Source organism: Lepidothrix coronata, unplaced genomic scaffold (genome assembly GCF_001604755.1).
Source record: "Lepidothrix coronata isolate B3197 unplaced genomic scaffold, Lepidothrix_coronata-1.0 Scaffold25, whole genome shotgun sequence".
NCBI lineage: Eukaryota > Metazoa > Chordata > Aves > Passeriformes > Pipridae > Lepidothrix > Lepidothrix coronata.
Window position 1 is genome coordinate 1,891,694 of NW_016690205.1, and position 144,179 is coordinate 2,035,872.

General features: G+C 40.0%; 1 protein-coding gene across 1 annotated transcript; it reads left to right on the plus strand.

Annotated features, from left to right (window-relative positions):
• The first annotated feature begins 48,074 nt into the window (after positions 1–48,074).
• Positions 48,075–100,724, plus strand: PLPP4 (phospholipid phosphatase 4). Its single transcript, XM_017809346.1, has 8 exons — positions 48,075–48,340; positions 65,815–65,923; positions 69,723–69,813; positions 73,086–73,149; positions 74,610–74,734; positions 92,645–92,815; positions 97,728–97,916; positions 99,253–100,724. Exons 1-8 carry the CDS (start codon positions 48,285–48,287, stop codon positions 99,261–99,263), a joined length of 816 nt encoding a protein of 271 aa, XP_017664835.1. The 5' UTR covers positions 48,075–48,284; the 3' UTR covers positions 99,264–100,724.
• Positions 100,725–144,179: the final 43,455 nt, after the last annotated feature.

Genomic DNA, 144,179 nt, shown 5'->3' on the forward strand with positions numbered 1-144,179 from the left:
CTTAGCAGCTTAAGGACACCATCACCTTCATCTCGTGCTCTAGGATTTCTGGGACCTCACATCCCACAGGGGAAATGAAAACTCTATTGTAGTTTTCACATCATAGAATAAGGCATGTGAAATTCTGCAATAGATTGCCCAGGGAACTGGGGACTTTCTGCTATCTGAGGTGCAAGAGAACAAGTCAAACAAACTCGTAAATTGTTTGTTCAGTTCAAATGATCTGCCACTGTACACAATTCCAAAATCTGAAACACTCTGCAGCAACACCAGCAGTTGGCATAAATCTGGGCACTCCATTATGTGCTCAGAATCTCAGACAAGCCTGTTCTTAAAAGTAATTTAACTGTCTATTCATTGCAGAAAATAACTTTCACATCCCTTAGTCCACCTACAAATCTCGTGCTTGGCAGTGTAGAGGTGTGGAGGAAGCAAACAGAAAGTTTCTGTAATTCAGGGATGTGAAGTTAAACCGGCAAACAAGCAAAGTGACAGCGTAGAAATTGTGGGTTTGGGAAAAGCAGCGTGTTGTTGTCAGAGAACAAGAATGAGGATCAGACAGTCTGCATCTTAGCCACAAAAGTTCCTTTGGCTGCCTGCATGATGTTGGATAAATCATTTTAATGTTTTATGCAGTTCCTACTCCCACTTTTTGCCTGTTTGTTTACAGTGCTGCCTGGGACTGTCTCTCTTCTCTGTCTCTACAGTGCTTTGTACAGCACAGCCTTAGCCTGCAGCTGGAATTCCTGAGTTCCATTAGAAGTGATAAATATTCATTGCTGTGCCAGTACACAGAACCAAGCAAAGGGCATCCCACTGGGGTGAACACTGCTTACATTTAATGACAATATTAACCAGTAGATACCCCACCTCAAAATCATATTCCCCAGGCAAAGTGTCCAATCAGAGAAACACTCCCACAAACCAGTGTGCCTGCACATGTGCTTTAGAAAATCACTTGCTACAGCTGAACTGCACAGGGGAAAATTATTTTCTTGCCAGTCGAAAGTGTGAGTGACAGAGCACTGATGGAGAGAGCACCGGGCAACTGGAGCCACTGCAGTTTTCTTTCTGAACTGCAGCACGGATCGAGGTCTCATCAGGTAAACCCAAGAAAGGGAGAACCTGGCTGACTATAATCCTCACTAGTAAAGCTTATTAATCTCTACAGGAGAAACACAGCACTAGAGATCCCCAGCTAGGGGCTGGCCAGGTGAAAATGTACTGTGAAGACTAATTTTTTACTGGAAGAGAGACGACCAGCACAGTTCTCATTCTCTTTTACATATTTCTGTAAATAAAAGGGATGCTTTTCTCTATAACTTACGTTTAACTAAAGCACATTAGAATTATTTGTTTCTACTTTATAAGTGCTGCAAGAACAACGTGCTGTTGTTCACTGCAGCTCTTCCATTATTGATATTTCCAGGGCAGGTTGTGCCAGCCAGCAAAATACACTTATAACATACTCAAACTAACCCAAAAACATCAAACAAAACCTCAAAAATAAGCCAACAACATCAAACAGAACCTCAGAAATAAGTGAAAAAGCACCAGCTTTAAAGTTTCAGTCAATAGCAGAACTGGGTCGTGATCCAATAGGCTTGTGGACATGGCTTTAATACCAGTCAGTGTTGTAGAACAGTCTGAAAATATATACATATTGCACAGTATTTAACATCCTGCATTTCAGTTTGTTTGCAGAAATTCTCAGTGGAAAGCTCAGCTCGTTATTCTGAACCAGCAGCTGAATTTTGTTCTCTCAAGTTGGCATCAGTTTGATTTTTTCCTGAATTTGGGGGGTTATCAATGGTTACAGGTTTTCCAAAATAACGAGCTGCAATAATAACCAAAAATCAATAATAATAAAATAATAATAATAACCTCAGATTCTACCTGACAAGAGACACATTGAGTTGAGCTGCCCTCAGAAAGAACTGAAATTTCTGTCATGGATGGTTCTACAAACTCTAGAAACTAAAATTTCTGTCATGGATGGTTCTATAAACTCTAGGATGGCACTTAGTATTGTGTAAACATCCCAACTTCTGCTGCAGGACAAGTGCAAAAGGTGCAGCAGAGCGAATATTTACTTCATCTAGCACTGCATTTGTCACTGGAAGGGTTAGAGACCCTCATCAGAAATCTGAAGGAATTGTTTAGTTCTTCAATTTTGAAATGTCAACACCTTAAAAATAAGTTATTGGCCCATTTTTGCCATCTCTCTTGCCATTAGCACTGAAACAGTGGGCTCAGTCATTCTGGTAATTCTTTTGGTTTCTCAATTTTGAAAGTCAAGCATAAATCAATAAGCACTGTCAGATTCCAAAATGTGAGGCATTTGGGCTCATTGGCCAGCAACCATCAGACAATAGCACAATCCTCTAAAATAGCCTCTAAAATAGTGCTAAACAGGCACTAAATGATGTAAAATAAACCACACAAACAGATGGCAAGACATTAGTGTGAAAAAGCCCCATCCTTAGAGCTGCTTAAAAGTTCTTTTTCTCACACAAAAAGCTTACCTGCAATAAAGAAATTGTCTGATTTCCCAGGAAAGAGAATTTTAAAATAATTATCCATTGAATAACAGCTTTTCATTTTTTTTTTCCACATTAAAGAGACGAGATTTTAAGGAAAAAATTTGCCAACTCTGAAAAAATTGTGAATACCCCAGGGAACAGAACCCCCAAAGCGAAGCAGCAGCAAATCAAATTCATGCTGTTGATACACTGAGAAACAGAGAATCACCACTTAGCTCAGTGCCAGCATTCCACACAGGAATTTGGAAGCTCTGACACAGATATTTTAGCAGCCAAATGAAGCAGTTAGCATGATTTGTCTTTGACAGACTCTCTGCTTCCCAGCTCTGTATTTCTGGGCAGTGCAGCCAGTCTCTGCTTCCCAGCTGTCATATTGAAGATGAGCTCCAGCCTGGTGTGGTGAAGGGCTGTCCTAAATTATATTTCCAGGAAAATACCTTGGAATACTGAGCACTCTGGCTTTGTGGAGAAGCAAGGTGAAGGCAAAAACAAGCCCTGCAGGTAATTAGAAGCTGTGTGCTGATGAAGTGATCAGCAGATGGCATTTTCCTTATCAGTTCTTTCAGCCTTGCAGTGCTGAGGTCAAAGCTGTGACCTCCTGTGGGGTCCCCTCTGACTGTGCAGCCCAGGCTGAGTGACACTGCCTGCCAAGGAACTTCCATGACAGACAGCATGGAAAAGGCCAGGGAATAAAGGAATACACTTATCTGGTTACACTGCTCTTGTTCTCAGAGATAATCACCTTTCCGAGAGCCAGAAAATGCGACAAAAATATCCTGTGGTAGGTTCCTCCATCTCCCTGTGAATGCAGGCAGCTCCTGTGCTTTTAATCCTGTCTCTTGGCATGCACCAAAATGGAAAGCTCTGCCCTTGAACAGGATGATAATTTGAACTGAATTGCAAATGGAATTACTCACATGGATGTTTTTTGTTCCTAAAATAAATTAATACAATTAAGGTATTTGTTTGGAAATAAAAGAAAGCCAACAAACCCCACCCCACCGTGCTTTCTTGAAGCGTTGTGGGAAAGGCACCAGGATGTTTTTAATCCAGTGAAACTCCCAACACTTGCTAATGTCAGTGAGATTTTATGATGATTTTTTTGTGACTTTCTCTGGCTTAGCTGCCTTAAAGCCTTTCTGCCAACAGAGCAGTCAGAAACAAACACATTTAACCTTGCTTTAAATGAGTTTCCTGCAGAATGATGCTTTCTCTGGTCAATCCCCTCCACAAGCATCCATAAAATGGGTAGTGCAGCTGTATTTATCAACATATTGTTAATAAATTCATCCTCAAGGCTGGAGGCTGTGAAAGAAGAAAAGGATGTCATTGTTGACAAGCAGAATATGTTCTGATATTGTGGGGGCTTCTTTTTAGTTTAGGTTTTTGGGCCATATACAGATGTGTTAGGGTCAAACAGCTCAGCTGGTGCTCAGCAAGGTTGGTGACTCTGTGAAAATAATGGCATTGAGCATATGGGCAAAGAGAAGGAAATAATCAGAAACCACCCTGGGAAAAAAACCCAAAAATTCACTCCAATCTGATTTAAGACCACAAAATTACAATCCATATTATTAAGGAAGGTGTCAGCCCATTCTGTTTTTCAGAAATACATAAATATACATGGATATAATACCAGATTAAATAAAACAGAGGAATGAAAAAGTATAAACTGCAGATGGATTAATAGCTTTTTGTTCAAGGTCTCACTGACCTGCCCTCACACCCAATAGAGGGACATCCCTGCAACTTGTGTTTTTTCAATATTTATCTTGCTGGAAGGTATCAATTTCTTTTAATCAAATTTTTCTTCTGAATTATAATGCTATTAACACACAGTTAATTACACTTAAGTGTCTTGCTTGTAGAGGGAATAAGGTAAAAGTAGTTTATTTTTACTATAAAGTCATGAAATTTGGGTTGTGATGCTTTGTCTCACGCTGGGAATATTGATCACATCTTCAACTGATGTTTTTATGCAACTATTTACAGTATCACATCAAAAATAATCAAGGGTCTGATCAAATGAAGGATCCAAAGGAAGGCAGTAATATGATATAGGATGTTGATTTAAGGGCAATAAAAACTATATGAACAAAATTATGTTACTTTAACTACCTTCAGGCTCCAGAAATTTCTGTTTACTTGCAGAGAAGGGGGAGTTTTGGATACTTTTCATCCCAATAGTCTGAAATCAGAAGCCTGGAGCAGGACTTTGCATTAAGAGCAGGAAAGATTTTATTCTCCTTCTCTTTAGTAGTGCACATTGGAGGAGGAAACTTAGAAAAAACAATGCAACACATATATTATTGAAGAAATTGAGGGAGAAGTGATTAAGCCCAAACCAGTCATTTGGTTTGAATTAAATGGAAGACAAACACTTGGAAACAGATTTGTAGAAGAGAACAAAAACTGAAGTATAGGCATAAAGTGGGAAAAAGAGAAAGATGCAATATAAATCTACAAAAAGTCTATTGTTAGAATAATCTAATTTTTTTCTTTGGTATTAATGTTGATAGTAAAAAAAAAAAAAAAAAGAAGAAATTGTAGTAAATTTAACTTTTTTTTTTTTTGGTTGTAGTAGTTGCTACAGTAATATTTTCTGAAATTATGTGTTAATCTGTGTAGGATAAGATGTAGTACAAATCTGATGAAGTGCTAAGTGGCTGTGAGGAACCAGGAACAGGCCATGTTGAAAAGGAAAGAACTGGACTGAATGATTAGTTTATTCCATCAAATATTTTTAAGGCTCCTGGCAAAAGAGATGGAAATAGCTCAAAAAATTCCTTGTTGGCCTGTAAAAAAAAGACAAAACAGGCAAAGAAAAAGAAGTCCATGTTCATAAGAGCAAATGCTATGAAGAATAACAAACATGTAAGGTTGAGTCACAAAGTAAGGTACAGCTACCAGGAAAGAGGTCACTTCAGATGTGCTTTAATAGCCAAAAGCTGTTATTATTTTATGTGTGTGGTGTAGCTTCAAAATGCACAGAGGTTTCACTGGGCACAAAAATGGGAGCTCAGATATAATGGAGAAACAACCACGAGCTGGAGCTTTTATTACAAAGGTGGGCTTTGTTTTTCTGACATTGGCTCTAAAAACATCAGTGTGTTAGCAAAACTATCCCCACACTACACTATAGCAGCTGCTAGGAAGAAAATTAAATGTATCCCAGCCAAAACCAGGACAGCAGAAAAGATTTCAAGGACCAAATGCAAGTACTTTACAATAAAGAAAGGAGAATAAACCAATTTCAGGAAAACATCTTGTTCTCCAAACCAACCAACCTAATGTAATGGACAGAAATATTGAAACATTGCTCATCCCATTGCTCATCATAATTCTAAAATTACATTCTCTTATGTCCCATGACTTCATGTAAAAACCTTTGCAGGTGGGCTCAGATTATTATCACACAATAGTTCATGACCCACCAAAATTCTCTAATGCTGCATAATAAGCATAATGTGAGAATTAAATGATATTCTTAATATATATTTTTACATCAGCTCTGAAATGAAGACACGCCAGGAAGGGAAAAATCAGGAGTAAAAAGGAAAAGGATCCAAGACGAGGTTCTGTTAATTGAGTATTATTTTTCAAGTTAATTGAGTGTCTGTAGGACCTTGTTGCACCATAGTATCTTCAGTTTATCTTCACCATTATTCTAGAACCCCCAGACACTTATAAGAGTATGAAAGTTACATCTCATTTAGAAGAAAGACATTTCAAATAATCCAACTGCTGCAGTGTTGTGGGAGGAAGATGAAAGATGTTGGGATTTCAGAGGGAAATGTCTTTACTTCACAAGGCAGAGAATAAATGTCCCTTTTCAGCATTTGAGAATTATTGCCTGGCAGTGATTGCAACCTCACAAAATACAATTTGTCCTGATGACACTGAAATTTGAGGGCTGAGTTTCCCTTAGCACCCTCCTTACAGTCCTCTGTCCACTCTGTAGTTTGCACAATTATTTCTTTCAATTATTTTTCAATCAGATCCCATGGTCATCATTAAAGTTTGTGATCTGGCATTTTATAAATAGGAATAGCTCCAAGAGCGATCAGAATTTTCTGGTGTCATTCCCAAGGTGACCCAGAATTTTAAAAAAGGGGAAAACTGAAACATTTGAACTGCCTTGTGTATCTGGGAGTGAAAGTTAGAGTGGTGATGAACAAACATCTGTGGTCACACATTTGCAGATGTACAAAGAATGTTAATTAGAACCTCAGTGGGCCACAGGATTTCCAAGGTAGCTTCCTGTGTTGATATGATATTAAAGTGGAGTTTGTTTGCCTTCACTGCTGCGAAGAAAAATAATAAAGCAACGTACAATATGAAAAGGCAAGGCAGAATTTTATACTAGGATTGCAATCTTTACCCAGCTGCTCTATTAGCAGATCAGGATAACAAGTATATTGCCATTAATAACCAGAAAAGAAGTTTCTGGGGAGTAGGTACTTCACAAATATTTCTAAATTGCCCCATGCAGCAGGTTTCACACTAATGCTATTTTGATCAGCAACTGCAGGAGCCATAAACTACCTCAAGTTCATTGCCTTTCGTGAAATAACTCTGATTTATACTAGCTGAGAATATTCCTTTGCATTTTTGGAACTTCTACTGTATAGTTTAATTTCACTAACTGTGAAAAAGCAAGAGGCAGCAGCCAGGGCTCATCTATAGCTGTATTTTGGGATGAACTGAGGTGCTTGCATCCAGCAAACAGTGACCCAGCTACTGCAAAGTAGTACCAGAGTTTCTAGAAAACTAATTTCTCGTTCTGGCTGTTCATCAGGCCTTGGTTTTCCCAAAGGAAGGAGGGAAACATATGTGGATTAATAAGGAAATGGGGCACCTTTTATCTCAAAGCTTTTGTGGACTGTTAGAAGAAAATGGCAGCACTTCCTTGGCCTCTTTTAGTGTCACTGCTCCTTCTTGTAAAACTAGATCTGTTCCTTATTCTCTCCTAAAATAGCATTTGTGTGTGCCTATCAAATTCACTGCCCTGTAGGACCATTCCCAGTGGTTTGGCTTTTCCTTGCTCCTCACACAGCCACAGTCTCCAGCCAGAGCAACCGTGGAAGAACCCCTGGAGGTCTCAAGGACAAGCGATGTCTCAAGGTGACTCCCCTTGGTGTCCTACAGCATGAATAGAAGATCCATATGAGTGATACAAGATGAAAGTGCTCTAAAACTGTTCCCCTCAGTTGTTTTGCCAGCATTAAGCGCTCAGTTAAGCATCATTGTCTCCTGCACTGGCTCCCTTGTGCAGCCAATATCTCATTCCTTCCCTGAACCAATGCTAGGAACAAACACACCAGACTTATGTTTGTCTTCCAAGTTCTTCACAGATTTGAGTCCTTCGGAATTCTTTTTCTAATCTGCCTTGGCTATGTTTCTCTGTGCCCAATCTGACTTGGGACACATGAATCCCAAACAACAGTCTTTGTAGGCAAATATAAGTCCCTCTATACCAAGGATTCCACCTGAGTACGAGCCAGCAAAGGCCTCTGCTGTTCTGGCTCCAGGAGACATTGAGGGATGGCTTCTGCTCTAACTTAGTTCTCTGTCAGTGATATAACACTGCCTTAGTCATTTAAAAATGGCCTGTAAATGCCACATGGAGATGTCCTCAGTAGAAAACACAGTAATCTTTTAAGGTATTTGACTTGACACATGCCAAGAAATGAACTTCAGTAGCCAAACTGAATAAAGGGAACAGCAGATAAAGTGAAAGCTGTGTCATCTTAAGGTAATTACCACTTATTAATTAAGTCTTATAAATGTAGTTAAATCAAAACTCATAGGTTTTAAGAACATCTTTAGACACCTGAGATTTGTGAGATGCCCTATCTCAGTTCTTCTTTTAACTCACAGCTCCTTTTTGACTCTTTGTAACAAATCTGAGATTTCTTTTCTGGGATGGATGTTCTTTGTCTGCCCCTGCTGTATCACATTATGTGGCTCTTCCATAATTATAAGGATTTATCTGCTCTCAGAATTCTTCCAAAACAGCTCTTCAGGCATAGTTCCAGCATAGGTTATACTAAATAGGAAAAAGACATTTTAAGCTCAATTAGAGAGCCTAGCATGGTAATTATTCTTGACTAGCCATTTTGGTAAACTTCCAAATGCAGACAAATCCTAAGAGTTCAATTAAATACGACCACTGAATACATTTATTGAAGTAGCTCCATTATAGTAAACACCGAATCCTTTTTTTTTTTTTATTTTAAATGCCCCATTAAAATAATCATGGTTGTTACTTTTCAGGGCTGTATCTGTCTTGCTTTATTTCTTATCTGTCAGCCAGACTTCCCTCTGAATTACACTGGCCCTTCAGTACAGAAAGCAAGCCTGCTCTAATGCCAGGATGAGCTTTACCTGGTTTCAAAACAGGCAGTTTTGTGGCCCAACAATTACTGGCTGTATGCAGAAATAAAACTGGTTCTATGTGAAGTCTGGGCTCAGCTCCAAAGCCTCAGTTCAGTCGCTGCCTTTGTCTTTTTGACCTGGATTTCTCCTTCTGGAGAATTCTTATTCACGTGTCTTCCCCAGGATTAGTTGCCCTGAAATTCTTGTACAGTGAGACAGAAACAAACACACCAATCTGCACAGGATCAGTAAAGTCACACTAGAAATCTGTTCTGAAATTCAGAAAGGTTGTTACAATTTAGGGAAACAATTTTCCATTATGCTGTTGACTCCTATTCAGTCTTTTTCAGACATACAAAAATCATAGAAAGAGGATGAAGCAGGAGAGAGCAGATGATACAATTGTGGTTATAAAAGATTTTTGTGAGTCTTAGACATCTCCTGGAACCTTGAAGTGTAGCCTGATAGACTTTCAGTTTTGGTTCATGGCTGCATTTGTATCAATAGTGGATTCACCACTTCGGGGATAACAGTTTTCCTTTAAAAAAGTAAGAAACAGATTTGAAACTCAACTGACATTTCTACATTTTGACTCTTCATTTTGTCAGTTCCCAAATTATAACACAGCAGCTTTAAACTGAAAATAAAATCGTTTCATCTAGAAAACACTGAAACGGAGACCTTAGATTTTTTTTAAAGTTTTTTTATGATTTAAATGAATTCTATGAAGAAATGGAAAGAATTTCCCGCAGATTTCAGGTGCACGTTTAATTACGCAATATCTACCTTTCATACTAAAAAAAAAAATCTTAACAAAATGTTCTAAAACTGTCACTCAGGGCTGTCACTTCTTGGACTTAACATTTATGATGCCCAGAGGCTGGTACTGAGGGGGAATCTTGGCTCAGCTGTGATCACCAGGGGTCCTTTCTAGGCCGTATTTTGCTGATCAGTGCATTTCATCCCACTGAAACCTTCTCCAGGTTGTCATTATACTGCCTGCTCATGAGTTTTCTCTACCTCCTCCCCGTAGTCAGATGCTGTTTAGATTACCAATATTATTTTAATGGCTGTATGTTACTTAATTAGTACTGTGCTCATTAACATTAGTGTGTTAATATACAGCCATCCTTCAGAATTCATAATGTCACTGCCAGCACTATTTCTGTCAGAGCTGTGTTTCAGTTGCAGCCATCACTCCTATCACAGATCTAAATTTTTAGATTTTCATGGGTTATTTAAAGACCAAATTTATTTAAAGACCAAATCTTAACAGGTTCTAAGAAGATATATTTTGTTGCAATAAGAATTTGCCCAGAAAAAAATGCCACTAAGGACATGGAAGGATCTACATTAGAGGGAAGACCAAAGACACTGCTGTCCAAAAGCAGTGCAAAGTGACTTTTAAAATGTGGTTGTCCCAGCAGGGGTGTGGTACAACCTGCTGCAGGATGCTGCCAAACTGTGGGACACAGGTGGAATATTTGTGATAAACATTGCTGTTGTTTTCTTTCAAGGGCAAGGGAGCCCCTTTGGGAGGGTTTCTTCACTGAGACTCTTGACTGAAATGAGTTTGCTAAAATTTGTCCCTCTTTGCACCATAAAAGAACAGCAAAAAAAGGTAGAAAGAACTATATATTGTTTTACTGTTGTGGGAACAACACATTGAAGTAACAGCACCTCTAAAACTCTTTAAAGCAGCTGCAATAAAAGCTTTCCAAAGTGGTTAGGGAATGTATTTCTTTAACTGCTGGCAGAAATAAAATAGAGCCAATGCATCAAAATTTCTTCCACCCACTCCAGCTGAAGAAATAAATCAAAATAAATCTATTTTCCCTGGAAGAATTGAAGAGAATCCAGTGACTTTCAAGAGCAGCACAGGCAGGTAAATAGGTAGTTGAGTTCTGTAAATATAAAATGACAAAACCAGGCAAAATGGCTTTTGTTTTGAAATCTGGCAGAATAAGTTCCCTAATGTGTACAATAAAACTCATCAGTGTTTATCAGTGTTTAACGAAACCATTAATATGATAAAATATTAACCTCATTTTTAATTTTCCCTGGAGTTTCCCAGTGTGACTTCACGTTGTCCCAGTTTAATTGCCTTTGTCAACTTGAAAAAGCTGATTTGAGGAATATAAGATGAGAGTCTGAAGGACTGGCCATATGTTAAACAAACTGTGGCTCTGATAACTGAGATTGTTTTATATGCACAGAATAGAATTAATGATATTTTAGATGGGTCTGGAAAATTACTTCTGCCAATGCCTCTGACCCCACAATTCAAAACCCATCATTGCCATTAAGTTTTAAAAGTCTTGAGCTGGTACACTAAGAATTCAGAAAGTATATTACACCTATTAAGTTTTAATGTCCTTAAACAATTAAAGCTCCAATATTAGGTGGATGTTAATGAACTTCATAAATATTTATGAGTTGCCATTAAAATGTTCTGGCTAAAACCAGCAAGGAAATACTTCAGTTGCCTTTTGCTTTATTTGAAAGGATTGTGTCCTAATTCAGAGGCTTCCTATCTATCTCTTCCACACAGTTCTGTATCCTTTTAGCACAGTAAATCAGAGGTAATTACATTAATGTCAGCGAAATTACACCCAGCAAAACCCAACTATCTTCCTCTAACACAATGTTTTTATTGGCTCCACTCCTTTTTGGATGTGGCTGCTCAGGATCCAAGGACACAGGAGCAGAGGTAGAGCAGGATGTGCTGGCAAGTTTAAATCACTCCTGGCTCCTGGGCAGGAGGGGACTGACATTTTCAGGTGTTTATGGTTCAGGTGCAGTATTTAAGAGTTGCACAGAGAGATCCTTTCAGTGCAGTGTGTTTTATATCCTGATGCCAAGAAACCCTCGTTCCACCCAAATCTGTGCCAGCAAAGTTAATGAAAAATGTAAAAGTGATGTACCTGAGGGAATGGATGTGGCACAGGGATTTTAGCTCTGGTTACAGCTTTAACCCTTGTTAAAAAAGCCTTATTGTAATAAACCTCTCTCTGGTTGCAGTTGGGTTGCCATAAATACTTACGTTGGATAATTGATATGTTTCCTCTCTCCTCTGTCACACCAATGAACTCATATTATTATGAGCATTTATGAGCATTGAGGAATTCCTATTTCTAGGAGCTTGTGGAAGTTGCTGATTAAGATGACTGGAAAAAAATATTCTTGTAAACAAGTTAGTTTAGCCACAGGCTCATTGTGCACAAAGGAAAGATTTTAAAAAGCTGTCCTTGTTCTGCATGTTTGCCCTTGTCTACATCTCAGTATTTTCCTACAGCTTTTCATAGGTTCTTTTCAAATCCAACTCTTGGATAACACTCATCTCCAGCCACTGCCACCTTGATGGCCCATCTCAGTCCTCTGCCTCAAAGTATTTGTTCTCCTTTTGATCCCTGTCTTGGAGAGCTCTTGGTTGGCATCACAGAGCTGCCACAGTAGTGAGTTTTCACTGTATCTTTATTGGTATTTACTCAAAGCCTACCTTATTATTTCTGCTTTTTTAATTTATTTATTATTTCCTACTAGAAATATTGTAACTTAGTTGCTTTGTCTGGTATGTTTGAGTTTTCTCACCTTAGGGTAGCAAATGAGTAGTTAACAGACTGTTCTTCTCTGTCAGCAGCTCTCTGCATCCCTGCTGCTAAAGGGCAGCCCAGAATCCATCAGGAATTGCTTCCCAGATGGAAGTGAAATGCTTGTAGTCATTGTTTGGAAACATGGAGCAGATGAGCACAGGCAGCCCCCTTTCACACCACAAATTACAAGTCCTCTCGTGGACTGACAACAGATGGAGCTTCCAAGAAGTGTTTTTCCCTCTTTAATTCTTTGGGCCTTGCTAGAGCTGCCTGAGTTTAAACTTTGGAACTGATATAATTTTAGAGATGCAGAAAATATTTCCTTGCAGGAGAAAGGAGAAAAGATTCGCTGATATGAGAGAGGTTCTGCTTTGGTTTAATTACATTAGAGATCAATAATGGGACAATTTTATTGGTTTAATTTGTTACTGGTTTTTTTTCCTGGACTATTTACCCAAGGAGAGAGGCCCATTTCATGTTTTTTGACACTTATGGCCGCTGAGCATCGTTAAGAAAACTTGCATGAGTTTCACATACTGTACTATAATTAAAACTCTACAAAGGCTGAGGTCTAAATCAGAGCTGACTAATCATATTTAATTTTAATGTCTTAATGGCTGTATTTTTAATAGAACAAGGGTACATTAGCTAATCCAGGTTTTCTTCCTACAGAGAGAGCAGTGTGTCAAAATTTTTAAGACTTTGATCCAAAAAAAGTGTATTAACTCAGGTTAATTCAGGCAGTTCATAATCCACTGAAGTCAGTTAAAATATTACTTGCTTGAAGTTTTGTTTTTATTGGAAGGGTTGTTATCTCTCAAGTTCAATTGTGCAGGAAATTTTTTTGCACCATTAGAAAACCATTTTGATGGGACCTGACTATTTCCTGAGCCTTTTCCTTTTGCATCAGGCACAGGGTTTTCAAGGAATCCAAATCACTTCCCAGGCTGTGTGGGAATTCATTCCATCCAAAGTGGGACAATACTTTCACCACTGGAGATAATGAAACGACTGAATGTATTTAAACCATAAAAAATGAGGGCAAATTTTGGCATTAATTTTGGATTATATCTAAGAGAATGTGCTTCTTCCTTTACTGCCCAGAATGAAAAATTATCCAAACTTTACCAAGGGCTCTTTCAAGGCATAGAATGAACACCAAGCACTTTTAGGGATCATTATAAAGCAGGAATTTATTATAATAGAAAGTATTTTGAATTGTGAAATTTTTCATAGCCCCCTCTGTTTTGCCAAATCAGCATCTTCGAGGAGTTAAAAAATACTGAAAAATCGTGAGAACTGTGAAGTTTCTTGCCTAAGGCAATCATTTTCCTATAATGACTCAGTAAATGGGAAACTGGAATAAAGTTTGGGAAGTTTTTGGTGTGTAAAAATACATTTCAAGTTTGATAGTGTATCTAGTTTTCAAATTGTCCTTTGAATCAAAAGTTTCTCTTCAAAGATCTCAGTACAGGGCTGCTATTGAAAAAGGGTAGCTGTCTCTACATGGTACATACTTATTGATGGCACCTCACTGAGCTGATTTGTGATATCTTGTTTCAATACATTTTATGGCTGACTTTTAAATTGCTTACCAAAAATAAGATTTTTAATGGAGCCCTGATTTTATTCTTCAATTTTTATTTTTTTCTTGTAATCATTACCAAAGCCTATCCTACATAATGATCAGGACTGTTAAACCCTAACTCGTGTCTCTTTTCTGACTGGACTGTACTGAGAGACCACGGGCTTCAATTATTAGAAAAAGAAAAAGAACTGAAGAATCACTGTTAAATAAATAGAAGAAGGAAAGTATGAAAAGCAATTTGCTTTTATAAGCTCTAAGCCATATCTTTGGCTCCAGACCTCTCTGATACTAAGGTAATAAATCCATATGAAAATGGAACTTGCTGTGTCTGTGCTGTCCTGCAGCTCATTCCTTGTACTTCCAGGCAAGTGCTGCTCTTAACTTCTTCATGAAAACATCTCAGAAATATCCAAACACAGGCAAAAGTTGATCTTTTAAAATATCTGTGCTTTCTGAGACTCCACAGTTGTCCCTAAACATAGAAGGGGAAATAACTGCAGTTAATTTCCCTTATCTATCATCAAATGTTGACTATATTCATAAGATTAATTAGTCATTTAGCACTTAAACAGATCAGTTAGATGCTATCTTACTTAAATTTTCTGTGTGCTAATTAATGTTTTATATGATGCTTTTGTTTAAAGTAACATTAACAGCTCACACACTCGGGGCATCATTTCATTAATTCTGTTCCCTATCATGTTATCAGCTTCTTTTAATCAACAGCTTTTACATGTAGCCCTTTTCTTCTCCATCTGCTAAATCAGATTCAGGCAGACTTTTTTCCCATACAAGAAGTATTCAAGGGCTCTATCCATAGATTTGCTTCAGTAAATTCAGTTTTATTTAGAGAGGCATCTGCATTCATTCAGTGCTGAATCCCTGACTGCAGGGGCTCCTGCCTCTTTTCTCAAATGAGCTTTGTTAGGTCCTTGTTTTGAAAATGTCTCTCCTCTTCAAGCTCTGACTTAAAGTTACATTCAAGCACATCAAATATTCCAGAATGTATCACTGAGAACACAGTCAAAGGTGTTAACCTCCCAGCAAAGCAGCAGGAACTGCATAGAGCTTGTGGAGTGTGACTGACCTCTGAAATATTTAGATTACCTTCTCAGAAACACAGGGAAAGGGTGGCTGTGAAGGGGGAGTGTAAAGGATGCTGTTCCATTTTCTCACTGTGAGGACACAAATTCCAGAGCTGCCAGTCCTTATACACTGAGAGAATTCTAGAGACTTAATCTACAATTTACTAAATCTTGCCATTCCCAGCAGCATGGGACACTCATCACCTGCGTCCTTCCACTGGATATTTATTGTTATTACAGCACATTTACAAAATAGCTGAATTACTTGTTTGACAAATCTATAAAATATTAAAGAGAATGCTTGCTGTTCTCAAAATGTCAGCATATCCTTGCCTCGTGCTCCCCAAAGCAGGGAGTGCTGATGGATGTGTTCCATTCTCCAGTGGAGCAGGATGACAGGAGCACCTCCAGCACCTCAGCCTGGAATTGGCCTCAAACAACCCTCACACTCCTTTACTCCACCTGTCAGGAATTCCTATTGACCCTCCCAATGCCCACTGAGTCTTGGGGAGAATCCCTCCATTTTTAGTGGTTAATTTTTCTGGGATTAATGCATTAATGTGTCACGTTATCCCACTGCAGTGCTCTTGGCATTAAATTTGAATGCATTAACATCTGGATAAAAACATGAATATGAATTTTTGCCAAGAACAGGAAAGTAAAGGCAGTCCTGGGGAAAAAAGAAAAGTGATGCCACAGGGAAGAGATTTTGAGGGCTGAACAGGCCATTTGCATTATTTCTCTGTTGCTTCCATCCTTGTATTTTGCTCTTTGTCCTTAATCATGCTTTGCTTTTACTTAATTGCTTTTTTTGATGAACATTAATTCAATCCCCTCTAAAGAGATTCCTGCTGATCCAAAGCCAGAGATGTCTGTAAATGAGTATATGCTGTACATTTCTAAGTAAAAGCTGAAAAAGCTGAGATGACCCAAGAGAGACACAAATCACACTCACATTAAACTGTACTCAGAATTTTCAGAACAAGGAAGACATCCAAATTTGTCTGTAGTTACAGAGCTGGGATTGTTTTTTGCACATTTTGGGTATCTGTTCCCCACTGGATTTGAAATGTTAGAGCATACTCAGGAGAGCTTGGTGTGAAAATTCCCTTTCCACAATCATTTTAAATTTCAAAATATATTTATGACCCGGTGTGGTATAAAGTTTCACTTTGTGCTGGGTGAATAAATCAGCAGGAATTTAGGGAGGATTCTACTGGTAACCAGACAGGAAAATTCTTGCTGAAGATTTCCAACCAGTCTGAAGGCAGCAGCTGGAACAGCATTTTATCAGGATGTCTGAGTCCTTTAAGGATGTGGAAAAGCAGATGGTGAAACAAAGAGGTCCAGGTGATAGGAAACAGCACAGCAGTTTGAGACTTGCATAAAAGACTTAATAGGCCTCCAGTGGAAGAAAAGGAAAAAACCAAGTTGAAGGGGATGAATTAACAATAGATGTTCCTTTTGAGATTCAAAGGCACCACCTTTTTGTTACAATCAACATGGGAGCACCTTCGTGGCTATAATTGGGTCGAGATGACTCATTCATTTGTCTGGTGGGGTAGAAAAAGCATTTTGAAACATGTGCTTGCTTTGCTGAGGCCCAAATTCACTCACAGAGACCAAAGAGGAGGGTCTGCCTGGGGGTGAATCACCAGTTACAGCACGGGGGGCTGAGCACACCTTTCACTGTGTTTGACTGCAACAGGTAGAAGGCTGTCATGGAACCTTGGCTGAAAGGGTAAAGAGGGGTATGACTGGAAGGGAAGTACATCTCGAGGAGGATGGAGAATGATAGGGCAGGAAAGAGGAAAATATAGCACTGGATCCTGTTGCACTTCTTAGGAAAGTCCTGCTTGAGAACGAGGTAAAGGGAGACGTGACATACTCAGATGTGTCAAAGAAGAGCTGAGGATTGAGGTCCAGGTTAGGCTGTTTTGTAGGGTTGATGTGAGCCTATCTGTACAATTCAAATTCCAGTAATTTCCTGGCATTCCCATTCCAGGTGTGTGCAGCACCTGGGAAAGAATTATAATTGAATGATAAGCCTTGGAGATATAACTGATGGGATGAGAGTAAAGGATCAGAACATGGGGAGAAAGTGCAGAAGTGATTGTGAACACTTAAGTCATTCTTTCTGTGTAGTTTACTCATTAAAAAGTGTAAAAAGGGGCATTGGATCCATTGCCTTTTCTGATGTGGCATATTTCTTAAAACACTTCTTCGAGCTATGAGAGAAGGTCTTCCTCTAACACACGTGAAAAAAGGGTTTAAATCACACTTCTTACCTCTCAGGAAGTCGCTTCCAGAGGGTCATAGGTCATGATTGCAGAGAGCTTACTTTGCCATAGCTGCAGGGGTTTGTCAAATAAATTAAGTACTTGCTGATTTGGAATGAAATAAAGATCTCCACAATTAAGTTTAAAGCCTACAGGTTGGAGTGCTCTCAGGTCATGGCAGAGTCTGAGATGCATCTCAAAGATAGAGGGAACATTGAATCAGAACGTGGAAAAGTTCCAACAGAAAACAAAATAGGATGTATCTAATTCACTCTACTCTTTAACCCACAGTTTTCTCATGTCAGAGAGTTTGGGTCAGATGAGGTAGAGGAGAAAACACGAGCCAAGGGACAGTGCTCATTTACTGCCAAAGTAGTTGCAAAGAGAGAGTCTTTGTAAACGCCAGCAGGTGCCACCTGTACACTCACTGCTGCACCCTGCATTTGTTCTGTGCCACTGCTCACCAAAACTCAGGTTTGCCTGGAGAGCTGCATTTTGTACAAAGTTAGTAATCTAAGGAGCTACTGTCTTTTTTATAGGTGGTGCTAATCTGACAGATTTACCTCAAGGCAGAACGTAATATTGTTCTCAGCCCAGTTTCTGATGGGAGGAGATTTGCCATTACAGAAAGTGTCACAAAGGGAGACAAATAAATGCCAGTTTTGACGACTGCTTCAAGAAAAATGTGAGCACTGATCACCCCCTGCCTCCTCCCTCAATTTTCCCATCACATGAGGTTGCACAGCTCCAGAAAGCAAAGACTATTCATTTGGAAATAGAAAAGTTGACAGTCATCCAATGGCCAAATGTAGACTGAGGGATGCCAGGCTTAAATATTGCTCAGGACCCTTGTGGCATTGACTGAGAGGACTCTCCATCAGTCCAAGAGAAGGAAGATCAAGAGGTCAGGTTTGCTTTTCTTTCTCTATAAACTATAGTTTATAGTCCTCTGGGCACCAATGAACTCTTCCTGAAAGCAAAGGGGGTTTATTGCTAATTTACTGCTAATGCCAGTCATCTCCCTGTGCAGCCATATAGGAATTTCTGCCCTGCTACACTCCCCTAAGTTGGATTTGCTCATCAATGGGGAATAAAATCCTTTTCCAAGGGGTTACATTCGAAGGGAAGACTGGAAATCTGTGCTAGTTTAAGAAAAATACTGCAGTCCAAGTTGCATAGAATCATACAAGCATCACATGCTTTCCGTGTTCTGTATCTCTGGGAGAGCAGGTCCAGTCGGTCAGGCCAGTGGAGGTGGGATCAGGAGAGGAAAAACCTCAAATGGGTTTATCAAAATCCTTTGTCAACAGAGAAACTAAAACGGAGGGCAAGGAAAACAACATTGTTTAACCAGAACATATGTTAAGTGATTTAAAAACTATTTCACCCTAGAGAGCTGATAAATATGTAGCTTAGACACATGTAAAGATTTTAGTTTGTAAAACCTCATTAGGAGGCTGAAAAGAAGGGTTTGTAAGCTCAAAGGGCATACAAAAAATAGGGACCCTGATCTGACATTACTGAACTGATCTGGTATATTTGCTACTACCAGACATCCAAAAAACCCTCTCATCTTCTGCATATCGTTGTAATAGTTTTCAATAATATTAATAAAATAAGTAATTATTAAAAATATTAATGATATACAATAAAATAAAATAATATAAATAAAATAACTAAAGAAGTTATTTTATACTGAACTTCACACATATCAAATATTCAGCTATTAAAGGAAATAAATAATATAGACTGTCTCTGACAAGGATGAACTCTATTAACAAGCTTGGAATAGTCTCAGACTTTTCTGTCTACAGCATTGTCACCATTGACTTAACAGGTGCCTTTGTTACAAGTACAGTTGTCAAATTTGACATAAATTAATGGCCTTGTGTTGTGGCATTCTGATCCTTTTCACTCTTGAATTAAGGGTTTTTTTGTATGCCATGTTTACAGCATAAAAATAATGAAGGTCTAGTTTTATAAGACTGACTTTGAGAGTACTGGAATTTCTTATTTAGGTAAATCCAATTATATTTGAAGCACAGAACACCAGAAAAACTCAGCCTCCCTCACACACCACAAAACCAGTCAATGAGGCAGCTAAAGAACTCTCTCCAATATTAGAAAATTCATACATTGACTCTGCCAAGGTAACCAAGTCTTTACTGTCCTTGTGACGGATTTAAGTTGGAGTTAAGCATTTTTATTACAAGTATGGATTGTTATGTGCTAGCAATAACATCACAAAGCTCAAAGGAACCAAATCCATCCTGGAATTCGCACACCACTAAATCCATTGCCTTGCACCTTCTCCCACTTTAAATCCCAGTGAGTGTCCCAGTTAGGGTAGTTTACCTGTTCCAGCAGCTCAAAAAAATGTCAGATAATGAGACACTGATCAGATTCAAAACAGTCCCAGCACCAGGGGCATGGGAGAGCTATTTTAGAAAGCAGGCTTAGAAACATAATTACAAGAGAGACTAATGAAGAGCACCTCCTCAATTTCCCTGTGGCCCTTGGTAAGGAATTAAATCAAGTTAGCGCTGGGTAAGCATGGCTGAGCTGTTAGAAATGAGGGAAAGGTTAGTTATCTTCTAAACAATATATACATAATGAACAGAAAATAAAAAGAAAACCACTGTAATGACAAGAAATGAGAAATGTAACGGGTTGTACAACACCCAACAGCTAGAACTGGCACTAGAAAGAGCCAGTCAAGAGGTTATTTGGAAGGAATACCTCTGAAATTTTGGAACTTGTGTGAGAATAGTTTTTTCCCTGATCCTTAAAGAGTAGTAATTCTGAGGTTGTTTCTTGAGCCACCACCTGCCAGAAGAGGAAGACAAGATGTCTCTATGGACAGGTAGGAGATAAAATACAAAACCTGCCAAAATCAAAATGAATCTTTCCACTGGTGTCATTTAAGCTCTGCATGAGGCTTTAGCAAAACAGGTCCCATCTGATTTTGGGACGAATTTCATGTGAAATCCCCCCCTCAGTTTTCTGGAAGCCCCAGGAGAACTGTAAAGCCAAGTGGAGCTGGTGGAACAGCACTGATATGTTTTGCACAGCTGGGAGAGCAGCAGGGATTCAAAATGCTGAACACCCCCAACCGTCATGCTCCCAGGTTTTGATAGGAATTATCTCCTACAGGCCATGTTATTCCTTCCCGTGTCTAACTGGGTAACCAAAACCTTCTAAGTTATAAACCTGAGAATGGAAAACAATGAGTAGTTAATTCTTCTGCCTGTTTCTGAAATTTAAATTAATGTAAAATATGGCTGTTTGGAACAATGCTTATTCCTCGTTTTCTATAAAAAATACAAAGCAGCACACAGATGTTTGAGCCAAGAAATGGAATCTAAGTCCTGTAGACACTTTTGTAGCATCAGTTCACGTCCCCAAGACCTTGTTTTTCTGCAATCTCAAACCCTCATCTCTCTGTGTTCTCTTTTGTTTGACTAAACCTGTTTATTTTCCAAATACAAGGATTGTCAGCACTCAGGTTACCTCTGTTTCTGGAGTGAAAGGAGAAACCAGCAATCAGTCTGTGGAGCTTTTCCAAATATGCCTCGAGGGCCCTCTTTAAGAGAGCACGAATCTTTGGCAAACAACATGTTGTTACATTAAAGAATGCTACAGATACTTGCTACACAAAATGTGAGGGAAAAATATCATAGTTATAGCAGATATCTTTTTTGAACAGACTGGGTCCCTATTTATATTATGGGCTGCTGGAACTCCCCAGACCTCAACTACTAAAACCATTTTCCTGTTACATCTTCTGCTTAATTTAGCAATCTTAAAATAAATTACCTTTTTCCTGCAAGGCTTTTACAACCTTCTGATAATGACATTGCAACAACTAACTCTCTTTTTCTCTTTCTTCTCCCTCGTGGGCAATTTTTTATTTTTTTTCCTTTTTTTTTTTCCTGAAAGCTTGAAGTTTTCTCTCTATATATAAACTGCCCAATTCCTATTTTGGAGCATGTTCTCTGTCTTCAGTAACAAGTCTATGAATATTAATAGTCCAACATTTATCACAAGTTTTGGAGGAAAAGCCCTTTATCAAAGACATTTGGGCTTGTATGTGAATTTTGATGGATGACCCTTCACAGATCCCACAGCTCACCTATTTTACCCACCTCACGTGGTGATAAACCTGCAAAATCTTCTAAAGATTTGAGTGATTGAACCTGCTCCAGCACAGCCAATATCCCTCTGACACGTGGGTCTGTCAGGGAAAAAAGATCCACTCACCAACTTCCCGAAACAATAACACTGATCCCTTTTTGAGCCAGCTTTTCCCATGAAGCTAATTCCCAAGTAATTTATTCCCAAGTAAATCTACTGTCTGAAAGGAGGAGTTAGATCTATGTGCAGATGGAGCACGAGCTTTCTGTAGGATCTAAAGGGATTTGCAGTAATGAGTTAAAAGGAATATGTGTTTGTGTTTAGTCACAGAAAAACAGGGAATCTGTCTAATCCTCAGGGATTTCTTTGTGTTGATTACCAGGAGATGTTTCACAGAATGCAGCCTTTCATAACCACAGGAACATGATAATCAAAGTAGGATTGTATTGATGCTGCTGCTTCAGCTGGGGAAGGAAGGATATTCCTCTTTCTGGGATGAAAAGAGGAAGTTTTTACAGTGAAAAGCAATTTATAGGTATCAGCTCAGAGTCACTGCAGAGCTACCATTTGTCCAGTGCCCCAGAACCAACTCATTCAGAATTTGTATGTTGAAACTAAACTTCTTAAAGTTCACTGAGGAGGAAAAGGCAGCTGAGAGAAATATCTGCAGCAATGTGTGAAAATATTGTGCCTGTAGTTAAAACACCACCTGTGGAATGATTTCTGAATCCGGTCACAAAGGATGGACAGATCCTTTTGGGCAAGAAGAAAAGGCACAGACACGAAAATGGAAATCACTGGATAAATACTGAGCAGTTGAGGAAGGTTATCCAGGTGTATTTTGAAAGGAAGGGAATCTTCTCAGGTATTGTTCTGTGTGGATGTATTAAAATTGCATCCTGCCAGTCCCTGGCTGTCAGCACAACCTTTCAGAAAGGAAACCAGCTGTCTGTTGGTTTTAGGGCAAATTTTTAAACTTATTTCAACTTGTAATTACAGCAAAAAAAATCCACATTGGTTCCTCACCACATAAAAGGATGGAAAAAAATGATTTAAAGCTATTCTCCTTTGCTAGCTTTTCTGTTCTAACATAAGTTGTAAATCATGGCAGCACAGGACAGCACCTTGATTTCTGCTAATGAAGTTCTGTTTTACTGAGCCACTGAGGAAGTACAGTCCTTCAGCTGACAGTGATTCCTTGGGCACTGGCACATCCTGTGCACTGGCACATCCACAGTGGCTTTTGTGGAGTGCACCTAGAGAAGTAAAGCGTATTTGAGGAGTCATTCTACAAGTAACAATCTCATTCTTACAGGGTAGAAACATCAAATGTTACGCACCTACAACATTTACATGGTGTTTTAAGGAGCCCCATTTGCTTGTAGATCCCCTTTTTCAGGAAATTTTATTTCTGTAGGGAAGCATAATCAGTTCTTCTTTCATCAAGGATGGATGCAGGAACCCCAGAACTGGTACTGGGAGATGGGAACTGATGCCCTCAGTCCCAGGCTCTCCACAGCACCAGAACAGACAATGACTCTTCCCTAAAACTATATTCAGACTTTTGCAAAATTAGGGAACTAAAGTGAGGTATTTCTATCCCAGATTTTTTGGCCTTGGTTTGAATTCAAGCGAGGACTTAGGACGGTGTCCTCTGAATTTACAAGCTCTTCCTTGGTTTCTTGTTGGCCTAACAAAATGCTATAGAATGACAATTGAAAGCTAAGATATCCCTCAGCCCATATGCCTCATTTTTATGCTGAAGATTTATGTGTGAGGTTAACTTTGTAATTATCCTGTTTAAGGGTAGTGCTGGGTTTCTAAATTAAGACTGATGGCATAGATGAACAAGTAAAGGTCGTTCTTTGATGCATTAGCTCTCTGTTGATGGACAATTTAACACAAAAATGCTTTGCATTTAGCGTGAAACCTTTTCCAGGAAAATCACATTCCACTGCCTGTCTTTATAAATATTAATTCACAAAATGCACGTGCTTTGTGCAGGTCCTGACAGCCTCTGTAGTGGAGCTGGCAAGTCAGTCAAAAAGAGAGAGGTGCAAAACAAAGGTGCTAAAGTTTATTCCAAGATGTCAAAGGGCATTAAAATACGTAGTTAAATATAGAATTTTACTGAGTTTCAGAGCATAAGAGTCAGGTTGAAGACACTGAGATAGATGGAAATGGAACAGTCAGCAGTATAATCAATGCTTAAAATTCACACTGCAGGTGGGAATCCTCCTAAAAGGGCTGTGATAAATCAAGACTGCATTAAAAAATTAAGGTTAGAATAATTGAATCAAACCCAACAAACAAAACCCCCCAAACCCAAAAGAAAATGATGGTTAGACAGTTTCTGAAGAAAAACAGGGACTACATGCAGAGTTTTTGAAATGAGAAAGTACAAGAAGAGGCAAAGGGAGAAAGCAAGAGGTGTTGCCAGAGTAACAGAAAATGAGGTTGGAAGAAGGCACATGTTTGTGAGCAGGAAATCAAGAGAGAATTTTGAATATCCAATCTGATCTGTGAGGAGCTCGGTCAAAACTTTCCTAGAAAGTCAATAAGTACTGAGTCAGATGGGATTCAGAGGGGCAAAGGTAGCAGGAGGGATGAACTGCAGAGCTGAAGGAATTGCCAGGGAAGTCTGAGGAAATAACTGAACTGATAAATAGAACCAGCTCTGCTCTCAGGTACAGTGCACAGTTCTAGACAAGCTGGGGATGCTGCAGGCATGGGCACAGGTTACCAGGGCACAGGTTACCAGGGCACAGGTTACCAGGGCACAGAAAGGCACAAATCATGCTAGTGAAACATCAGCACGAGGAAATTCTGAGCCTCAACATAATATTGCCTTAGAGGGAAACTATTCCCCTAATAGCCATGAAAAAAAAATAAGACAAGAATTTCCATTTCTCCTGCTAGAACCAAGCCAAAAAGCTGATGTGCTTATCAGTGTACTGTCCCCTTCTTTCCTGCCTGCTTTGGTTATTCTATGACCCCTTTTATTTGTAGACCTGGAACTGTATATGATGTTAAGTGGCAGAGGTTTGGTTTCCTCCACACATGAATATAATATATCAGTGTCCACTGCAGTCCAACACACTTGGTGCTGAATTACAGCCATTCAGTTACTCCAAGCAGCAAATAACACAAATGAGAAATCTTTACTGAGCTACTCCTTCTATCTGTGGATCACAGAGATTGTAGCACCTCTTGAATTGCTGTCTTTTTCTCAGGTGCTTTGCTTTTATTCTGCAAAAGCCAGACGTGCAAACCTGATTTCAGGGACTGGAAGGTCTCTTTGCTCTGCTGAGCTGCTGTGAAGTCCCTGATTCCTGCCCATTCTCAAAAGAATCTGCAGCTCAGAAACAGGTGCTATAAAACGTTTCTCTGGAGTCAAGAAGATCTGTGACCACTGTGAAAGTGTATTCTATGTTACAAGAAAATCTTTACAGAGCTGGCTCGTTAATTTGAACAAAAGAGAAATTATAGCAGAAGGTATAGAGGCATTTTCAAAATGGGAACAGGCAAATAGCAGTAGAATTATCAGAGGTCATGCATTTCAAGGACCTGATCAACTCCAAACATAATGGGATTCTTTAACTGCCTCTGTTAGAGGAGTACAGTGAGTTCCCATTTAAAGAGATCAAAAGGGGTTTACCTGACTGACCTTTAAAAAAGTATTTTCTATTGGTGCTATACATATTGCAGTGTGGTGATACAGAAAAGCTGTAGCCACATTTGTTGTGACCTGCTTTCGATTTTATTTCAATAATAAACCTTGTCCTCTCTGATTTTGGGCCTCATTTCTTACTTGGAGCAGTCTGATCACTTGACAAGGACTGCAAGAGACTAAATCTGCATTCTGTAAGTGCATTAGTTTTTGTGTACAATAATAAGGCTTTGAATACATATTTATTAACCTATGCAGTTTGCTAATAAATAAAATTCTAATTACTTTAGTTGCATTAACTTATATATGGGTTTACCCTTTTGAGTTGTTAGCTTCATATACAGAATATAGAATGCTGTCCTGGAATTTAACCAGTGAACTTTGACTGTGAGATTCACTTTCCCTTTTATTGTTATTGTAAAGCACCATTTATATCAAAATAATATATACACACTTTTATCTTTTCTTCATAATAACTAATCCACATTGGTTGTATTTATTACAGAGTAACTGCTTAGATTTGAAGAGCACTGACTTCCAGTAACCCAAAAAGTGGGACCAAAACAGGGTAGTGTCATTATTGAGGGCCAAGTTGGCTACATAAACTTCTGTTCTTTATTTTTCTTTATCCACAGTATAGTTAAGGTTGGGAAGCAAAGATTTGCCTTGAAATATTATTTTTATTTTTTCACTGCACTTCAGGAAATTATATTGGTCCTTGCATTTGTTTATTTATTGTGATCATCTCACAGGGAGTTTACACAGCTGGTGCATAAACAAAATCAGCCAGTATGTCCATCATAATATTTTTTAGCAGTAATTAAGCTACATAAAAATTTTAAATGCTTCCTGAATTGGAATATACAACTGTAAGTTTTATGGCTGACTCTGATGTGAGGTGATCCAGGGCAGAACACCTTATCACTCCTTTAATGAAAGATATAATGATTTAATCTCTGTGTTAAAATCTCTTTTCTTTAGAAATTTCTTAGTTGGAATTTTCTGTGGATATGAAATTGCTGTGCACAATGTTTCAAAGCTTTCCTACCCAGAATAGAGGCGTTTTTGGGAATATCAGGGTGCACTTTCATAACTGGATTTGTTGCCTCAAGGGGTTTTCTGACTTGAACTCCTCCAGCTGCGAGTTCCCTCCTGCTCCTCTGAGCAGGAATTAGTGTTCATGGAGCTCTGCATGAATCACCAGACCAAAAATGTAACCCCCCAAAATTGAATCTGAATAGTTTTTATTTGAACAGTGAACTAACTGAGTGTGCCCTGTGGGGCCACAGAACACCAGCAATAACTCAAGGGTAATTATGTGGAAGAAGGACCAAGAGGAAGGATGGGATGGTCCCTTTTGGTAACAGGGACCAGATTGGCTTCTTCTAATCTTCTGAGACAATTTTGGGAGAGCCTTTGCATGTTGATTGCTTTAGAAATGTGGACTTGTGTGGAGGTCAATAAAGCTAAGACAGTCTTGGGGAGGAAAGAAGCTGGAATGCTTTATTGGACTCACAGATTCATATTTAAAGGATTTAGGGTCTACATATTCAACAGGGGGCAGAACTATTGCAATTAGGGACTTTACAGGGATGAGGTAAAGGGGAAATCCTAAATTACAAACTTTTGGGTCTTAGCACTCACATCATAGGGGAAAACCCATTTTATCTCAGGGGATTTTTCAGGGGGGGAACAGATATTGGGGTCTACAGAATGCAAGGATTCAGGGAACACAAAGGGAGAGAGAAGGTACAACAGGTCTTCTGCACAGGTCTGATGAGATCAGGGTGAGGACTCTCTGGCTTGAGCAGGGATAACATGATGTGATAACATCATGCAAGGAGTCTCTTCTCATCCTGCTGAAGAAGGCAGGAAGAATCCACAGGGATGAGGTCAATGCAGAGGGGTTTTCCCAGCTTCTGTTGGCCCAAGGCCTTTGTTTAAACCTAGCAGTTTTCTTTTTCTCATATCCAAATTTTGGAAGCCAACAGACTTGTGGCTCACAGGTCTGTGGTGGTCACATCATGTGTCCTTCTTTGGACCTAAGTATAGGGAAGCAATTCAGAAGAATTTTAGACTTCACAAGGCAGCCTGACCTTGGGGCAGCTCATCCAGCCATAGAATCACAGAGCCATAGGATGGCTTAGCTGGAAGGGACTTTAAGGATGAACTAGTCCAGCTCCCAGCCATGGGCAGGGACACCTCCCACTAGACCAGGTGGCTCCCAGGCCCATCCAGCCTGGCCTCAACAACCTGTGTGCCAAGAACTGTCCAACTCTGCATTCTGGAGAAGGCTCAGCTGCCAACCATGGAACAGGAAACCCTCACCTGGAGTCCTCACAAGAATCCCTTACTTTTAAAACAGAGTAAGTTAAATCCCTCTGTTAACTCTGATTTTTAAAATAAAAATGTGTATTTTTCTCTTGTTGATGGAAACATAACCACCCTTTCCATTTTTCAGGTTACCACAGCCCAGAAACATCTGCTGTAACTGGATTTGGCCTCTGTTATGTGTCAACCTGAACCACCTGAGAGGTTCCACACCCAAGAGGAAAAACCCCTGGCACCATCTCAGCCCTTTTTTACCCCAGACTGCTCTTCTGAGGAGAGACAATCACTGAGTCCAGGAGATGCTGTGCATGGAATAACTTGATCATGGGCTGGTTTTCACTTTCTAGGTAAGTGCAGTCACACTACAAAATGCAGTACACATTCCTGAAAATAGAGGTTATGATGTCACTTGAAGGGAAAAGTCAGATACAAATGTGTATTATATATGACAGCTCCTTCCCTGCTCTGCACATATGGTTCTGAACATGTGTTTCTTTACCTGCTGATTCAATACCTACATCATTTTGTCCCTCAGTGAAATTTCTTTCCTGGGATCCTTGCCAAATGTTTAAATTCAGAGTGATGGTATTTTTTTCTGGGAGGATTGTATCTCCACAAAGAGCCCAAAAGGCTGCATTGGGAAGCTGTCACATAGTCCTGCTTCTAGAGCTGTGTATGACAAAGCAAAAAGCTTTAATGTCACTATTAACAAATGTACTATCACTCAGCCTTATCACCTCCTGACATCCCTTGACTCCCTCTTCCCAACTTCCTTTTGTCTTCTCACTATCCTCAGGTGCCTGTCACAGCAAAAAAAAAAGAACTTAAACCAACTCCCATGGCTCCCTGGCTAATCTTCTTTTAACTTTCAAAAGTAAATTATACAAATGCACTTCCCCCCCCACCAAACTTCCTCTCTTTTAAAACTTTATGGTTGCACAAAACCTCTGGTGGACCAGGAAAAAAAAAAGAAAAAAAAAAGACTCTTGTACAGTGGATTCCATGGACCCAACCTGAAGTATCAAAAAAAAAAAAAGTGAATTAACACTTGGATTTGTGAAAACAACATTAAGTTGATGCTAATGGAGCTAATGTGAGTATAATTTTGCATGCAAAGAGCAATGAGTCAAGTCACAGAAGAGGTTTGGAAAATAATGAGACTTTGCCTCAACATATATTATTAATTCTGTAGATATTAATCTTTCTCTTCAATAATTCGTGACCTGCATTCATTTCTGTGGGATCCTGATGTTTTCTGAGACAGTCCCACTACCTGGCAAGGGGGGGAATGAATGGCACAGAAGCTCAGGTGTGGAAAACCATTGATTTTTGTAACATTGCAGACCTGAAGTGCTACTGGGGAAGTGAATATATGAGGAGCAAGTGCTTCAGGAAAAAACCACTTGGAGCCTTTAGACAGTTCAATATGTAATTCTGGAAATGCTACAGAGTGTTTTGGCCCCAGTTTCTGTAACCATTTATCAGAGCTAAGAGATTATAGTTAGTTATGGGTGTGCTACAACTGTTTTTCTCCAGAGCTATATCCTTAATTGCATTTCTACACAATATATTCTTGTCTTTTGTAACAGAAGCTGTTGTTTGCTATATGAAGATTTTGTCAGGGTGCAGAAGGGTGGTTGTGGAGTGGCTGGAGCTGTAGATCAAGCCAGGCCTGAGCACCAGGCAATTCCCAGGGGCAGTGACTCGGTGCAGTGGGGTCTGGGAGCAATCCCAGTGGGAAGGGGCAGCCCTTTGCTGGGCTGTGCTGGAGCTGCTCTCAAAGGGGATATGCTCAGGACCCTCTCAGAGTTCACCAGAAAAATTTTCTCTTTCAATTAAAAGCCAAAGACTGAGAATTAGTTTTCAGGAATTTCTATTCCTCTGTCAAGACAACTTTCTTCTCTCTCACCTTTGTTCATGTCCCTCCCCAGCCCTCCCTGCACTGTGCTGGACCATTCCACCCCAGGGCAGAGTTTATCACCCCCACTTGCAAGTAAAGATGCCTTTGGTGTGCCTACAAAAGAATCCAAGTTCTACGTTGAAAATTTCATTATTTTTAACCCAGTGGCACAATTTATGAGCAGCTGTGGGACAGGGCGGTGAATTTTAGCAGGACTCTCATGAAAGATGGATATGGTTCATTCTCCCCATTCATCTTTTTGAACACTTACATTGGCTCCTTGTGCCATTTACTGTGATGCTGTCAGGTCTAAGGGAAAAAATTCTATTGTAGAGAAGCAGAATGGAAGGGAATGAGGTGACTTGTAGGCACTGCCAGGTTGGAATGAAGGGCTTTTCAAGGACCATCAACATATGAATAGGATTACCTTGGATGCACTGGTGACCAGACATATTTTTAGCCTTTGGCAGACAAGAATGGAACCCCTGAAAACAGCAGGAGTGCCACTCAGAATGTAAGAATTCCATCACAGAGCAGCACAGAGGGGGAGTTGAAATTTTTGGAGAAGGGGACAAGGAGATGGGCAGTGCCATATTTTTAATTTCTTTTTTTTTTTCCTTCTGATTTCAGAATCCTAAAATAACACGTTCCAAATGAATAATAAACGTCAGGTTGGCTGCAAAAGTCTTCCTGCTGCCACTGCACATTTGTGTTGTGTTGATTTTGAAAGATTGGTCATTTGAATCCAGCTGGGGATCCTGGTGAGAAACGGGGGCTGTGAACTTTAGCAGCAAGTTAGGAGAAGCAGTGATTGCCTAAAATTTAAAACTGAAGTGGTGTCCCTGCCAGAGGAGGGGTTGGCTGATGTTGGAAACTGCAATCTTCAAAAGGAATTTTAGCTCTCTTTTAAAATTCCACCTCCTTTTACTGCAATATTTAACCATTACCCCTGACTTGTGAACTAACCTTTGTACTCTTATGGCTAATAATGTCTGCTAAAATCTGTGACAAAGCAGAATTTTCTAGGCTTGACTGCACCCTCTGTCAAGAGGTTGTAAATCAGCTTGAAGCACCTCTTCCAAATGCAGTGTCACTCTCAGTGCCAAGTTGGTGAGCCTGGTAACATAAAATACATGTACATGTAAGTAAGTGATTGCAGTTTAGTGATTTTATGGTTTACATGACTCCATTGAATAAAATCCATGCATATTTTTAAAGATGTTTCACAGTGGGATTATTTTTAAGCCTTTCTAACAAGTGCTGTCAGACTAGCTTAAAACAAAGCAAAAGTGAAATAATAATAATAAAAAAGGCAACGTTAGAAAGCATTTTAATCCTCATGGGAACTAAAATCTTAAAATCTTTTAGTTAGCTTCTGTTTCTCTACCTTCATTTTTATATTCCTGAATAGCATTAAACTCAACCATATCACCACTTGTCTCCTCATAAAGAAATCTGTCCCATCATAAAATCTGAATAAACCAAGAACAGAGAGGATGACTTCCTTTGTGAAGATGCCACTCTCTCCACTGACTCTAAAGGGAGTGTGAATGACCATCTTAAATTACACAACATATGAAATGATAAGTTAAGGTGAGATGAATACCATGTTGAATTCAGATTCTTGGATAAACATCTAGAGTTAGGGTTTGTTGAGCAGCCAAATTTTCTAGGACAGTCAACAGGGCTTAAATGAAAAATGCTTTTCAGATTGGCCCTTTTTATACCTGACACCAGCACATTAATCCTTCCCTATTTCTTCTCTGACCTGCCAATAAAAATGTAAACTTCCTGGCCCAGGGCTGCTCTTTATATCAACACCATATAAGACAGGAACAACGATTTAATTTGTATTCTCTGAGGGCTGTTTGTAATAGGATTTATAAATACTGATAAATAGAATGCACTAAGCACTTTCATGTTATATTTATTAGCTTATTAACTGCTGGGCAATCTCCAATCTGCCACAGTATGGAGGTGCAAGAAAAACTGAATGAATATTTAAGATTGGTTTTAGTCTGGACTTATGTAGCACAGAAATGGAGCAGATATGGCCAAATATTATTTATAAAGTAGCAGAATCTCCTGGGGGAAGAAACTCCAGAGAATTTCCTGTGAAATTCAGCTCATAAAACAGCATAAAAGGAACATCATTTTCTGTTATATGGGAGCTGACTTTCCCACAAAGATCTCTAAATGTGTGTTGCATAGTGCAGGAGGGGACAAAAAAGCCTTTTAGTTAGGTTGCTTTATTTGCTGGTGAATTGTCAAACATGTTAAAGGTGAGAAACACTAGAGAGGGAGAAAACACCTACTTAACTTTTCTTCTCCCCACTCTCTGAGTCCCACAAAAGTGATGAAAGCATTCTTCAATTTATTTAAAAAAAAAAATACCTTTTCATTTGAAAAGTCAAAGGCCTTTTTTTAAACACTAACAACTTCTTAAGGAACCATTCTTTGACACAGATCTGAGGGGGCTCAGGAAGGAATTAAGTTATGAATACATGCAAGAGACTTTACTGTACAAACACAAATAGCCCTGAGCCAAGATTCACAGAGCAAATATTGAAAATGTGCTCCTGATAATCTGCAGCTTCTAACAGGGCCAGGAAGAGGCATTTCCCAGGTTCCCTCTTGCAGCCACGCTGGGTATAAATCAGTGGAGTAAAAATGGCTTGTTTGTGCTCCTTTTTGCAGCAGTGACTGATGTTTTATATTGCACTGATCATTAAGCAAAAGGTGCCAGAGGTGGATCTCATAAAAAGAAGCAACAGTGATGTATTTTTTTTCCACTATGGAACAAATCCAGATAATTTAAACCCCCACATGTTGCTTGCACCTGCCACATGGAGCTTCATGACCAAGCAGAAGAAGCCATTTATAATTGGCATTAGAGCTCATTAGAGCAGCATTTGTTCTCCTCTTCTTTCAGGGATTTGGACCCTAAATCCCAGGGCTTTAGTTAAACCTCTCTGAGAGACTCCCTCTTGTCTCCTGAGCCACTTCTGACCTGTCCCTTTAACCTCTCTCTGTAGTCAAGTGTGACTTTTCCCTCGTGCAGAAGAGATAATCTTGGTGGCTGCTGCTTATTTCATTGTCACACAGCTCTCTGTCCACCACACACCAAAGATTCCCGGGGTTATTTTATTTTTTGAATAATTAACTGACAAACAAGTTTAGCCATGCTCTGCTGTAGCACACTTCCAGATTACATCTGTTGTTTCTTTGAGCTCTCACATCTTTTAGAAGACTGCTCAGGGACCAGTTTGGAGCAGGATGCTGCCAATAACAGACCACAAGAGTGGACAGGAGCTGAGATGCTGAAATCCAGTCCTTATTTAGTTAGGTTTTCACACCAGAATTTCTTGTTGTTTTCTTTTCCTAATTCAGCTTTAATGTTGGTCCATGTAATCAGCTGCACACAGTATATTTGCTTCCCTTCTTGATTCCAGGAGGGATGAATTGCTGCTGGATTGACAGAAATGTGCTGTAGGATCTTCCAGGTGGGCTCCCCTTGCCAGTGTGTGCTACAAATCCCCACATCACATGGAAAATTATCTCAGCTGAATGTATTTTATTCAATATGACTGTCTTTTGCTTTTCTTATACTGTTTGGTCCTGCTCATCTGTTTAGTCCAAAATTATAAGTAGACTAAGTATGCACTGATCAACAAGAGGTCTAAATAAATCCTTCTGAACTTCTTCCTCTTTTGTTACTCAGCTCAGCTTCTGGTGCAGGTACAGTGCCAGACCCTGACCAAGATGGAAAATAGGGATTAACCTGTCTATAGCACTGGAACTTATTTCCCATTTCCTGATCATCTTCTTGGCTCTTCTTCACCAGAAAAGGCATCCTCCTTTCACAAGTGAACCACTGTAAAAACAGAGCATAGGAGGCCCAAATATAAATGAGAAGTATTTCTATTTCAGTTTTCAGTCACTCCAGCTGTCCCAGACATCTATTTTAACATTCCCACTCTGCTTTGGTCACAGATAAATACAGGAGAAGGGATTCAGAGAAGCAGAATGTGAGTGAATGTCTGTGATCTGCCTCTTTGGCACCTTTTTGTGCTTTTTGTGACAGAGTGGATGGATCAGCCAAGCATCATGTCATGGCAAAAGGGTCACAAATGTACCCAGCTCCAGGGAACACTCCAGGGAGGGATGGATGGATTGTCTCTGGGGTTTGGGAACCCCAAAGCCTCAGTGGATACAGAAGCATGTGCTGGTCTCAGAACTGCAATCGGTGTCTGAAGCTGTGTCCTCACCAGGACAGTGTGTTTTGAGAGAATCTCCCCATGATTTCCACTTCCCATGTTTTGGTTGATGTCCTTGTGTCCCAGAGCACAGAAACTCAGGTTTATTTGGATGAAACCAACTGGAAGCTCCACCCACTCTATAAACTGGAAACTAATCTCTTTTTTTTTTTTTTTAATTAAAAACTCACCTAATGAGTGACCTCACAGGCATTCAGTTCAGGGTAGCAGCCTATACACAGTTCAGAACAATCCCCCAAATATATATGACAGACACAAATAACATTTCACACAACAACCCCCCTCCTAGCAGGCTGTGCTGCCTATAAACACATATACATTTGCAATATTGCTGTTTTCAAAACTTTCCCTCAGGGGATTCCTCAGCAAAAGAACTCCAGAGCAGCTGCAAGACAAACCCAGATGTTACACCGAGGTTTTGCTCTGCTGGGATCCCCTTTATTTGCCCCAGAACTTGATTTTCTCTTTTCACAGGCTCTACTGGTATAATCACAGCTGAAAGCACAGCACCTCAGCCCTGAGATCTTCCAGCTCTGCCTGAGCCTGAAATGAATAATTTGAGAGCTTCTGAGCTGCTTTTTTTCCTCCAAAAATGTTAAATTAAATACAAAATCGCCTCAGCATCCCACGAAGTTCCCACCCCACTTTCACTCTTAAAGTGATCCCTACATTTAGTTGCACAGTCTTGCAGGGATAAAAGGTGTTTTGTGCAACTCCATCTCTCTGTCGGACGTTATTCTGAGAAGAAAATGTTTCTACTGTTTGGCCTTGCAGGGAAAAAAAATAAAAATTAGATTTGCCAGAAATTAGATCCTTTCAATGAAGTAACTAATTGTATCTAAAACCCTTGAGTTTTGATAGAGATGCTTCAATTTATTTTGAGTATTTCTGAAATGGGGAGGAATTTAAAAACAAAACTTTGTATTTGCTGGAATTATAATTTAAACACCTATAAATGACAACTTCTGCTTTACATGTTTACATATATATTGAATAGATGTGTAAATTTATTAAAAATTGTGTCCCCTTGTGACATAAGCTCTAGGATTGCTTAGCATGTAAATGTGAATTTACCTTCCAAAGGAAATACTTTGGAAATATGGGGATATTTTTGTTCATCTTTCACAGCTCCGACTTCTGGGTGGGAAAGGTCACCCAGAACTCAGAATTAAAGGTCATCGATTTACCTCCAGTCACAAGATTATTGGGAAGAGAACCCAGATCTTTGGGACTTGTGGGAGAGAAAGAAGTACCCAGGATTTTAATCATGAGTTGAAATAACTCTGAATGTCTTTTCTGCCTTTGTCCTAATGATGAAATACAAAATGCAAGTTTGTGAGAGTGGATATTACAGTGTTTATTATGGCAGCTATTTTACTGTAGATGTGTTGCAGGAAACAGATTTAAAATCACACAATAAATAACTGTAAATGAAATAATTGATAGCTTTCCTATGTGGCAAGGTTTGATTCACTCAACAGGCTGAGCTGAAACTTTCATAAGTATACATGAAAACAGTGTATATGATACATTCTGCAATATCAATTCTGTTATTTATTATTTATGCAATTCTTTTAAGGATTTCAAGGCTCAGAAGTGTTCTTAGGCTGTGGTGCTTTGGTTAGAAACTGTTATCTTCACCTCAATTTAGCTCTGTATGCCCTTGAAATCGATATTTTCTTCAAAGAAAAAAGAGCTTTTTTTGTTGTTGTTTTTTTTTTTCTCTTTCAGCTTGGAGCTGTTTTGAGACAAGCTCTATTTCGAGTAAAGAAAGGGTTCTAACTTTTAAAATATTAATGTAAATACTGCGTGGTGTTGGTGTAAAACACGTACCCCCTGTGCCCAGGACCGGGGTTTTGGTTGTGTCTGATCTCTTGAACATCAAAAGTGCCAGACTGCTCTGGAAGGGGCTTTATAAAAGAGCTGGATGACACAATTAAAGTGGGAAAGCATAATGGCAATATACAATTACAACTCAGGAGCTGAACTGAAGCTTTTTTCCTCTCTCACTCTCTCCTTTTTATCTGCATGTATCATTATCATCTGCACAGTGCTGCAATTTTTGAAGCAATACCTCATTTTTGATTCCTCTATTTTATTTTTTTTTCTTTTGGTATTCCTTTATTCAAGGCACTTTACATTTCACAGTGGATCAGACACTTTAAACAACCAGCCTGGCTGCTCATACGCTTTCTGAGCCCAATTTTCCACCTTTAGATACAAAATAAATTGCTGTAACAGGTTGACTGTCAAGAAGGGAAATCATGAAGTTTTAGCCTCACTTTTCCATTCCTTTGGCAGGAGTTTGATGTTGCTCTGATTCTGTGGGTAGCTCATGGCCTATGAGTAATTGCAGATGAAAAGGATGTACCTTTTATACCTATAAAATGATCATATTTTTTCTACAATATTTGCGAAATATTTCCATCACTCTATTTTCCCAGATTAAATTAAACTGAGATTATGCTTTTTTTGTCACTCTAGTTATGCACATTCAAATTTAAACCTTGTAAACTCAAACCTTAATGCCCTTCTCAAGAAGTCACTAATTAGAGTTTTACAATAACAAAAATTTCCAAATTTTTTGTGTCATAAACCCACAACAAATAGGTGGGAACACTCCAGGACTTCAGAGCCCACTGATCCAGTGGGATGCCCAGGAACAGCTTGTCAAACTGCAGCTAATGTCTTGTCATTAAAAATAAACACATACACCCTCACATCACAGCAAATAAACCATGAAATATTACCTTCAGGATATATCCAGATATTTCCTTTACAAGGAAGGAAATAATAAAGCCAAATGAGTTTTCTGGGCTAAGATCTGAAAGACCTGGTTCTGAAAGAAGCGATGGGAATTTTTAGCCCAAATCCATGGATTGAAAATGGATTGAAGCAAATCACAACCTTATATCCTTATTCAAAAGTGGCCTTTTCCACTCCCCTGATGAACCCTTTGGTTGCAACTGTAAATCTAAAGAACTTCTTTTTTTTTTTTCACTGCCTGTAGCAGGAATTAGAGGCAAAGCCTTTCAACTGCTCTTTGCTGTTACAGACAATTACAAAGGAGGGCAAGTCACAGTCCCTTCAGAAGTAATGAGAAATTGAGGTTATTTGGGGATTATATTGATGTGTGAATGCTTTGATATTTTTGTACCACTGTAAATCTAAACTTCTCTCAATTCCAGTTCTCGAGCACAAAGAGGATCTCTCCTATTAACTGTGTTAACACCACCACTGAAATATCAGCTGGCAGTTTATCCCACCTCCATCAAAACCTACATTGCAGTCCAGTAAATGTATTTTGATGATCTGGAGCAAGAAAAAGGGGCTGGGAAAAGGTGGAACTCTTTGAAGGAATTAAAAAAAACAAAAAAGTTTGGGGAAGAAGAAGAAGTAAAAAAGGGGAGAATCAGAAGAGAAATGGAAAAAGAGAATTAAAAAAACCACGGAGGAGTGAAAAATAAACATAAAGGAACTTGTTGTTTGGCTCCAAGAATGTATTCATTCAATTTTTTCCACCTGAGGGTAGGAAACTTGGATGGAATACCAGTACCCAAAAAAAACCACATCCAAATTTCATGACTGTTGGGCAAAATGGGGACCCACAGTTTTGGAACCACTGAAAAAAAAAAAGAAAAGTACTTTTTTCATTATTTTACTAAAGTTAGCCTTCTTTTTTGGTATATACAAATAATGAATATTTCATGTCCACTGTTTAGAAAATACTCAATATTTTCTGCTAGCAGAAAACAAGACAATATGAGTTCTGAGAGTCAAAAATCATGAGACTGGAAGATGAAATGAGAAGTATGAGAGTCCTGAGCAAAGGAAATTCTTTTAACAATTTTAATACTTAGAAAATAGTCAGTTGTGTTCATGTATTCTTTTTCTTTTTGTCATACTCCACACAAATCTAGCCTAGCTTATTACTTACCCCATTCAAACTATCATTAACAACACTGGGGACCAAAGAGGGCTGAATTATTCAGGAAAAAGATGTATAAATAGACACTTGGCAGACATTGTTTTTTCACATCTTTCTCTAAAAGCAGCAATTCTCGTTTATTTGTACTATCCTTTTAAATAAAAAAAATCAGTAGGAAAAGGAAAAAATATATACCAGAATAATCAGTGAAGTCAAGAGTTTTATTCCTTACACAGAATTTTTTCACTGTGTTTAATTAAATGCTTTCCTCGAGATTTTGAAGCATTTTACCTAATGTGTATTTTTGCAATTTTACAGTGCCAACCCAGTGAAAGAACTTTTAACTCAGACCTGGTAAGTACCTCCTGCTTTCTTGTACCCCACTTCCACTGGAGTCGAGTTAAATATTCCCTCTAGAACAAATTAGAGCACGGAACATGTCAAGCCTTCCACTAAAAGCCTTGGAAACTTTAACAGAAAGCTTGTTATATTTGTGGGCAGAGCTGCCAAGAAAGATGCTCTGCTCTTGTTTGTTTGCAGAAATTAAGCATTCAGAGCAATATTTTAGTTCCTTTCCAAAAACCCAACAAGAAGCAGCCAGTCATTATCGCTCTTGTGACCCCACATTGATTATGATAAATACACAGAACTCATCTCAGGCAATATGGAATTCTACAGGAACTGCACAATTTCATTTAGTTTGGGTCGATATCCTTTTTCAAACCATGTAATTTGTGGTTGAATCCACAACAGGATGCTTTTGTGGGTACTTGCACAGCAGAAAGGCCTCCTTTTGCCAAAAGTGCTTCTGCAGTTCAGTATTTACACACAGCAATGTTGATGTGCCATAATGTTAAACAGCTTTTATTCTGCCCTCAAACAGTATAACAGCTTATTGTTTAAAACTGGTTGATTAAAATCTGTCTGCAATCACAGGAAGTAAAATAGTGTGTGAGCTGATCTTGCTCTAGTTCATTCAATCATCTCTATTTACGGATCAATGCATAAAATTTCACAGCATTTTAAAAAAAAAATCAAGTGAATCTTTAATATTTGCCTTTGGCTTTCCCAGGGAAAGTTGCCCAGTAGCAGAATTTCTTATTTCTACTTCTAAGAGTGAAACCTAAATATTGGGTACACAGCACCCATGGTGATGGCACCAAGCTCAGTGGAGCTAATCTAAGTTCTCTATCATTTTATTTCATCATATTATCAAAAAATGTTATAATTTCCCACTTCAATTTGGTAGCCAATCTTAAATATGGTAGGCAATCTCTGGCTTACCTAGAGAAGTGCATTTAGATTTGCCAGCTCGTGGAGCTGCTGCTGTCCAGAACTGTAGGACTATCAGAGAAATGGGGTGTATTTTCCCTGCTGGGCAACATTAATGGCAGCTGATCAAACCAGCTTGGAGCACTGACTGCTTTATGTTGTGAGCTGGGATTCAATCACTCTTTAATTAATTAGTAGTCTTTACTCTGAGGAGCTGCAGCAAGATGTGCAAAATTGGCTCCTCAGCCTACTCAAGTTGCAGAGCTGCTGATTTTTTAAGTACAGATAATATAGAAGGCAAAGAAAATCACAGAAAGTACTGAGGCTGTCACAGTGCAGCCCAGGTAGAAATAAGCACCAAGCCTACCTTTCCCAGCCTACCTTGCAGCAAATAATGGAATTATGAATGCATTGTCTAGGCCTCTAAAAGATAATACTCAATGATTTCTCTGTTCTTCCTCTTTTTGAGCACAGGTGAGCAAAATATATTGAAAATTATGCAAATTAAACCAAGTAGCTTCATTTGACAGTAGTCTACATCATGCTAGATGGGCTAGACAGCAGTGACTTTGGTATTTAAATAAGCACATAAATTATGACAAATTAAGAGCTACAAAGAATGAATTTCGGGGTTCAAGCCAGGGGGAACAAAATTTTGCCACTTCGGTTCCAAATAGCATGAAGTTAATTTTGATGGAAACTGTGACCGAATCAGGACGTTTCTGACCCGTGCTATGTGTCTGACAAAACATCATGGGTGTATCCTGATTAGCCATGGAACTAAAAGTGTTTCTACTTCTGCAGTTGTTGCCCAGGCACTTCAGAGTGCAATAAGGTGAGATACTGATGTGAGGATAAAGTAAAATTGCTCCTTTGCACCCAATCTCACAGCATCACAGAATTTAAAGATTAATGAAGCCCTTGGTGTAGTTTCCACATCCTTGGTTTAGAAATCAACTTTTGCAGTTGCTCACAGCTACAACTCAGAACCTGGTCTCACTCTCACCCAGCAGAAAATCCTTTTTCTCCTCCTATGTATCCCTGACGTGCTCAGTGGCTGAGGAAGCCACAGACCAGCAGTAAAAACGTGATTCCTGCTGGGAAACCCCTGGCTCACAGTTCTTGAGGCTCTCAGACAGCACTGCAGTGAGCACAGTGAGCACAGAGTGTTCTCCCAGGGCTGGGAATGCACATCCCTGTGCTCAAGTGGGATTCCTAAGGCAGTGCAACAAATGGCAGCCTTAAAGGGGAATACAGTCTGAAACTGGATTAACACACTGGCTCACCCCATTTTGCTCCTCTCAGGGCTATTTCCAGTAGAATTGGGTTGGAAGAAATTCCTGCTCTGAGCAGTTTCAAAATTCTGGCATCTTTATTACACAGAATCCAGATGAAATGGTCAGTAATTTCCAAAAATCCAAGTGAAACATGAACTAACTTTATTGTTACTGAGTGCTAAACCATCCGGCCGTGTTCAGACTCTGGAGTGTTTGTTTTGCAACTCCTGTCTGAGACAATTGGCCATTTTATCTTGTTTTGCACTACTCATGTTCTTCCATTTACCTCTTGTATTTAATTATCCTGCTTCATTATGCTCGCTTTCAGGTCAAGAGTTATTTGAAATGACTGCAGCAACTGTTGGTGAGTTTCTACTGCATTTAGATTAAAAAAAAAGAAAAAGACAAAAAAGTAATTAGACAACCATTTTATTGAAGTCAATAAGGCCATTCTTGGCATGAAGTGTTACTTAGGATTAAAGACAGCAGATGTCTGCCTTAAGTCACAGTCTACAATTAAATACTTCACATGAGTACCAAATATTGTAAAGGTTAAAGACTTGAATTTATCACAATTTTATTATGGGACCATGAACACTTTTACAACTGTAACCCCACAACATTATACACAGTATATTGAGTACTAAAGCCACAGTGCTGCAAATGTTGATTGGCTCATACATAATGTCAAACAATTTCATATCTACACGAATTTAATTATTTAGACTCATCAACTTTCGCCAAGGTGCTGATTTATAAAGTGAAATAGTGTGCTGGCTCAAAATATGTCCCTGTCCCCCGTAGTCAAGACCAGCTCTAAATTACAGACTTTGAAATATGTAAGTGTTCAGAAGAGAAATTCCACTGAGAGCAGCTAAAGGGGAGCCGGGAGGGCTGGCAGCCCTGGGGGGGGTGGGATGCCCGGGATGCAGGCGGGATGCCTGGGATGCAGGTGGGATGCCCGGGATGCAGGTGGGATGCCTGGGATGCAGGTGGGATAGCCGGGATGCAGATGGGATGCCTGGGATGCAGATGGGATACCCGGGATGCAGATGGGATGCCTGGGATGCAGGTGGGATACCCGGGATGCAGATGGGATGCCTGAGATGCAGATGGGATGCCCGGGGTGCAGGTGGGATGCCTGGGATGCAGATGGGATACCCGGGATGCAGGTGGGATGCCTGGGATGCAGATGGGATGCCCGGGATGCAGGTGGGATGCCCGGCATGCAGGGGCCATGGCCAGCCGTGCCCGTGCCCCGGGATGGGCAGCAGCACGGTCAGTGCACTGTGGTTCTGTTCCACCAGATGGCCCCAAGCACATACATTCGCCCCCCAAAAAATTCCCAGCCGAAATATCTGACACGATTTCATCAAATGGCAACTACCGAAATCTCGCTGATACATTAATGTTTAGAAGAACAGTTTAATTAGGCACAATCAGGAGCCAGCTGTAGGCACTTCTAGTAACTAAACAGAAACGTTGCCAATCTGCTTTTATAAACGTTTTAAACATGATACCTGGGGCAATTAAGATGTGCACGAGTGCATCACACTGATTGAGGTTTGTAATTCCTTTGGAGTTTTGTTCCCTGAGGTTTCTTTTGTCCATAGCTACTTAGGAAAGAGCTCATCAGCAGCATATGTGGAATAGCAGACAAATCCAATGATGGTGGGAACTTCCCAGCTGCCATATGTTTCTGTGTGGACAGGTACAGAATAAGGAAAATGTTCTCAGTTTCAAATCTGCCTTTTTTTTTTTTTTTTTAACAAAACCCACCATTTTTTTTAACAAAACCCACTTTGGATTTACTCTAGTTCTAAATCTACAGCCAAGGGCTGTGCACTGCCTCTGGGTGTGTAGTACAGATCAAAAAATGCACAGGGAGTACAGAAAAGGAAGGGAAATGGAGGAGTTTTCCCCATTGTGATGTAGATTTAATTAGTTGAGTGGACAGGAAGAGAAGCAGTTAAAGGTAAGAGAAAAAAGTACTGACAGAAATAAAGACAGTATAAGAGAAGTGCTACAATAGACCTTCATTTATGTATTTGAAAGAGTAAGTAGGTTTTTAGTAGACTGTAATTGCTGAAGAATAAAAAGCTACTGTGCCAGGTTTGACTTTACTGATTGTTTGGCCAGCTGGTTTTGCTGAATCATCTGGTTGTCTGCAGGCTTAGGCAATGTGAAACTGGAAATTTTGTTCATCCAGACATGTCTTAATGTTTGATCTCAAGGGATCTGAACCCACATAAGTTTTATGTCTCGTGACAAATCTGAGTTTAAATAATTCCAAACTGAAAGTTGGCTGCCAAGGTGTAACTGATTGTGCTTCAGAACTATGAAAGTTAAAAAAAATTGTCAAGCTTTAGTCAACATCACCTGAATCCTTCTGATAACATACCAAATTATTTCACATTTATGGGTTGCATTAAGACACTTCCCTGGTTGCAGGGCTCGTTTCAAACTCCCCACACGGATTTACAAGGAATCAGTGCTCTGCTTCCTTTATCCTACAAAATTCTGTATCACTTACAGGCAGCACTACATTTGGGCTATGTAGTACATCCTATGGAATATTTGCACAAGTTAATATGTGCTAAAGGCATAATTCTTGCTTTCTGAAGGGCTCCTTCTGAAAGTCCACTTCCTGTGACTTCAACAGTAGTGGAGTCATTGTGAAGAAGTTTTCTACTCTCAGATACACCCCTTTATATACCAGGCAATAATAACAAGCAGTGATTTCATGGCTTCAGCAGTGGGGCATTTAATGAGTAAAAAGCCTCAGTAAAGTTCTAAAGGGTAAGAGAGGGGGGTTTGGTCCACAGACACCCTGCTCGTCTCAGGTATTTCAGACAAATTTCTCCGTACAGTATTTAAAAATTCTAGGTTTGGCTTTCTTTTCTGGGGAATCTTTCAGATCTCAAGGAGTCCTAATTTCATTAGTAATAACAGTAATTACTGGTAATAACTGTAATTTGGTAATGACACAAAATAATGGCCATTTTTCACCACTAAGTAACACGGTTCTGATGTATTTGTCTGCATCCGTCCCACCCAGTGTACTGCAAACCTCCCACATAACCAGCTAAAGCATTCTGCAAATTTGCCTTTTACCACAGAAATTACAAAAAAAAAAATAGGCTGGTTGTTTCTGGATTGAGCTCTAGTAATTAAGAAATGACTGACTTATGCAGATTTTGGAGTTTCCCATGAGATACTCATAGAGATACACAGAGATTTTCTCAGAAATAAATTATGGGTTTTTATGTGTTACAGGTTTCTTTTTCTCTTCACTCCTCATAATTTTGCCTCAGGTTAAGTAACCTAAAATAGTGAATGACAGACAGATAAGGCCTATGGAACTTCAATATTTTGGAAAAAAATATTTGGGATGAAAAAGAAAAAAAGTTGTGGCTTTTGTGCCCTGGCTCATGTGAACTGATTGCACCAGTTCAACTTAATGGAAGAGCTCAACATGGTTAAAAATGTCACTTTAGAATCAGTGAGACACCCTTACAATGACAGTTTGAACTTCTGAAAATTGCCCAGATGCATAAAATTCTTCTTTTGAGGGAAAAAAAAAACAACCAAAAAAAAAATAAAAAAAAAAAACAAACACAAAAGAAACAAAAATTACACAATTGAAATTATTCAAGTTTGATAAGTTTTAAATCAACAGGTACACTTCTGAGATCTAAATGATTTTTCCATTTGAAATTCATTTTAATTTCTGACATTATAGTATCATTTCTGTGATTTTGTAAAAAATACACGGAAGTATTTATATTTATATTCATGGATTAGACACTAAGGCCAAGCATTGAAAGAACAGCAATAAAAAAGTGGTTTACCCCCAAAAGTTTAAGAACAGAGTGAACATAATAACTACTTTAAATGATTCAAGAATGAACAAATGCAACATCCTAATAGTAAACATCCTTTGTTGTCTACTAATCATAATAATTAGCTATTTTGTGAATCTTAGTTTTAAATAGGAATTTTTCAGGATAACTGTCCCATGTTTCATTTTAGGAGATATATGACACATTTTAACATTCTGAATCAGTAGAAAAGTTCCTCTCAGCTTCAATGGGGCTTAAATACAACTTTTAATCCTCTGCATTTCTGCAGTGATATGAAAACCAGAGATTGTTTAAATGTATTAACCTCAAGTCTGAAACAATTAATTTATACTCTTTTTCTTTTTAATTAATTCTGCTATCACTTCCCTTCCTAAATCTTATGAATTGTCCAGGTGATGATGAATTCCTTAGGATTGAAATGTTTGTCTTGAGCTTCTGAAACACTACCAGGGTTTCTTCACAGGTTATTTTTTTTCTCCAACTGTGCAGCCTGGGAATGCTTGACTTCTCAATTTTTATAGGGAATGCTTTTCTCTGAAACAAACCTGTAAAAAAAGCATAGGTAGAGATGGTGGATTTGTCTAATAAGCATTTGGGGCTGGATCTGTGGTTTTTCATTAACTAACCATTGCACGTAGCCATGTAACATTAAAAAGTCAGAGCTTCATTAAACCTTTTTAAGAATCCTTTATATGGAACAAAAGCCATCAGCAGCCCAGGAAACTCCATGGCTTCAAGTGCTTCCACATCTAAAAGAATTGGACAGACAACATTATTTCTAGTGAGGTTTTTTGGCCCTTAAGATCCCAGAAGATCCCAGGAAACAGCCAGGAAAAAAACAGCTTCTGCAGTTTCAGTTGTTACCACCACTTGGGTTTTTTGTCATGTCCCTTTTTCTGCAAGTTTGGTATTTTCCACAGCTTTTCTGTAGGATGAATTTTATCTGTTTTGATGGAAAAATCAGGGGTTTTTTAAGCTCAGCTTACCATGAGCTGCAAGATTTTGCCCCAAGAGAGGTGAGAAGCATGCCCACGTCCTGTGGCACTGGGGAAGAGCTGTAACCCCCAGAAAAGCCACATCAGCTGGGCAGCTCTTTCTGCTTGGGAACATCCCATTGTGGACTGAAAGTTGGCTGCAGGTGGCTCAGACAGAAACTAATCCTTGTGAGAGAAAAGTCCTGAGAACCCAAGTTAGACACCTAAAAGGCTTGACAGCTACATCCACCTGAGTGGGATCAGTTCTCTTTGCAGTCTCACCTAGGAAAATAAATAGCATTGAGAACACTTGCTGTGCCTGATGCAGGGATGGGATGAACAGGAAATTGGGATGCTCTCAGGGTCATTGTGATTGCTCCCAGAATCTGCTGTAGTGCAGTGATTCTGTGCTGCACCTGGGTTGTAGCTCAGTGCCACAATGTAGCCTAAAATCTGTTCCTTGCTAATTATCCCCCTAACTCGTATTTGGTTTAAAAGTCAAAGCAAGTTTTGTACAGCAGACAGCTGCAGGTTGGGTCTAGTTTCAAAAAAAAAAAAAAAAAAAAAAAGAAAAAAAAAATCAATTGATGTGTTTATGCTTCATAAATCCCCATCAGTTGATACGTATGGAAAATCAGAACACTGCAGCAAGACAAATTTTGTTTAATTTTTAACCAGCATTGTTTATTAGCTCTGCTGGTAACTGTTGAGTGATTCCAAACACTAATAGAAACCTGTGAGAAAATCCCCTTTTTCTGCAGCAGGATAGTAGCAAAGACACTGTAGCAAAGTCAAAGATGCTGAAGGATCCTGTGAGCAATCAGACAGTGGAAGGTGTCCCTGCTCACGGCAGGGGGTGGAACAAGAGGATCTTTAATGTCCTTCCAAGCCAAACCACTCTGTTATTCTAAGATCCATAGGCTAAGACAACACAGTTGACAAGATATATGCAATTATAGGACAAAAATGGAAAGGTGACCAGAGCTGGAACTGGTAACTGTTTCCTCAGATGCTCAAGGAGAGCAAACACTCTCTGACATCATTATCTGATAGTCTTTGCAACTCCTTGTTTCATGCCTGACTTGACAAGGCATGAAGCCTCACACAAGTTGTGAGGCTGTTTCTGCGAGGAAGGACTATTAATGAAAACAAAGACTATTCTTGTGCACACCTAGCAGCAAATGCACATCGAGTCACTGGGGGCACAAGGGAGAGGGAGCACAAATATTTGACAATAGAAGACAAACCAACTGTGTGTCCTCAAAGGAAGGTGACATGTCCTTTATCACCACCACCAGTTTAATATGGAGATTTCACCACTGAGCTTTGTTGCCTGAAAGAAAGTGACCTTTTATAAAATCCAGAATATAAGTACTTGACCAAGCTTTGTCTTGAAAATTAGTGCAATCAGGCATACAAGGGAGAAAGATCTAAGTAACAGTAACACTTTAAAAGCTCTCTCCAATGCCAGTCACACACCTGTGTTTCCTGGGCTTCAGTCATACTCCTTGCAACAAATCTAGCACTGGTGTATTTATCTGTAGATGAGGTTAAGATGGAAGCTTATGCCTCTGTTTTCTTCCACAAACACAGACAATAAAAGTTTTACTACATGGTAGTTAATTCAGAGTTCAAAGCTTCCATTTTATGCATAGTGCATATATTAAGCAGATAGGTTTAATAAAGGCTCTCTGGCATTAATTCTCTAGCAATAATCATGTAGTAAAGTGAATTGGATCCCCACTGCAATCCAATGATGGCTGTTTTGTAACTATGTGCAGTATTAATAGCTATGAACACTTTCCTGAAGGACATGCCTTCAAAGGCCCCAAGAAATCAGATAATTAAATATATTTAAGTGTGAATTAGTTTGCTGCATTTCATAACTCAAGGCTGAAACTCTCTTACACTAAAGATGTTCAGGATCCAGTCTCTCCATGCAGAGGAAGTTAAATGAACTCTGTGCAAAGGCAGGCTAAGGCAATACAAGGATTAGGGTGGTTCAGAGCCTGCCATTGGGAGGAAGGGAAGATGGATTGGAGGAAACACAGGAATAAATTAATGCCATGGTTGTTTTGCTGACTTTCTCCCATCACAGCAATTTGAGGTCATAACTACAACCTCTACCCATTTGTTGAGCTGGACCCAGCTCTGGGAATGGACAGTGAACCATTGACATAATTAGGCCATAATATCACATACTGGGCAGAATCTGACCAAGTGACACAGGAGTGACCTGCTGGGTTATCTGCAATAACAATGAGAAGTAGGGTTTAAAATGGCACAGAAGTCTGAAGGGTGGACATCCTGTTTTGGAAATACGTGATGTAGAATGCGTCCAAACGTTGTTAATCCTTTATGCAAAGATAAAGTAAATGGGCCGGGCTCGGTGCCAGCACGGGTGGTCTGGTGCGTAACTGCCCATGGCACGGCAGGATAAGCCTTCATGAACACCTGATATTACCTGTGCGCGGTGTGCTCCCTCCCCCCAGCCCCGCTTAATTTTTGGTTCTCCATCTTTTCGGAGCGCAGGGCTTCAGCAGGAGTCCGCGATGAAGAGCGGAACGCCTGCCCAGCCCGCCACCGGAGCCGGGCTGAAACCCGGCTGTGCCGTGGGAGGCGATGGGCACTGATGGGCGACGGGTTAATGGCTCTCCAGCTAAGGATGGGCGAGCGCTGCGCTAAATGGGGCAGGGAAAAGCGCTCCCTACGCCCCACCGAGCTGCTTCCCGGCGTTAGGCGGGGACCGAGCCCGCAGTGCCCCTGCCGAGGGCATCGCAAAGGAGCCCCGAGGGGCGGGCGGGACGGCGCGGCTCCGGCTCCAGCTCCGGCTCCGGCTCGGCAGCGCCGCGGGGGCGGGGAAAGGGAGGAGGGGAGGGGAAATCCCCAGGATCCCCGGCCCCCGCACGGGGGGACACGGCGTTAGTCCCCGGGACCCTCCCCCGGTGCGGGCGCTCGGCAGTGCCCGCCCCGCACAGCGCGGCAGCCGCGGGATGGCGGGGCCGGGGCTGCGCCCGGCGGGGCTCTGCCTCTGCTTCTCCCTCTCCCTCTGGCTCTGCCTCGGGCTCTGCGCGGCCCCTCGGGGCACCGGGAGGGCGGCGTGAGGCGGCACAGCTGCCCCGGTGCCCCCATCGCCGGGCGGGGGATGAGAGGCGGCGCCGCGGGGGCTGCGGGAGCGCGCCGGGACCCACCATGCGGGAGCTGGCGATCGAGATCGGCATACGGGTGCTGCTCTTCGGGGTCTTCGTGTGAGTACCCGCAGCAACTTCGCTCCCGTGCCGCGCGGTGCCCGGGTCCCTCCTCGCAGCGGGGCGGGATGTGGGGCTTGGATGCCGTCCCGCATCCCCTGCATCCCGCATCCCCTGACCAGCGCCGCCCCGGGGGGCTCCGATGCTCAGGCGGACCCCGCAGGGGATGCCCGAGCGAGGGGCAGCTGCCGCCGTTCTCCTCCCCGCGCTGCGGGGGGTTTGGAATATTGCAGCAGGGAGCCCCCTCCGCCCCTCGGGGTTTTGCCGGAGACAAGCGTGCAAAAAGCTACTAAGCAAAAAAACCCCAAAAACACCGCGACCCCCCAGCGTGCTGCGGGTTTGGTTCGGGCGGTTGTGGTTTGCGCTGTGAGGTCTCAGCTGGCTCGGCGGTAAATGCGCCCCAAAAGCTGGCTGGGGAAGCAGCGGGAGCCCCGCGCTGGGAACCCTGTGCCGGGGAGCTGCAGCGCTGGGGCTGGAGCTGGAGCTGAGCTCGGAGCTCGGGCTGAACGGGAGATGATGGAACGTGGCTGGCTGGCTCTGGGAATGCTTATCCGCGCGCTGGTGTGTGGGGAGGAAAGTCAGGGAGACCTGGTTGCCGAATGATGTGCAGCTATCGCTGCAGGAACGCTCTCTGCCTTTTTTAGCAGAAGGCAGTTCCGTGCTGTTTTGCCGGGTGTACTTCAGGCAGGCTTCCCCCTTGCCTTTCAGAGCGGTGCCCGTTTCTTTCTCTCAGGCAGTTTGTGTTCTGCGTGCGTTTGAGCAAAGAAAAGTTCCTCTCTGTGTAAGTTTGCATGTCCGTTGCTTAATGTTTTAAGGTGAGCGTTGTCAGTCTTTGTGGCCTCTCAGAAGTATCACGGAAATCAGATTTTGTTGTTTGCTTGTTTGTTTTCTTAACGATGGGGGCTGTTGGTCACAGCTGCAGGCGATATATCTATCAAGCTGTGGTGCTGACTTACAGCTGGGGAATCTGAATGCTTTGATGCGAGTCCTTTCTGAACCTCTCATGGTTAATTAAGAACTTGCCCAATTTACTGGTGCTTGATTTTTTCCTCTGTGCTCATTTCTCTGGAATATTGATGCTAATCCTTTGATTTGCAACATGTTTCGTTAAGTGGAATCATCTTCATTTTAGGGTAAACTTTGATACCCTGAAAATCCTGTAAGGTACCTTTGATATCTGTCAGTTCAGTTGCATCTTACTTTGAAAGTAGACCTGTTCCTCTCAACAGAGCTCCTTTCTGGAATACCTGGACTTACAGGGTGAGCCAAGACCTCAAGAGTCTGATGCTACATCAGAACCTTTCTCTTCATTACGATTGTGTGTGTAATTCATCACCTGAACCATCACAGTAAAGCTTATTACTATGATATGTAACTCATACCCCATTTGAAGGATCCGTTCTTGGTTATGCTTCTCCTCTGTCTTTATTTCCTCTCTAAAAGTTCTGTACTTTTCACTGCTCTTTATGCTGTGGTTCTAAAATGCACTGAGGGGTAGCTGATGGAAAAGCTTTTGGTAGAGTCACCAAGAATGGCAAACGCCTATGGAAAAACCTCCAGCATTTTCATGTAGCTCGGCTCTTCCTCCTTGGAATTCTGGGGAATAATTCTGGTGTTTCAATAGGTCGTTCAGACCATTCATTAAAAGCACTAAGCACTGTAGTATTCTAAATTCAGATTGGTGTTTAGTTGCATGAAGAACTTCACTTTGTTTGCTTGCGATGGTTCCGAGAATATAATCTGTAGTAAACCAAAAGAATAGCTTTATAATTCAGATAATCTTAACACCCAAGTAATCTTTTGCTGTTGAAATAATATTCAATAGTTCTCTGTTTTCTTAACTGGCATTTATTCATGTTTTGAAGCTATTATGTTACAGAGGTTTAAAAATGGTATTTCCTGTGGCTTTATACACAGCCAGTGCAAGGATTTTTATGGAGCATTGAGTTCAGTGAAATATCTTTTCAAGAATGAACTTTTACTAGTGAATTTGGAAGCCCTGGGACTGGAATCCAGGCAGCAGCTCTCTAAGCTGTACTGCAGAAGAGATTTCTAGGAATGGAAAGGCTGCACATTTTCCACCTCCCTTGGAAAGGAATGCCATTAACATAAATGAGTGGAGGCTGGGTCTGAGCTCATCCCTGTTGTGATTGCCAGCTGAGACACGGATATTTGTCCACCAGGAACTGGACAGAAGAGAATTAGCTCATTCTGATTAAGTGTTGATGACTTTGGGCCGTTACCAACCTTTGTGGTGTTAGAAGGCTGACCTTGAAGGTAATGGTTCCACATCCATTTGACAGTCGTGAACCATCTGTGCCTCCCAGATGTCTTTTAGCTTCAGCCTAACAATTCATATAACTCAGAGTAAGATACTGGCATGTTTTGTACCATAGAATGCGAAAGAATAAAGGTGCATATTCCATGTTGTAGCCTTGCTTGGTAATAAATGTCATTCCATAAAAATGGAGGTGTGGAAACTCCTGTTGATGATTGCTGAAATGGAATGTATTGCCAATTGGGATGTGTTTTACAGCAACAACAACCATGTTTTCTATATTAAAGACTGGCTTTTTTTTTTTTTCCTCCAGTTGCCACAATTACCAACTTTAATCCTTCCACCAAAGGCAGAAACCTATACTTATGATTTAAGATATCTTTCATCGTGCAAATGAACAGCCTTAGAAGTACCACACGCTTTTGATGGCCGTGTGTTGATTTGGTTGAATTCTACAGACGTTTAGGGAGGATAATGATAACAACCGACTCGGTTCTAGACGTGTTCTTGGCAGTTGCTAAGTGTTCACTTAGCTGTTAAAGACCGGATTAGGCATTGAAATTTAGCAACTCGAGCTTCTGTGCATTTAGAGAGATCTGTGCTGAAGGGCATTTTAGCCCTCAGGATTTACTGGTATTGAAGGAGGGATTAGTTAGGAGAGATTTATTAGAAGAACTACAGCTGCCTGGAATTGAGAAGCGTGAGTTAAACAAAACTCCTGCCCCAAACAACAAACACCCAAAACCCAAACACAAGTGGCTGCAGTCAAAAATATGCTTAATGCACACTTGACTGGGAAGGTAAATAGGTAATTGGTTGAGTACCTTCAGCAAAATAGCTCTCAAGGTACACCTTACAAGCTGCAAGGAGAGATTTCTGTTCTGCCCCACAGTTTTTCCCAATTCCTTAACATTAAAAAAATAATTTTAAGTTTTCAAAATATGTAGCCTTGCACCTTTTGACTGGGCTGAAGTGATTTGATGGAAGGTGGATGGTTTGCTACTTCCTCGGTGAAGAAAATTCTCATCCTATAATTTGGCCATTACGTTGTTATTTGAAACTGTATAACGGAATATTTTTCAGTGAAACCTTGGCTTTAATCAATTCTCACTTCATATTTTTGTTTAGGTTTTTGTTTGTTAATAAATATATGTGAGTACAGAACTGAGATTTTTTTTAGAAGTGAAATTTTTGACGTGAAGTTTCAGAAGTAGAAATGGTCTATTGTTTAATATAATAACTATGGGGATGTACTCTGTTTACAGAAAATATCCAGTGCTAATTTGAAGAATGATTGAATTTGAGTCTTGCAGCTCTGTTTTCTTAATTTCTGTACTTATTCCTATGACTTGGAGCATCTTAAGATGCTTGATTAATGCTAAAACATGGTAAACGTGGCCAGTCTTTTGTCTGATCCACGTGCCCAGTGGCATTTGTCGCTTAGAGGATGATTGAGGAAAGCAAATTGTTTTAACTGGATTTTTTTTTATTAAGATAAGCCAGTTGTAAAAGGATTCATGAGCAAGTCTGGTATTTTTACACAGGAGTGATGCCCTTAAAACAATGTTTTTCATCTGTCCTAAAAAGAATTCCATGAGTGGTGGCTCAGAGTGAGCCTGAGGGATGTCTTTGTTTCTTAGCAAAATACATGGTCTCTTTTGGGTATGTCTTGCAAGGAACACTTTGTGCATCTGTTTGAAAAGTTTTAGAAGGCCACACCATTGTCTCTTGGTAGGAAGCTGGAATTTGGGTGTGCTGTAGTGTATTTAACCCAATGACTTGTCAGCCTCACATTGCTGATGTTTTGAGAGCTAATTGATTAAAAAGACAGTGTTTCAGGGGTTTCTTCATCCAACCTCGAGCTCTTCAGGGCATGTGATGTGCCTAAAATATGAATGTCATTTAGAGTAATTGGATATCTTCCCTACAGCACAGTCTCATTAGCAGCCTCCCTTGGGAATAAATGTTTATCTGCAGGTAAACACATGTATACATCACACACATGTGAGTTTGCAGGATTGACTGATGCTGACATGTTCTGTGTGTGTGCCATGGTCAGATTCTGGTGTAAGTAAATAAAAGCTGTTTCTCTGCATGTTTACAATGTTAAGATTTCAATCAGGTTATGAATATGGATGAAATAATTTAGCATGGAAAGTTCTTTTAGGTAGCTCTCTTTGTCCTGGAGTGGTGATCTGGATATTGTGGATACATTGCCCTTATAAATGACACTAAATATTGTCTTGTTAACACAGACAGAAAATCAATCACTTGAGGAAATTCTACAATGCTGCAGTTCTGCTTTGCTCTTCTCACAGACTGTACTTGCCTTTTCTCTCTTGTATTGACTGGATGTTTGGAGGATAGACTGAGCTGAGAATCATGAGGAGCTGGAGATCTGTAGGGAACACACACAAAATAGACTGAGAAGAAATCACCAGTCTGAGACATTCAGATTTATTTCCTCACTCTGACTCAAACACTGCGAAATTACACAAATCAGTTGGACCAAGAATTGAAAGCACCTTTTAAGCCTGGGCTCTATAGCTGAAGGTTTCAAAGTGAAGTAGGTGTTTGGCCACCTGAGCTTCTTGGTCTTTTTCTGTCCTACCTTCTCAGTTTGAATATCTGATAATTCTGACTTGGTTTGGAACCTGAGTTTTGGCTTCTGATCCAAACAGTTTTGGACTTCATTTCTGTGTACCCTAATTTCTCACCAAGAAAGTGAGAGTAATACTTCTTTTGCTCACCCTTCCTTCACTTAATTGATAAATTCTGTGTTGGGAGGTAGCCAACACCCTTGAACAACTTCAGAGCTTTTTCAGTGTTGGTTTTGTGGGAAATATTCCTCTTTTTAAATTTAGAAAGATGGCATAAACTCAAGGAACAAAGAAACAAGAATTTATTCAGCGCATTGGGTCTTTCTCACACCAAATTTCTCGGGAAAAAGACACTTTTGGTTTAATTTCCATACATTTTATAGTTTCACAAAATCCCCACCCTTTTCAGATAAGTTTGATATATTCATTTCTACCTAAAAAGGTTTTTTTTCTCTGAAAAGGGGCTTTCCCTTCTTTCCATTGGCCGCTGGACATCCTCTGTCAAAAATGATGGATCTTCCTTTGTTCTTAGCTCAAAGAGAGAAGAGAAACCCCTGTGTACAAAATTCTCACGTGGCCCCGGAAGATTTTAATTTTTAGGAATTTTTATATTTCTCTTATCTGGCCAAAAAAGTCCCTGACACCCAGTCCCAGTCTGGGACTTGAATTTCTTACAACTTCGCGATACACTTATAAAAATAATATTTTTATTTCTCATATTTCACAGCTAGTAATGATAATAAGAAATGAGAACACTAAGATGTTTGCTAACCTGTTTCAAAATAGGTGCACTGTTGTAAACCATAATTGACATGTTAAAATGAGGGGAAAATTTAATTTTGTGGCACAGGTTGAAGTCTAGTTCACTGACTAGGGTTAACAAACAGTTAAGGGAAAGACTTGCTATAAAAAAAGACAGCCTCTTTGGTGCTCAGGATCTGAGAACAGATATCAAAGGCTGCATATTGAGCTCCAGTAGCAAGCAACAGACTTGTTCCAGTGCTCAGCAGAGCCTGTGGTACCTTTGAAGTGATGGGAGAGTCAGACATGGAGCTTCTGAATGTAGCTGATATATCACAGAGTAACCTGAATTTTAACTGTGCTCAGCACTGTGTCCTTGACAGGTTACTGTAAAAACAAAAGGCCCTAAATATTTATTCTACCTGGTGTAATATATGAAGCACACCACCAAAGAGCCCTGTGCCTGTCCTGATGTGGGAGGCAGATTTGCTGGCAGGGCTCGTGACCCTCGCTGGGGCAGCTCGTGAAGAACTGCAGCCCTGGGCAAGGACTCAGGGAGGAGTTCATGGAGAACTGTCCCTGGGAGAGGGACCTCAGGATGGAGCAGGGAAGGAGTGTGAGGAGCCCTCCCCTGAGGAGGAAGGAACTGCTGAGGCAACATGGGATGATCTGATCACAGCCCTCGTTCTCCCTCTGAGAGAAAATCAGAGTAAAGTTGAGAGAAGGAAGGGGTGGGGGGAAGGTGTTTTGAGATTTAGATTTTATTTTCTCATTTTCCTACTGTGATTAGACTGGTTTCCCCCCCTCAAGGCTATTTTCCCCCGGGGTGGTAACTGTGGAGTGATCTCCATCTGTTCTTATCTCCACCCAAGAGCCTTTCGATGTATTTTCTCTCCCCCATCCAGCTGAGGAGGGGAGGGATGAAGTGGCTCTGGTGGGTACTTGGCATCCACTCAGGGTCAACCTGATGTTCAGATACTTGGTGTTCCACTTTGTTGAAGCTTCTGTTTCCATCATTATCATATTGTATTTATTAGGGTAGGATTTTACTGACTTTGCTAACAGTTATTCAGGAGAAAATATGCTTGTCTTTTTGTGCAGATTTTGGTCAGTGCAGAGGTGAACTGTTTTTACAGACTGTTGTATCAATACTTTCAGATTGTGGAACGAATTTATTTCATTTGTCTTCCCCGAGTCCCGTGGGGGGGGAAGGGAAGCTGGAAGGGGATTTAATGGCAGGAATTCTAATTGTCCTGCTAATAGGATGGGATCTCCATGGCTAAACTCACAGCTGAATACACGCTAAAAAAGGATGTTATTGTAAATGCCAAAGCATCTGCTCCAGATTTTTTGAGGAGTAAATGGTGGCTTTGTGTCTCTTCTTGTTGAATCCTATTTACTCAGAGACTTTGACATGTGTATTTATTTGCTTCTGGCCCGATTGAGGGTGTTTTATAGTGAGAATGCTACTGAGACTGAGGGGGTTCTCATAGGAGAAATTTTTCTTTAATAAATTGATTTTTATATACTTTGACCTAAGCACAGTCAAGATAGGACACAACTGTGTTTCTGATGGGAAAGACTTTTAATAAAAAGTACGATCTTTTTGCTGAGAATGCACTCATCTGGCACAGTAAATCAAGATCTTTATGGTCTCCCAGTCTGTCACTGACTTTGAAAAGTGAGTACTTGGAAAGAGCTGGCAGAATTATTGATGCTAAAAGTGGATCAAGGATTATATTTAGTGTGTCTTGTAACTTTTTTTGCGCGGTAAGGACCGTGCTGACACTGAACAGGGGAGGCTTGAGTGCCACATCCATATTGGCAAGGATTAAAGGACAAAGTCTAAAAGCTATGCAAGCAACTCTGTCACTGATTGAGATGATTCTGTAAAAAAAAAAAATAGATTAAGACTATTTCTCTGTTGAAAATCAGATTGCTGCCATCACTGGGTATTGTATTTGTTTGTTTCTCTCCATTACAAAACAGTTTTACCATCCAAATGGCTAAATATTTTCCCTGTTAAAATACCACTGAATTCTAATTAAAAGTGCCTATAGATAAAATGCATAAGTGGAAATTGTTTTGTTGTAGGGTAGAGTAAGAGGGTTGACAACTGGTGTTTTCACAGTAAGTGGATGATTAAGATTAATTATGTAGGTGAATTCCAGAGAGCTGGGGAGGAGAGAGGAAGATGGTAAGAGTGGTGTAGAAAACATGTTTTTCTGAGAAAATGTAGAAATAATTGAGCTGATTAATCTAGAAATCTGAGGGGACATGGCAGTAATTTTCACATGTAAGCAGCTCCATAAAGATGTGTGAAGAAGACAAGCTGGGAATTGCACAGAAAGAAAAGATTCTTAAAATAGTAACAAGGGAAACTTGGGCTGAACGTGGGGAAATACCAGCTAATTGTGAGGATTCCAATGCTGTGATAGATTGCCTGAGGCACGTGTAGAATCCTCCACTGATGGAAATTTTAAAAAGCAAGTTACACTGAAGTGTCTTGGGTGTATTTTACACCAGGTTTTGCTTTGCTGTGAGGAGACAAGACTGGGTGGTCTTGTAAAAAAAAATCAGCTTAGTGGCCTGAGGTTTACACTGCCTGAGACTTTCCCGGTGTGCAGGGAAAAGTTTAAAGACATTATAGCAAAATGTCTTGATTTTTGACTCATCATGATGGGCAGAGGAGGAAACAGCAGCAGCAATATGAAGTTATTTGGAGAAAACTTCAGCAAACACTGAGCAGAAGCTGAGTGATGCCAGAGTCTGTGTGCTAAATATTCTGCATTGATGAGACCGGGGAGAAAATGAAATCCTAGATTAGGTGAAATGTTTTACTCTGCAATCTCGGCAGGTCAACATTTTACCCTGTTTAGAGTGCAGAGTTTTTCTGCTTCTTTAGGTTGTGTGGTGGAGGTGTAAATGATATAATGGAGGTGCAAATGATAGCTCAGAAATAGTTCAGCTCTGAAGGATTTGTGGCCTCTGTGGTGAGAGCCTGGCAAGTGGCAAACAACAGAGGAGAGGATCATTTGATATAAAGTGTTATATTTTCATTAGCTGCCAATTTTCACTAATGGGAGGACAGATCTAATAGCCTGTCTGTACTCTCACAGCCTGCAGAGAGAACATTAATGATTTCCTTCATCTGCTGTCCAAGGTGCTTTCCAGGAGTGAACTGTTGTTATTGGACTTCAGTGAGTGCTACAAAATGCAAAAAGTGATGTTCTTATTCCCCATTATTATAATTTACTATTTTTTTTAATAATTACTAATACTTTGGAACATTTAGTACTCACACAAGTTTTTTTTGGGCTGAGTGGTTTTAATATAGTTGGATTTGATTGTGAATATCATTAAGCAGATCGTGGGGATTTTTTTTTCCTCCAGAGAAAAAGGAAGTCATTGCCTACAGCAGCTGTGAAGGAAAAACTGGAACAAACTTGTAAATTTGTATTACATTTACTAAATAACTTGGCCAAAAAAAGTGTCTTGGAATTAATACCAAAGTGTTTTATTTTAAAATGCATATTTTTATTTAAGCAAGTTGAATGGATGCCCAAACAAAATATTTCATTTCAGTTTGGGTTGAGACGGTCTGCTTATATTTGAACAGAAATGAATGTTTTAATTTCACACAAAGAAACTCTTGCTGGAGCCTTCTAGACTGGGCCTCAGTATTTCTCCTCTCTCCTGCTTCCTTATGAGCTCCTGAGTTTTTAATCCAAAAAAATGGTGTGAAAATGTGTTTGGTCACTTTTTTTTGGACAATTTTTTTGATACTGCTTAATCCTCCCTTTTATTGAGATTGCATCCCTCGGGTGTTGGTTCATTATTCAGAGATGTGCTTAGTTGACTGAAGCATGTAAGATGAATTCTGGTTTTCATTTTAAGATCATGTACAGCTGCCAGCTTTGACGCTTCTAATCATCAGTGTTCCTATACTGAGGGTTTCCTTTCCTTCTGCTTTCTCCTCCCCAAACACACATTAAAATGGCTTTTGTGGAATATTTTGTATCGTAGAGTATATTTAATAAAAACAGAGCACGGAGGCAACAATTGATACCATAAATCACGTTTTTTTATTAACTAAAATGAGAGATAATGCAATGAAAGCAGGAACCAATAGTCTTCACTTTGTTGATACCTGTTATTTGTGTAAAACTCTCTGTGTGACAGCACTGCAGCTGTGCTGGGTTGCCTGAAGTTTTGCACACTGACACAGTGAGGAGCAGCTCTGACCTGTTTGCCTTGTGCCTGAAGTGCCCCAGTGCTCCCTGTGAGCAGGGATCACAAGGGCTGAGCTGCTTTTTCACCTCAGAAGCAGCCAAATGCCAAAACAAAGATGTTTGTTGTTTCAGAAGGGTTTATTTTATATTCTGCTGACCAGAAAGCAAAGATCACTTTCAATCTCAGGTCACAGAAAGTTTTAAAAGTTAAAACCAAGCCAAAATCTGTGACTTTGAGTCATTTTGCAGTGATTTTTTTTTTCCTGTTTCAGTATAGCCACCCTTGTTTCCTGCTCCTCTGTTCAAAGCTGCAATGCAGCATGACCAGCTCTCCCCTCTTTCCTTCCTTTCACCTTGCTCATTCCCAAATATTCCTCTTCTTTCGGGAAGATAAGATGGTTAAAAGGAGTGTCTAAACGAGTTAAGTAGTTTACTGCCTGGAAAGCCATTTTTATTCTCACTGAATGTGAGAGTTTTCTAAAGTCAGTCACCTCACAGTGGCAATAAGGATGCTCAGTGATATTTGCTTTCAAAGTGCTCAGCCCCTAAGGAAGGAGAACATATGGATTGGAAGGTTAGGGATTCTTTCAGGTGCAAAAACTCCTTGTTCATGCATGCTCAGATAGTCCTTTCCCTTTCTTCTTAGCTTTAAATTATGTCACAGGAAGGAAATTGTTTACTTAGAGGGAGTTCAAATGCCAGAGCTTGAGAGAACAGTAGAAATACAAGTAAAGTACTACTAAGAAAACTAACATTAGGTTCTAAAACTCCAGGCTGTTCTTTGTTTTTCAGCTTTTCAAAAGACTGTTCGTTCACTATTTCATAGCAGGTATTCTGAGGACATAGGAAATAACATATAAATGAGATATATAAGCTGCAGGACTCCTGTTGTGAATCTATATTGGTTTTAGTTCAAGATCTGAGCTTTTAGCTGAGCCAGGACTCCTCAGCTGTTGCCTCCTTGCTGATTCTTGTAACTCATATTGTTTCTTAAATTCAGAAGGCACAAGAAGGAAGATGAAATTTGAGCAGAAGTTTTGGGTCAGGTTTTAACCTGTTTCTGTTCAGATATAGGTTCAATGTGGGTACCTGTGGCACGAGTCAGGTGCTGTAGCAGATTTATGAATAGTAATTCAGAGACCCTGACTGGCACAGACTCTGGTTAAACACATCCTCGTTGAAAAACCTGTCTTGCATCATGGTTGGTTTTGTTGGACCAGTAATAGCACAGGTCACCCCGACTGGGGTGAGAGTAAAGAGAGTGGCCATTCATCTTTGGAAGAATTTGTACCCTGATATATGTCTGTAAAATCAGTGGCTGTGTGAGGCAAATCTGGGAAACCTGCTAGTGAAGGTGAAGAAAAATACTAAAAACCCCCTTTTCAGCACAGCTGGGAAGTATGACTGCTATGGTAATATCTGCATTTGTAAAACTGCATCAGAATTTATTTTCAATCCCTTCTTAATCAAAATGATTTCTCATATATCTGAAGGGCTAACGTGGGCATATGTGCTAATTAAATGTCACACTGCAATTGGTAGCTAATTTAAAATATTCAGATATATTTTCCATCGAGTCATAGTGACTCATCTGAAGCCAAACCTGCCCTCAAGAATCAGTCATCTACTTGCCAGTGATCTTAAATAAGAAAACCAAAACAATTGCTCTTCCCCTTTGCCTTTATCAGTCCCAGGATTTAATTCCATTGACGTTTGGCTCCTCTCTGGATAAAAGTGCACCCACTGAATTAAAAGTGGGGGAAAGCTGTATACTTTCAGATCAGAGTATCAAATGTGATTAGAAAGTGGTATAAAGATTTTGGTTTTGGCTTCTCAAAAGTACAGGAGTTAAAAAAGATCTATGAACCTGCTCTGTTCCCACAGGTGTACTGGGCACTGAATAGGGACTGAATGAAAAATGCCTCCTGCAACCTTTTTTTCTTGCCAGGACTCCTCCCAGCCTTTGTAAATACTTGTACCTACAGACAAATTAAAAGAGGCATCAGAGCTCATTTCTGTGGCAATAAAAACGCTTCTGAATTTTCTTTTTTCGGGTGTTCCTGCTGAATATTAACTACTCTGTATCCTGCAGGACACTCAAACCCCATAAAGCTCTATATCAGGATTGTACACTGTTAATCAGAAGTAGTAGGTGTATCCACTGCATGGCTTTGTACTGGGAAACAAAAGTTTTTAGCTGTGAAGAAGGTAGAGATAATTTATTGATGCAGCTGCTTCCATGTCAGTGGGAGTGCACATTCCTTAATTGATTTTAGTGCAGCTAAAAATGATGTTTGCAATAGCACATTTCCATAAAAGCCTATGAAGAATAAAACTAATAAAACATTGGTTTCTGTTCTGATGTACATGCTTCTTTTGCATTCAGCATCTGTTGCAATATAAATTCTAATATATTTTTTAAATAACTCTTTGATTTCTGTGGAGAGGTTAAAGCTCTTCCTTTCCTACCTTAATGTTTGCCAGCCAGCAGGGTGTACTTGGCATCTGGAAGTACCAGTCCAGAGCAAACTGGAGCATGAGGAGTCTTGCTTTGATACTGGCACTGACACTTCCTGCTGGAATGGTTTTCCCTACCTTTGGGAAACAGTGGTGGAAAACATCAAATCTCTTGATACCCAGTGTTGTGCCTTAACCACAGGGAAAGTTTCTTCTTCTATCCAACTAAAGTTTATGTTGTTGAAGTTATATTTTTAATTCATGGCAGCTTCTTCCTTGGTGAAACTGCACTTCTTCATTAATAATTGAGTCTTGGCCCTATTTGTGTACCCCTTCCTCATGGCTGAGGAGCTGTGGATTTCCCAGATTACTTTAGATATTAAATGTCCCACATCTCTTTCCTTAAGGTAACCTCTGAGCTGGCACAAAGCTGTCTCATCGTGCTGATGTGCACAGACAGCAGCATTTCAGAGTCTGAACTCCTCCAGCTCCGTGGGGAGCAGGGTGATGGGGACAAACCACAGGCATTGTTTCTTATCTCACCTCATCACTCTCCTCTCTGCTTCAGTTCTGTGAATTCTGCATTCCAGCCACACACCACTTCAAGCTTTTCATATTTTGTGTCTTTGCAGGAGTTTGTAAAATAACCACCAAGAAGTTACATTTTTTTTCTTTAATATTACCTATAGGGAATAAACAAGCCTAGGTTTTCTCATGGCATGGAAATAAGTTGTTCTCTCCAGGTATATCAAATGACATGACATGAAGGCATTTCCCACTATAAGCATGTTTCAGAATGGATAAGCTGAAGTCCTGGATTTAAATGTGAGCAAAGAGGATGTGGATAAACAGTGTTCACACAGCTGATGGGTGTTCAGGCTCTGTTTAGCCTAAATCACTTGTGGGAAACCCCTAAAGCAAATTCTGGCTTTGAGGATATAATTTTTTTATCTTCTCAGTTGTGGTGCCTTATGATGTGTTGTGTTTTATGGCTCTTCCTTCGAAAGTTTGGGGCTGTGAATCTGTTGTGTGAGAATCCCTCACTGAGTTAGGTGTTGTGTAAATACACTGTAAATAAGCCAAACAATACAGAGCCCTGCTGACAACTCCAGCATCTCTGACACTGCTCACAACCACGCAGTTTTCATGTCAAAACAACCTATTGGACAATTTAACATGGCAGGTACACCATATATATATATATGGCAACTTAATTATTTGTTCTGCAGTAAAATAATATATTACATTAGATTAAGTTTCTCCTTTCTTTCAAAAAGAGTCCAAGAAGAAAGAAGTCCTTTTTTTTACTTTCAAACTATAGTTCTTCTAAATTAATTTCTTGTGGCACTGTTAAATATCTCTTATCTTGTCTTTATCCCCTGTTTTTACTTCTTGGAAATCCTGGCTCCCTCGAGTTCATGTTCCTTCTCTTCTTGCCATCCCATATGTACTGCTCTGTCCTCTCAGGGATTGTCACTTGGGAAAAGCCTTGTCTGCAAGGGACAAAGTAAAAGGCAAAAATTCCCAGTTCCCACTCTTCCCCTGCCCACCAGCTGAGGGCTGTGCTGCTGAGGGCCAGGCAGTGGTCAAGATATTTATGTAAGGTTTGATTCATGCACTTACCAGTGAATGATTTCATAAAAAATCCCCCCCAGAAAGCATTATTTATTAGTCCATATTATCATGAAACTTCCATGCACTTTTACCTGGGTCTGGCTGTGATGTGGTGCTTGCATGAAATGATCTTAAAAGGGCTCCTTGCTGTTAAATGGAAATGAAGCTAATGAACCTGGGAATTGTCCAAAGCAACCACAGAGACTTGGGCACCTGCTGCTGGGGGATGTTTTTAATGGAATTAGGGCTCCTGTTTCCCTTAGCGTGCTTTGAAAGTCACAGTTAAAGGCTCTTGAAGTTCATGGATGTCCTTTTATGCCTGAAACATAAATATCATCAGACTGAAGTGTTCAAAACCATGCCTGTTAAACTGTTAAAAATGTTGGACAAATAGGTAAATCTGAAGAAAATCTCAGGCCAAAAACCTAAGACTAAATTTTTATGTACTAATACAAAGTAAGGTGGTTTTTTTGCCCACCTGCTACCAGGGGACGTTCCATGGCTGGGTTTGTAATTCCAGCCATGATAGAAAATGTCTAGAAATCAGCTGTCTTTATCTGAGGAATACATTAATTTCTAGTAGCATCCAGTCATTTAAACAAGCTTGTGCTGGCTCAGGAGTAGTGATAGACTGTGCTTTGGGTTGGGAAGAAGGAACATAAATCACCAAGTGTCAGGCAGCTTAGAAACCAGTGTGTCCTCATGACTGTTTAATAGAGTACAAGGGGAATTGCCTTCAAGCTACTGAAATCTCATATCCAGTCACCCATTGGTGAAGCTTTAAAAAAGAAGAGAATTGTTCTCTTATGAGTCTTGGCATAAAAATTTAATTAGCTGTTGAGCTCTTTCAGAAGATTAAAAAAAAAAAAGTGATTTCTTTTTATACAGTCACTTTGCTTTAACTATTTGCTTTCTATTTCTGTTGTTCACACAGATGGGATCTGCAGCCTTCTGCATCTATTTTTTTTCTCTCCTTCAATAGTGATTTTGAAATTATTTTACCCAGTTTCAGGAATTTTATTATTTTTTTTTTCATTTGTTTCAGCGTATTTGAACACTGTTTTTGGAAGACATTCAGAACAAAAGCCAGAGATAAATGAATACATAATCAGATTTATATATGTAGTGGATACAAAACTTGTTACATCAAATAATAATAATGATTACTGTCATTGATAGATTTGTTGAAATTACTCATTGTTTATATGAGTACAGATGAGTATGTATTAATCAGAAAATCAGTCCTCAACTGAAATCAGATATTATTTCTATTATTTATTATAGTTTCATCTCATTAGCACATCTGTTATTTTGCTCTCAAAGGCACTAAATCTTATGACAGTGCATCATACCCAGGCCTGTGACCCTGCTCAGCAACTGAACCCTTTCAACCAGCAGTTAATTGCTTCTCTATATTGCCATCAATATCTTTAAAGACTGAAACCAAAAATAATATACTTTAGGACTCAGTTGAAATTTAGAACCAAAGTTGCTCACATGGTCTAGGAATTGACCTTTATTTTTCTAGTTGAAGAGAGAAGTGTAAAATGAATTTTTCATACATGAAGTTGTTTATTTCCTGGAACTGTTCTTTAGAAATGTCTTCCACTTTCATGTCTTGTGCAAGCCATTGTTTTTTAAACTTAAAAAAAAAATATCGAGTTTTAAACTTAAAAAATTCAGGTTTTCTTTTTGAAAAACACCGAAACAAAGTGTTTTGACACTTCTGAAGCTCCCCTTGCACCTTCTTTGGAGAGCAGGGTCAGACTCTGGATTTGAAGGAGCTGAGTATAATAGCAAATATTCTCCTTGCAGTACCAGGCTCTTTAAGCTTCCAGAATAATCTTGTTTTCCATGGAAGTCAGTGAAGGAAAAATAACTATTGTTACAAGTGACAAGAGTGTGTTTGACGTGGTTGGTCCTCAGATTTTGTTGTTTTCCTTTAGGAAAGGAAAGGAGAGGAGAGGCCAGTTGAGCTCTTTTGCACACTCTGGTGGGAGTCTGACTGTCCTCAGGTGAAGGGGGTCAGAAAATCATAGGAAATTTTGAGTTGGAAGAGACCTCTAAAGGTGATCCAGTTCCAACCCCCCACGGGCAGGAGTGTGTCTGGAGACTGGAGCTGATGCTGAGATCTGAGACTACAGTGAGAAACAAAGAGCAGCAGGTCAGCCCTCAGAAGGGAGAAAAGGAGGATTTCCCAAGACCCAGAAGACTGGGTAAGACTGTTTTTTAGGAAATAGCTGACCTGGCTGGATTTGAGGACTCATCTGCACTGGGGAGAGTTGCATATATGAGTGTGGTTTAATTTTACTCTGCTTTAAAAATCGCTTTGAGCTTTTTCTCCTTACAGAGTCAGTTGATGTGCCTGTTACTGGTATAAAACCTGCTATTATAGGAGAGATTTAAAGCCCTTGGGCTTAGGAAAATTTACATTAAGAAAAGCTTTGGGCTGCTGCACTTCTGTGTTCTGGCTGGGCTTACTGGGGGACACCAGTCTGCAGAAAACTGGTCCCTGTGTCTTCTTTCCACAGCCTGTCTTTGAGTGCCAATAAACCAGACCTGAAATGAGCAATGCAAAGCAAAGGCCAAACTTCCCAGGATGTCTGATATGACTTCAAAGCCTAAAAAACTCAAAGAACAGTGAAGGACTGTGGAAAAAGGAGTGTGGTTTAAATGAAGTGAGACAAATTATGCAGTCATAAAAGGTTTTTGAATCTTAATACAGTCAGAGATCACAATTCCTGCTTTCCCTCTCAGTGCATGATGAAAGGTACCCACACAAATAATTTACTTTCTTATAGAGCAATGTAACCTCAACACTTTATTTTGATGCTCTTCATTTCAAAGTAATACAGTTACAAAACCATGGGGTTTTTGGCTTGTTTGGATGGGGGGTTTTTTTGCTTGCTTTGTGAGAGAGCTAAATGACATAATAATGGAATTAAAACCAGTCTGTTTTGGTAGAATGAGACTTTTCTGGCATACCTAGATTCTTCTTAAGCTTGACGGCCCATTCTGTTTTAGGAGTAAGTCTCTTTTGGAGATACCCTCTAAAGTTATCTCTTCTTTCCATCAGTAGAAGGAATTGTTTGGGCTGCTTCTTAATCCCTGCTTTGTGATCCTGCAAATACAACAGTCATGCTTCAAAGTCTGAATCTTGGCATTTAAGAGACATTTTGGATTTGATATCTGGTATAAAATCTCTTCAGGGTAAAAGACCTGCTACATGATTTATCTAATCCCTCAATGTTATTTGCACACTTCTCCTACCAGAAAAAAACAAACAACAAAGAAGGCAATTTATTCTCCACAGCAGTGTTTATGGAACTTTCATAAAGTTGTGGAATATAGACTTTTAAAAGCCATTTCTGAAGGGTATATTTGTAAAGTTTGTATTACTAAAAATCCATGAGGTAGGATAGCAGTGTATTGATACAGACAATTCATACATATTTAACTTTGGGAGAAGTTTTAAATCAGCAGAACTCTTCTGGGGTTTTTGGTCATCATTTCCAACTGTGAAAAACTTGTGTCTTTAATTGTTGTTTTCAGTTTTACAGAGTTTTTGGATCCATTCCAGCGGGTTATCCAACCAGAAGAGATCTGGCTGTACAAAAATCCTCTGGTGCAATCAGACAACATCCCTACACGTCTCATGTTTGTAAGTACCGAAGGCTTGTTGGTCATTTGATGACTGTAAACTTAAGTACACTTTCATTTGTTAAGCAGCAGAAAATCTTTTGGAAGCAGAGGATGTTCCTTTAATTCTAAAGACAACTATTTACCAAACCAGGGATGTCCAAAATGACAAAACATAGCAAATCATGGGGAGTTTGTAAAAAGCAGCTTTGTCAGGTGGCTGAATTTATGACTGTTGATTTTTCAGTTTAAGAGTTAAGCTGGTTTTAGCTTAGAGGAATGCTAGAGAAATGAGTAGTGAAGCCTTTTCAGTTAGCTGGTTGGGTCTGACCTGACAAAACCTTGCCATGCTTTTGTTAGGTGAAGTGCTTAAATTGTGAAATCCAGTTTGGTTTAGGCGTGTTAGACACTGAGATACTTGACTCCAAAGAGTCCTTTTATGAGGTGACCATATATCCCAGCCTTCTAAGGCAGAGGCTGAAGGCCTGCTTTTAAATTTGCCAACATGTTGTTTATACTGAATTAAGAAGCAGCTCTATTATAGACTTTTTCAGCCAGGATGAATGAAAATATGTGTTTTTCCTGAAATGGAAGAGAACCGTGTAAAAAAACCAAACAAATGAAAAACAAACAAGCAAAAACAAACCTCAAACCAAACATTAAATTGTTGTACTAGGGAAGGGTGAATTGAATTCTGTTGTTTTTCCTTATGCTGAGCATTACTTTGCTACATGATTTCTCTGGTCTGTGTTTATAACTGAAGAGTTCAGGAGCCAACAGTGAATCATTGCCCAGGGTTTGCTGCAGATGGTGGAACTGTTTTTCAAATTGGTTGTGATAATCATTAGTCCATCCTCTTGTTCTCCAGGCAGTAGCCACTGGGAGGCACAATTTTGGGATATAACTGTAATGCACTTCCCTGTTGAGCACTTCCCAAAGCCAGCTTTTATAAACTTCATGGTGGGTGGGACTTCAGGCAACTCAGTGTCAGCAGCTTTTGCATGGTCTGTGTTCCCTTTCTGGCTCAGGTTTTAAAAATGTCAGTAACTCAGTGAACAGCTGCTGAAATTAAGAAATGGAGCTAATTTCTAGATATTTTTTTTATTTTCTAATTTATGTAATTGAAAAGAAGAAAAATCCAACTCTAGCATTGATGACAAGCTTTTGTTATCTAAACAATTTCTCACCACTAGTGTTGTACTCAGATATTGAAATGTATGGTTATGGCTCACCAGAACACAATCACTGTGAACTGCAGGATTAATTTATATGGAGAGAGATTTGAATTGAAATGTTGTGAATACTCCAAACCAAAACTCAGATTAGACAAAGCTGATTCCTGCATGGGTAGCCAAGGATGGAAAGCTCTGAGCCTTGTTCTGTCTGTCAGTGGATATTCCTTGTCTTGGAAAGTTTAAGGCACTGCCCACTTCCCTTGAGTGCATGGAAGTGTGTGGGAGTCCCTGTAACTTCAGCGCATCTCTGACTTGCCAGGATTTATAATAAATGAGAGAGATTTTTGTCCATGTTTCACAAAAGCCAGGCAAATGTTGGAATATTTCACTGCTGGAAAAAAAAAACAACCAGTGCTGAAATGCAGTGAGGAGAGTATTGCTCATGAGAATGTTGCCAAATCTATTATAGAGATGAGCCATACAGAATCTTTTTGCAAAATACAGGAGGCTTTAGCAAGCCAAGATTTCTTTGTATGTGCATTTTGCTGCAGAATAGAAAGCACCTTCCAGCTAATGCTTTTGTGTAAGGAACAGTGATGTACTACAGACATGAATAGTTCATTTCTCTCAAAAATTCACATGCTTGTGAAATATGAGGAAATCTGCAGTTTTACCAGGTTTCTGAAGATTGATTGGAAAGTGATTTGGAACAAGCTGCCACTTGAATGCTGTTCTTTGTTGATATTTTCTGCTGCTCCTGCATGTTCAAAAGTTTTCTAACTCCATTAAACCACCACTCTGATGTTGGCCTTGGCTATATTTCAACGTGTTTTTCAACAGTGGGATGCAGATATCTTTCTTCTTTCCTTTCCTGATTGGCAATCCTTACTTTTTAGAAAGAAATTAGCAATTCCAGGTTTTGCTTTAACTTTTTTTTTATATTTCACTCTCTGTCTCTGAAAGCAGAAATTAAACTATTGCTGAGGATGGAGAGAAGTGAACATTTCTGGAGCACTAACGTGGCATTGGCATCTGAGCTTGAATCTCACACACACTGGAGACAGAAGGGAATTTTAAGTAGAAATGGTGCATCTTTTTGCCAACAAAACTTGGTTTTACTTGGTATCTACATTTAAAAACTGCCTTTCTAAATACAGATAAGGGGAACAGACTCCAGACTGTGTTTTAATGTGTGTGGCTCACTGGGTTAGATAATATTTTGCAGATATAGGTGAGGGGCAGCTGGTGCAAGATGCAGAGCCAAAATAACAAATACAGTGCACTCTCATGTTGTTGCCTACTCAGATATTCTAAAAGCATAAAATGAGGACTGGGATTAATCTGTGTTATGAAAAGAAGACTGAGTCACACATCTTTTGTCATATCTGTCCTCTGTTTTTTATTTCAATGGAGGCTCTTTAAAAAGTAAGGCACTGCTCATCCTCAGTAAAAATAATCTTACTTAAGCCCTGGCATCCCATGTGCCATTTACAACTTAATTTTGGCCTTGTTTTAAAAAAAAAGAACAAAACCAAACAAACCAATAATCAAGAAAACAGTCATTTTCACTCTTCTTTAAGAGAATAAATGCTTTTGAAAGACTGGGATTTATTTTTGAACAAGTGTGGTCGTGAAGAGGTTTGTAGGGTCAAGAAAGGAATGGGTTAATTTAGGCTGGAACCAGCAAGAAGCATAAATACAAGTTGCTTTTCACCTCTGCAACTGAAAGTCTGAGACAGAAGGGGCGATGGAAGGGCCAGTTGGGAATAAAATCGTAATTCCCATGGCAAGCTGGTAATGAAAAACTCCCTGGTGCTGTGCTTGGGACAAACTGATGTGTCTCTCTGGAGAAAGGCAATAAATACCTGCTGTGGGAGGCCAGACTGCAGCAGGCAGACACTGCCCCAAGATGCCTTTTGGCTCCCATTTGCAGTGAATCAGCCCAGCCCAGACTGCTCTGTGATAACAGAGCTGCTGTTCCTGGAAACCAGGGGTGGGCTTTGATGCACAGATGCCATCTCAGGTTCCTTGGAGGAGGAATCCTGCCCTGCAGTACTGACAATAAAAGAATAAGGTTCTGCTTAAGCAGTGACTGTACTTGTAGGTGCTCAAGTGTTGTTTTTCTGCTTTGGAACAAAAGCAAGCGGTTTGCTCCACATCCAGCACTTGCAAACAAAAGAATCATAAAGACGCGATCTTCCCAATGCATTCAAGAATGGCAGTTAAAAAGGAAACAAAAAGTAAGCTAAAGAGCATTTTAAAATGCTGGGAAGTTGGTGCTGAAGTCTGTTGTGTTGAGGAGGGTCCTGCTGAGCACACAGCCTGGATGGGCAGCAATGCTCAGTGTGGAAAAAATGTACAAGGTCTGGGTATGAATTTTGTGGGCCTTATAGACTGTTACTTTTTCATTTGAGAAGCTGACACTTTAAATGCAGCTCTAGGCAATTACAAATCAATTATAACCCACGGCTATGTTAGAATTTTAATGTATTCAAAGACAAATCATCCCATTTTATTGAAGGTCAGGAGCTGGATAAAGATCATTCAGCTTCCCCGTTTAAATGGAGTTAACTGAAGCTAATTATTAATCAGCTGGACTGAAAGGGGATTGCTGCTCTCACACGTGGTATTTGTTATCTCTTACAGGCCATTTCTTTCCTCACACCACTCGCAGTCATCTTTGTGGTGAAAATAATCCGTCGAACAGACAAGACTGAAATTAAAGAGGCTTTCTTAGGTAAAGTATGTCATACTTCAAAGATGGAAAATGTGTGATAGCTCTTGGAGATTGATTCCAACTGTGGTCTAAGCCTTGAAGAAAACCTGTCTGTGTTCCCAGCCCATTACAGTAGTTTTCTGTGCAAGCCATCTCACAAAAGCCTTTGTTTTTAGGTGTGTTTCTGATGGACAAATTCTATGCCTTAATTCCACAGTCCAGCTAGCAAGGGCTAGAATTTGATCAACAAAGGCAAGTCCATCTGAGACACTGTTCAGCTGGATATTTTTCTGTCACACCCCATCTCTTACTTGCCTCTTATTTATACTTGCAGCTCTTGTAAATTAAGGGTTTGACTGGAAAGTCCTGTGAGACTCAACTGCTTAGTGTAGGAATTTACACCCTCATTGTTTCCTTTGAGCTTCTCAGTGAATTTACTGTTACCCATTGCAAAATCTGTGATCTTGGCTCAGCTTTTCTAATTAAAAGCTGATGTTCCATCTTAAACTGCCCATGGAATTAGATATGCACTTTATCCTGGGCTGTGAACTGCAATGACTTGTTTTGGGTCACATCTAATTACAGCTGTGGGCAGAAAATTCCAGCAGAGGAACAGGTAGACAATGGGGAGGGTAAGTCTTAAGCTGTTCCAGCTAATTCTGGCTCTTCATATCCTTTGAAATATTAGTGATACGTGCCCAGATCTTTTTTACATAGATATTGCCAGAGACCAATATTGACTAAAGCACTTCCACTGGCAGAAGATACTTTGAAGCACTAAGAACTGCAAATGTTTTTGTTGGCATTATGTTTGAAATATGCATCCTTCTGAAATTCTGTTTTCCTGGCTGATTTACACTTTAATTTATTGGCCCTTACATAGTAAAACCAAAGCAATACTCAGCCTTGCCTTAGCTAGATAGGATGTAAATGACATTATGTATCTGCCTGTGAAAAATCTTTCTGCACAAGGCTGCATTCCCTCAGCTCCTTCTTTCTCCAGCTGCTCCAGCACAAGTGTGAAATGATCCCAGTTTTGTTTTGGCTGCTGCCACTCATTTGTAGTAAGTTCTGAAGTGTCTTACAGTGATATTTTCCTGACAAGTCCATTCAGTAGAAAAAACCCTTCATTCATAAAATGCACACAGTCACAGTTCTGAGCTTCACCTCCCCTTGTGTAAAGAATGAAAGGAACTTGGGGTAGTTTCTCCATCACTTATTCTCACCTTTTTGTTCTAAAACCCCTTTTTTTTCCCTGCTGTTTTGCCTTCTGATTTGATACCCTCTCTAATGTCTAGGAGAAAACTTGCCAGCTTCCCCAGCACTCCTCTTGCTGCACAGACTTGGAGGAAACACCAGCCTTGATGTTCTGTTCAGTTTGTGCCATAAGTGTGGAACTTCTTGTGGCTTATTTCTGTTCAAGTGTGCTCTGCATTAATCGGAGTCAGTATATTAATGTGTCTGGTGATGTGAGGGTTCATTAGCTGTGGTGGAGCTTTGCTGATTTGCAGAGATCTGGCACAAAATGTTCATAATGAATGATTGGGAAGTCCCTGCAAAGGAATTTCTCTGGGCATGACACGTAGAAGAAAGAAAAAAAGTTAAAAGCACATGAAAATTCTTTGCCCCTCGTACAGCCATTAATGGAAAGAAGGTGGTTCAGTGCACCCCAGGGGTAAGGAGGAGTTAAATTCCTACATGGAGATGCCCTTCAGCCTTCCCCTGGAAGTACCTAAATCTCTTACTGGCTGGATTATACAATGGGCAATATGAATATTTCCTAAAGGGAACAAAATGAGAGCAAATTTAATTTATCATCCTAGCAGTCACACTGTCATTTGATCCCTCAATTGTCATGGTAAGGAATATTCAACAGTGCAAGTGTGATTCAGTCAGGGGTACAATGAACAATCAAGACAAAGCTCAACAAAAAGAGTAAATTATACTGCATGTCTTCCAAAGTATTTTTTAAAAAGGGGAATTCAGTGCTGTGACCTTGCTGGTCACATGCATTTGACTATGTGGAAAATTTTCCCCATGCAATTACCATCAAAAACTGAGACAAAACAACTGAGGGGGGAAAAAAGAGCATGGAATTGAGTGGTCACTGTGAGCAGAGGTGGAAAGAGGAAGACTTTCTTTATAATATGAGTGTCTCTAGGATTGAGTTGTGCTTTTATTTTTGCTGGCAGCTATTGCTGTAATCTGAGAAAACCCTTATTTTTGCTTTGACGAAGGACCTACTTTTTTTTTTTTACTTTAAAAATCAAATCTATAACACACATTTTTATGATCTATAGCATCCTCAGGCAAAGATTTTATGGGTGAGTGCTGCTGAAGTGCAGCATCTGGGGCAGCAGCCCAATGAGAAAATAGCTCATGGAACTGTCAGAATCCAAAGTTACATTACTGTAAATGTTCTCCTGCAAATCAGAGATTTACTTAGTAACTTTTTGGGAAATAAAATTCAGTGGCCCTTGTTTTGTAACAGAGAGCTACGGTGTGGACTGCAAAATTAAATCAGTTTTAACCCAAAAGGAGTTTCTAGGCTAGATCCAAGTGCCCCTGAAATCCAGGCAGGGATCTCCACAGGCTTGAGATGAGGTTCTTCAGAAAGTCTACAGACTTGGCATGCAACAACAAATAAAAAAGATGATGCAGTCCTACCTGGTAGGTAGGTTCCTGTTTATTACTCCAATTTTGTTAGAAAAATTGGTTAATCCTGGGAGCAAATGTAAGGGGAAAACATTGAGATTTTTAATCAAAACATCCACATCCTTTCGAAAGGAAAATAAAAAAATCATCCAGTTCTAGTTTTAGCCAAAAGTCAATTCTTTAGCCTGAAATTGGACTGTTTTACATATATATATATGAACACACATACACATATGTGTGTATATATATATATGTTACATATACAGGAATTCTCCTTGACCTAAGATTTCCACCTGGTAAATTACGAAACTAAAAAATTGCAAACCCACAGTGCTTTATTCTCTGATTTTTTTCCCATTTGGTGGTTTATGCCTGTGCAAATGGCATGACAGGAGAGCTGGCTTTGTGTGGGGAAATAAGATTTCTCAAGAGTAAAAGCAGAACAAAGTAAGTCATGATTATTATGATGCTTTGGGGTCTGTTCTTAGTCTGGGTAATAAGTAAAACAGAAGGCTGCAAAGATCAGCCAGTTTTCAGTCCAGCAAAGGTTTCAGTCTGGGAATCAAATGCTGTAATGCTGCAATTTATTGCTTGGTATTTAGGTTGTTATTGTTCTGTTTGTTCATTCTGTTTTGTAGCTGTTTCCTTGGCTCTAGCTCTGAATGGTGTCTGCACAAATACAATTAAATTAATAGTGGGAAGGTAAGTCTTGTCATGTTATAAATGATAGCTTTAAATATTAAGATGAATGGAGACAGGTTGACAACTACAATACATCTTAATAAATAGTTGTCTGCTGTTCCAAAAGGTGTGGAGATGGAATAGGCCCCTGAGAGATTGTTTTTTATGTGGTGCAGGTGTTGTACAACTCCATTCTGTGACATCCCACTGGGGTAGGATTTTGTTATTTTTTTGAGGATCTGGCAGATCCAGACAGGTGAGGAGTTTGAAAGGAATGGTGTGAGCTGAAAACAGTCCATTAAATTGGGAACACAGAAGGGAAGAGTCACAGCATGTGGGAGTTGAGATGCCAGTGCCCCTTGTCTGATTAGGTGGAAATCAGTTGAGTCTCTGTGTAACCCAGTGCCTGCCTTTTGTGAGAAGCATATTAGTGAGTGTGGGATTTCCAGGAGACACCAATATCCACCTTGAAGTTAAGCAATAAATGAACTCCTAGACAGACCGGTTTTTTTAAGCATAAATTTGAAGGACGGGCTCAGAAAAATATAGCAAACAAAACTCCCTGAAAAGTGATTTTTAAGGTATTTTTTGGCTCTTTATCAAATTTTGAATAGTTTCAGCTGAAAAATACATATTTGACTTAAATTCATAGACTTTAATAGAGTCCATTGCTGCTTTTGTTGTTGACCTCTTTTGCAGCATTGAGGGAGCAGTATTTGGTTTCTGATGAACCCTCTCTGCTATGGTATTGGTGCCCTGACAGTAATGGTATTTGGTGCTTTTATTTTAAGAGTGTTTTTGAAATAATTCAGAATCCATTTTGCTCATTTTGCCTGCACCCCAAGGCAGCTGGTGGCTCGCTCATCTTGTCTCTGAATCTGTGATTATTCCCTTTACTTCTCTGGGGGGGTTATTGGCTCAGAATCGGGATGACAACAGTCAAACCAGCTCAGAGCTGGGTCACAAGAAACTCAGAGGTTTGTTTAATGCACTAGTCAGCATCAAGGCTGGCATTAGAATTTGGTGATTGTTTTGGTGCCAGCCTTGTAGCCTCAGTTGTAGTCCTGGATGTGTTGGCAAGACTTGTGAGAATTTGTGAGTCATTCCATTGCCTGGCTCTGTCACTGGGGTGCTGTGCAAGGTTGATCACCAGGCAAGAGCAACCCTGCATGAGTGTTTTTAGAGACAACTCCCACTTTCATGCTGTGCTGGAAGCTTCCCTGTGAGAGCCTGCCTGCAAAAAACGTGGCCTTGAGTTGACAGTCATGGTTTAGTGGTGGATTTGGCAGGGTTAGGTTTGCTCTTGAACTCCGGGGTCTTCAGGGTCTTTTCCAACCCAAATGACTCTGTGATTTCTGTTGCTGTGTTAGAGCTGGAGGGAATGAACTCTGTATGTAATGAGCAGTAAATGTAATAATCACTTTGAGGTTTATCTGTTACTACAGCTTTTATATTTTTAATATCCATGATGTTTTTTGTAGACCGCGTCCCGATTTCTTTTACCGCTGCTTTCCAGATGGAGTCATGAACTCGGAAATGCACTGCACAGGTGATCCAGATCTGGTGTCTGAAGGCAGAAAAAGCTTTCCCAGTATCCACTCTTCCTGTAAGTTCATTTAAATACAGTGCCTCTTGTGTAAAAAGCTGTCCTTTCTGTGCTTTGGAGTTGCTCTTTTGCTGTTCGATAATTAATCTGATTTTTGCTGGAGGGGTCTGCGCTTCTGACTTTGTTCTCCACTCTCAGAAATTTCCTTCTGGAAATGAGTTGTGAGCCTTTCTTGCCTTGAGAACCACCTGACTTCATTGGGAGCCCCAGCAGGACCGTCAGTAGAGTGAAACCCTGTTCAAGGTTACAGAACACAGTGGGATCCTGAGGGGTGTCTGTTCCCCAGTGCAGACCCCTGAATGCAACCTTTGTCTATATAGTACATTTTTATTTTGTTATATTCCATTGAGGTAGGAAGCAGGACATTACTTGTCACTTTTGGCTTTGAGGTGCTCCTCAGTTTAGGTCTGATGGTTTGATCACTTATTCCCAGCTTATCCTGTATCCTGACAGACATTTAGGTAAAAATGTAAAACCCTGTCTTATTTAATTAGTTGTATTAACTTAGATGTTTTCAAAGGTTCCTTCCTCCGTCTTAAAGAGTTTACTTCCAGCATGTTTCATGTCAAGTGTCTAATAAAACTTCTTTTCATCAGTAAAATAACTTGATTACTGTGAGGTTGGTTGGGTTCTTTGGCCAGGATTGTTTGTTGCCTTCTGGTGTTCTGTTGCTGAGAACTGTAAGTTGTATCTATGGAATTTGTTTTTCTGATCTTTTTTCAAAGTAGTAACTTCAAATTGCCTAATTGTGCAGAACTATGTTATGAACAAGTTGGGTAATGAGATGAAGGAAATTGTGAGTTAATCTTGATTCTTTTTTCTTGTTTGAGTGCTAGAAATGGATAAGAGAGCAATAAATGTTTGTGGATTAGCTTTATAGTTCTAAACCACAAACCAACTTAGCTGTCTCAAATTTTGTTTGTAAGCTTTGATTACATTAAAAGGACAATATCAACTGCAGCTGCTTGAACTGCTCAGCTGTTTGAAGACTGATGTTGTAATACCTAAATCTCTGACAAGCCTTAAAATCCACACGTATTTTAGTCTCATAACAGAGAAGGAAACCTTTAATTTGTCTTTAATTTGACAGTCTGGCAGTGCTAACCCCTGCTCCTCCTGTGCAGCAAAATTATTTACATAACCAGGATTGTCAGTATTATTGTATCAAGAATAGTTTATAGCTGTGATCATACATTTAGTTTCTTGCTGTTTCCTCATCCCCACTAGATTAAAGATTGAAAAGGGAAAAAAATATGATGGAAAGCATGCAATTATGCTACCTTCCCAGACCTATGGAGCAATGAGGATGTTTGGGATATAATAGTTCATGTGTGTAAATTTTTCCATAATTCTGCATTTTCTTATCTCAGTCTTAAAAAGCTGTCCCTCCTGTCTTCTTAACATGTAGGTGTTTTAAAACTTTCTTGTCATAAAGTCAGTCCAAAATTTTTTTCGTGGCTCCTTTCTCCTCCCTTCAGCATAAGATTGCCACTACATCAAATGCAGGAGTTTGATTCTTCACATTTGTCATCCGTTCTCTGTGTGTGGTGGAATTCATGAAAAAGCATCAAAAAATATATATATATTTTTTTTGTTGTTGTTTCTGTTACTGTTTGAGGGATTTTTTTTTTTCTCTTTTCATGACTGCAGAAATGTAAGTGGGGAGGATGAGAGCTGACATAAACTATAATACCTCTCTTGGAATGATAGTTCCAAGTAGTCCACTGCAGTTTGGTGTTTCCTACTTGAACACACGAGGAAAATAAATCACCAGTAAGAGCAGCCGGGCAGCTCATAAAGCAAAGTTAGAGGCTTCAGTCAAGAGCCATTTTCATCTTCAAAGCATTTTCTCTCAAGGCATTTCTTGGATAGGCTGTCAATCAAATGGTTTGTTATACCAGAATCTAAAACCTCATCCATGCAAAATGAGGCCCTTACCAGGAAGGTCTGGGGTGCTGTGAATGCTGTGCTGTAAGGATGTGACACAGGGATGTGTAGGGAGAGTGACAACACTGACGCTCTCAGATGGCCTGACCTGACCCTGGGTACTCCTTAAAAATGTTGTGAACTACCTGTTACCACTTGGAGAGTCATAGAATCATAGAGTCATAGAATCAGCTGGGTTGGAAAAGACCTCTGAGATCATCAAGTCCAACCCTTGATCCAACCCCGCTGTGGTTCCCAGCCCATGGCACTGATGCCACATCCAGTCTGTCCTTAAACACCTCCAGGGATGGAGAATCCACCACTTCCCTGGGCAGCCCATTCCAGTGCCTGATTACCCTCTCTGGAAAGAAATTCTTTCTAATATCCAACCTAAACCTCCCCTGGCACAGCTGAAGACCCAGCCCTCTTGTCTTGCTGAGAGTTGCCTGGGAAAAGAGACCAACCCCCCCCGGCTCCCCCCTCCTGTCAGGGAGTTGCAGAGAGTGAGGAGGTCTCCCCTGAGCCTCCTCCTCTCCCTGCTGAGCCCCCCCAGCTCCCTCAGCCTCTCCTCTCAGCACTTGTGCTCCAGTCCCTTCACCTTTGCCCTGAAGGAGAGTGTGTTCTCCTTTTCGGAGCACAGATGATTTTCTTGGCTTCCTCTCCCCGTGCCAAGGAGTGCACATAAATCAAAAAGTGCATGGAGCACTCACTCCTGTTTTGATGCCAGCTGTAATTCCCTAAGCTTTTAACTGTGATGATTTTGGCTTAGAATATGAACCCAGATCATCCTTCCAAGTTGGTGACTCCAGGTTTTGGGTACAGAGCTCTAACTCGGAGGAGCAAAGACCTGACCTGTCACATTTAAACTGAAACTTTGACCTGGATTTCACCTGTATAAATGAGGGCAGACAACCAGTAGCAAGCAAAAATGTGCTGCTAAAGTAGTATGTGTTTATGTTACAGTTTAATGAATGAGTCTTGACTTATTGCCAAAACCAGGACAACTTCATGATTAGATCAGACCTTAAATATTTGTTTATGTTCACATGTTTCTAGAACAGTAAGGAGACCAAAAATTAAAGGAACTAGGCAGCATATTGTCAGAGAAAGGGTGTATCCAGAGACGTGTTTCATACCTCAGATCAATAAGGAAGAGACCATTCTGATGTAAATATAGATTTGCAACAGCTGCAAACCCCCCAGTGTGGTTTTCTGATCTGTTTGCCGTGTAAACAGTCTCTGAATGGCTTCTCTCCTGAAGTTTTCTTAGAAAAAATGTAGCAACTCAGCAATACAGAATTGCTTCGAATATTGTTCAGCAAAATGGGCTGTTCAGGTTAAAATAAAAACCAAACTCCTAGGCAGGCAGATATCTTCTATGCTGCCTTCTCTGTAGTAGTGAAGTCCCTGTACAAGCAACTGTGGGTAAATAATAGTAGCACAACACATTTTATTTAGAAACACCAAAAATGCCGTGGGAATGAAATGCCAAATTCTTGACCCTGTTTTGCTTTCTTAGAGGAAGTGATTAATTTATCATGATAAAACTCCCTTTAGGCTCTTGCTCTGCTCACAGACTGCAATTGCCAGTCTTGGCTTCAGCTTTGTTTAGTGACTGCTTTTAAATGTGTTATTTCTGAATTGGTCAGAACTATTTAAGCTATATTTTTCAGTTAAGGGGTTGCTGCCTTAGATTAGAGGAAGCTGCATGAGACTGGTTTTGGTACCTTTGTACTGGAGGAAAAAATAGTGGCTTGGTGAGAGTTTAATTTAACCTCCTTGGAGCCTGTGCTGCTTATTATTTGTCTCTTCTCCTTTTCCTGGCTGCCACTGAGAAGAGTTGGGATGTACTTCCCCCAGTAGAGGACTTTGCAGTTCCCTGTGTTGAACTTCAGGAGATCCCAGAAAGAAAGATCCCAGTTGGTATGAATGGGTTTCACATCAAACGACTGGAAACCCAACTCGATAAAAAGTTAATCACTTGAAAAACACAGTGGCTGCAGAGATAATTGAACTTAAAATTTCCTGTTGGATAGAAGAGATTTATGGGGGAAAAAAATCAACTAAAAATCAGCATTTTCTGTATAAAAGTGCTAGCAGCCAAATAAATGAAATAGTTGTGATTTTGTTTTTGTAGCTGCAATTTAATTACCTAAATTAGTTTGAAAAGTTTACTTTTCCCTAAATTGTGCCATTGATTTTTTAATTTTTTTTTTTAAAGAGAAATCTTTATCGATTCTAGAGATTTCTTTTTACATGGAAAAAAAAAGTAGAGTTTTGAAGAAATTATTTTGTGGTAACATCTCAATTTTGTCTGTACAGTTCCAGAGTGAATGTTAACACAGAGCTATACAAGAGCTCTTATTTCTTGTGTGGGTGTTTTTGTTTTTCTTCTTCGTGTTATTGCCTCAAAGAGGTTTGTAGTGATTACTGTTTAATATAGCTGGAAAAATCAGAGAATTTAATTATAAATCTGAAATGAAGAATGTAATCAGTGTGGGGACAATAACAGTGCTATGTTATGTTATATGTTTTTAATTACCTCCTTGATGAATGAGGGTGTCTTGGTCCACTTGAGAAAATAATGGCCTTTTAAAAGAAAATTATTTTCTCTGCCTTTTGAGTATAGTTTAGTCTTATCTCACAGCCCTCACAAATAAGATGCTAAATAATATGTAAAACCCCAACTATTATGTACTGTTGACCCCATTTTCCTAAGGAATTTTTGTTTTCCAAAGAAACAGTTCCCGTCACTGTTTATTTTTTTAATAAATGGCACTTTTTATACAATTAAAATCTAGGTAGTAATATGTCAGTGCAATTGCAGCTGAAGTTTGCAGTGGCCAGATTGTCATGGTTGTAAGTGGTTGTAACATCCTGAAGAATTGATTTTCCCCAGTTTCATTGTTCAGGATGAGCCTTTGCAGGTATAAACTGGTCACAAATCAAAGTAAACATCCATTTCCAGCATAATCTTGCTCTGCTCAAAAAAACTATGCCAGAACTGCACTGCCTGAAGAATTCTAATCTCTTAACAGTCAGCATTACTACATCAAAGAAGTTTTCAGCAAACAGGGTTAACGGGAGCAGTGGTCTGGGAATTAGGTTCTTAACACCTACTGTGCACTTTAATAGGCTGTTAAGGAAAACACTGCCAGTGGAGCATGTTACACATTGTAGATTCTGTTTGTATTAAAAGGAGGATGTGCACTTTATAAGAGTAGTGATGGCCTAAGAAAGGAAGTACAAACAGCAGTAGGAGAAAAGTAATTGGTTACCCTTTTCTTCTGGCATAATAAATCGGATTAGATCCTCAGGCCGGTCCTGAAGAGTAATTTCCTGCTTTCAGTAGCCAGATTCCATTATGAATAACAGCAATAATTGCTCATTCTGTTGTAGCAAGCTTAAATGTATGTAAGGAAATTTTTTCTTTAGAGTTCCCTCATCCTTTCTCTGAATAAAGACAGAGGAATCCCAGCTGATTTTTTTCACCTCAGAAATGTTTCTTCCTTATGAGCAAGGTCCGCTCCCAAATCCTACAGATATTCCTGCTCTACCTTTCCCCCTCGACACTGACATATTTCCCACAAGTGGACTTTCTAAGTTGGCTTCTTAGGACTGCTCTTTATTAAGGCTCTTCACAGAACAAAAAGTCTCTGCTAGAAAACCAGCAGTCCTGTTGGTGCTTGGATTTGCTGGTTGTCACGGAAAACAGGTGGCAGTGGGGGAAATGACCGTGGACATCATCAACCTCATCCCTTGCCTTGTCCAGGAATGGCACTTTACCCAACTTTAGAACCAGTTCCCTTATCCAGAAGAGAGAAGGTGAACGCTGAATGTCTCTTCTTCATCCTTTGCCAAGAATCAACAGTTAATTCCCACAAGCTCTCACTAGTTTAAGTATAAACTGGCTCAGGAGCCAGGTTTTCAAGCAGCTATAATGCACGTTGTGATAAACAAGGTGGCTGTTTCTCTGGCTATTTTCTTCTATGAAAATATATCTTTGCTGTGAAAAGATAGAGCCATGCAGGTATGTTATCCATCTTTGCCAGTGCTTGCCACTTATCTGTGTGAGAATTTACCAAAGGTGGGAAGAAAGGCCCTTATCCTTCCCTCATTTCCTCTGCAGACAGTAGGCTTGCTGCCAAGCCAGGTAAGAGCTCTTTGCCCCTCACCAGCACCCAGCCTTCTTCATTAAAGTGACTAAAACAGATGAAGGATGACGTGTTACAGCTCTCTGCTCTCTAGAAAAATTCATCAGACCTTCTCGAAGAAAAGCTGAAAGTAAAATGTTATTTAGCAATACTAAAGACTGCATGAAAAATCAGAATTATGTCAGTTGAGCCTGTTGCTTTCTTGGTCTCAGGACTGAGATTTGCTGTTTTACAATCCACTGTAATTTGTGATTCACACAGAATACCAAAGAGGGATCTATGTGTGCTCTTCATTTTGTTTGTTTGTTTGTTTTTCCTGATCTGGAGGCCAAACCATGCAGGAAGAGTAGAGTGAGACTTCAGAGGAGAGGAAGCAAAAACATGGAATCTTCTTAAATCCTGAGTCATTAGTGAGGAATACAGTGAATGACTCTATGGGCCAGCATGGTTCTTCTTCAAAAGCTAGAGAGCTGAAGTTAAAGAAAATGAACTGGAAATATGAGTAAATCTCTGAGTTTAACTTCAAGAAACCAGTTTTTCCAGCAGTTACTGCTGTTCCTTGGTTATTATAGCTGTTCAAATTGCTTTCATTTGTGTTGGGAAGAAGCTTAATTACCTCACAGTCTGATTTTTCCTTTTCTTTTGCCTGTCTTCAACTTTTTAAGCTGAGTTTAAGGTATATGCTTGATTTCCCAGCCTGCAGAAGACTTCATGGTGAAGCTGTAGACTTCAGCTGTATCTAAAGATCAGATCATTGTTTTTCTGCCTGACCTTTTCAGTTAAAAGGACTTGGAGTCACACCAGAGATCTAAAGATCAATTTTCATCTGCGAACTGCGGTGACAGCTCTTCTCTGCAGTGAAATGGGGCAGAAAGCTCAAGTCTGATTGAAAAATGGATGGCTGGTAACTCAGAGGAGGCTGGCACATCAGGTTCTGACCATTTTTGGGGAAGGAGCCTCACTCCAGCACTGGCAAATATTGAGATTCCTTGAAATTCCCGTTGCAGCACAGCACTGACACACATCACACTCCGGGATCCATTCTATGTGGGTTTGTGTGGCGTTTCTGTATAAAAACAACCCAAATATGGAGATGTTTCTAAATCAGGGGTGTTTTTAGCTCTTCCTTAGTGATGTATCTTTCAGGCTGGAGTTTTCTTTAAGGTGGATCACCTCAACAGTGGGCTGACTGAGGCAGCACTTGGGAGGTAGGACAGGCTTGGATGAGAAGGAGGTAAATAGCCCAAGCAAAACCTTGGCTTGGTTGCATGTTCATTGCATTCACTGCATAAGCACATTTCTTTGCTCTCTTCCAACTTTAATTTCAGGTCAAGGAAGGATATCCCTTTATCCTTCTCTGCAAAGAGGAAAGCAGAGAATCGCAGGACTGGTCAGAATTCCTGTTTTGAGAACCAGAAGCTGATATTTGTGTGGGAATTTGCCCCCAGTCCCTTCAGCTGTGAAACATTTTGATCAGTAAGGACTCCCAAAAGCAGTCCTTGCTCTTCATCTTGGTAGGGCAGTTTCTTCACATCTGTGGAGACATAAATCAGAATATGTATGAGAGCCTTCTGGCTAGACTGGAGCTGCTTGGAAGTAAATCCAACCATCCTGTTTCCAAGGGGACTTTAAAACTCCACAGGGTTGTCAGCTTCATGAGCTGGGATGGGTGATCAGTCTCCCAATGCTACTTGCTGCCTCAAAACCCTTTTGAGCAGCAAGAGTGATAGAGTTGATTCATGTAAGATCGTGTTCTGATGAAAGAAATGAAATGAAAGGACGAGGGAACTCCAAAGAAAAAATTTCCTTATATACATTTAAGCTTGCTACAACAGAATGAGCAGTTACTGCTGTTATTCATAATGGAATAACCCTGAGTCAACCCAGAATTATTTCAATAAAAACAAGAGTACCAAGTGCAATTCTGCTGTAAGCCCAAGAAAAATAGATCAATAAAAAGCCTTGAAATGGAATGATAAAGTTAAAATGCTGGGCACCTTTCTTCAGAGGTGGCTGACTGATTTATCAAATGGCAGAAATCTCAGTCACAGTGTTTTCTGAAAACATTAATTTAAGTCTCTTGAAAACAAGGGGATATTAAAAGTGTCTTGAGATAAAAGCTATGAGATAAATACAGGAAATCAAGTATGTTATTTATGCCAGAAAGAAAAAAAAATCTACAGAAAGCCTCATTTGGATTTTGCTGTTACTGTCAGTTCTACATGGAAATCACAATCTATTATAGGTAAGTAAATAGGTAATTTTTTTTCCCACTTCCTTCTGCAGAGGAGTGAGCAAATAATGTTCAGTGTTTCATCTAATGAAACCTACAGGAGAAATATTTATGCAAAATATTTGTATAACTAATACAGCTTTGTTGCAATCAGTGGATTTGTCTGGTGATTTGAGACACTTGGTTTGTCTTTGTTTCAGTCTGAACTAAGACAGTGGGTTTAGAAGTCTTTCAGTCTGGGGTTCCTACACTTTGTTTAAGCAGCTAGAAACTTTTGGAGAATGGTTCTGTTGGAAGTTTCTGGTTGTGTTGAAAGGCAATGCAAGTTGGATTTGTGGATGAAACTGCCAGTGGATAATAGCATGGGAGGTCTTAAAAAAATTACTTGCAGGGGAGCTGGGGGAAAGGAAAAAAATCTTTGGATTATTTTACTGAGGGAATTAATCAGAAAATCAGAATGGTTGACCAGCTGTTTATGTTACCATAGCATTTCCATAGACACTGGGGACTAAATATGATTTAATATGACCAGTGAGTCATAATAAATCGTATTTTTAAAAGTATCTAAATATCACTGAATATTTAATACATCACTTGCTCGGCCATGCAAGAAGTTCTCTCTCGTATGATAAACCAGTTTATTCTTTACTGTATTAGCCTGTCTTTGCTGATCTCCCTGGGGTCCAGTGACAGGACATGTGGGAATGATTCAAAGCTGTGCCAGGGAAGGTTCTGACTGGAAGCAGGTCCTTATCAACAGGATAATAATAAATAAAATAAATTTAAAAATAAATAAAATAAATAATAAATTTGCTTTAACTTTTGGTCAGCCCTGCAGTGGTCAGGCAGTTGGACTAGATGATAATTGTGGGTTCCTTCCAACTGAAATATTCTGTTATTTTTTATTCTGTTCTCCACGTTCCCTGCTCTGGAAATGTTCCTTCATGACTTGCTTGAACTCAGTAAGTTTATGTGGGTGAAAGCAGCAAGATCCTGTCTGGAAAAATGGAACTACTGGTTGATGTAAATAACAAAATGGTCAATAGGTAACGGTTAAAAGGTATTTATTTGTGCTATCAAGCAATGGAATATAATATCACTTTCTGGTGTTGTTTAGTGTGGCAGGGAGGCTGGAATCTGGATGAGAACAGAGTATCACTGTGCTCAGAGAATGCCTCTTTGCAGTAGGGTAGGTGATGAGCAGGAGTTAAAGATGAGAAGCAGGATTACAATTTGGATATGAATATTCATGGCTCTGGCCTTGATGCTGTTACCAAAAATGTTCCATGGTATACCTTGGAAATGTTTATTTATCTCTGACAATTTTAGTCCTCATAACTCGTTCACATCCCCATGTCTGCATTTTTTTGGATGTGTCCTATTCCTCCTAGGAAAACTCTACTTATTTAGGCAGAAAGAATTCTAAAGATTACTCCTTGATTAGGTTTCTGTCTTTTGGGAGAAGAAGCGAAATCTCTTGATTTTTTTTTTTTTTTATTTTTATTTTTTTTTTCTTTCTCTAAACCAGTCATAAAGTCCGTGACAGTCAACCCAGGGGTCTCCTTGGTGTGAGTTGTCATTTTAGGCAGGAAAAAACCACTGCAACAGTTCTTAAAACAACCCAGCCCCTTTGCTGTTGACTGGCTGATTGGCTAATATTTTATTTTCTCTTTATCTTGGCAGTTGACTGCTCCACTCAGTGTTGTGTTCCCCCTGAGGAGTTGTCTCCTCTGGTGATATCAAAGCTGATTATGCAGTTCATGCTCACACCAGATTTGCTCGATGAAGCACTAATTAAATGAGTGTAGTATTTGTGGTGTTTCTTGCTGTGCCACTAAAAAGAATAAAGCTGATTGGGAAATATTATATCATCAGGGTGAGGGGACAGGTAGTTCCTCCTCCCCTTTTCCACTAAATAATTAAAATTAGTCAGCTGTAAAAATGAAAATATTTTTACATTTTTAAAAGCCATTCATTTGTTTGAAAAATTAGAATTATGTGCTTCGGAGTGAAGAAATTACTGAATTTCAATAGAATTGTTTGCTATCCTGTGATAATTCATACAAAATATTACTTCAGTACATGTAATTATAGTTGGGTATCTAAGTTTGAACTGTTAATTATCTTTAGCTAGCAATTTCATGGAGGATAATCATACTTCCTTCAGTTGAAAGTGAGGATTTTAAGTAACAAATGAGCTACAAGCCACAGGTTTTTGGCAGTAATTGCTGCTACTCCCCTATTTTCAAGATAAATCTCTTAATTAACAGCTGTATGGCACCGTCTCACTGAGATGATTCACCCTTTTATAAAAGAATCCAGGGAAATAAGAAACGGATTTCTTAGATAGGCAAAGAAAAAATAAAATCTCCTGTGGGGCTTATTGGGTTGTTAATTAAAACTCTGAGGAGCTGAATTAAGAAACACAACCAGGAATGGTTGTGTTTAATGCTTTTACCTGCTCTATGACATGTTTACCTCTCAGTCCTCAATAACAAGGGCTGTTGGAATTCATGAGGGGCTTGTGGGATGATCTCCTTGGAGTTCAGTTTTCCTTGTCCTGTCACTCTGCCTGGATTTAAGGCCTCTCTCCTTCCTTTTTTATGAGCTCCCTTAAGATACTGCAGGGCTGTAATGAGGTCTCCCCAGAGCCTTCTCTTCATGCTGAACAACCCCAGTTATTCAACACAACAGCTTTTTTTTTTATGCTGTTATTTACCTGGATATTTTCTCCTCTTTCTTTACATGATTAAAGAGATTAATCCCAGATGTGCTGTGTACTCCAGAATGGAGAGCAACTTCAGTTTTGCTGTCTTCAGGGGATCTAGACTGAATTGAAAATGCCCAACTTTAGAGTCCCTTATTCTCTCCAGAGAGTTTTTTAGAAGTCTGGAGCCCAGCATTGAGTTCAGTGACAGAATAATGCCACTGTGCAGCCACTCACCCCTTGGTGTCCTGCTTTACTTTGATACCTGAGGTGTAGTTGAACAAAACTTTAAATCATTTACCTTTTTTTCCTCCCCAAGCTCTTCTTCTTTACATAAAGCCCTCAATGATAAGTTCCTCTTGCAGATGGTGGATAGATCAGGCTTCATTGCTCTGCATTCTGCAGTGTTGCAGGAATAAATAACATTTTGCTGTGTCTCACAGCATGAAAAGAGAAGCAGAGATGTTCTGTATAACTCTTACTGCTCTGGCTGTGCATGGTTTTGGGGTTTCCCTGGTTTATTCTGGAAGTGTTCAGGGGGATTATTTGCAGGCAGTACTAACAGTGGTATAATCCAGCAAAATCACTGCACCATGTCGAGATCCTGATCCTCCACTGTTAAAAAGTTTCCATCCATGAAGATGTACTTCAGATTGTCTTCTAACTGTATTTTATATGCTGGTCTGGATGATTGTGCCAATTTCCTTCAAGTAAATTTTAAGTTAAATGCCCATCCCTAGACAAATGATACAGGTACTTGGCAGGGTGAATGGAATGACAAGTAGGATATGATCCATTATCAAGGCTGCTCCATGCCATATGTATGGCAAAGGAAGCAAGAAGTTACCCTGATCCCAGTGGATGGGACTTGGTATATTCCAAGGTTGAATTGGAAAAGAAAAAATTGCAGTTGGCAGGGATTATTTGTAGTTGGGTATCTCATAAATGCCCCATGACCATAATTTGTATTGGAGCTGGAGAGACAATGACCCAGAGCTGGTGGCTGGATGTTGTGTTTGGGCTGAGTTCTGGCAGGAAGAGAAATGTATTCTCTGATTATTGATCATTGGCAGGTCGTAGCTGTTTAATTAGCACTGACCTCTTTGAATTAACCTGGCAACTCTTATCTCAGTTGATTTTTTTTTTTTTCTCAGGAGACTGGAGGTCCAGTATCAGGACTCCTATTTCATAAAGGGATGCGTGTTTGGTCTAACAAACAAATTCAGCCAGCACTTGATCTTCCTGCTGCCTGTAAGGAGAAGAATGTGTCAGCCAGGGACCACACCAGGGCAGCACCATTGTGGGGGTGGTCAAGGATCAGTTCCATCCTGATGTCATTCTTTATCAAATCTGATGGAAATTCATTAGTTGGACCTGATTTGACCGAGTGTGTTTGAGAAGCATTGAGATATTGGCAGTGAGTGAAGAGTTAAAAAAGTCCTGGGCACAGAAAGGGGTTTTTCTGGTGTGGTACATTTGTATGATTAGGGCTGCATTTACAGGGCAGGCTCATATATCTTATGAGGCATACTAAGGCCTCTTCAGTTACTGTCTGAGTGTTGAGCCCTTCTCTTCAAAGTTATGAATCTTGAACTGGTTTGGGCTTTTCTTTACCATGTTCTCAGAGAAAGGGGATTTGTTCAAGGTTTCTGTCAACAGAAATGGCAAAGTAGGCTGTGGAGCAGGTTCACCTCTAGGATTTTTTGTAAATAACACCATTAACTGAACAAATCAAAACTTAGTTCTAATTGGTAGCAATGAGATGCACCCCGAGACCACTTCAGGTATTTCAGGTAAAATGAAGTGTCTTGAAAAGTGTATTAAAAATATATCAGAAAATAACCTAAAAAATGTTCACAAGAATTCACTGGGACAGTCCTGCAAAAACAACCTACTGACTAACACTCTTGCTTTTCAGATAATATAGGTCTGTTTTTGTTCTAACCCATCTCTGTCTCCAATAACTCTTTTTTTGTTTCCCAAGTAAGTCCCTGCATACATTTGTATTTTGTGATGTGCTTTTCATGTTGCTTCTGCTGAACTGTCTTTCTTTGTGAAGAGAAATTAATAAAGCTAAGCCAAAGGGAAGGTGATTGACTGTCCCACTTGGAAAAAAAAACAAGAAAAATATTTTGCCTGTGATAATAAGCTCAAAACACATTCTTTGGGAATTGTACTTCTATAAAATGTTCTTTGAGTTGAATTCCAGCATTAAAATTTATGCCCTCATTTGGTATCATACTTTTTCCTTCAAGAAAGATAAATAGTTCAGTTCTTTGAACAGTGTGAGACTGAAAACATTTGCCAGCAGCCCCAGCTACAGGAATTACAGTAGGCTGCTGTGCAATTCCAGAGATGAATAGCATGTGTTTGCATTTGGAAAATATAGAGTAATCACTGCAAGTCTAAGGCATTACAGACAAAGAGATGGATCATTTTGTCTGATTCTTATATAGACCATTTGAATGGTTGCTTTGCAGTTTTATAATGTGATGCCACTTAAGTAAGTTGAGGGGTTTTTTTTCTTCAGCTCAAAAACTGCTTAGTGGAAAAAAAGACATTTATTGTGTGCTTAGCAAAGCATCCATTAAAACTCGAGAAGCTGAAGATCCTCGTGGGGTAGTTTAATTTTCAGAAAACACTCACAAAAGCGATTGCATTTTTTTTAATGAATAATTTACTTGGGGTACTTTAGATCAGATTCTTGTTCGCAGTTTCTCACTTTCTGCATTTTAACTTGGTAATTATTTGGTCTGTACAGATCTCACCTAGACCCCTTGTCAGGAGAGAATCAGTGTCAGGATGGGGCCTGCAGTGTCTCCAGATGCTGTCAACTTTTTTTTTTTTTTTAAAGAATATGATAAAACAACCTGAACAATTGATTCTAATGTAGTTTTATTTACTCCAATAATCACAATGCCCAAGAGGGAGCAGTTTTTTACATGCCACAAGCAACAATATGGTATAATCTTTTATCTCCTTTAAGTTACTTCATGGCACCTATTCCTGTAAGACTTAAATGTTTCCTTTTCATTCCAAAATTCCCTTCATCTCTGTTAATTTCTTAAGAAACCACAGCTGGCTTATTTAGAGAGAACAGTTCAATGACAGTTCACAAAATATACAGCATTTTGTCAAGCCCTGGCTTTTCTTAGGAGAGGTTTTCCTCTGTCCAGCAACTCTTAGTGTTGGTACTTTGATTGGAGTTAGCTACACCAATGGTTTGAAATATCTCATTTCCCTTTACTGTATGTTTGAGTCATTCCTTTCTCCTCTTTCACCGCTTCAGATAACTTAAATATTTGTGTCTGGAATTTGCATCAACATCTACGTTGTGTTAAAATTGTTTTAAACTAAATCAGACCGATTTTCTTATTTCCTTCTATGTGAGTGTCTCCAAAGAGACCTGGTTGGCATTTTATGTTGTGGTCTTGCCTCCTTTCTATAAACAGTCTTAATTTCTTTCTGGAAGAAACCATCTTAGAACTATTTCTGTAGATGAAGAGCGTTGCTTTGCTGCATCTTTGGAATCTTCTTATGCAAAATGATAATTTTTATTATGGCACCATGTAATAATTTAGGGCATTTGATATGTGTGTGTGTGCATTTGCATTTCCTTGGTGATACAGTGAGATACTGACTTTAGCTTTTAGAAAAAGGACTCATATATATTCTACTAATTGCCCAATTCTTCAGGGTAAATGGCACCTTTAAGCCCAGGATTCTTGAAGAGTGAATTTTTGCATCTCTGCAGATGTTAGTTCCATAGCCACAAGCTGGAGCATCATTATATTACTTTTTTCCATCTTATATTAGGTGTAAATTCCCCTAGAGGAGTGGTTGTGAGTCTCTTCCTGACCTTTGGTTCAGAGGAACACATCGGGCATCTAAGACAAAATCCTCCTTTTTGTCTTGTGCAAGTCTCCTGAACTTCCATATTCCTTCCTGAGCACCTCCTCCTGGAAATGTGGCAGATCCTGATAAAAAAACCCCACAAATTCTGGGGATTTTTTGTTGTGGTTTTTTTTTTTTTTTTTTTTTTTTTAAATATCACCAGATTTTCTCTAAAGCCCCTTTAGCTAAACCTGCTGCTACTGAAAATTGCTAATAAAATTGCCTGGTAAATGCTGGTAACCCTGAATATGAGTGTCTGAACTGAACACCTAGTTTATAGTTTGGGCAGTATTTCTGTAAGCCCTCTAAATTGCAAGGCATTATAGAATTGCCTGAAAATGAAACCACAGAGCAGTTGATTCTTCTGCCTGGGAATGCTGTCTTCAGATTTTAATTCTGAAGATCTAAAAAAATAATAATAACCACCTGAGATGAAAAATGGAAACACAAAGACAAAAGTAATTCTTGAGAAGAAATATTTGAAAGTATTCATTTGATAGTGCATATCCAAGGCAGATTTCATTTGGGTCACTCCATTTACTCAACTGGAAGATGGAATGATGCAAAAAATCCTGTCTTTGCACTCTCAGGTGAGTTTAGATGTGTTTCTAGTTCCAGAAGTCTGCAAAATGGGCAACCCCTGTGTCTGCTTACACAGATGTGAATGTGTTTTATTAGCCATCCAAAAAACCCCACCCCAAAACCAACCCTGTAAAGAACTGCAGACTTTTGATACAAAAGACAAGGCCACAAAAATCACCTGGTGCAACAGGAAGAGCACAGACAAGAGCAGAATTGTTTTTTGTCATGGCTAATACAACACATGTGAGAGGCACAAGAAGAAATGTTAATTTGTTGGTTTAGGTCAGTCTACACTGGGTACTAACAGTTGGAGAGGATGTTTGAAAAAGGAGGAGGGTATTCAAATTTTCTGAGCTGTGTTAGTGTCATAAATTAATTTTTTTCATGGTGGGTATAGCCTGGAGCTTTGACTGTGCACCTCACAGCCTTTTTCTGTGCATGACATGCTACTTTTAGGAAAATACATTCATTTCAAGAATTCTTTGAAATGTCAGAAGAAATTATTTCTTCTTGTTCAACAGCCTGAAAGGTAAAGCAGGTTTGCACAGCTCTCAAAGGTCTGTACACAGGAAGGTGGCCCAGTCTGCAAGAAATCTTTTATTTATTCAGGATTGTTAACATTTCAAAGTTTGCCTCCCACCGTCTTCTGACAAATATGGAATCAGCAGTGCTTGAAAAACCATCTAGAAAACAACATATTTGGTGTGCTGGTTTGATGATTAATCTGCATTCTGTCTGGCTCCACCGCAGCCATGCAGGGCAGTGATTTATTTGGGTGTTTGAAGATGAAATGCAAATCTTTAGTAGTTGCATCCAGGCTGTGGAATACAAACTTTGGAAAGCACTCTGGTGTATTGGCAGCTAAAAATGACCCTCCCATGGATTTATCAGCAGAACACAAAGGGGTTGCTTTACCCACCTGACATTTGGGAACCTGAGGTGAAGGTTTTGATCAGATTAGAAAGAAAGATTTACATCTGACCCAGCACTGGTAGTGATTTTACAGTTACACTGGCTGAAAGCAGAACCAGAACAGAATTATATATTATGTGTTATGAATGTCACCTATTACCCCTTATAGAGTTCCTCAGATATAACAAAGATAAAAACTATAGTCAGAAAAAAAAAAAAAAAGATTTCAAATGGTTGGATAAATATACCACCTGTTACTTCTTATAGAGTTGCTTAGATATCACAAAGATTGAAAGTATAAAGGTAATCAGAAAAAAAATATTTCAGATTCTTTATGATAAATATTTATGATTTTGCTCTCTGTGGTTTGTGTGCTCACGTTCTAATTTTTGATCTCTGCAGTCAAAAGCAAAATTGAGTATGAAATTTGTCATTGTGATTGAAGAAAAGAGATGTGTCTCACATGTTCAGCTGCAGCACTAATTTTCCTACAGGAAAAAAAAATTCAAATGTTTGGTTCTTTCAAGAAATAGAAATGCATATTAAAAAATAATAATAATAAAAAAATATCTCCAGTATCTCTCTGGAAGGTGAGGAGCCACAGCAAGGAAGAAGTTCAGTACAGAAACTTGAGGCCTGAGTTCTCTCATCACTGCCAGTTGTGCATGTTCTATAGAAACAGGTTAATGGAACCTAAAAAATCTCATTTCAATGTAATTCAATTACAGTACAAACTGTCTGAATCTTTTTCTGCTTCGAACCTTGACGTTTTTGAGTAGGTCTAAAATCAGGAAAGATGTGCTGAAAGTTGAAGCCTGAAAAAGCTTTTGTGACTCGAGTTAAAAAATTTGCTTAAACATTTCATTTAGTGTGCAAATAAAATTGGGCATTCTTTTCACAGCTGATGTCTCCCCCAGAGGAAGAAGGCAAATTGCTGAAGGGGAAAAAAAAATGAATTAAATTTCTCTTGCGTAGGTGAATGTCTAGAGGTACCACAGGGTTTGCAGACGTGTCAGACGATGTGAAAGCTGAGTGTGGATGAGAAGAAAGTCAATTTGCTTTGCAGTGTTCACTTGCCTGGTTGCTTGCATTGCTACACTGATAACACCCCTGCTGTGGAGAATATAAGTGTGTCCTGGATCTTGTGGAAAATGTGTCTTTTCCCATTCAGCCCCTCAAAAATGGGGTTTTGTTAAAGGTTGTAAGGTCGTGATTGCTTTATTAAAAAACAAAACAAAGCAAGAAGGCAGTTTGCTGCATCCTCTTAAAACACTAAGTTATAACAGCATCATTGATATGGTTACATGGGAATCATCATTTAAATCATGAAGCTCCCTCAGTTTTTTGCAGATGGGTCTTCTCAACTTTATTATCACCCTGGAATGTCCAACCCTTCTCTGCAGCAGAGGAATCCTGCTGTCAGACCTTAAAGGACCTTGAGGGTTAGTACTGTGCTGTGATAAAAAAAAAAACCCTGTAGTGATGTGTTTTTTCTTTATCAGTTGCATTTTCAGGCCTTGGCTTTACCACCTTCTACCTGGCTGGGAAGCTGCACTGCTTCACCGAGAGCGGCCGGGGCAAGAGCTGGAGGCTCTGTGCAGCCATCCTGCCTCTCTACTGTGCCATGATGATTGCCCTGTCACGGATGTGTGATTACAAACATCACTGGCAAGGTGAGCCAGGGTTTTTTCCAACTTTTTTTTTTTCAAATTCTCTGCGTGTTTCTTCAATTTTATTTTATTTTTTTTTCGTTACATCAAGACGGTTAAAACACGACGGTGCGGGTGGATGCTGAGGTTTCCTAGAGAGGCTGAGTTAACCAACACTGACCTTCACAGCTTCAGGTCTCTGCCACAGCCCCCTCTCTTCCCTCACAGCAGTCACTTCCCAGTCAGATTAAGTGTATTTGTCACAGAAAGACTGTTGTCTCAGGCCTTTAAAATTCAGGTGTGAGACGTAACTGATGTAGAAGACTGTGGAGGTCAGTGGAGGCAGAAAACTGGAATCCTTTATTGGGTTCACAACTTCATATTTAAAGGGTTCACTCCCAATTTCTCTCCTTCATGCCCTCCAGTGGTACAGAGGGATGGGGGTGGGTGATTTCCAGGGAAAAAGACCCCTTCAGTTTAAAATCCATACATTTTATAGTTTCACAAAATCCCCACCTTTTTCANGAGACGTAACTGATGTAGAAGACTGTGGAGGTCAGTGGAGGCAGAAAACTGGAATCCTTTATTGGGTTCACAGCTTCATATTTAAAGGGTTCAAGGTTTACATTTCCAACAGGGGGCTTGCCTATTCTTTCTGTTACAATAGGGGGCTTTTCAGAGATGAGGTAAGGGAAAAACCAGGTTTGACAAATCTTGGGGTCTTAGGAATTACTTCTCACGGGAAAAACCCACTTTAACTTGGGGGATTTCACAAGGGGGGGACAGGTAACACAAAAGGAGAGATAAAACACAATGGGTCTTCTGCATGGGTTGTTCAAATCAGGGTATGGTCTCTCTGGCTTGGGCAGGGCATGTGATAACATCATGCAGGGAGTCTCTTCCATTGTGCTGGAGGAGGCAGGAAGAATCCACAGCGATGAAGTTACTAAAAAGGGTTTTTCCCCAGCTTCTGTGACTCCAGGTTTGCTGTTTAAACCTAGCACTTTCTTTTCTCATATCTAAAATTTGGAATCCAACAGAAGACTCTGCCATTTATTAGTTACACACTTATATTACTGAGGTACAATTCAGAAAGCACTACCATCTGTTCTTTCTTCTGCCATTTCTTGACCCTCTTTATTGCCATCTTTGTACCTTCCCACCAAAGCCACTCTGTCACTGCTCTCCTCAGCTGGACAGAAGAGAAAAAATACAATGAGAGGTTCATGGGTTCAGATAGTTCAGGGGGGATCACTCAGCCACTACCAGCATGGGCAGAACAGACTTGACTTGGGGAAACTAGTTCAATTTATTACCAATCAAATCAGGATAATGAGAAATAAAAGAAAATCTTAAAAACACCTTCCCCCTCTGCCTTTTTCCTGGCTGGGATCAACTTCACTCCCAATTTCTCTCCCTCATGCCCTCCAGTGGCACAGAGGGATGGGGGTGGGTGATTTCCAGGGAAAAAGACCCCTTCAGTTTAAAATCCATACATTTTATAGTTTCACAAAATCCCCACCTTTTTCAGATAACCTTAATATATTCATTTTTGCCTAAAAATGTTGTTTTTTTTTTTTTTCTCTGAAAAGGGGCTTTCCCTTCTTTCCAATTGGCCACTGGACATCCTCTGTCAAAAGTGGTGGATCTTCCTTTGTTCTTAGCCCAAAGAGAAAAGAGAAACCCCCTGTGTACAAAATTCTCACATGACCCCGGAAGATTTTAATTTTTAGGAATTTTTATATTTCCTTTATCCAACCGAAAAAGTCCCTGATACCCAGTCCCAGTGTGGGACTTGAATATCTCACAACTTCACAATACACCTAAAAACCCCATATTTTTATTCCTCATTTTGGGCTGCCTGTTAAAGGGAAGTGGAGCAGTGTGAATGAATGGGAAGAGGATGTACAGGTTTACTCTCCAGTTTTGGACACGTGTTTCCAGCGTGTGCTGTCTCTTGCCAAGAGTAAGAATTATTTATGTAGCGAAACATTGGCTGTGAGGAAGGTTATTATGGCCTGGTTTATACACCACAGAGGAAAACTGCACCCAGGGGGTTGTGACTGTTGCTCATCACAGCTGCTGGTGTTTTGTCTTTGAATTTTAAGGAGATGGAGCTGGAAACTCGGCTCTTCCTGAAGAGCAGTGCTGGCAGACAAGTTATCCTGCAGGTCACCTGTGTTTTTCCCTGAAAAGAACTGTGTTCTCGAGGGAGGGAATAGTTCACTCTGGAATACACAGCACAGAACCTCAGGCCTTGACTTCTCTGCTCAGCAGAGTCAGCTAATTGTGTTAAATTATTTATGGTGCCTCTGTGCTGGAGCCTTTTCTGAGCTGTGGGGAATGAAAAGGACCATCAGTTTGATGTCCAAGGCTGAGCACACTGTAGGTGAAAGATGGAGTGGAGAATCCTTATATTAAAAAGCCATTGAGTGGGCTCAGAAGGTTAATATTATGAGAACTTTATGAGCTCTTTTCAGTTTGGCTGAAGAAAGTAATATTCCAGACCTTAGTGTTGGTGTTCATGAATATTAGGATATTCCATTGTGGTTCCAGAATGTATTGACTGCTTTTTAGTCCCTAAATCTCTCTATAGACTTCTAATTCTGGAAATGTTAGTTTACTCCTGGAATAAGCGGAAATAAAGTTAAATGTTCTTTTTCCTTTATGGGGAAAAAAACAAACAAACAAAAAAACCCCCCAAAACAAAAACAAAAACCCAAACAAACAAAACAACAAAAGTAATTTATGGCTCCCATGAGCTCAAACAAAGACAGAATTGTTGTCTTCAAAAACAGGAGTCAAAATAGCTGCCTGTGTGTTTGCTCCTCACCCCCAGACAAGGTCAGTAAGCGAGAAATCTTTGGCATAACTCATTTGTGAATCTGTATTACTGTGGTGCCCAAACTGAGGCCCAGAGTTGCATAATTTGCATGTAAATGTTTTGAAATAAATAAAATCCAGGCAAGTTCGCAGCAAGCCTTAAAATACCAGGGAACTTGTAGAGGACTGGCAAAAATGTGGTGTTTCTCCATGATTAAAAATAGTAATCACAGGCTTGACTTTATAGCTAAGCAAAATAAAAAAACAGCTGGAACAATATTCAATCAACCACAGTTAAAGCAGAATAATCTGAGAATTGCACCCAACACAGGTTTATAGAAAATTAATCTTGTCACAAAAACTAAATTTTTTGCAAGTTGATTGATGCTGAAACAGCAAAAATTGTTGCCCTGGGTACCTTCTGTACCATGACAGTTTGATAGGGAAAGGCTGAATGGTACAAAATCAGCCTCTGTGTGCATAGGGCAAGATTCCATCTGCTTCCAAATACTGTGTACACACAATCACCTTTTAAAATCTTGCTTGAACCTCTATTACATCTGTTTCTGATAGATTTGTTATGTCCTTTTGTGTGTAGAAGGATTAGAAGGGATCTCCTCTTACTCAACCGTGACTTATAAACACATTTCTTAAATTTATCCATCTCAGCATTAAATTTTTCAGGTTTTCTGGCCCTAGCTATTCCTGTTAAAAGAAATCTCACTTCTCTGATGAGAAAAAAAATACAAACCATTTGTCAGCCACTGAAAATTGAACCTTGTTCTAATGCCTTTGTTCTAATATATATCAGACTGACAAGCTAGGGAATTTAATCTTTATTTAACGACTTTAGACAAAAATAATTTGTATTGATTTAACCGCCTTTGTCACTAAACTCAATGATTCACCATTTTTATTACACTGTGGTTTCTTTGTAATTGAAAGGATGGAAACAGGTACACACAGATGATATGGTGCTTAATAAGTCTGGTTAAAATAAAATGTGCTGCCAGCTCATATTCCAGGCAGTGCCTTTTGTTCATTTCCATTTATTGTTTGTGCCCAATCTGAGGCTTTCAAAGACAGGCTGTATTTCCAGTGAAATTTTCCTCTGGTTGTTTGGAAATAAAACACAAGATCAGAGGAGTATTTTAGTAAGAGGCAGAACCTGACAGCAGAAGGAATATTCTTACACTTCAGGTGATATTCTGTTCCTGTAGAAAACTTAAAATTACCTGTGTGAGAGAGCTGCAGATATCTCATACAATGGCCTTGTTTTATCTTTTATTTTATTTTGGGTTGTTTTGGAAGGAGTATGGGACAGTAAAAAGCATCAAAGAAGGATATTCAGAAGGTGTTAAATCAGTTAACGGGCATGTCAATCTTTGACCTTTCAGGTGCTTTTAGTGGGAATTCACCCAGCCTGAAGTGGTTGTTGAGAGCTGTGTTTCTCAGGGGCCTTGCAGGAGCTGCAGGAGAAATGAATTGCTGTAGCTCCAGTGACCCACTGCCTGGAGGGAGAGAACTTTCCACTTACATCCTGCCTGCTCCCTGGAGAATTCCTCCTGGAATACAAACAGTCAGGAGCAGATCTGGCACTTTAACTGCCTTTTTTCCTGGGGGTGCTTGGGCAGGGAACAGGCTGTGGTCAGTGCAGTAGGTTGGGGTGGACCTGTGAGCAGGAGAGCTCTGGGTGGCAAACAGCACAGGACAGCTGTGTTGTCCATGGATGGAAAACCTGGCTGTGGGCACTCTAACTGATGGCACACTGGAAGAAGATCCATGGGTTGCCAGCCCCCAAATGTTGGTCAGCAGTGCTCTGGAACATCACGGGTGTTTAATGCCCCGTGGAGGCCACTCTGTTCCCTCTGTTCATCTCCCAAAACGCAGCCAAGCACCTACATTTTGGGTATTCAAAACATTGGAGATGTCCCCACAAAATACTGATTTTATGTGTCCTGTGTGACTGTGGTATTTGGCTCCAAATTCTTTTTGAAAACTCAAAGTTCCCATTTTCTGGGTTGAACACTTCCACGTCAAGCAAATGTCTTCTGTTTACAACTGTCACTTCTGGCTGACCTTTCTTTCTGCTTTTGTTGCTCTCTTTGTCTAGATGCTTTCGTTGGAGGGATCATCGGCCTCATTTTTGCTTATATTTGCTACAGACAGCACTACCCCCCTCTGGGTAACACAGCTTGTCATAAATCTTACGTCAGCCTGCTAGATCAGAACTCTGTGAAGAAAGAAGAGCGACCGACAGCAGACAATGCTACTGGGCTGCCTCTGGAGGGAATAACTGAAGGTCCCGTATGACTTTAAGAAATGTGCAGAATGAACTTTTAGCCTTCTCACATTTCCTCCAAACTGGTCTCTTAACAGTGTTTCTTACTGTGCTTTTTTTTTTTTCTTTTGTTTCTTTCCTTTTCCTAAAGAGAAGTTTAAATATTTTATTTTTAATGCCATAATATCATCGTACTTTCAAAGTTAATTTTTCGGTTTGCATTGGCTTGTTGTTGAATTACCTGTTTTCAGTCTACTGCAAACAGATAGACTGCTTGAGGGAAGGGGAGAGAATTACAAACAATCCCATATGGAGGATGGTTAAGAGAGTAATTTTAAGGAGATGTGGTTGAGGATATAGTAGATCTGGAAACAGATTTTTCTGAAGTACTGACTCATCTTCTACAAAGTTCTGGTTGTCTTCAGCACTCATTGATTTTGATGGGTGGTGAGTACACACAGCACTTTTCACCAGGTGTCCAGCATCTGTTGGGGCCAGCCATTTCTTCATATAATTTGATAATTTAGGGCATCATCCTTATGTTTATCTTGTTGCCTTCTAACATAAAAAAAAAAATCTCCATATGCTGGCAAAACTTTGCATTAATTGCCAAGTTTTGACAAGGTCGTTCTGAGCTCCTAATGCTAAAGGAGACGAAAGGTATGAAGGGTTAAATGTTTGAAGAGCCAAGCTTAGTGCATTAGTAGTTCTTCAGGATGATTGTCACATTCAAGAAATTCCATGCTGTTCAAATTATCAACTTACAGTAACATATATATTCGTAGGATGGACTAGAAATTTGGTATTACATCATCAGCAATTTTTTGAGAGCTCATGCAGTAATTACCATCCAAACAAATTGAAAGAAAAGAGCAACAAGCTGAAGTCTTTAAAACAAATGTTTAAAAAAAAATCCTAAACCTGGGAGAATAAGGAAACACAGAGTTTCCTGTGAACCTGGTGTGCCATGTTCATCCTTGTGTGGTGACTCACTGCAGCATTGGTGACCCGAAGAAATGCAGAGATTTTCATTTGTGACCTTGAATGCTCGTGGTGGTTTCCAGCACTGTCACATGTCCAGAGGAAGGCTGGAGACAGTTTTCTGCTAGTCCCATTCCACATTTTCAGCTCATTGTGGTGTTTGGGAAGGCTGGCTTGGTACCTGAATTCAAACTCAACAAATCAAACTGCTGGTGGTGTGGAGAAGGTTCATAAGTGTGGGGCTTGAGTTAATAATTTATTATTAGCAGGATTCTGGTGTGATATGTGTATGCACTATGCAGCACACATCACATTCCTGTGAAATGATGTACCTTTGGATGGCAGAATGTCAGATTCCAGATTTTTTTTCCCTTAGGTATCCTGTGAAAAAGCAGGCAAATGTTCCAGCCCACATCTTGGCACTTGGAGCTGCTGGTTAAAGAGATCAAGAGAATGTTGACCAACGCCCATTCTTACGGTGCTTTAGACTGGAGGAGACTGCTGCCATAACCCTAATTTATGTGTTCCTGTTGGAATATGCATTGGCCTTGTAGGCATTTTGTGATTCAGACAGCTCAGTGTCTTTATGTAAGGCTTGCCATTTACTTTTCTCAAAGCTAAGCTTTGTAGATTTTTTTTTTGAGAAGAAGCTACTTCCTGATTGGCAACACTTGAATTTTTATAGAAAGCAAGTGAATTAGAGTCCCTTTAAAAAGAAACATAATAATTGTGTACAAGAGGATGCAACCTTGCTATGTATAAACTTATATGATATTTGGAAATACCTATAAATAGGAAGTGACATCAGGGAACAGAATGTACTAGGCACGAACCCAGAAGTGTTCCGTAGAAATCAGGCCTGATCTGCTTTAAAACTGATACCAGTTTGACTCTGCCAGTGAGAGGTGGGATGTTTTACTGGCAGTTACAGAATTCTGAACTCTGCAGCAGAGACATTACCCAAACATAGCTGTGGGTTTGCTGGTGAATACAAATTCCCAAAACCAGCAGCAGCAAAGCCAAGTTATTCAGCGTTTGCACTGGATTTAAGAGAACACTCCTCTAGTGTAATTGAGGTCTTTAATTCTAGAAACCCACACAGCCTAGGGGAGGGGTAATCTTTCTATGAAGTTTTTAACCCATCCTACGGAATTCTGTAACAGATGTAATTTTCTGTTACTTCACCTGGGAGGATTAAAGAAAGCCCTGGAGGGAGGGGAAGGCTCAGCCATCAGCTTTTTCTTTCAGCAGGAACCCTAAGTCTTCCAGGTTATATGCAAATGTTAAAAAAAAAACAAACACCCTTAAATCAAATTAGAAGTTTAATACTGATGCATAGAGCATTTTGCATGTTTTTATATAGATCTGGCTTATTCTCAAAATTGAGTGAGGCCTCCTAATTGTGCTGTACACATTCCCAGTGTTTTAATGGCTTTTGATACAAACAAGCTGTCTTCTTTGGGATGAGGGCTTATACAGCCCTCAGATGAGTGGTGGATGTTAAAAGATTGGATATGAAGTGTAACACAGCATAAAAACTTCAATTGCAAGAGTAATTGGTGAACTTGGAAAAGCAGTAAAGAATAACACGTTTTAATGGGAATAATTAAATTGAAAGTCATAAAATAGACAGTGTAAAAGCTTTGATTAAAATGTAATTAAAATTATGAAGGACTTAATGGAATGAAACTTGTGGAGGGATCTGTGGGTGCCATAATCACCAGTGCAAAGTCAGCATAGGGAAGGCATTTTTGTGGATCAGTGTATTTTAATCTCATGCTTTCTCAGTGTGAAGGAAATGTAATGTTGTAATGCACCAATAAAACAACACATGAATGTGGGTTTGTACATCTGTGTGTCACCGTTTTTTTGAGAAGAATAGAAGTTAGCAAGTTATTTTCATTAATAAACCACATAGAGTATTACAAAGAACCCCAAGCCCTGAAGTGACTGTGTTATTGATAAGCAACAAACTGATGCCACTGAAATGGGACAGCATTCCTCCTTTAACCAAAATATGCTCTTCAGCTTTCCTCCAGGAAAAGGGAGAGTGTAAGCCTGCAAGGTTGAAATTTTGGAATATTTAACCAGGCATTGTGTTAGGAAGGAGTTGGAGCATTTATACTGATTCATTCAGATTTTGTTGTGTGCAGTCCAGTCTGATTTGGCCCTCTGGTTTTTTTTCCCCCAACGCACAGAGCCAGTTATTTCTATTTAATGTGAAATAGAACCTCATTTTCTTTCTTCCCATGGCAAAAAGTACTTTGTTATGGATTGTGAAAAAAAAAAAAAAAACAGATGAAAAAGCCTCACTTTTGTTTTATGGTACCAAAATTCTGATGACTTCAGTCAACTGCTCTGGATCACTGAGCATATCACATCCTGTAGGTGGAATAAAACCTTCACACAGTTTTTGCTCACACTCTTACATTTTTAGGGGTATAATTAGCAAAATATTGCAACTAATTTGTCTGCAGTTTGTGCTTTGCCAGCTGAGACAGGCACAGTGAAAGCAAAATAATATCAGTATTGATCACTGGTAACTGTGCATTCAGTAGGATTGGTTATCTTTAGAGAATCTTTAGAGAATGCTGTAAAATAAAATTTGAGGCTATGCTAATATGCTTTCATGTTTCAAATGCACACAATGCATTCAAAATTAACAAAATTATATAAGAAACACCAGTATAGCTAGAGGATTGGACACAATGTAAAGATCAGTTAGAAATAGTTCCACATGAGTTAATTTAATTGACTCTACTTCAGATAGTTAAAGCACCTACTAGGGTTTTATTCCCACAGCTTACAATGCATTTTAAAATTACTAAGCAGGACCACGCTGAACAGTTAGGATTAGCACCCACAGGCATAACCTGAAGTCATATTTCTTACAAGATATATACCCATCTACTATCTTAGAGTACACTCCAGACTCATTTGATAAGCAGAATGTCTACATTGCTGTCCTAGGAGGCTAAAATTAAATTAGAAGTTTCCACTAGGATGCACCCAGTTTAATATAGCTTATTATATAGAGAACTCCTGTTCTACAGGTGTGCAAATCATTCCCTGCTCAGGAACTTGCTCTGAACGGAGAAAAAACATTATCATTTTGCCATTAAATTAAAACTTAACCTGTATAAAATTAAAATGACAAGACTGGGTGGATAACTCCTGATACACTGGATTGAACTGGGATTCCTTTTACAGATGCTTGGCATGCTGATTGAATGCTACAGGGTTTTTGCTTAAACTTGCAGAAACAGCCCCAAAAATCAACATACAGACCATTCAGAGCAGACTTGGACTTTGTTTGGACCCAGACAACTAAAAACATCTGAGCTGCAGCAGATGTGTGCTGAAGTTCCTGAAGATGTGCCCACTGACATTTTGCTGCCAGGTTCTGAGCAAACTTCCCAAGGGGAAGGCCAAGAGGCATTTCTTTGGGATGAGCCATGTTCTTGTCTGTGTAGCAAGGTGTGAATGGGGCGTGAAATGGAGACTCCTCCCTGGGTGCTTCCACTGGATAAAAACACAGCTGTGCATCCAACCAGTCCATGAGTACTGCAGGATGTCAGGCATGAAATGGGATTGAACCAGCTCTGTGAACCTTCAGCCTTTGCCCTGAATTCCTTTGTTAGCTTGCCAAAAAAGCTCTTCATTTCACTGGGAGGTTTGCAGCAGTCTTGTGTTATTCTGTAAAATACTGGTTTTTAACATGGCCTGAAACAAGTTTATTTCTAGGAGTAGATGGGGCTGGGCACAAGAAGCTCTGGTTTTTATGTATGGTTTGCTTTCATTTGGCCTCTTGTTCACAGATGTAACTGTGCTTTTTGATCACGTCCTGTGAGCACCTCCAGGTCCCTTGTTTTCATCTCCAGAGCAGCCTCTGTGCTGGTGATGGGAAGAAGAGAATTGATGGTGACTTTTTTTTTCTCCTGGATCATGTCTGCCTTCTTCCATTTCATTTCTAGGCAAGAACCGGTGCCAGAGCTCCTCTGTGAGCAGGAAAACAAAAGTTTCTCTTCCTCACCAGCCCCAGCTGTGGCTGCTCTAAATAAGCCCGTGTGAGGAACCACTGTTCCTGGAGAATACAAGGAGTGGGAAAATCTGGAACATCTCCACTTCACATGGATAACAAACGGAGAAACTGAGACCTGTGGAGAGCAGTGGTGATAGTGGGGCTAAACATAAATTAATAATAGGAGAACACTGAAGTAAAATACAGCTTGAAATGTTGAGAATCAAATACACGTGTGCAATAACCTATCCCAGCTTCCTCCCTTACACAGACATTTATACCAGAGTGGGAGCTTTGGTATTTGGGGTTAACACAGCATCAATATCCGTAACTTTCCAAGTCTAATTAATGTACTTGCATATTATAATCATCACTCACCCACAGCACAGGGTGCAGCTCTGGAGGGACTGGGTGTCATTACAGAATGGCCCAGCTGAATCCAGACAGGCTTCCACAGGAGAACTCTTGTTGCCATTGTCTGATACACAAAACTTCTCACTCTTAAGCCAAAGGGCACTTTTTAAGAATTTTTAAGGCTTTTGCAATTCTTAGTGTTGCAGGGAGAAAGGGTAACAAGTAAAGAGAAATTCCCAAACGCCCTCTCACTTTTAACTTCAAGGGATTTGTCAGCCAAATTCACAGGTGGACCAAAAGCAGATTTGTGCTCTTCATATTTCTGGTGTTACAGGTTGAGCCAACTCACACCTGACCTGTGAGATGCTGTGAGGGACTGGTGAGCCCATTTCTATCCTCTGGCTTTTTCATGTGTGGTCACTGCAGCAGAATGGAAACAATCTGTGAAATAAAGACAACTGCTACCATGGAAAAAATTATGCAAGAGCCACAGCTAAGGCCATTTTTGCCACTATTCTAGTTACCCTCATTCTCTAAATGACTTCCTGACACCAGTCAGAAGATTAAGAGAGAAGAGATGCTGATTAAGATCCATGCCTGTTACATAATTGCTGGAAGAGATCTAAGCAAGGGAAAGTTTGACTTGTTAGCCCCAACAGCCTTTGCCTGTTGCTGGACACATAGAGGATGTGACTCTGAATGCTCCCAGGAGTCATATCATTGTCAAAAATCTCCTTGAGCTTTTTATTCGATTCCTTCTATCAGCATCATTAGGAGAAAGGAAGTCCCCATTTTATTGAGGGTGAGGTTTACAAACTGTTTATCAACAGACTGTTGAATAAGTATCTCCTTTCTGTATTCTATTCACATCCTTATCAGCATTACAGAGCATTTGTGTGTACAAAAATCCATTTCATCTTCATTTCCACTCCCGCAGACTGAGGGCACAAGAACTGATTCAGATGCAGGTTGGTATTGAAACCAATATAACACTGTAAAAAAAGGAAAGGGAAAAGAACATTATGGCAATGTCACAATGTCACTCTGATCTAAGAGGTGTGAGCTTGTCTAGGCAGTGATTGTGCTGGAATTCATATCTGCAGCATTATCCAACAAAGATAAAGCAACTTAAAACATGCTCTGGATCAGTGAGTGTGAAAAAGTCTGGAGCAGGCCTGCACAAACACATCATTGCACAAAGCAAAAGGCTGGAAATCACATTTCTGAGGCTTGTTTGGCAAACAAAAATTCCATTTCATAGGCATGTAATGGGTTAGGAAATAGTTTTAATGTGTTAATTAAACTCGTAATTTTGGGCATATTTTAATGAAAAACAACCATGCTCTCTCACTACATCTCAGTGTATGAAACCTTTTGCCAACATGTGGAGAGAATTATTTCCACCCTTGCTCTTTCAAGGCTTCCAACCCTCTCACATCAAGCAAATGCCCATAATAACAGGGTTATTCTTGAGTGGGTGATTTGTTCCTTCCTAATTTGATCCTTTCCTAATTCTGTCCTGGGCTGAGAAACCTTCCCCAAAATTTCCATGCGAGTCTTCCGTGTCTGTGAATTATTCAGATGGGAAATAGTTTCATTTTTAATTTTGGACCAGTTTATTTTTAGCATCAGCTGGAATCCCCCGTCTTTAAATACTGAAAGGAAACACCTGTGCTGCTAAAACCCAAAAGGGATGAGCACAGCTGATCTCAATATTCAGTGCAAGATAAAGGGGAACAAATACAATCCCAGACAAACTGAGCCTCCTGCACCAAAATTTGGAGTAAGAGCTGGCAGGGAAGGAACAGGGAGCTGGCTGGTGGTGCAAGAAGAGGTGCTACAGGAACTCATTATTGGTAAGTGGATTTACATTTTCCATGAAGAGATGAAAACAGCCTCTGTTATATTTGGGGTTTCCCGAGGTAAATGGGAATAAATCAGTTTGAGTGCCTTCCAGCTTTGAATTTGTGAAGTTTAAGCAGGGCATGGTTTAATGCAAGGAAGCTGTAGAACAGTTTGTGTGTTGTGGATAAAGGGGGAAGCAGAAATATTGACCTTGTTTCTTGATGGCCCTTAGTTTGTGGAAGGTTTCTGCAGTGGAGGGAACCAGAATTGATCACCTAAGGAAATTTTTCATCTTCATTTTTTGTTTTGTTTTTTTTTTTTTTTCTGTGGACTGCTAATAAATGGAGATACACCAACATTTGTGGTTTCCAATCTGCCAAACAAAGGGCAGCTTCTAACCCAAGGTGTACTGGCTTATAACCAATCAATGCTATTAATCTCTTCCTTCGTCACTTTTATGGGATAATTATGCTGAAGAAGTCAATTATTTTTTTCTATGTGTATTTATTTAATGCTCATAGTAATTTCTTAGAAGCTATACAGAATTATTAGGCAAGTAAATGTGTATTTTGCCACTTATGTTGTCCTTGCAAAAATAAGAGGAAAAGTTACACCACTCCTACAATCTTTCTGTAAAACCACAGTCGTGACAGGATGGTTTAAGGAGTTTAATGGCACTGGTAATGGCTGTCCAATAAAAACCATTTATAAGGCAGTAAATGCAGCTATGAAGAAAGGTGCTTACAAGTTAAATCGTGGAAAGGGTGCCTCATTAGGTTGTGATAATGCACTAAATAGTGGAGTCAGTGCTATAATTAGCATTACTGTTCAGGATTGTGTGCGATGTGCAATACCCTCTGACCCCAGAGGAGTGAAGGAGATATTAGGGACTATAATCTTGCTGTTCCTCTGTGAAGTCTTTGCTGAAGTTCACCTGGGTGCATCAGAATTGTGAGGAATTTGTCTAAAGACCAGAACTAACAGGTGCAATGTGATCCAAAACAATCCTGTGACATGAATTTCAATGCGAGGAGAGGCTGGGACAAAAATACATCTTGTTGTCAGCTGAAGTAGACTAAAAGCTTTTCTGTCACTTCCCCCATTCTGGTGAATTTTTTCAAATTTTCACTTAGTTTCAAAGGAAGGCAAGAGGTATAATTTACTCTCTGGGTTTGTTAAAGGAATAAAGGTTAGGTTCAGAGGGGCTGGCTGATCATACAATGTTCAGGTGAGTGGAGAAAGACTCAGACACTTTCTTCTTCTGGCCCTCCCCTCAGTGTAACATCACAACTCACATTTTATGGTCCAGTGAGGTGCTCTCAGAAAACCCCCCCGTGCTTGTCTTGAGGCTAAATTGTTTATTTATGTTTTGGGTCGCTTCTAAACGCTTCCATTAGTGCCCCTGCTGACTTGTGCGAGGTGATGCTCCTACAAAGAAAAGTAGTCTCTTGAGCTGAGCTTTTAGGTGTGAGGGTTTTTTAAACGGGCTCTCGGTGTCTTTGGTGTGCAGTGATTGCTCACTCTTGTTAAACAGTGATTCCCCGAGGTTTGAGGAAGTGAGATTCCCCTGCAAAGCGGTGGTTCTGACTATTCCAGTTAAATGATGGTTTCTTTTTTGCTTTCAGCAGTGCAGGTTATACAGCTGAACAGTCCAGATTTTATTCAGAGAAGCTGGAACTGGCTCATATAAGTGGGGTCTGAGCCAAGTTTCACTCAACATCAGGCCCTTAAATGAGGCTTGGTGGCTTTGGGCTTTTTTATAGCCACCAGACAACTCTGTGCTTAGGCTGCTCCAGAGGAAGTTTTAAACCTCCAGCTGCAAGTGAATCCCTGACTGTGATTAAGACAAATACAGATATCTACAAACCTGATAATGAAAAGTTTATACTAAAATAAAAGTGGTTACTAGTGATTGAGAAATAGAACTGTCCTTTGTCCGCTGGTGAAATCGATTTGGGCAATATTGGCATTAATACTGTGCATTATTTTCTGTGAATTTGGCTGTGGTAAGGTGAGCTGGCAGGCACAATAGAGCTCCTAAAAAAAAAAAAAAGTCCTCATAAACTCAAAATAGGTCTTTACGGGAAATAAACTTCCCTGAAGTGTAAAACTGGGTCAGTCAAATTGTTCCATTTCACCAAATCTTAATATCAATTATTCAAACTGATACTTGAGCTCTGATTCAGGCTTTGACTCTTTCCTACAGCACAGTAAATGCAGAGGGGGATGGATGTGCTGAACAGGGCTTGGATCACTTCTAATTATCTGTGGGGGTTGTTTTTTTCCTTTTTTAATTCTTGATAACATCCAGTGAAGGACATGAAAGGGCTTGAGGGATGAAAGTAGTTCTCATCTTTCCTTTTGCTCTTCTGGCGTTAAACTCCAATAGGCAGGAGCTGTGTTTTTTTGTTCATCCTTTGTTCAGTGCTCGTTAAAACAAAGGCCATTGAAACAAGTTGCCATCCCAGCTCTCTGAGGTTCCCCCCGTGGCTCTGTGAGAGCTGAGCCTCAGCTCTTCATCTGCAGTGCTGTAATGGCCAAAACAAAAAACTTTCGCCAGTTAACACTTCCCAGGGTCACGGTAACCAGATGTCACAGCAACTCGTTAGAAATGTGATGTTGCAAAAGTTACCGACTTGCAGGGTTTGTTCTGTGAAATGTAAACCCAACTTGACTCGTTTTTTAGGTAACAATTCTTTTTTTGAGGCCACACAAATCGGCAGCAAAGCCGTTTGCTGTTTAAATCTGACAGAAGTAATTGTTAACGTTGAGGGCTCTTCCTCCCCACAGAAGTGCTGTCCTAGGAAAAAGCAACGAAATTACTTCTTTTTCTTAGTATGCTCACATTTTTAAAGAACTTATAGTTCTGTTCTCTTTTCTTGAGGCTTTAGAATGAGTTTGCTCCTGCTGGTATTGGCAGCTGTTAACTCCCAAAATAATTTACCCACTATTCAATTCTGTAGCTGCTCTCCATGATCAAGCTTTGCCTCCAGTCTGGGAGAATGTGGTTGAAGTGCCCTTTCCAAAACCTCTTCAGATGCCTTTTGGTGCATCTTTCTTGGTAGTCAATCTAGTAAGTGCTGGAACAGGGCAAATCAAAACAAAGGGTAGATTTAAAGAAATTTTAACACCACCACAACAACTAAAATTACCCTGCAGCCTCGGCAGGATGTGAAGCTTCCATGAGCCCTTCCATGAGCAATATGCCTGTAATATTTAAAGCAATTAAGTATTAATGCTTAGTTCTAATTAGTAATATTCATATTTTTTATATTAAGTGCCAGGTACTAAATAAAGTTTTCTTTCAGGTAGTTAAAATCCAGTAGGTTAATTATTGATTATACATATTATGCTTTTCTCCTCCTTACATTTTTTGCTAAGTGCAAATCTTGATTGGAATCTGGACACGAAACTGGGGTTGCTCCCTGCTTTTTTGTGGATTTTTTTTATTTTTGGCTGAGAGTTTGGGGGTTTTTTTTCTGCCTCTTATTATTTTCTTGCACAACTGAGAGCTTTTCGCTGTCAGATTACTGTGCTGTGACCCTTCTGTCCCCTGAGTGTGTCTGGCTTCGGGGTCCCTCCTTATTTTATTGAGATGGGATCACAACAGAGGATTGAGCTAAAGGAATACATTTTATTGAGATGGGATCACAAGAGAGGATTGAGCTGAAGGAACACAATCAGCAGCTGCCTGAGATGCTTTCAGCTGAGCATTTTGCTTTTGTGCAGGCAGTGGCTGCCTTCATTTTGATTGCCTTATCTTCATGCAAAGCACAAAAGGGAGATTCGGGTAATCTTTGCAATCTTTCAAGGCAGAGGTTTATCTTTTCCAAAACTCAAGCTGGGGAATGGCTGAGATGAGCCCCAGAGGCTTCCTCAGTGAAGGGCTGTTTATCCCCTGTACAAGAGCACACTCCAACAGCCCATCCCTGAGACAGATGGAGATTAGTGCCATTCACCTGACAGGCATGGGGAATTTATTCTGGATACAGCTGCCTTCTGTTCATTCCAGTTCTTGTGACTCCTGAGACTGAAGGATGTCAGAAGGTCTGGTTTTCCTTCCAGATTTCAGGGACTTCACTGACCACAGAGTTATTTGTCATGGATACTTTATGGCCACTCATTTCTGCAATAGTCCCTCTTTTCTGTTTTGATGAGAGAAGCCAAGGAGTGTGGAAAAGAGCAATATGTGCTGTGTGCTATAAACCTTGAGCCTGGAGCTGGGAAAGGGATGTTCCTTCTTGGGAGAGAAGGACCAGAGGCAGCTTGCACTTGAGCATACACTCTACACAGCAAATAACTGGAACATGTCCTTCACAGTGTAAACAACCACTAATGACCCACTGAATCTCTGCCTGGTCCAGATTAATGGCAGCTGATTGTTTCACAACTTAGCAAGTCAGGGAATTCATTACCTGTGAAAGAATGAGAAGAGTGATTCTTCAGGATGCAACAATTTGAACTCCAGAGATCACCTGCTTGGATTTGTCAGTCCCATAGGTGGGGTTTTAAATGTAAGATGAAATTAATTTGCAATGCTAGATGTAACAATTTTTCTGTGAAACACATAGGAATGTGGCTTTCTGCACAAAGATGAAATGTTGCCATCGGCATTAGTGACCCATAAAAGAGGTTGAGGTGGCATCTCCTGGGTGGGTTCCCACGGAATGCCAGTTCATTACATGGGTGAAGGATGGCAGTGACAATGTCATTAGTCACCAGCAGCATTAAACAAAGTCCTGTGAATGGAAGGCTGTGAATGGAAGCCTGTGAGACACTGTGTTATCAACAGGTGTCTTCCCTGGGATGCTGCCTGGGTGTTCAGGAATGTATCCCTCATCCCATGGGAAAGCTTCTGTAATTTCTCTGCATGGAACAGTGATTAGAGATCTACTCTGCCTTGAGATAAGCAGGAAGGACTGTGGTGACATTTTTCCCTGCCTCTGGCCTTGATCTGAAGCCATTCATTAATTTAAGTCACTTCTGGAGAACACCTTTAATATTTCAAACTTCACGCCTCCCAGCACAAAAATGGCTCTAAACTGTTTTATTGATGTATTTGGGATCTTTCCCTTTGTGTATGCTCCAGGACAAGAACACCTGGAAAGCTGCAGACCGTGACACTAATAAAATAATCCTGCAAATTTTTTTCCAGCCCTCAAGCCTTGCAGGCTGAATTTGGGTCAGTCATTTGCAGTCTGGCCTTGGTTGGATAGCTGGGCTGTAATGACTCCCTGGCTCCCAGCTGCAGGCCATTCAGGATATGGTTAAGCTGCCTTCTTTTTGTGTCTCTAGCTGTTGGCCAAAATTAAAATCAGAGCAGTGTGGAAAGTGCAATAGTGTTATACAATGTGACTGCAGCAGGAGATCAGACCCTGAGACTTCATAACATTTGGCAAAGCCTTAAATGAACAGAAAACACAATATCAGGAGTCGAGGAAGGGCACTAGGAAAGTGGCAGTTTCCTTTGGAACCCTGGTTTAATTTTCCAGAAGTAATAGAAAAAAAATCCCATCTTTTGTCTCATATAAAAATAAAAAAGCACATACAGAAAAAAATAAGGAGTTAAGATTTCCATCACACATGATGTGAAAGCAAGTATTTCAGGACTTCCACTAAATACAGTTTGTGATTTTTCAGTGAAATGAAGAACATCATGTGGGATCAGTTATATTTACTCTGAGCATAACTTTAAGATCTGAAAAATAATGAAAATTCATTGTAGAATATTTTATTTCTGAAACAGCCAAATTCATTACTGTTATATGACTTTTAGACACCTAAATAAGTCAGGTTTCTTACACCTGAATTGTTGTACAAGCTCTAAAACAACAAGGGACTACAAGTCTTACAAGGAGCCAGCTTCATTTGTTGTGCCTCATTGCAGCTTAGTAAATCTCTTCTTTCTTTTAAGTCCTGTATTGAGAGGATCAAACCAGTGTTCAGGGCACTGAGAAAATGCCCTTGGACATGTTGAAACTACAACAAAAAAGTCCACTCCAATTCCACAGTGAGACTGCCATCCTCAGGTGACCATCCAATTTGCTACTAATTGATTCTAGGAGGTTATAGATCTGACTTCTGTGAAGTGCTTATCTACAATAACCCGATGTATGTATTATCCTACATCTATATCTTATTTTGTCCTATTAAAAATTACATTAATCCATACTTTGCATGACAGAAAACACTGCATTGACTCATCAACTATGTGATTTTTCCATTTGTACCTTGTGTTTAAGGAGGCCAAGATACTGCTAGTACAAAAGCAAATAGCTATTTGCATAAGCAAATAACTGTTAAAGGGAAGGAAAATTTATCAGCTAGCATTAGTCACAAAATAGGGATTGGATCTCCTGGAAACAAGTCTTTGCTTCCCCCACTCAGTTAATTTAATATTTGATATTCGACTTGGCAAACTTCTCCCCCCTCTTTGTTTTTTTATTAGCATAGCTACATTTATAAAGATCCACTGTTTGTAATTTATGCATCTCTAATTAATTTTTATCTTGTGTATTAAATTTCATAGAACCTAGCATGTTCCATTTCTCCAGTTAACCCTCTCAGGCAACATCAGTACTTTGCATGTGTCCATCAGAACAGAGTGTTTTAAAGAGAATGTTGCTTCATAAAACCAAAATTCAGTGCTCAAAGATTCAAAGACAGACCTTTACATGGCAGCAGATCTTCTGGCTTGCTCTGGCTACAATTCTTGCAGTGTAGCTGTGCCAACTTCCTGGAGTTTGTGTCTCTTAGAGTTGAAAAACCCAATTTAGCATCTTCTACACCCACCTTGGGGACTGCAAGTGGCTTCACCTAATGCACTGCACATAAATTAGGAGAAGCAACTTTGTGTAGCCATCAGACAAGTTTGGATAACCTGTCCTGGTGCCACTGATGAGCACAGCTGCCTGTTTTTGAGGCATCCTGTGTCAGTCCTGTGTTGCCATGTTGGAGTTGGGACCCCCAAACCAAGCAGTGCTTTGCATGCTTGAGGGCATGGAGTGACAGGACAAGGGGGAATGGCTTTAAACGTAGACAGGAGGTTTAGAGTGGATAAAGGGTAGAAACTCTTCCCTGGGAGGGTGGGGAGGCCCTGGCACAGGTTGCCCAGAGAAGCTGTGGCTGCCCCATCCCTGGAAGTGTCCAAGGCCAGGCTGGACGGGGCTTGGAGCAACCTGGGCTAGTGGAAGGTGTCCCTGCCCATGGCAGGGGGTGGAATGGAATGATCTTTAACATCCCTTCCAACCCAAACCATTCTGTGATTCTCTGCTCCCTCTGTCAGCTCTCGTTGCTCCCAACATCAATTCTCCCATGACCCTTCCCAGCCTGGGCAGTGTCCAAGGTGCCAAGCATAGCTCAAAAATAGCTGCTATGAATTTGATATTCTTTTTAATACTTTTAGGGGTACCATCCATACCCCGGTGATGGGCAGCATTTGGACATTTTCATTCTCCCTCGGAATTTTGACCTTTGTAGGCAATAGGATGTGTTCCCTGGTTCTGACAAACAGATACAGCTGGGTCTGTAGGGAAAGGATTGGGTCCTCTTTCTTTATGACCAGGTAACACACTGCAGTAGGAGAGTCAAGGGCTGCATAGTTCTTGGACCACACAGATCCAAGATCTGGTCTCTTCCTGCTCTTGGAATCCATCCTTACTCTCTGCATGGGATGTTTTATTCCCCTGCTTTTTTAATGAGCCCACCCTTTTCACCCACATGACAGCCAACATATTTTACTAAACGTCCCCCTCAGTATGAATTGAGGTCCCATGTTTTGGTGAGAACTCTCTCTCCCTCCTTCTGCTGTTGCCTTTCCATTGCCTGAGGCATCTGCCCCATCCTGGGACATGGCCCAGCATCCAACACCATCACACAGACAGGACACACTGCTGTTCTCCAACTGATAATCACTTACACGAACCATTTGCTGCTTTTCATCAAATATGTCACAGAGCAGTCTCTCTCTTTTATTGCCTTCCTCAGAACTAAGTGCTCCCAACCCCAATCTTGCTTTCTGCAATTTAGCTCTGTCTGCTGTTTACAGCTCACCACAGCAGATGCTTTTTGCCTTGCAGCTCTGCAAAAGCTGGTGGAAGAAGTCAGTGTTGTCATTAACCCCTCTGATGGCCAACTGTGCTGCAGCTTGTCTGTTTTGGGAATTTGTGCTTTGCCTGATATTTTTGTCAAATTTTTGGATTTCAATACTTACAACACTGTCACTTGCCTCTTTGGTTGGTTTTCCTTCTGCTGTTCTTAATGACTTTTCCCCTGTGTAACTGTTCAGCTTAGACCTCCTCACTGAGTAATTTTGATTTTTCTATTGCATTTATAGTCCTCAGTCTGCAGAGACTGACTGGGTCCTTTTGCCTTGCAGGTGCTAATTGCCTGGTCAGGAGCTGATTCTGGACCTATATGCATTTCTACATGGCTTTTTCCATTTCTTATCATAGTAAGGTCCCAGAAAGGACTCACTTAGCCAGTGTTGTAAAATGTTTTCCATTCAATTTAATTAGTGAAACTGCAGAAAATACCATCAAGTCCATTTGAAGGACATATTTTGTATACATCATGTGAGTGCGTGGCTCTTAAAAGTCCTGGAACAGAGTTTCAGTGTTTAAACTCATCTTCCTGAGTTAACTGAGTACTGTTAGAACAGCAAGTGCCTCAAAAACAAATATTGTCAGAAACAAGTTGTCTTTTGAGTGGATTTCTTAGCAACTGTAGCTCACAGGTGCAGATCCTTACACTTTTTACTCGCTGGTGAGGCCCTGGCACAGGTTGCCCAGAGAAGCTGTGGCTGCCCCATCCCTGGAAGTGTCCAAGGCCAGGATGGATGAGGCTTGGAGCAACCTGGGCTGGTAGAAGGTGTCCCTGCCCATGGCAGGGGGTGGGAACAGGACGATCTTTAAGGTGTCTTCCAAACCAAACCATTCTATGATTCTATTTACCTCCTCTTTTCTTCTATTCTTCCAAGCCATTAACCTGTTTCTTCTACAGTCTTCTACTCACAGTGTGTTTGTTAATGAGATTTGCTTCTGGAGGAAGCAAAAGGACACTGACAGAGGTTTCCATGTGAAAACCTGAATTCCAGCTCCTGGGTTGGGATGAGGTGAATAAAATGCTTTGCACAAGGCACTTGCCATTTCTAACTTTCCTGCTCGTCTGGTTCTTCAGAGTGACCAGGGTTTCTACCCTAAGGATTGACTGACTTATTAGCAATAGAAAGATGAAGTGTTAGATGAATCCCTACAAAACAAGCCTTCTGTGACCATCTTACCTCAGGGAAGTTTACTCTAACAAGAGACAAATTCATGCCTTGCTAGAGTCCTATTTTTTTCCTGATTAATACCAACTTGAGGTTGCTGATTGTGTCAGAAATATATGTACTGCAGCAATAGTGTGCCTGGCCTTTCTGGCTGCATCTGATGACAAAATATGTTTGTATTACCTGGTGGTTAAGTGAAGTTTAATAGCTCTTATTACTGTGCCAGTCAATTATGAAATGAGCAGAAAGGCTTACTGCAGATCGTGTGTTCGAGGAGAGTCAACTAATTAATCCAATTATCTACAAGCTCTCTAAAAATGTCTTATTGACTGTGGTTGTTGAAGCATCAACTCAAATATAAGAATTGCACACACACTGAGCTGACAAAGCCCCCTCCTTTCTGGCAGTGCAGATTCCCATTCCCAGTGTTAACCAACACGGGGCAAAGGGGATGTGCTGCCCCTTCCTGCTGCCTGTGGGAAGAGAACAGCACTGCCCAGCACTATGTTCCTGATGATGAATGATAAGCAGGTAAAGGAAGCACCCACCCCAAAGAAAAGATATCTTGGATTAACAGTCTGTTTGCTGATATTTTTCAACTGACACAGTCAGTTGTGGATCCCACGCTGACTGTCAAGCACTGCATGTATGGCTTTGGCTCACTGAAATATAAAATGCTGGGTAAGAAAGCAAATACATGGGGGTTATTCTGCTTCCTAATGATAAAACTTGGATGGGGCAGTCTAAAAAGCACAGCCTACTGGCTTTTAAACTGTGAAGCTGTCCATTTTCCAGGTTCTGTCCACAATTTTTTTCATCCTTTTTTAGAGGAGTAAGAGCATCTCTCAGGGCAGAGAAGTGACCTTTACTCTAAAGGAGGCCTGGAGAAGCTCTGCAGGACAAACAGACACCAGTCAACACTTGATTTCAAGCAGCTTAAGCCCTGAGGCTGCTTTGAGCTTGGAAAAAATGCCTGACAATTTTGGCTCTATGTCCTGGCATAGCCAAGGAACAAGAGGACAAACCTCACTGGGAGGTGTGTTGGATTCAGGGGCAGCCACTGATCATTCTGCACTTGGCAGGTTCCTTCAAAGCATGTTTTGCTCATGGTTTTGGAGCCAGAAGAGCTCAATAAAGAGTTCCCACAGAACAGACCGATAAAAGCAATAGCCAGAGTGAAAACATGGGGTTTCAGCATAAGAAGCAATTAATAGTAATTTAAAAGTAACCCTAAGAAGGATGGCTGTTTGTTTCCTCTCTAGAAGAAGGAACATACTCAAAGTCATTAGCTCACTGTGGACTTAATAAAGGAACTAAACTCTGATGAACATGAAATTAAAATTTTATGTAAATGCACTGGAAAATTATTTTTATTAGTTTAGTTTTATGGCTTAATTAGAACAACTCCTTTCCCCTTGCCAATAATGCTAATTATAGAGATCTTGATATTTTAATAAATACACTTGATACGGAGATGTTGGACTTAAGGAATATTATCATAAAATCAGGAAACAGTTACGTGGGAAAAATGGTCTTAGGGAGAGCCCTAAACCATGATAATGTAGGTGGTAGAAGTGGTATCAAGTGAGCTGTGATGATTTGCCCAGCAAGTCCAAGAATATCTCAAAGCTTATGTGCTTAGCCCAAAATAAACACAGACATCTTTAATAATCTACAAGAGCATATTTAAAATCAGAAAAGGGAACTGGCAAAGTGCTGAAAGCCAGTTTCACAAGGGAGCTTTTAAAAAGCACCTGGAGCTCTTGTGAGAGCAAAATTTAGGCCCTTGGAACCCTCTGCCTATATGTTCTAAATGGATAGTTTTTCTTCTAATGACACACTTGTGTTTGAACAGGGAGTTAAATCCTCCTCAGCTCTTTTGGACTTGCAGACAGGGACTCCAGTACAAAACAAACAGATGTACCTTCAATTTTCAGGCTATCGAGAATTTGAACTTAACATTCTTTCAAATTTAATTTCTTACAGTTTAGGAAAGGCCTGCATTAAATAGTTAACTTGACTGTATTATTTCTTTTTAAAAGTTTTCCAATCTGAGAGATATTTGAATTAAGAATATCTTCTAATATTTTATTTGAAATTTATTCTTTTTTTAATTTTTTTAAATTATCCAGGTTTTTAGTCTGTTTTAAACAGCTTCTGCAATGTATCTGCCACGGCCCTCTCCTGATAACCCATGTCATACAGAGCTATCAAACTTTTAACCACCTTTTTATAAGGATCTGACTAATGTAGCTCAAAGCCTTGGACCTACATGTTTTATTTTGAAAGAAGTGATGAGGAACAGCCAAGTCCTGAAACTCCTGAAGCTGATAGGAAATTTGGACTGGCTCAGAATATCTGGGTGGATTTGGGATTTGTGTTGCAAATACAGATCTGATCTTCATCTGTGTTGAAAAAAAATGAAGCAACTTTTCCTTCTGCCACCTTAAAATAATCTGGAGCTTTGAATCAGGTAATCTGATCAAAAAATTTAAAATTGAGGTGGACTCACAAAGCTGAGCTGGGTGGCACACATAGCAGATTCACCAGCACATTTGAAATGGAAAAAGACCTTGTGAATTTACTTTATACTTCAGTCAGTAAATGGAGAGATCAGAATGATACTCCCAACTTGCAGAGTCTGTGCTGCTTCTGTGTGAGGGAGGTAAGAGGGCAGAGCTCTTACCCAGCCACCACTGCTGTCCCCAGGATCAAGGCAGACCTTGCCTCTTTTTTCCACATCCTTGCACCTTTGTGAACTGTAAGAGGTTGTAGGTATGGGCAGTTGTAGGGGAGTCTGAATGCAGCTCTGGAAGTGATTTTCAAGGACGTGCCCATTTCAAGTGCCGTGGTTCAAGCACTGCAATGAGATCTCCCTGTGCTAAAGGCAGCCAGGCTTGGATCCCACTGGAGATTTAATTTGCAAGATCTAGGCTGTCCTAAAAGACTGTAACAAGAAGTCAGAGATCAGAACCCAATGGCCTTATATTTGAACTGTCCTGAGCTTTTCAAAGCTCCGTGGGTTCATCACGCTTCCATCCAGACCCTGGCAGTTCCAACATGCACTCACTTGGCAAACATGTTACTTGAAATGAGAAAAAATGGAGTTTAAGCAGTTACCAGAACAGATTCACACATGAGGTTGAGGACTGCCGTGGCTGGGTGCCACAGCACTGACCACAGGTTTTTTGGCATCCCAGCGAGGCTGATGGGAGCATCCCTTGCCTGGTCCTCCTGCCAGGGTTAAATTTCTGCAGCAGATGGCCCTGCACGAACACTTCCTAACACTGAAAGACACTCAGGCACAGAAACATGCTTGTCTAGATGCTTGTACTTCTTTCTAAAAGCATGGATATAATCTCTTTCCAAGTGATTGGAAAAGGGTGTGTTTCTATCTCAGCAGTAAATCATATAAAGTGACTTGGCAGCAGTTTCGTAGCACAGGAGGTTAATGAAAGGGAAAATGGAAAGCATTTAGATAATAGCACCACATCTTTCTCTGAAAGTCCTGCTGTTTGTGCTTGTGATTAACTTGGTCTTTAAGCAGACTAAGAAAAAAGTCTTAATATTAAAACAAGTTTGTGAAGTGGGAAGTTAACCAGTGAATGGGAAACAATTCTTAGAGATATGCATGTAATGGGTAACAAAGACCAAATACAAGAAAGGCCTTCACTGATTTAGCCTGGGGAGGGGGAAGGGCCTGTTGTTAATAATTTACTGATTTAACAAGGTGAAGGCTGAAATTTGGGTACAGAAAAGTGAGCAGAGCCACCTGAGGCCGTGCAGGGGCTACATGTGGAACACAGCCCAGAGCTCCTCAGCCTGCAGGTGCCCTGCAAAGAGTCTCCCCAGGCAGGAACAGTCAGCAAATTCACAGGCAGTTGCATGCTGGGGTTCCTCAGCTCCTTTACATCCATCACTTGAACTGTGTTGTGCTCATTCCACCAGCTCAGCACAAAACCTTGAGATTCATCACAGGACTAATCATTTTCTGAAATCCAGCCGCGCTCCAAGCCTTTACAAAACAGCTTCAAAACAATGATTTTTTTAAGGGTTTTTTTTGTAAATTTTTTTATAATTTTTGGGTTGCATCTTCTCCTGCATCTATGAAAAATATATCCCTCTATCCTTAAAATCTGTGTATCTGGAATTTCATGAATGAATTCTAAGCCCTGTCTGGTTGCCAGCTGCATGGATATTTTATTTTCCTGCAGCACAGAGCTACCTTGGCTGTCTGTCCCCCAACACACCCTTCAGATTGTCTCACACAGACACCCACCCATGTGAGCTACACCAGTTACCTTGGGTTGGCACAGTGTTTCACTTGGCTTCAGCAATTAATTAAATTGATTGATTGCATTATGCCATTAGTACTCCTGGCTTTTGAGAGTTTCTGTATCTATAGAGGTTGTGTCAAATTTTGTGTCAAATTTTTTTTTTTCCCTGAAAAAAAAAAAAAAGGTAAATAGATTTTTTTGACCAGACTGGGTTTTGAACAAAATATTTTCTAACCAAAATGCTTAATTTTTCATTAAAGTATTCGAAAAGGTTTATAGATGAAAAGCTATAAAATAATAATCATGAAAAAGAATGTATTTTTGTTTTGGGGTTGTTTTGTGGTTTTGCTGCTGAATGCTGCATGCCTTAAAAAAAAAAAAAAGTTTCTTGGAATATTCTGTCCTCAAATGACAGACATTCCTGAACTTACATTAAATATAGGTGGTTCTTCTGGTATGCACAGATAAATGCTGAATGTGAAGGCTTGCATGAGCTGATGAGAGAGAGAATTGCTGCATTGATTTAACAGATACTGATTAGCCTAAAAATATTCACTTAGGATAAAACTAGAAGAAAATGGGAGGAAAATTGGGTAATCATGATCTCATAATACTGAAGAATGTGCATGGACTGAATAACAAGTTTGGGAGTTTTTGCAAACACACAGAAAAATTGACACTGAGGTTACTCAGTGAACAGCCATTAATTAATTAGTAGGTGTAATAATGTGTTTAACCTGTGCAGTACAGAAAATTGAGACAAAGTCTATTTCCAGAGGTAATTGCCAAAATACATAATTTGTATTAAATGATTATTGTTGTGAAGGGTCTGATTTCCCTTCCACGTTTCTGTGCTTTTCAAAAAAATATTTTCTTTAGCTGTTTTTTATCTCAACTGGTAACTGCCAGAAGAGCTGGACACAAACACACCAAATAGGCTGTTTGAAAAGATGAAAAGTATTTTACAAGTGAAAGGAAGGATGTAAATAAGTGGGAAGGGAAAAGTTGTTTTACAGTCTAATCATTTAACCACGACACCAAAGGCATCAAAAGGAAAAACATTTCTACAGGTGTCTGGGTTCTATAAACTATTTTGTTAAAGTTTAATCTATTTTGATGATGGAAAGCCACTGCAATGGTTTATCACAGAAGTATAGGATGCACTGACTTTTGTGTAGAAACGCTGAATTGTACTTTGGAATTACAAGTTGGACCCAAAAATGGAGTGGAAAATACTCCATAAGCGAAGCCATGAAATCAAATCTTTTCAAAATCCTACCTGAATATCCCAGATTACCCTCCCAGCTGTTCCCTGCCTCTTCAACAGGGAAGAGACAGTGCTTTGGGCTGTGACCAACCCGTGTTTTCAATGTGAGGGCCACAACCTGGTGTTGTGGTTCCCCTTCTGCCCTCTATTAATGCCCTGAAAAGCCAGACTTGTCCTGGATCAGGGCAGATCTGCCACATCCTCAGCGTGGAGGATGCAGGAAGTTTTGTTCCAACCTGGCCCCCCATCTGCTCTGGCAGCCTTTGAAACCCCGGGTGGGAAACTCTGCGCTGCTCAATTTTGCTCTGTTTGATTTGTAGCTGGAAAACACTCGGCCTTTGCAGTTGTCAGTTTTAATCATTTCTGCTTTATAACACCTGATTCCATGGCAGCAGGGATTTTAATCCATGCAAAGGCAGCTGAGGAACAGGGCAGCCTTGAGGGAGTGCAAACTCAAGGTGAGTCAGCTGTTGGATAACCAGGTAATGAGCCAAAGACCACAGGAAAACACGTTTGATCTTACTTCAATTTCAAAAAGAAGATATGTGGAAGTCTAGTGGAATTTCTCTGCATCTTGGATATGAGTCCATTGATTTAAGCATGACTATTGCTCCCTCAAGAAAGGCTCATGTCACTGTGTGCAAATTTGCTTTATATCGAGCCATCTGTGCATCCTTCAACCCAGAATTCTTGAGAGAACTTAATAGAGTTCAAGAGCAATAATAATAATTGCTTTTATCTTTCTGTTGCTTTGTGCACGTACAAGAAAGAGATGGTGGTTTACATCTGTGGGTTAAAAGAATCAAAAGAGAAAATAAGTTCGTAGGGAAAATAAGTGAGTTGGACAGGTTGCAGTGGGGTTCTTGGGAGTCCAACCTCACTGATGTAAGAAAATTCTTCTTCCAGCAACTTGCTTGCTCTGGAGGGCAGTGGTGAGTGAGTGGGCTGGGTGCTACCCCTGGGATGGAGGGAGAAGGAATTCCAGGGATGGAGGGGCAGATTCCCAAAATGGCTTGTAAGAAGTGCTCTTGTAAATGGTTTCCTCTGCTGGCAGTGCCCTTAGGAGCTGCAGACACCTGGCTTGTGGAGCTTTCATAAAATCCTGGTCACCATGATAAACTTTCTAGGAGCCTGGAAAAGTGTGAAAATTCACTGGTGTAATTCCAATTTGTATTTTACTATTTTATTTTAAGGCAAACTTCTTTCCTTTAAGCAAAGTTACCAAGTTAGCCTCAGTTGTTATTTGCTTTTTCATCAGTCACTTTGAACTCTGCCAGTGCAAACCATTGCATAAGAGCTGGGTATTATCATTTGATATGAAAGAAAAATTCTGTGGTGAGGATTTGGGCACAATATTTTACAGTAGTGATGTGGGTTAGTGTTAACCCTCTTACTTTACTTCTGAACCAGCAGTTATTGCCCTTCCTGCATCCTGCTTAGAGATGGAGAAAATGATGCATTGAAGGATTAAAGCCAAATCAGCCCAACCACTCTTAAGTGGCAACGCCATGGAGCTGCATTTATGGGAGAAATAGGCAGAACACTCACTTTGTGTACTAGTTACCCTTTACTAATAACAGCTGCATTTTTGAAAGACGGTGTTGAAATTCAGAATATGGATGCAGAGTTAAAGGTAGCCCTCTGTGTGGGAGGCAGAGAAAATGAAAGAGAGGATGCAGAGAAACATCTGAAGTCAGTTTTTCATTTTGAGACAGGTAAGGCACAGGAATAAAAAAAACCTCATTCTGAATCAACAGATGCACTGGCCACAGTATTACACTTGTACAGCAGGAAAAGCCTTGAAAAACACTGTTAAAGTGATAATATAGTGCCAAAGATCTGGATAAATTGTAGAGGGACCTGGGACACAAAGGATAAAGAAGTTGCAAAGTATTGAGCTGCTTATTAGAGGTCTCAAGGAAGACAAGTCCCGGCTGGCTGGGGGGACTTATGCTCAAAGCACAGTTCATTTAAGTAGCTGATAAGCTGGTCAGAGACTTCTAGAAGATTTGGGTTTTTAGTTGGGTTATTGTTTTGTTTTGTTTGTCTTGCTGTTGTTGTTGTAGGTCGTTGATTTATTCTTTTACTAAGGTGGTGTTTGGATTAATAATTTTCATGGGGCAAAAATGTGGAAATCTGAATTTTCCATCCATAAATGGTGATATCTGCCCAAAACTGGAGAGACAGGTGCTTGTAGTGGTTTCCCAGTGTCTGTAAGAACTATTTAGTTGACTTATGACTTTTTTTTTTCCGTTCTGTGCTATATAATGGATATATTAATGTGGTTCACTCATCACCATAGGATCTGTAGGTCAGATGGACCCAGTGAGAACTTCCAGTAATAGTTCCCTGAATACTGGACTGTGGTGAGGAGATTCTTGAGCTGTCTCTGTAGGTAGGAATCATTGGAGTTTTGGACTGTGCTGCACAAAGATTACTTTAGGACCTCTCTTTATCCTTGAAGCCACTCTGTGTTCCACTTCTCTGCCTGTAAATGTGTTCAGCCATTTCTCTGTTTGGATTGTAAGATCTTCAAAGTGTTCCTTGCTTTTGCCTAAGACAACACAGATGAATTTTCCTGGGATTTAATCCAATAATAAATAATCTTTTTTCTTGGCTGCCCCTTACTGACACAATTTTTTGTGTCTTAAGTGATTTTCAGAAAATAGGCTGTGGGGAACCTGCTGGGCTTACAGAGGACACTATTATTTTTATTTATTATCTTAACATAATCTTAACAATAGAAGAGGGGGAAAAGATAAAGTTATGCATAATAAATGGAAAAAATTCATGAAAAGAATCTCAACAAACCTGATTTGTTTTTCCATTGCATTATCTCTAGGTGACAACATGATATTTCTTACAGCTCCCATCCTCTGTGTTCACTAATAAAGCAGCTAATGATCTGCTATGTCTAAACAAAGTACAAATATTTCCAAAGGTCTGAATATTTCTTGGCAAACATTACATTAAAAGGGATTAATCTAAGCAGAAGTATTTTCTGATGCAGAATTAATTTGCTGTTTCATACTGTGATCCAATATATCAACCAAAGACTCACTAATACCACCTTCAAAAATGGGAAATAGATATTACTTTTCCTATTCCTGTGGAAGCATCTGCAAGCTTGTCTTCTGTGAAACCACAACAGGGTTTTAATGTCTGGATGCTCTGACTCCTTGTGGAAAATGATGGAGTTGGAATAAACTACAGAAGAGAGGAGATTGTTAGGATTGAACTCTTTACTAATGCTGATCTGGGACACAGTACCTGAGATTTCCAGGCTGTAACAAACCAAGGGAATTCATGGAACAGTTTTCCTCTTGCTTTCTCTGTCACCTGAGGAGAGATGTCATTTTCTTCGCCTTTATCCCATCTAAAGGAGAAGCAAAACAACCTACAAGTACCTGAAAGGAGGTTGGAGCCAGGTGGGGGTTGGTCTTTTCTTCCAGGTGACAAGGGAGGGAACAAACTGGCCTCAAGCTGCACAAGAGCAGACTTAGATTGGATAGTAGGAAATATTTCCTCACTCAAAAGGTTGTCAAACACTGGCACAGGCTGCCCAGGGCAGGGATTCAAAAGAAATACTTATTTCCTCTGCAACAGCTCAGATTGCCTGGTAGTCGATAGCAACTGATAAAAGAGGTATAATTTGTCTAACTGGTAAATAAATGGCACAAAAGAGAATTATACAGCCTTGACAGAACCTCAGGGGGGCTCAGCCACTGAGCTTAGCCAGAGACAGGTGCCAAAAGCCTGGATATGTGTGGTAGTATTTGGGAAAATACTGTGTTGTACTCACACCAACCCCCACTGGGGATGAGTATCCCGTAGGAAGAACTGCAAGACAGGCCCACATGGAGAAACCCTACACACACAGATTGCATCAGACAAACAGTCAAACTGCTGGAGCTGAAAATCTCCCTCCTCATTTGACACACATCAAGTGTGGAGGTGTAGTTTTGTAGCCTGTGATGGGTGACTCAGCTCTCATCTGCTCCCGGGCAGCTATCACAGCTCACCTGATATATGAAATCATTAAACTTCGGCTGGTTGCTTGTGCCCAAGACCTCCAAACAAACTTTCTTGGTATTAAGGGAATTAAATTCTCTTGTGGGTGTCTGTGTGGCAGGAATCTAAAAAAACCAGCATATCTTACACAATAATACACCTGGCTTGAAGTCATCCTAAAAAGTTTCTGACTTTACTGAGAGCAATCCAGGTACTTTACAGATATTTCTAAGCAAGTTTCTTTTACAGTTCCTTGGAAATAATGGATTCTGATTCCTTTTACACGCAGTCATGAACAATTACAACATGGTGACACTACTTTATGAGCACTTTCCAAATCATTAAAAATACATATATCGAGCTGCCCAGTGCTATAAAACATGAGTCACCATGCAGCTCATGGAAATATTTCTGAAGGCTATAAAAAAGTACCACTCTTTCAATTTTTAATTAGTTTCTTTTGTGCTTAAGTGGCTATAATAAGAAGAAGTTAGCAAGTAATTTTTTTGCATGCAGGCAGAACGCAACACAGAGCATTAATAATTTCTTTGATTTGCTAATTTTACTCTTCCTGATGTTAGTGAGAAGATATGAGTAAGATATGAGCATTGGGGAAGATGTTCTTTGTTATGCTTTTTTACAGAAAGCCACTTTTATGCAACGGTGAGGGAGGATGTACCAGTAAATAAAACCTGGTCCTGGAAATCAGTGCTTAAGACAGGAGTACACACCTTTCTAACCCTTTTTTTTGAAGTTCTGCCTGGACATTTAGCTTCCCTATGAATATTTTATTTAGCTCTAATTTTGACTTTCCTTTTTAATGTTTCGGAGAGAAGCTCTTTAAAATACATCTCTGGAGGTTCATTCCCTTGGGACATTATCCCATTTTGTTCTTCACAGAAATCAGGGTTTTTTCATGAATATAAAATTTTGAAAGGTTAGACTTTTACTACAAAACCTCTTTTGAGAAGCAGTCCCTCTGAAGCTTCTGAAGAAGTACAACTTAGTCTCTCAGTTATTGTCTTTCTGGCTTTTTCTCCTCCTCCCCATGGTAGTCAACCCACCTGGGTATGTAAAAATGTAAACATAAAAATTTTCAACACACCTCGCTGTTTAAAGAAATCAACAAAAAAACCCCCCACAATTCTAGGAATGTTTTCTTGACTTTTTTTTCTTTTTTTTTAAGAAAATTATGTATGGAAAATTTAGGACTAATTTACTTGATACAAGTATCTAATCTTGTGGAGATGAGCTCCAACTAAACAGACCAAACCAAGGCCCAGATCCAAATTATGGCTGCATTTCCTGCACCTCTACTCAGTCTTGCCCACAGCTGTCCTTTCTTCTCAGATTCTGTTAATTCTTGGAGAGAACAGATGTTTTTATCAGGGACAGAAATGATTTTGACAAAAGTTGTTTGTTTGTTTGTTTTTTTAAATAACTTGTAAACTTAAAGTAAATAACAGGCAAATTTAGAGACCTGCAACATGTTTTATTTAACACATATGACGCTTAATTTTTTTTATGAATCTTTTTTTTGTGTGAATATTCAGGAGGACTTTATTCCACTATTCTCTCTTTGTTATCCCACCCTCGTGAAACGTTGTGTGAGCTTTCCAACATCAATGAAAGCAGCTGGGTTTTAGGGACCTGAATGCAGCATTTCTGATGCTTGATATAGTTTCCCACTAAATTGTTGCTGTGTTACAGGCAATGCTCTCAGTCCAGCTTTGAGCTGCCTCTTTCCTCTTCAGCTTTCATCTCTGCATAGTTCAAGCAGTGCCTGGCTTTGTTTTTAGACAACCCTTGTGCTCAATCCTTCAGAACATGAAGACAAACCCCCTGGTTTCAGTGCAGCATTTCAGGTCTGTATCACAGAATCACAGAAAAATTTAGGCTGGAATGAACATCCAGAGGACATCTGCTCCAGTCCCCCCAGCCCAGCTTTGAAGTTTGATCCATTTTCAAGCTTAATCCTGTAGCTCAGGTCCTCCTCCAGCCAAGCTTCCAGTGTTTCAAAGGCTGGAGCTCTCACAGGCTCCCTGGGCTTTGTTCCATGCTAAACCACTCACACTGTGAAGGATGTTATCCCAGTCTCTGAGCAGTTTTCCTTGCTTTAACAGGTGTCCACTGCCTCCAGCCATCTTTCTGCAACCTCTGAGAACAGCTTGTTTCCTCACACAGATTTCCTCCTGACCCTCATTGCTCCATTTCTTTTCCATTTTTCATCTCCATCCCCCACAGGCCTCATTTAGGGCCCTTCTTGTCACCTCAGCAGCCACGCTGGCAAGGATGGACTTGGCCCACTTTGCCAGATCTTTTCTTCTGTGCCCAGTTATTTACTATTAAATAGCCCTTCATAACTCCCTTCTCTTCCTAGGAAATACATGGGCATAATTTCCTAATTTTGCTTCCATCAGGGAGGAGAGGAACAGATCAGCTCCTCACATTGTGTTGCAGTGGGCTCTGCATGAGGATAAAATACTGTTCTTCCATTGCACTGGTGAAACCTGGGACAAGGCTACGACTTAATTTCTCAGTCCATGAGGATGAGGAGTATGAGGATGACTCCTCTTTCTCATCCTCCCATCCTACACCTGTACAGGCACAGATCAGTCCAGGATTCTTATTGTGCACAGCGTTCAGAAAAAAACAGATTATTTTTTTAGAGCACCGTTATTCCTTGTGGATTGGTGGAGTAATAAAACATAATTAATCATAGGTCCTTATCAACAAAATATTTGTTATTAAAATTCAGAGACACTGCTCATCTCTATTGGTTGGTTTTCCCTCATGTGTCTTCTACTGTGTTTTAATAATCTGTGCTATTTTTATTTATCATGAGCAAACAGTCTCAGACTAAATTAAACAAACCACTAGGACCTTAATTTGCCAAGCATTACCAAGGCTTTTTTTTCTGTTTAATTAAAAATGCTTGAAAGATTCTAACTGAAAAGGCCAGGCAATATTAGTCAAAGGAGGAATTGCTCATTTCATGTGGGCAGCTCAGGTTAAATATCTCAAAGGAACAGCCACATTTGGAAGTTTTGGAATTCCACCTGAACTACTATTTCTAAAAGGAAGAAGGACTTTTCAGTAATTGGATTCAATAAGATCTAAATATAGAATGCTTATTGCTTAACTTGAGGTGCAATTACCACACCTCCTCTTTTATTTACACAATCTATCTAACCATGCTTGAAGACAAAAATGCTTCCAGATTTATCTATTATTTTTCTCTGTTATTAATTTAGTCCGTTAGTATTTAAAAATCTTATTTAGGGGAGAATCTGAATGGTTCATAATCTAGATCTATATATCATATCTTCTCCTAGAAATTTCCAAAATATTTGAGAAAATACTTAAGTGCGGCCCTAATGATTTGGTGTTTGTGCATATATAACAATGCACAAATTAAGGACAGGATTAAGGGACTGACTTGGGGGCCTCTTAGCTTCTGGTTGTGCCTTTTCGAACACATTTATAATACTGGATATATTTAATGGAGAAGAATAATGGCAGAGAAAGAAATCTGCACAACCCCAGGTGAGTCAGGGTGAACGTGATCATTTTCTTTGTTATTTTAAAGGTCTTTTCCAACCTAAATGATTCTATGATTCATCAGTGTTAGGCTGGTATAACACCAGGGTTAACACCACCATTCTGACAATGAGAAAAAGTGCAGACCTATTTACTAGACATGAAGAGAAATGATTTATTTTAGCCAGGTCTTCAAACGGATGTCAAAGATTTTAGGTCACTTAAGGTGTAGTGTGTAAATACCAATTTCTTGAGCTCTCAGATCCACAGAAAGATCAGCAAAAGGGCTGGAAGGGGAAGCTGAGGAGTAGGGGGAAACAGAAAAAAAAGAGGGAGTTGTGCTAAAGCACAACCAGCCCTAGGCTGGTGACACCCTGGGAGAGCAGTTCTTCACCTCAGCAGGGACAGAGACCAAGGTCCCCACTCCTCTTCCCCGTGGGTGCTCCTGCATTGCTCCTGCAGAATCCACTCCCTCAGCTCCACCAAAACCTGGCAATTCCCCACATCTCTTGACCCAGATAAGAACTAGGCTGTGACTCAGCGTGTGTTAAAAAATAGACCGTGTGATTAATGCTTCTTGATTTTTCTTGTTCCTTGTCAGTGCCTTTTAAACAATTATCATATTAATAAATGATCAACATGTCAGGGACTAAAATAGCATTTAAAGACATGAAGGCAACCTACTAATCAGAATTACATTACCTTGGCACTGAAAAATTATGACCAGCCTTGGACACTTCACTTCTTCTTCTTCCTCTTCTGGTTTGCTTTAATTGGAAATTTAAGAAAATGCATTGACCTTTATATAGCATTGCTCAGATCCTGTACAGCTGTGCTTGGAGTGTCAGATTATTTCTTTTAATTTGCAAAAATCAAAAGCTATCCTAATATTACAGGAAATTAGGGTCTGGCCAGTCCTCTTCATCAGACTAATGATACTATATGGAAAACAACTGGATGGGAAACAGTGTGAAAACTTGTGACAACATACAGAATACACATAAACTAGAAAAAAGCTCTCACACTTCTCAGACCTACTAACTCTCCTCAAAGAAAAATCCCCTAAAGGTATATTCTCTTCTCTTAATACCATGTAATCCTTTGTCATTGACAACAGTCTTGCATTATTATTCACATAATAGGACATTTAAAGAAAAAATATATGTAGTTAATTCAAAGTTGTCTTCAAATAGTTTCTTTTTAAAAATATACCTTACCAGCATCCATGGCAGAGGCTGCTGGTTTCCCAGCAGTTGAGTAGCAGTGTGATAGTCACTCCATGAAACACTGCTGGCTGGCAAACTTGACCTGATGTCAAGGTGAGCCCGAATTTTCTATTGTTTGGGTGCCTTTCTCAATTATTTTTTTTTTACGTTGTGTCATGGTTCAGCAGGCAATGATATTTCTTACCTCTAATAACTATTTCTCAGAGATGTTGTTCAGGGAAGTTGACTTTTTGACGTGTAGAAACTCTTCTTGAAAATATCCATGAGACACATGGAGAAAAAAGGCCACCAGCATTTCTAAGAAGTGCTGCTCTGACCGAGAATACACCAGAGGTGTGACAGTGGAGCACAGAGAGGGAAGCAGAGACTCCTGTTGTGTTCTTGAAATGTGTTTGGTGTGCTGACACATCACTTAATAATAGATAGAAGGGATTCTAAGGGCTCATCCAACTTATCTTTCTATCTCCATCTATCTAAAGTGCCTGGCCATTTTCTGATTCATCTTCTCTGAGTGACTTTCAACAATACAGATCCTTTTTATTTCCACCACTTGCCATCCCAGGTGATGCATTTTATATTTCACCTTTGGCATGGCAGGGAATTGAAGGCTGGAAGAGGTCCTGGAGGTCTCCTCAGCTGTTCTCCTTGCACATCATCCATCACAAAATCACAGCACCAGTTTACTCTGCAGCTGTGCAACAAATCCAGGCCAGAAAAGAACAAACCTGATCCCTTTACAAACCTGATCCCTTTACAAACCTGAGGGGAAAGGTAAATATTCTTTTGGGCAGCTGGACACTAACTTTTACAAAATACATTAAAATGTAGCCCAGATATTGCTTTTATTTCCCTTAATGCTTTCTTAAATGCTCTTTAGAGCATTTAACCTTTTAAATATGCTAAGGTGCTCTTGTAAAGGAAACGTTCCAGAGCTGTGTCCTTTAAGCACAGCAATACAGCTGTTCCAGGGATGGTCTGGGAGCTGGCACACTGCCCAGCAGAGCAGCTTAGAGCTGCTGTGGTCACAAAATAAGCAACTCTTGATAGGTGTTTGCAGGAAATGTCCAGGGGAAGCACAGGCAGCCCAGGTAAATAATCCCTGATTAATCCCAGCATCCTCACTCCATTCCTTGCCTCTCTCCCTGAACTCTCTCTCTGACAGTTCACTGTTTATCACTGGGTTTGAGAGAGTGCAGTCTGTATTTCTAACCTGAATTTATTAAGCAGAAGTGCTTAACAGCAGCAATAATTTACAAGACATACGGGAAGGCAGGGAGTGATGACAAGACTTTCTGAACAAGTGCAATATTAAACCAAGCAGAGGTTTCACTGAGAGAAAAATGTACCACAGCTCCAAGCTGACGCAGGTTTGTGTGTCATTTCAGGTCAACATCATATTTTTTTTCAGCAGTCATATGCAGTCTGTAACTTATCTTGGAGAGTTTGGACTTCTTCTTGGGGATGATTTTCTTTTTAGGCCACATGGCATTATTCCTATTGCAAGCATATGGTTGCTTTTTATACACAGGGAAAACACCACACACCTCATGTACATCTAATAAGGCGAAATAAATCTCACTTCAGTCATGAGTTATTACTATGAAAAAGTGAAATTTGAGTGTTTAAATTAGCAGCTTTATATCCAAAAGTGCAACTCAGATTTAATATCTCTGTCACTCCGCTGCCTACGATAAAAGTTCCTGCTGCACTTTATTCTCACAAAACCTAAATGTTTATGCAAAGATAAGCTTGTTTTTCCCTGACCTGTTCAGTAAAAGTGTGAACTAAGATGTTGTTACAAAATCTTTGAAGAATAAGAGGTTAATATAAATGTTAGCACCATCCTCAATACTGTTTGCAAAGATGGCAATGAGGATAAAAGTCCACCAAAACCAAACCCAGGGGTTTTTTTCCATTAAAAGCTGAAGAAATCCAGCTTACAAAGAAATGCATTAAAAAAACCCTCATGCTTTTTTACACTTAATCATTAGAATACAACTTTTAACATCTTTATATGGTGGCTGTTATATGCTTTTAAAATTTCAGTAGCTTCTCTTAGATGTCATTTTTACTGCTGGGGTGTCCCCTTTGATATTTGATGTGATATCCATGTGTCAGGAAGACTGGAAGGATTGACAGCTGCCCCTTCAGAGCTCTGGTTTGCCAAAAACTTGATGGGAAATGCTTTTTGCTTGGAAGAAAATGAGCATTTCTCTTTTACCCACTCAGCACTGAAACCCACTTGTTGATTGCTGGGTTTGTGGTGTTCCCTGTTATTCCCTATAACTGAGGATCCAGTAAAAGACCATGCATTTATAAGAGCTGAGCATTGTTTTCTTCATATTTGGTAAAGTTTTTGTTGCAATTCTCAGGTTTGATTTTTATTAGTGATACCTGGAGGATTTTTATGGTTTTTTTAGCAAGATATGAAACTACTAGGTTTGAGGTTTATTAAAAAAAATAAATCAGATACGCTGGTTGAATTAATTTAACAAAATTAACTTTCAAATCTATTTGTAATACATCCTCTAAAATAAGGGTTGTGATCAGAGCTGCATCATTCTTCCATCCTACATGGTTTCCTTCTTGCTCTTCACTGGCATATGTCTGATGGCAACAGTGAGTTGGTGCTGGGACAAGATGTATGAAAAAGGGATTTTTGAAGAGGTCTTACCTGACCACTAACCACCAGCCTGGGAGAAAAAAGGCTCCCCAATTTTTTTTGGCAGCAAAGAAGAATCTTTCTCATTCTCAAACTGAATTCTTTCAGAAAGATTCCTCTGTTCTCCCTCAGTGGAAAGCATGAATTCTTTCTCTAGCTCTTTGCATGGCTGGTGGAGCTCTAATGCAAGAATAAATCAGGCACTGATCTGTGGCTGCTTTCCCTCCCCTCATCCCAGAACTGGTTATGAGGAACATGGAACTTCTCTTCCTCATCCCAGACCAAAGCAGGTCCTGGATTTGCTACTCCCACAAGGAAGCTACAGAAACGATGAGTTTAGTGAGGGCCTTTTGCTTAGTCCATTGCTGAGGAGTAGGAGACAATTTTGGGTTGGCTGGGCTAGAATATATGTATTAAAGATCTCTGAACAGTCAAAGATTCAGTAGATTTTCCTGAAGCTGTGTGAAATAAAGGCACATCATTTCTCCAACATCTAAAACTGGAATAAGTAAAGTAAAACACTCATTTGCATGCAGAGATTTGTTCATCTGTGAATCCCCTAAACTCCTGCTCTAATAAACCCCAGTCCTGTGGCTGTTTGCAGACACCAGCAAACAAAACAAGTTGCAAGAGGAGGTCAGGCCAGGATTTGGAATTTTCCAACACTGTCATGCATAATTTTCCCTTAGTATTTAATTGAGGCAGCTGATTAACATTGAATAAAACCATTTCCCAATTTGAAATGATCCTCTGCTTACATTGTTATCTCTTTATGTTGTTTTCCAGGCCGTGTTGTAATTGCTCACCCCACAATTAGCTGTGCCTTTGTTTCCTCCTCCCTGCTATCTCCTCACTGCACATGCAGCCTTACAGGGAGCTCTCAGAGTCCTTGTTTCTGTCTAACATCTTGGAAACCAAACAAAAATAACCTGTTCCTGTAAAGCCCTCAAGGCTGACAGGCAAGCTGAGTATGAAATTTGCTCCTTCCCAGCAGTTGTGCTGCCTGGTGATGGATGGGAAATGATGCCTGTCAGCTTTCTAATTTCCTAAATTTGCAGCTAATTTCCTAAAAAACATCCCTATGCTGCTAGGAGGAGGTATGGAGGCTTTGGCAAATAAAAAGCAGAAGCCTGTGTGGTCTGGAAAATGTGCTGCCATTCCTGCTTTTGTTCTGTTTCACCTGGGGAAAAAAAATAAAAGCACCCCCATTCTGAAAGAAGTGGGGAAAAACACGAGCAGGAATCAAATGTACCTTATGTATTAGTAAGATCATCACTTTTCTTCCCTTTGTTTGCTTTACTGAAGCACTTTAAAAAATAGTGTTCTCCTGAAAGTACAAACAGGTTTCACTGACAAGTGTAATAAAGCACTTTTCAGCGGACACCTCTTCTCTTCACCTGTTTCTGTTTAGATCAAGAACAGAAGAGCACAATCTGACCTTTTTATCCAGTCATTTCCGTATCCTTAGTTATTTTTGGGTAAGTTTGGAATCGGCATTAATTTAAAAATTGATTTTAATCACAGTATTTGCAACCCGTTTGAACAGTTATTGAGAAGCTAAAAGTGGGGATGAGCTTCCAAATGTCCCCATCTTTTCTTGGCAGACATCAGTGGAACATCCCAGGGGCCACTCCTGGAATGGCCCAAAACCAGGGGCAAAAAGCAGCTCAGAAGTTCATAGAATCACAGAAAGGCTTGGGTTGGAAGGAACATTAAAAATCACCCAGTTCCAACCCCCTGCCATGTCCAGGGACACCTTCCACTGTCCCAGGTTCCTCCAAGCCCTGTCCAACCTGGCCTGATCCCATGGAGCCATGTGGAGCCTGGCCTTCCAGCAAAGCTGTTGCTCCCAGATTTATGGTATCTCTGGCTTCTTCACAAAATACAGCCTTTTTCCTACCAGAAAATTTATTGCACAGCGCTTTTGCTTGCCAAGGTAGATTTTACAGTGATTAGAAAGCCTCCAGCAAAGGTAGGAAAAAAAAAATATGTAGAAGATAATGGGAATACTTCAGTGAAGTCCAGGAAATTTAACACCGAAAAAATTTCTGTTGCATGAGAAATGAAAAGCAAAGAGAAAAGGATGATGAGCATTTTGTCCTTAAGAAGCCCCTGCATAAATTGCTGAAATGGATGAGTTCATAGTCTGTATTCATAGTCTTCTTAATTGGAGTGGTTCTTCGGGAAGGAGTGCTCTGCAATGATTAGATGAGAGTGAGGAGGACACAGAGGCTCCAGAGGATTTTGTTTCTTCACCCCTGTGCAAGATGCTTTTCTGTTGTGGGGGTTTGCTGTTGCCATGGGTTTAAGCCCAGATCAGTGAGGCTGGATGGGCTTGGCTGAAACTCCTCCTGGAACACCCTTTCCCTGCCCAAAGAGAACCATCAGGTCGTTCTTCTCATCACTCCCCCATTTCCTCACTTTGTACCATCATTTGTGCTCCCACTGCACGTTACCTTTTCTCCTGGCACTGCAAACCAGTGGGGTGTGACAGGTACCCCTTCTTTAGTCCCCACCCACCCCTGTGTGTGCATTATTTTTGGACCTAAATGGAGAGCCTGGAATTTATCCAGTTGGGTTTCCACCTAACCTTTTCCCTCTTTGACTGATGAGCTTCCATGACATGTGCAATCTCTGTTCTCATTATCAAACCGTGGCATTTTATATTATCACATCTGGAGCGATTTTACATCTTGACTATGTGCTTTTCCTGATTACACCCTTCCCTTGTGAAAAGCTCCATCAGCACCTTGATTTTTTTTTCTGATTTTTTCCAAACCAGCTCAGAACCTTAGTGCTTCACGGGGTTTTTGTTAGCCATGAACTCAGTCTTGAGCTGCTGTTCAGATAGAAGGTTTGAGTTCCTTTTGGGTATATATCAGTTGCTCAGTAGTTAACATTTTTTACTAGGAGAATACAAAATACCTCAAGTCAAAGGAAGAAGCTACAGTGCAGACAGAATTTTTTAAAGCTGAACTCAAAAGCACTTTCTTAGAGGTAAATCAGTACTCCCTGTATTTCCTGATTTCAGCTGCTGGAGGAAGATTGCTTCTAATTAGTCTGATTTCAGAACTGAACACCTTATTTTTAACCTGTTCCTAATGCAGACACAGCCTGCCTGAAGAGTGCCAGTTTGGAACAGCCTGCACTCAACAGCTGTGTCAGTCCACACCAGCTGGCTCAGGAGGGTGATAAATGCAAATACATTAATGTTGCAGAAAAGGTCCAGACTGGGCAGGGGAGATGCTGCATCTTAAGAATATCAGGGGTTGTGAAGTATTTCTCATCGGGCTGTGAGATCCTGTTCAGGTCTTGGCATCCTCAGGGAGTCATTTCCCAGCAGTCCTTTGACATGGGGCAAAAAGACCTGAGGCAGCTCCAGCCAGGGAATAAAACACACACAGCAAAGGCATTTTACTGAGCAGATTATTCTTGGAAAACATGATTTCAGAAGGACAGGCGTTTGTTGCGAATTCAGGTTTATTCAGTAGCCAATAGCTGCAGGAAACAAAGGAAAAGGAAATACACTTTCCAGGTTAAAATACTTCCAGTTTTAAACTAAAAAAAAAAAAAAAAGAAAGAAAAAGTTAATCTAAACCAAAGCAACATGTAATCTTACTCTTGGTAAGCATCCTGCTCTTCTATGACCCTTCAGAATGACTTTGGGAGCTGGGGCTTATAAAAGATTTTTTTTCTTGAAAGCTTGTAATACAATCACTTAAAACAGCAACAAAAAACACTAGTGAAAATCATTTTTAAAAAATCCTTTTTTTCCCCTAATGCATTTCCCCACGTGACTGCTCTCAAACAGCTTCTCACTGTTTTCTATGGATTTATAAGTGCATATGTTATCCATAAGCAAGGGCAAAGATCCACTGTTTACTTATGGAAGAAACTGGATTGTGAATTTATATTGCTGTAAATCCTCCCACACAAAAAACCACACAAGTCTGTGGGATTCTTTCTTCCCATATCTGCAGCTGTCCTGATCTCAAAAGCTTGAATTTTAATTGCTAGATTACCAAGAGCAATTCCTGATGCTTTTTTCCTTATTGAAGATGAAGAAACCTGCACATCTTCAGCCACGTAAAGTGTGAAGGTGAGGAGATCCTCCTGTCTTGTGAGGCCTCATTTGGGGATCCCTCTGGAAAACTGGGCACACAACTGGCAAAGGGAGATGAATGTGAGACAGAAGCAGGAATGAGCAGCTTGATTTATAGAAAATCTCAAAAAGCTTTTCCTTTTGAGCATAGCAAAGTTATTTTTGCAAGGAAAACCAGCGCTGAGAATATCCAGGTGGGATTAACACAGTCCCAAAGCAAGGGACCAGCAGGTGAACACCAGGGCACAAGGACAGGGAGAAAATGCCATGAAGCTGAAGGACTGCAGGACTTTGATGTTTTTTCCAGCCTTTCCAGGAATGATCACGACTTGTGCAGGTACAGGGGGAACCTGGCACAGGGAAGGCTGGTGTTGGAACCTGCTGGTCCAGGAATGGCACCTGGTAGCTCCATCCTGTGTGCTGACAGGCACTGGTTGCAGCCTTGAGCCAAAACTTGGAGGGTTATTCAGAATTTTTTAATTTATAAGCCATTTCTCCAGACGACCTGAGATCTAGAAGCGTTTTGGTGATGAATATGTTGAACCTTCTGGCTGCAGATTTTTGTTAAAGAAGAGCGGAGAGAAAGGGGATCAGAGAGATCACACTCAAGGGAATGCTGCAGTGAGAGGAGAGATGCTGTCATATCCCATTTACTGTTACATGCCTCTTCCCTTTATGTGTTTCCATTGCCTTCACAGATCAAAGTAATCGTTACAGGAGCAGGAAAAGTCCCAGCAAGGCCTCATCTGTGTGCTGCTGGTGTGGCCATGCCTGTGTGGCAAAGTCATGTGTGCACAGAAGTGCCTTTTTAGCAATGTATTTTGGGAAAATCGAGGTAACTTTGCCATATTGCTCCAGTGAGAAAGTGAGAAAGAAAACTGAGCATATCCAGGGGGTCCCTGCAAGAGGCTCCCAGCCAGTTTTGTGGGAATATTATGGGCTACTCCAGCATTATAAAAGTGCAAAAGCTCAGCCAAACATGCTATATTTCAGTGATCCCTGCTAGGCTACACAGAAGCATGTTCCAGCCTAGCAAAGTTATCCAGGATGAGTCGTGATGAGCTGCACATTAACTCACATCCTCTCTGCCATGTTGTACAAGAGCTTAAACTCTGGGTCCTGCTCTTAATGAGAGTTCCCTTATTGCTTGTGGATATGGGCAGGGACATCTATGAGTTACCTTCAGCCTTTCTGATTCACAGACCTGTCCTAATATTCAAGTATTCAGTGAATAAAAGCTCTTCTTCTGGAGGGAGAGGCTGTTTTGTCAGGTTAATTAAATCCAGCAGCGCTGCTGATGTTGCAGCTGTTAGAAATTACAAAAGAACCAGACTTGTGTAAGCCTGGGGCATCAGTGGACTATTTTATACAAAGCTTTGTAAGCAAAGAAAGAAAAAAAAAAATCAAAGCAGGAGGCCAAAGTGTCTAAATCAAAGAACTTTTTCTGGATGAATCTTTCTAGCATCTTGGATGCCAACCTGATGGGTATTATTCCTCTCCCCAGCAAAGTTGCACTGAATATAATGAAATAACTTGTAGTACTGAAGAGGAGGCTGAGAAAACTTCATAGAAAGCCACTAGAAAATTCACAGTCTTTGATGAGATGATGCTTAATAAATGCTTAATAAATGTAATGATGTTAAGTAGCAAAATCCCTTATTGTCCTGAGGCCGACGTTGCTTTAATAAAGGAGAGAGAAGAGGCAGAAGATGTTGAGCCGTGTCTCTCCTGTCAGTCTTTCTAATTAACACTGAATGTTAACTAAAATGGTAAGTAATAATCTCCAGTAAGTAATATGGAAATGTGAATGCTTCAGCTGGAGAGAATTCATAGACATGCTTTCATATATTCATATTACATGGTAATGCTCCAGTGGCTACATGTTTTCAAGCTTCTTTCCTTTCTTTTTCTATGCATATTGACAAAAACCTGTTCCTGAACATCAAGTCTGGGTTCATCATTATAATAGCTCTAATCCTGATAAGTGTCACCCTACATTGGAGATGAATTTAAATGAATTTAAATGAATTTAAAATTTCATTTAAATGAATTTTCTTACTTTCAATGTGTTTTTTCATTTGGTGGATATACCTGTTATTTTGTATTTAAAAAATCATCAATATTTTGAAAAGATATCTTTGCTGGTTTCACCCCAAAATCTCAGATTACAGGTGTTCTAAATTTTGAGTTGTATCTAAACCTTCCAATCATAAATAACATTTATACACTTTTTTGAGGCAGGCAGACCAACTCCTGCAAAATGCTTTAGATTTTTGGCATACATGAAAAGCCTCAATATTTTATTTGCAGTTCAATAAATTTGTACATTTTCTCTCTGAGAAACAATTGAATTTAATTCACAAAGTTTCATTGCAACAAGATATTGTTTAGAGTTGTGGGGCTGAAGCTGGACCTTCCTCAGTTTATTCAGTGCCTGTTTCTACATCTTAACAGCCAAATTCTATTAAACTTTTAAATTCAGTGTTATTGGGCCGTTTTGGAGGGAGTGTGGTGTGATTGTCTTTCAGCTTTCATTGGGAACAGTGGGCACATTAACCTGAGGTGAATGGGTAACGTCTATATTCACCCAGAATTGTCTATACTCACCCAGAATTTAATGCCCACGAGCACAGACAAGGAATTTTGCAAATCTGCTCATTTTTGATGTGAATTGCCCGTTCTCAGAAGTGTTTGGGGGAGGAAAGTATTCCAGAGGGTATTTGTGTTATCTCACTTCTCCAGGGGTCTGATTTGTAATGTTTGCAGAAGGAACACGAGTCTCATTTTGTGGGATTCAAAAAGCCTTAATGTCTGTATTTGTTATCAATGGCTTTTATGTCCACTTAGTCCTGGAGTCTTTTGGGAGGGTGTTGTGAGGGGAAGCACCGGGAATCTCACAGGATGGCAAAATGATGACAGTGAGATGTAGTGTGGGGCTACTTTTGTGGGTTTTATCCTGGAATTTCACAGCAAAAGGCAAGGAAATTACAAAAGAACCAGACTTGTGTAAGCCTGGGGCATCAGTGGACTGTTTTATGGCTTATACAAAGCTTTGTAAGCAAAGAAAGAAAAAAAAAAATTAAAGCAGGGGGCCAAAGTGTCTAAATCAAAGAACTTTTTCTGGATGAATCTTTCTAGCATCTAGTGACTGCACCTACAACAGAGCTGAGAGAGAGATGTCAAGCATGGAAAATCCAAGCTCCCTTCAAGCTGAATGTAGGAAAATAATGGAACAGATAAGTGAAACCTTTAAAAATCATAGGTGTAGGAATGGTTTAGTCAGAATCCTATGGAAATCCCTTCAAGACTCCCAGGCAGATTTCCACAGCTATTCCATACAAGGTGCAGGTGTGGAAATGTTTTATTGTCCTGCCTCATACCAACCCTTTCTCCATTCAGAACCATGTGGTAATGGACTCTTAAGTCTCAGCTCCCTAGAGGTCAAAAAGATATAAACAGATATATAAATATAAACAGATAATAAAGAAATATAAATAAGTAAATATAAATAGATATTTGAAATTCAGATTACTAGAAATTATTTGCATCCATGGCTGTAGCATCTACATAAATATTGTAGTTCCAGGGTAGAAGTAGTTCCAGGGCAGAAGTAGTTCAGTGTAGATCTGTGTCTTTCAGAAAGATCAGCCATAAATGCTCAGCAGGCTCCTGAAAAAGTTTGGAGTGACTTTATCTCTCTGTTAATTCAGCAAGAAGTCAGTGCTCAGATCAACCCCTGCAAGACAATTAAATTAACTCTCTGCCTGGGTGCAAGTATTCCACGCTATGGAAAATGTTTGCTCCAATTTCTTTTTTATTGCATAAAAAAATTGATGAATTTTCCAAAGTCATTATCTTCATCAAAGCCAACCTGTTCTCATTAGACATACTTCACTTCAAGAAGAGTTGATGTTCATTTGTTTCTGGTGCCATCTGCTTTTACTGCTACAACAGACATTTCTGGGAAATTGAATATGGTAATGCTCTTTTTTCACCTCTTGTGCGACAGGAACTTATTTTTTAACATGCCTTTGTCTGAAAGGAAGGCCAAAATGAAGGAGAAAAAACATGCAAGAAAAAGTTATTTAGCTTTCACTGCTAACCACCTACTCTGAGCAGTTTGAACTCCTTTTGCATTTTATTTCCCAAATATCTTGTAACAGTTAAAGGTCCATGAAAAATATCAAATTATCCATGTTATTGCTGCTACAGGGTAAAGGCTCTACTGTCTGTGTACACTCTTTAGACTGATGAGGATCAAGCAGCTTTTATGAGAATGCAATTTAATAGTGAAATTCTTCTTGACTGCTTCCACCTCAATACATATTCAACCTCTTTCAGCTGAACCTCCAAAAATTTTGTTGTGACCTCTCACTGAGGATTTTAAATGGGGAATGTGTGTTTTTCCTTTTATTTAAAGGTTTCATCATAAAGTGGCACAGCCTGTTCAGTACAACTGAGCTGTACTAACTTCCTGCAGTCAAGGTCATCACAAAAATCATCTAACCCCTGAATATTATCATTTTCCTCTTGCTTTCAGGGTAGACTTTGTGCTGTATTCTCAGATGAGAGTGAGCTCTTTTGAATTTTCATGGCTGGGCTCTTTTCCATGGTTTGTATCATCATTCTCATTCTGGTGCCAACAAAAAAACTGAACAAGGGCAAAATGTCATTGGCTTGATATTCTGTAGTGTCAAAGGTTATGATCAATAACAGAAAAGAGGGCAGACTGTTTGTTTTGGAAACAGTTTCCTATATTCTAATGGGGAAGGTGAATAATGGAAATTAAGTACTGTCTATGAAAGCTGAAATAGGACTGTCTCACTTTCTGTCTGAGGCACGGAAAAATGATTGTATCTGAAAAAGTTACATAGATATCTTTGTCTGATAATAAACATTGAAATGCTCGTAGCTCAAAACCTGATGACTACAGAATAAAAATAACATGAAATATAAAGTATTCCCCCCTCTTTGTAACAGAGCCATAGAATCATTATTTGAAAATGTGAATATATATATATAGTTGTGTCAAACCTCAGGTTCTTTCTTTGCTCAAAGAGCCATTAAAGTTCAGTGTATAATAGCAGCTTTACCACATTAATGAATTCCTTTGAGGAATGTACTTTTATCTCTCATAATAAATGCAGTCATCTAAATCTTTGGCTTTGGGTTTTTTTTAGCTATCACAGCGATATCAGATCCTTGCTTTGTCTAACCCACTGTGTGTCTATTGTTATATGTTGGTATAACTAGATGCTGTTTTCATGCCAATTCTTTCTGAACCTAGAATAATATATCAGGATTCCCATGTTCTTTTGAGGTTGAGCTTTATAAACATAAAACCAAACACATGATTAGATATTTGGGAGTCATTCAAAGTAAAATATCTGCCACTAAAAGGAAAAATGTGAGGCCATAAAGCCAGAGTCTTCCAGCTGAATTACAATCATAATAAAATGCCAAAGTGCATCTTTCTGTCTCAGAATACAGATGTTCTCAATACTCCTCTTTTTAGCAATTTATATTTTGCATGAAGCTCAGAGGTGTTTATTACAAATCATGAGGTTTTGTCTAGGCTGTCTTACAAGGAGGAGAAGCTGAATGAGTAGCTAAAGAACATCTTGTGTTAGTATAAATAAGGATGATGTACTGTGCTAAAACCTTAGGATACCAGTTGTGGATCAGGACACATTTGTACTAATCTCAAAAAGTGAAAAGTTGGATGAGTTTCACAGCTGCAAAAACCACATGCAAAATTCATTGTGTGTTTTCTCTGAGCTCCTGTCACTCTATTACTACGTATCTGTATGACTAGATGATGCCCTCATACAACAAAAAAGGCAACAAGGTGGATCCTCTGAATATCAGACTCAGTTTCCCTCAAACCGCTCTTGAACTCCATGCACAAACCTGTCTGTAACAGTTTATGAGGGCAGGAGAACAGATGAAGTGTTTGATGTATGGGATTAAAATCACTCCATCACACCACCTCCTCCAGTATGGGATTAAAATCACTCCATCACACACACCTCCTCCTCCAATGAACACCCTTTGTGCTTTACCAGCTGCATTAAAATGTTTACTTCTCTCTGTTTCGTCTTTTTGAGAAAACCAGTTCAGTCAGGGAAGTTCTGCAGCAGCTGATAATCTCACACCTTTATATAGTTAATAAAATGCTCTGGGCTTTCCTTCAGTATTGATTTTCACCAACAGTGAGAAAGAAAGATGACAACAAAACCCCACCAAAGGAAAACAACCCAACAACCTCCTGCTGACTGAACCTCGTACAGGGATGTGTTTGTGAGTTTGTGTTCCAGGAGTGGCCCCCTTGAGCACCTCAGGGATGCTGGAGTTTGTCAAGGAGCAATGAAACTTCAGCCTGAGCTCCTGGAGCTGTGCCAAACACCTTGGGAAGGCACTCAGTGACTCTGGGGATGCAGGAGCCTGAGCTGATGGTGTTTGTGCAGAGCTCAGAAAGCATTGTTAATTATGTTAATTATGGCTTGGCAAGGCAAAGGTGCTGGAACAAGCCAGGGGAGGTTTCTGGCTGGGACTTCTGATTTGAATTTGGCATAGAATGGTATCAACCAGCTCTCTCTGCTGAAGTTTGCAAGGAAGGGGTTTGGTTTGGTTTGGTTTTTCATCCCTCCCATTTTCCTTTCGTCCCCATGTTAACTTAACTGCCACCAGGTTCCTGCACCAGGAGTGTTCCTAATCTTCTCAAGTGATGCATAATTTGTGAGACTTTGCAAGAGATCACATTATATTTAATAACTCCTCTTGAAAACAAATGGCAATGTTACTGTAATTTTTCTTACCTTATAGTAAATCATTACAATCAAAATTCTTTGCCATAAATGTGTTAGAACCTAGTGAGTAATCCACCAGTCAGATTGACTCTCTATAAAATGCACTGTTGGTAGCTTTGCTTTCAGTTTAGTTCTTTTATTCAAGGGTGAGTGGCACCTGAGGAAATCACGGTTCAAATTAAGAACAAATGCAGTCCGATTTCCCAGGAAAAAAAATACTGAGCAGGTTTTGGGATGACACCATAAAGAGACAGGCATTCATTTACCAGCTGTTTACTGTTCAGCTCCACTGCCATCTCTCTCATCTTTCACAATAACATCCCCCTCATCATTGACAAGTCAATTCCAAACAGCAAATTCTCCTTTCCAAGTGTTCCCTCTATGTTGCTCTTGGGCTTCAGAAACGCCTGGTGTGGTTTAATTTGAGGGAATCAGAGTTTCTCCCTGACAGACCTGTCTGATTTGTTGATTACCTGGGATGTTTTCTCACCCGCCAAGAGAAAAATTAACTCCCCATTTTGACAGACCCGATGAAATGAATGTGGGTTGCAATGAAATGAGTTAACTCTCAGCTTTCCCATTTCAAGGTCCATTAAGAAGTACTGTTTTTCCTGCTCTGCCAATGGCAATGTAAATCCTTCAAAATTTTAGCATAGATTTTCTTCAATTCCATATCCAAACAAAATGGGAAAAAAATAATAAAAAAAAATAAATACACAGTTTATGTGAGGTGGGAAATTTTGAAATACTTAATTTTTTTCTTAAGACCTCTTAAAAATCTGGACTATTGAAATAACAATATCCAAATTTTGCATGTGGACCAGGTTTTGTCTTTGAAGTTAATTTTATCTAAATAAGATTGTTGGAAAAGAAGTGATGTGTTTCTTGTGAACATTTTTACTCCTGAGTTTTTCACACAGATGTGGGTTCAATCCAGGAAACTTCTGGAGCATGGCTTTACTGGATCTGAGCTCGGTGCAAGAGCTGCAATGGGTTTTGAGACAACCCTTTAACTCCAGCACGTGCTTTGATGTGGAATTGTTTCATTTTCTTGACCCACAGCTCCCATTTGCAGCCTCCAGGCTGTGGAGCCACATCTGACCACCAGTGTGCGAGGCAGCTGTGGGGTGATGAATAATTCATTCCCCCAGCACACCTGCTTTTAGGGTACTGAGCTTCCAAACCCACCTTCTCACTGCTCTTCTGCTCCAAATGGGAATCAGTCATTATCTCTGCCAGTGCAAGAGATTTCTGGTGGCAACCTGGAGCTGTGGGAAGCAGCAAACCCCAAGACACGACGTTCCAAACCGTCGTGGCTGGAGATGTCTGGAAAGACAACTTGCACCTCCAGGAGTAACGTGGTTTCCACAGGAGCACCTGCCAATGGTTTATCACTGCTGGAAGCCAGGTGGGATAGCCCTGAGTGTATTCCCCATGCACCTGTATTTCTGTCAGGGGAAATGGGAATTCACTGCCTCCAAACTCCATAAGGTTGGAAGGGGTTGCACGAGCACGAGCAGCGTTGATTTGGCACTGCTGTAAGAATGAAGATATTTGATGAGAACAAGTTGTTTAATTCCTTGCCTCGTGTAATTCAGAGGAAAATGTGGCAACACTGTTTTCTTGAAGATGACACAAGAGCTTAGGAGAAGCAGGGAACTCAAATGAAACAAACTGGTTTGACTTTGGAGGTACCTGCTGTGGGCAAAAGCAGGAACAAATAGATATGAAAGAATTGCTGGCAGGACTTATGATCTGCTGGTGAGCTGGCTGATAGGGACCAGTCTGCACAAGTGGGAACCAGAGCCCTTCAGCAGGAGAAAAAAATCGCATATTCTTAAAGTGTTTTCCGAACCAGTAACAAAACAAGCGTTAACAACAAAAGAGTCGTCCCCTCCGCTCCCAGCAGGGGACTTTCTTT

What these genes read in the sequence shown, in the direction of transcription:
- PLPP4 (XM_017809346.1), top strand. Translation starts at nt 48,285, where the DNA reads ATGCGGGAGCTGGCGATCGAGATCGGCATACGGGTGCTGCTCTTCGGG. An exon ending in ATTAAATTAATAGTGGGAAG is followed by an intron (nt 73,150 to 74,609) that starts GTAAGTCTTGTC and finishes TGTTTTTTGTAG; the next exon opens with ACCGCGTCCCGATTTCTTTT. An exon ending in TCCCAGTATCCACTCTTCCT is followed by an intron (nt 74,735 to 92,644) that starts GTAAGTTCATTT and finishes TTTCTTTATCAG; the next exon opens with TTGCATTTTCAGGCCTTGGC.